Here is a 141,539-nt window from a genome sequence, read left to right on the forward strand (position 1 = left end):
GCTAACCCAGAAATAGTGCTTCAGGTTAAGAACTTTGCTTCAGGATGAGAACAGAAATCGTGCGGCAGCAGCAGGAGGCCCCATTAGCTAAAGTGGTGCTTCAGGTTAAGAACAGTTTCAGGTTAAGTACGGACCTCCGGAACGAATTAAATACTTAACCCGAGCTACCACTGTAGTGCATTCCTACTGCAAAGAGGCCTGCCTGGATGCAGTCAATGTCCTTAGTGAATTTATCATACTCGCTTCAGTGTGTGACTCTCCCCAGTCTGCTTTGCCTGCTGTTCCCCTAGCATCTGAGAGGCCAGTGGTGCAGGTGGACTAAGAATGGAAGAAATAACAATTATTATTATTATTTATATTGTTATTAATACCCTGCCCATCTGGCTGGGTTGCCTCAGCCACTCAGGACTGCTTCCAACACATGTAAAAAACATGATAAAACATCAAACATTAGAAACTTCCCTAAACAGGGCTGACTTTAGATGTCTTTCTAAAAGTTGTGTAGTTCTTTATCTCCTTGACATCTGATGGGAGGGTGTTCCCACAGGGTGGGTGCCACTACCAAGAAGGCCCTCCACCTGGTTCCCTGTAATTTCACTTCTTGCAGTGAGAGAAGTGCCAAAAGGCCCTCAGAGATGGACCTCAGTGTCCGGGCTGAGCGTTGCTGGTGGAGACACAACACAACTTTCACTGGGGTCAGGTGAGTCTACTTCATTGGTGCTCATAGCATATGATTTGCCCAAGGCCTGGGAGGATGGGGGAAATGGAGCCATCCGAAGTGCAAAATTACCGTATTTTTTGCTCTATAAGACTCACTTTTTCCCTCCTAAAAAGTAAGGGGAAATGTGTGTGCGTCTTATGGAGCGAATGCAGGCTGCGCAGCTATCCCAGAAGCCAGAACAGCAAGAGGGATTGCTGCTTTCACTGCGCAGCGATCCCTCTTGCTTTTCTGGCTTCTGAGATTCAGAATATTTTTTTTCTTGTTTTCCTCCTCCCAAAACTAGGTGCATCTTGTGGTCTGGTGCGTCTTATAGAGCGAAAAATACGGTACTTCAAAAAATAAATGCATCGTTCCATTCCCTCTGTCTACCTGTTCCACCCACTCCCCAACAGTCATTCCAATGCCACTTCCATACTTATTATTCATTTGAAATATCTGTGGATATTTCCTGCCCTTTGGGTTTTCCCCACTATGCCTTGGGGCTCTCCCAGATATCATATACCTTTCTCTTTTTGTGTGGATATAGTCCAGCTTTGGTGACATAAGGACCGACATTCATCTCTGAACTAGAGGGAATGATGATGCCACTCTCACCTTGAGTTTCTGACAATCTCCCATCCAGCCTTGACTGCAGTAGAGGCTGATCCATTAGAGCACCTTGGTTCACCTTCAGCCAGTCCCTTCCCGCCTGCCTTCTTGCTTAGAGAGTGGCCCTAGCTGTTATCTTCCTTCTCCTCCTCTTCCGTCTCAGTGTTGCCCTTGTTAAACTCAGCATCGAGGATGGAGACAAAACTACAATGAGATGGCTCCACCCAACATTGGCTCTGACTCGAGTTATGGTTTGGGCTCCTTGTCTTCCACCCTGTCTCCATGAACACCAGCCATCATCAGTTAGGCTGTCTCATCGTCCTCCTCACACGTCATTCACTGTCCCTTTTCTTCGCTGCTGGTATTTTTGTTTTAAGACTGCTTCCCCTAGGCTGGCTCCCAGTGATTCCCAAACAATGCTCTCCCACTGTAAGCTGAAAGCAGAACAGCAACTGGGTTTCTAGTTTCTACACCATTGGAAGTATTGAGCTTCTTTCATATCCCGTTATGTTCCTTGAGCGTGGCAGAGGCAGGAAAGAGAAATGCTCAGTTCATCTGAGCAGCCATCTGATGACAAGCACACATGCACTATAATCTTTGTGATTAGTGTCATTGTATCACCCCGTTTATTAATTTTTTTCCTATAATCAATTTCTTAGTCAGTTCTAAAATGCTTTTCCACCGTGTGCGTGCGTGTGTTAAAAAGCAAACTGAACGAAACGCTAATTTTAAAAGATTATTTTTTAAACAAAACCTCACCAGTGTTTTTAACCACGTTGCTAAAATGCTGCTGACTGGAAAGGAGTTTTAAAAATCATAAGTTAGCATTTATAGTTTTATAGCATTTAGGTTGCATTTCACTAATACTCAACTAATTATCTACCCATCCATCCATCCATCCATCCATCCAGAAAAGTGTTTAAATTAAAAGATAGATTAAAAACAACGACAGGGTGATAAAATAGCACCTGAAAAAATTATAGCAAAAATGTGCTGCATTGTGATATGTTCGTTCACCTAATCACTGTCTACCTTCAGGAGGAGGAGATTGTACGACTCTTCCATTCTTCTGAAAAGAATGGCAGACTTTATGTGGACTGAGAAACTATAGAAGAACCACCAGAAAAAGAGAGGATGACAATGACTGGATGATGGCAAAACGTACAGTAATTCCACACTTCGGGGGGGAATTCAACATAGCGCTGAGTGGGGCATTTGTGTGCGTGGAACAAGGTCTGCTCTTGCAATGAGACTTCCCCCCTGCATGTTCCTCATGCACCCCTTAAACCTGCTCTGAGGGTTCCCCTAGATTTAAGGGGCACACAGGACCTATGGGAAAGGAGGAGAGGGGAAGTCTTGTTGTATGAGCAGACCTCATTCCACACACGCAACAACTTAGTTAAATCCTGTCCTTTGCTTCCAGATGCCAATGAGTCATTGAGATATCACAAATGAGTTGTTGGCAGCAGGCTGGTTGGTTTTTTTTAACTTACTGGATTTCCCCTCAGAAAGGGTAAATTTGGATTAAATGGGAATAAAACACAGGCTGGCATTTTAATACCAAGGTCATTATGTGGACGCTGCAATGAATTTCCATGTGTGAGGGGCACAGGGCACTCATCCTGTCTGGAACCAATGTTGATCTGAGGAGGTTTGGAGTACTGAGAAGCTTCTTAGGCTGTGTACACACTTTGAAAGATATGTTTCCTTCAAAGAATCCTGGGGACTGACGTTTGTTAAGGGTTGCTGGGGATCATAACTCTGTGAGGAGTTGTCAACTACAATGCCCAGAATTTTTTAAGGGGGTGAATGCACTTTGAAAGTATGGCATGCGTACACCACCACCTGAGGAAGAGGGAAAGATTAGAGAGAAGAAGAGGGCCGAGATACTGAAGAGACCTCAGAGAAGGTGTGGCTGCCATTTCCTAAATGCTACCAACTGACACCTTGCCAACAAAGGTCCGTATAGTTAAAGCTATGGTTTTCCCAGTAGTGATGTATGGAAGTGAAAGCTGGACCATAAAGGATGATTGCCAAAGAATTGATGCTTTTGAATTATGGTGCTGGAGGAGACGCTTGGGAGTCCCATGGACTGCAAGAAGATCAAACCTATCCATTCTGAAGGAAATCAGCTCTGAGTGCTCACTGGAAGGACAGATCCTGAAGCTGAGGCTCCAATACTTTGGCCACTCATGAGAAGAGAAGACTCCCTGGAAAAGGCCCTGATGTTGGGAAAGATTGAGGGCACAAGGAGAAGGGGGCGACAGAGGACAAGATGGTTGGACAGTGTTCTCGAAGCTACCAGCATGAGTTTGACAGAACTGCAGGAGGCAGTGGAAGACAGGAGTGCCTGGCGTGCTCTGGTCCATGGGGTCACGAAGAGTCGGACACGACTAAACGACTAAACAACAATTGTTGAATTTGGAGCGGTCAGCTTCAGAAACAACAACAACCACCTACTGACACTGGTCAAACTCAGAGCAGAGGGAGGTGGGTCAACATTTTCTTTCCCAATTCCATCCCATTGTCAAGACAGAATTAACTATATCAGTTCCAAGGCCGTCATAGTTTCTGGCCCTGTTTCAGGAAGTGTCCGTGGATGAAGAAAGCGCTTGTTACAAGGAAACTTAGGATCCTGCAGAGAGAGAGAGAGGCTCACATTATCCTAACTGCCATCGCCTGCCATCCGTTTTCGTTTGCTATCTCCGTGCATCTTTTAATGTGCGCAATCTGTTGCCCAGAGGCTTTTTCAAAATGGGTGTTGTCCCATGTCATGTAGCGTACGTTACCAGGGAGGCAAGTTTCAATGCAGCCATTTGTATGTGCGTATGTGCGGTTTCACTGCAGCACTTGTGAAAGTAACGCTGCGAGCTGACGGGGACTATGATGTCACAAATATTGCATCGATTCCTTCCCACACCTGTGGTTATGTCAGAGTGTTTTGAGGACAGGAAATTGAATGTTCTGATGGAAGACAAAAGCTGCCTTCAGCTTCCCAGATGGGACATCTCAGAATGCGAAGCCACTTCAGTTCAGAAGAGGTTCACACACAGGAACAGTGATGACAAGGACATTCACTTATGTCACTGGTGCCAGCACGAGTCTGTGGCTGATCCAAAGTGCTAAATATCACATGGATTAAAAATCAAACAAAATAGATTGAAAGCAGATGCCTAATAGGTAAGGTCAGCACCTGGCAATTAAAATACAGTGGTACCTCCGGTTACATACGCTTCAGGTTACATACACTTCAGGTTACAGACTCCGCTAACCCAGAAATAGTGCTTCAGGTTAAGAACTTTGCTTCAGGATGAGAACAGAAATCGTGCTCCAGGGGCGTGGCGGCAACAGGAGGCCCCATTAGCTAAAGTGGTGCTTCAGGTTAAGAACAGTTTCAGGTTAAGTACAGACCTCCGGAACGAATTAAGTACTTAACCCGAAGTACCCCTGTACTTGGGTTCTGGCAGTAGCTCTGCAGAAAATCTGCAGTATTTGGTTCGAAACAATTCCCAAATTCTATATCAAGGCCCCCTAGTGTGCTGCAAGAGTATTACTAGTGTGCTGTGCAAAACTTTAATGGAATAAGTAAAGGTTGTTGTCTGAACATGGAGGGTGACCTGCTGTCTCTCTTTATGAGATACTTCTCTAACCTCCCTCCCTCCCTCTCTTCCAATAATTCTGTGTTATAGGCAAATAATGCTGTGTGTAGGTTTGATTGCATTAGGTCAAAGAGCCCTTGGCTCAAGTCTAGCAAACAAAACCTTTGACTGCCACCTCAGGATCTTAAAAAGAGCTCTGTTGGATTTTACTAGTCTCAGATCCAGTTTCCTGAAGCAGTCAACCAGTTGTCTGCAGGAAGTCCATAGGTAGTATGTGATAGAAATAGATCTCACCTATAATATACCGTCCTGCCTCCTGCATTCTGAGGAATATTACCTCTGGATATAGAGAATCTGTTTATGGCTAATATATGGGGTTCATTGTTCCCATATGGCTCTTATCCTCCACAGATTAATTTAAACTCCTAGTGAATCCTGTGAGCCAATGGCTTTCATCACCTTTCCTCTGTCCTGTATCTACTGCTAATAAATAGCACTGAGCTCTAGTACGATGGATGGAGGGAAAACATCTATTTAGGTTGCAATCCTATGCACAGGTACAGCAGAGAAAATCCGACCGAATGTCCCTCGCCCTAAATGTAGTTTTTTACCCTAATCCTCTCATGCCTCTTTGTCAGAGGCCAGTTCTGCCAGCCACGGCAAAGCTCAGTGGAGTGAGATGATTATTATTTTATTTCAACAAAGTAATAATCATAAATGAGGGACGCGGGTGGCGCTGTGGGTTAAACCACGGAGCCTAGGACTTGCCAATCAGAAGGTCAGCGGTTCAAATCTCCACGACGAGGTGAACTTCCGTTGTTCGGTCCCTGCTCCTGCCAACCTAGCAGTTCGAAAGCACATCAAAGTGCAAGTAGATAAATAGGTACCACTCCGGCGGGAAGGTAAATGGCGTTTCTGTGTGCTGCTCTGGTTCGCCAGAAGCGGCTTAGTCACGCTGGCCACATGACCCGGAAGCTGTAAGCCGGCTCCCTCGGCCAATAAAGCGAGATGAGCGCCACAACCCCAGAGTCGGCCACGAGTGGACCAAATGGTCAGGGGTCCCTTTACCTTTTAATAATCATAAATAAATAAGAATTAAAATGTGCACCCCACCACCGAGACCGTTCCATTGTAACTGTCCAACCTCCCAAAATTTCAACACCTCTTGTGATGGTTTGACCCCTTTCCGTTTTAACAACAGTGTTTGGTGTTAGTAGAGTTTGTTTGTACAATCCAGTCCTAAGGTCAGGAGTTATCTCAGTTCGCATAGTCAGACGATCTGGGGGTCAAGAAAGCCGAGGGTCCAAGGTCATGAGAAGCAAGAAGCAGCAAGGCCTGGTCAGGAACAACGAATGTTAATGTTTCCAGCAACTGACTGAAGCTGGAAGCACTGCTGAAGAAAGCTGGAACCAGCTGGTTCTTATCAGAAGCATGAAGGCTGATCAGCAGTAGGTGGGTTCGCCTTCTGCTCCTTCAGGCTGCTGCTCAGCAGGTGAAGCCAACTCCTGGCCCTTTCCACTATTGCTAATCTCTCTATCTATCCCCCTCTCCTCCAATGTATATTGTGAAGCATTTAGACATGGGCCATTTCACTTTACAGCACTGTTCTCTTAGATGCTGTTGAGCTACAGCTTCCATCACTCCTGACCCTTGTCTAAGTTGGCTTGGAATGATGGGAGTTGTGATCAAACATGTAGGGATCCAAGGTTGAAGAACACTGCTGTACAGTGCCAAGCACACTGTCAATGCTATATATTATGGATTAATAAACTGATCTGGGTTAGGTGCAAGCAGAGATGTGGAAGCCAAGGCTATCGCTATTATTATTATTATTATTTATTACCCCGCCCATCTGGCTGGGTTTCCCCAGCCACTCTGGGTGGCTTCCAACAAAATATTAAAAATATAAATAACAGGGGTGGCAAACTTCCAAGAGAGTGTGATCTACTCACAGAGTTAAAAACTGGCAGTGATCTACCCCCTTTTGGGGGGGGGGTTCAGGTCAAAGTTGTTGAGCTTCTTTAGGGAAGAGGAAAGCGATGTTGAACTTTTTTTTAGGAAGGAAAGCCCTGTTTTTGGTGGTTCAGGTCGTTTTAGGGGTGCAGGGCAAATATGTTGAGCTTTTTTTAGGGGAGCCAAAGTTTTTTAGCTTCTTTGGGGGGAGCCACTGATCTACCGGTGATCTACCACAGACATTGAGTGATCTACCGGTAGATCACGATCTACCTGTTGGACATGCCTGCAATAAAACATCAAACATTTTAAATTTCCTGCTACAGGGCTGCCTTCAGATGTCTTCTAAAAGTCAGATAGTTGTTTATTTCCTTGACATCTGATGGGAGGGCATTCCACAGGGTGGGCGCCACTACCAAGGAGGCCCTCCGCCTGGTTCCCTGTAACCTCACTTCTCGCAGTGAGGGAACTGCCAGAAGATCCTCAGAGCTGGACCTCAGTGTCTGGGCTGAGTATTGAGGTTGGAGATGCTCCTTCAGAAAGCCCTCGGCCTAGCTCCTTGTAACTTCGCTTGAGGTCCTCATTTGAATTTTGAATTCTTAATTTGACAACTATAATGTTCTTCCCTTGGACTGCCATTGAAGACAGTTCAGAAACTTCAGCTGATTTAGCACATGGCAAAAATGGGTGCTCCATTGTCTTATACAGTGGTACCTCGGGTTACATACGCTTCAGGTTACAGACTCCGCTAACCCAGAAATAGTACCTCGGGTTAAGAAATTTGCTTCAGGATGAGAACAGAAATCGTGCGGCAGCGGCAGGCCCCATTAGCTAAAGTGGTGCTTCAGGTTAAGAACAGTTTCAGGTTAAGAACAGACCTCCGGAACGAATTAAGTACGTAACCAGAGGTACCACTGTATTGCTCTTCTTCCCACTCATTTTTAGTTAATTTCTGGGCTTAATTCAACATGATAGTGCTAAACTTTAAACCCTTTAGGTTTGAACACTAAAAATTGAAAGGAAAAGAGAAGCTATCCAGAGCTCTGGGATGAAAACAGTACTTCTGTCAACAGTGGCAAACAAACCACTCAGCCAATAACAGAGGGAGCTTCCACATTGTCACTATTTTCATGTAGAATTCAATTCACATATCGGAAAATTCAGGTGATAACTGCTCTTGCACAACAGCCCCTCTCTCTGGACTTTTTGCAATAAGGAAAGTGAAGGTGAATGCACTGGAAAGTGTAGAAAAATATCAGCATCATCTAAGCTTCCTGAAAACAAAGCAGAATGCGTGCTCAATAAATAGCAAAACTCGTCTAACCTTCCTGCAAACAAATCAGGAAAAATGCTCAACGAAAAGGTCATCTGGATGCAACCAGAGTGAACATTTGAACAGTAACTATAACGGGCAACTCTGTTACTGTGTTTATTGCTCTGCTTGTAGGCTGCTGTTTTTTTAAAAATTGGTGAAAGGCAGGAAGTAGGACTTGGGTATTAGGATTATAGAAAGTACACCAAAAAAATCCACCCCAGACTGTTGAAGATCTTGTGGTGAGCTTGGGACTTATCTGCACGTGTGGTGGCCATGCCATAGGGACAATTTTCTTTTCTGAAACCACCCTTTTCACAGATCAGCCTTTGAATACGCCACCAGCCTTAGCCCTATTGAACTTATTTAAGATGCTAACCAAGATGTTGTCTCCAAAGACTTGTCGCTTCATCTTTTACTGCCAGTGCATCTAGAGATAACGCACTGGGGGAGCAGGAGCGTCATTCCTTCGACTCACGATATGGTCAGGTTTGGACTGTTGCTTCAGCCGAGGAATAAACCTGTCAACTTCACAAAGCACCCACAAAAACAGACAAAATTTTCCATCGCTTGCTATTCCTTTATTCAATCGGGATAGAGACAGCAACTACTGACCATGCCTGGCCACATGTGAAAATACATGCTTGACATTGATCTGCACCTGGATGATTCTATGATGCCATGTGCTCACATCACCAGCAATGTTATTACATTTGCAATTGCCTGTCATTTTTTTGACTGGTTTGAAAATAGGTAAAGGGACCCCTGACCATTAGGTCCGGTCGTGACCGACTCTGGGGTTGCGGCGCTCATCTCGCTTTATTGGCCGAGGGAGCCGGCGTACAGCTTCCGGGTCATGTGGCCAGCATGACTAAGCCGCTTCTGGCAAACCAGAGCAGCACACGGAAACGCCGTTTACCTTCCCGCCGGAGCGGTACCTATTTATCTACTTGCACTTTGAAGTGTTTTTGAACTGCTAGGTTGGCAGGAGCAGGGACCAAGCAACAGGAGCTCACTCCATTGCAGGGATTCGAACCGCCGACCTTCTGATCGGCAAGTCCTAGGCTCCGTGGTTTAACCCACAGCGCCACCCGCGTCCCTATGGTTTGAAAACAACAGGGGCTTTATTTTTTTGTTTTATTTTTTTAAAGGAGGGTTTTGTATGTGTGGTGGAGAAAGGGGCACTGAGGGACTGGTGGGAGCTGGGGAAATAGATGACCAGCTTCTTGGTTTGCTCTTCCCGATAATTTTCTGACATAGGTATTAGATGATGTATGATTTGGATTTTCTGTGTGCAGGTAGGGAGAAAAAAGGGAGTTTTGTGCTTTGCCCACCCTGCTTGGAGATGCCTACGCTCTGAACCCATTAGGCAAATGAACCAATTTCTGAGGTGACCCACAATCCACACTGGAGTGCCCAGACCACGGTATCACTTCTGCTTTTCTTCCAGTGGACTTAGCAGTGTCACTGTCACCATGAATGGGATCTGCTGGACTTAGCTCTGCTTCCTGACATCACTGCAGTTGTAGTACAATCCCCACCTGTCAGGCCCAGAAGGGAAATCCCCACTATTTGCCTGAGTCAACCTGTGGCAGAGAATATAAATAGAGGGATCCTGGTTCCTCAAACAATCAGTCTCAAGGCAAGTCCTCGTGAATCATCCCAGGCTCTATCTGAATTCCTCAGAGATGCAGAGCAACTCAAGGAACCTCAGGGCAAGCTGTCTTCTGGGCTTCTTGCTGCTACTGGTTACTGCTTCCAGGGGGATGAGGCTGCCCAGGGAAGACAAGCCTTCCTGGAAGGATTGCAAAGATGCCTCGCAGGAGATACTCAGCGAGTTGTGGAAGCTGAGGCTAGAGGAGAAGGTGGTGGTGGTGAGTAAAAATAGAATTCCCCGCTTTCGCTCAGCAAAGCCGTCTGAGGTTCCAAAGAGGAGCGTGGATCGCGACAGAGCTCCAACAGCGAAGACCTTTGCATCGCGACACTTTTAAAGGCCGGTTTATTATGGCCTATGCTTTTTCTGAACCACTTTGTCAGATGCACATGAAATGGTATCCTGAATTGGCAAACTTTGGGGACGCATGCCAGTGGAGGGCTGGAATGTAAAGGAGCGAGTTTGGTAGGGAAATGAATTAAAGGATAGCAAAGAACAAACGCTGACAATTAGCCTGAGAGCAGAACCGTTCTGTTCCCCAGACTGGCTTAGGGTTTAGAAAAGTTCATTTGTGGGGCGTTTCATGATTGAGCATCCTTCACAGAAAAGTGACCTAGAGGTGAAAGGTTGCGGTTTAGAGATGGAGATGAATCGCCAAATCTATCCATTTCAGAATTTCTCTGTGTCTTCCCTTTTTATTATCATGAAGTACAGTTCTAAGGGACGCGGGTGGCGCTGTGGGTTAAACCACAGAGCCTAGGACTTGCCGATCAGAAGCTCCCCTTGCTCAGTCCCTGCTCCTGCCAACCTAGCAGTTCGAAAGCACGTCAAACTGCAAGTAGATAAATAGGTACCGCTCCGGCGGGAAGGTAAACGGCATTTCCATGCGCTGCTCTGGTTCGCCAGAAGCAGCTTATTCATGCTGGCCACATGACCCGGAGGCTGTACGCCGGCTCCCTCGGCCAATAAAGCGAGATGAGCGCCGCAACCCCAGAGTCAGTCACGACTGGACCTAATGGCCAGGGGTCCCTTTACCTTTACAATTCTCTACATTTCCACCTCAGTTTGCGATTTGTTTTTTTCAAAGTCCTCATGAAAATCCACCAGCATTTTAGTGCAAACAGCACTTTGTATCCAATTTCGCACTGATATATATGGAAAGAAGTTACAGGGAACCAGGCAAAGGGCCTTCTTGGTAGTGGCTCCTACCCTGTGGAGCGCCCTCCCATCAGATGTCAAGGAGATACGTAAATACAAATTTCAGAAGACATCTGAAGGCAGCCTTGTTTAGGGAAGTTTTTAATGTTTGATGTTTTATTATGCTTTTATATTTGCTGGAAGCTGCCCAGAGTGGCTGGGGCAACCCAGTAAGATAGGCAGGGTACAAATAATTAAATTATTATTATTATTACTACTACTATTATTATTATTACCTATAAACAAATTTCCCGTAATATGAAGCATTTCTGATATGTTATTTTCACCATTTTATGCATTTATACTCACACTTTACTTCAGTATATGCATTTTTATGCCCATGTTGGCATTGCAGAATTCGGAGAAGTTCAAAGGATGGTTGTCTTTTGGTTTTCATATTGTTTTAGAAAGTGCAGATTAGGGAGATTCACCTGTAAATGAGAACTAGATTGACTTTCTTCTCCCATCCCTAGTGGTGGAGCCACTCTTTTGCATTTATATTTAGTTATATTTATTTAATCTCCCCATTTCAGAGAAAACCCTCATAAAGTGGCTTATACATAAAACTGTTCTATCCATTTCAATAAAACATAGTCATTTTATATAGCTGCTGAAAACCTGTCATAATCTGGCAGGGCACTCCTAAAAACTAGTTTTAGTTATTATTATTCTATTCATAAAAAAAATTATATTGTTAAAAGTATATCAGTGGTTTGTAGCAATAAAAATTAAATATGTACAACAAAATCCATATAAAAAAAGAAAAAGAAAAAACAGACATCCATTAACCACTGTGGAACCAAGGTACGACTGTAGTTGGTCAAGGGAGCTGTGGACTCAAAAAGGTTGAAAACCACAGTCGTAAACCGTTAAAACACAGGCAGTTGGCTCAGCTAAAAACAGCCCCAAATAAAGGGATAGCCAAAGAGATTGTGCCCAGTGTTAGGCTGACTTTGTCCCCCTTGAGAAGGAGTTCGAAAAATTCCAAAATTGTTCTGCAAAACTGCATACAAGCATGTGTATATTGGGAGGAATCAATGCTAAAACGCTGGTGTAGTTTCCTGATGATGATGATGATGATGATGTGTGTGGAATTCTGGGGAACTGAATCTGACTGGGAAAAAGAAAAACTGAAATAGATGGATTCAACCATCTCTACCACTGGTATACCAGTTCACATCACCCTAATCATTGGGCATGTTGCCTGGGGCTACTGGAAGTTGTGAGTCCAATAATATGTGAAGAACCACCAACACCCCTACTTTAACGAGAGGCAAGAGGTAGTGATGATCTTCAGACCACATACATAAGTTCACAGTCCTCTACTCCATGTTACTTACAGTGCAATCCTATTCATGTTTACTTCAGTCAAAAGTAAGTCCCACTATTTTCAGTTGCTGTTATTCCTGGGTAAATGCACATAGGATTGTAGCCTTAATCCAGAGTCACTACCACCCCCTGGCTCTGCACTGGCAGTCACTGGTGTAGACAAGTAGTGCCAGATTTAGGGTGTTATGCCACAAGTTGAGGGGGCACAAAAATGGAGAAAGATCCGTAATTGAGAAGATCCATTTGTGGGCGCCAAATTTTGGCCTCGCAGAGGGTGCCATATTACGAAAGATTAGCAAAGTCTGCCCCCGGCACAAGCGGAGGAAGAGAAGGAGAAGGACAACAAAATGGTTACTGAGCAATGTTCTCCTATAAAGTCATTCTAGAATTTTCTGGTATTAAATTGTCCTTTAAAAATATCGAACACTTTCAGTTACCTATGTCAAGGAAGGCCCACTCCCCTCAGTTTGTCCCCAGGTAGGGATCAGTTTAAACCAGTGTTTCCTAAGCTTGGAGGCGCCAGCTGTTTTGGGACTACAATTCCCATCATCCCTGACGACTGGTCCTGCTAGCTAGGGATGATGGGTCTTGTAGTCCAAAAAAACCACCACAACAACAGCTGGTGATGCAAGTTTGGGAAACAGTGGTTTAAACCAGTGTTTCCCAACCTTGGGCCTCTAGCTGTTTTTGGACTACAACTCCCATCATCCCTAGCTAGCAAGACCAGTGGTCAGGGATGATGGGAATTGTAGTTCAAAAACAGCTGGAGGCCCAAGGTTGGGAAACACTGGTTTAAACAATAGACGAGGCCATAAATACCCTCTCTTTATTTACTACTGCAGCAGCAGGGCAGCACCTCCGGAGCCAATCTGAAGGGAACTGCCCTGAGCAAAGGGTTTTGACAGCTTTTATACCTTTCAATAATTGGTGAAATAAAACGAAGCAGGGCGCATGCGCACACCAGTTTTCTTTGCATTTGTTAAATATAGCATCCCTGTCTTGTTGAGTTTCTCCACCCTTGCCACATGTCAGTCTCAAGACATTCAACTGTGTAGGATGTGACACAAGGTACTTGACTGTGTCGCATGACAAGCTAGCATCTTTACCCAGTGACATTTAGCAGGGGGTTAAGAATTGCACAAACAACTGCACGGAACATTTTCCACGGCTCTCTTCACAGCGACGAACAAACAGTGAAGTCTGACCCAGCACATTTTGAAAACGGCAACTCCTCCTCGCATGTGGTTTTAAAAGTTTCGCATTCTCTCTCCTTCCTCTTCGTTTTGAAACCTTGTGAGGTGAAGCAATTGCTGTTTGTTTGTTTTCCCCCATTTAATATTCTAATATTGCAGCATAATTGGTCCTCAATTTCACATGATTGTGAGCGGAAACTCCATACTTTTACCATTCTCTAAACAGGCTTCCTCAGACTCAGCCCTCCAGATGTTTTGAGACTACAACTCCCACCATTCCTAACCACTGGTCCTACTAGCTAGGGACTGTGGGAGTTGTAGGCCAAGAAATATCTGGAGGGCTGAGTTTGAGGAAGCTTGCAAGTCTAACAATTAGAATTCCACCACTCAGATGCAACCTAATGCTTCAGATGGTTTTAACCTTACTGGACCTTAACCTTAGTGTGGACTGCTGAACCATAATGATCTAGAGCTTGGGCTTATATCTTTGGATGGTTTCTAATCTGCTCACTCTAAGCCAGTACAACTCCCATAGTCCTTGACTGAAGGCCAAGTATGAGGAATCCAACAATATCAAAAGGGCAGCAGCCTAGCTACCCCTGCTCTCGAGTAACTAGATGCAAAGGAGAACCAGGTGACTCTAGAAGGCAGAAGGGCTGCCATCAGCGTTAGAGAGTGTGGTGCAGAGGTTAGAGTCGGATTAGGACCTGGGAGACCAGGGTTCAAACGCCCACTCGGCTATGTGTAGATGTGTAGCTAAGATCCGTTGGACTGTTTCCAATATCAGGGGCAAACAGGGAATGATCTGACAAACACGCACACATAAATAAAGTGACAGGTTGACAGATACCGTTCTCAAACCCCAGGAAATGCTTGCTGCAAACCTTTTCCAGTGTGTAAGCTGCATTCCTTTCTGAGCAACCTTCATGTCAATGGTGGATGGGATCAGAGACAAAGGTGGGCCAAGCACCTGAATATATTACCTGAGGCTAGTAGGCTAGTTTCTACACACACACAAACACCTCATTACCCTCCCTCCAGGCAACCAAGTAGCATTACCAGCAAGAGCAGACAACATACCCTCCAACATTTCTCCAATGAAAATAGGGACGTCCTATTCCTTAATAATAATAATAATTTTATTATTTGTACGCCGCCTATCTGACTGGGTTGCCCCAGCCATTCTGGGTGGCTTTCAACTTATATAAAAACATAAAACATTTTTAAAAATTTCCCTATACAGTGGTACCTCGGGTTACATACGCTTCAGGTTACATACGCTTCAGGTTACAGACTCCGCTAACCCAGAAATAGTGTTTTAGGTTAAGAACTTTGCTTCAGGATAAGAAGAGAAATCGTGCTCCAGCGGTGCAGCGGCAGCAGGAGGCCCGATTAGCTAAAGTGGTGCTTCAGGTTAAGAACAGTTTCAGGTTAAGAACGGACCTCGGGAACGAATTAAGTACTTAACCCGAGGTACCACTGTGCCTTCAGATATCTTCTAAAGGCTTTGTATAGTTACTTATCTCATTGGCTCAGGCGTCGCATAACTCCATACCCTTCAACATTTCTCCGATGAAAATAGGGATGTCCTAAGGCAAAGCAGAACATTCCAGGATCAAATCAAAATCTGGGATGGCTTCTGTAACACTGGGATTATACCTGGAAAATAAGGACACTTGGAGGGTCTGAGACAGCGTGGTGAACAGGCCATTCCCCTGACCTCTGGTCCTGTGGTGGCTGTTTACTGGGAGGCAGAAGGGGAACAGAAAGGTTGGCGCGGTGCAGACACTGGCAGGAGTACAGGAACAGATCCCCCTGATGCATTTGCACTGTGGCACCAACCTCTCTGCCATCTCACCCCTACCTCTCTCTACCTCCCAGTATGCAGCAGCAACACAACTGAACAGAGGCCAGGTGAGTGCTGCTGCCCCAGAACACTGCCTGCTATTTATTATCTGAACTCAAAGGCGCATATCATCCAGGTAAAAGTACTCAAGGTGCAAAGCACATAGCCGTCAACTTTCAGATTTGAAAATAAGGGATCAGCAGCCTCGAAAATAAGGGATCAGCAGCCTCACCTGTCCGGGGGACAGTCTATGGGATATCTAAGAATCTGGGATAGCGGGAAGCAGTGGGAAACGGCGCTGGAAAAGGGAATTTCCCGCAAAAATGAATGAAACAGCAGAGGTGAGAAAGAGAGATTGGAAGGTGGAAGGCAAGGCAGGAGGAATGCCAGAAGCGGGGCTTCAGGCCTGCTCAAGAGACATCTTTACACCGAGTTTCTCTTTATCACCCCCCCCCAGGAGGCAAATACGAGTGTTTCACTTCCCCAGAGGATTGAATGCAGTGACAAATGTGATCCAGATTCGTTGGACAATAATAAAATGGTAAGTGTTTTTGCGAGCACACGCACTGAACCTTGTCCGTGGAGCCTACCCCCCAAAGAGAGAGACAAGAGACCAAAGTATGGCTTCAAATTGGCCACAACTTTATTTAACTTCAGAATGTGGGAAGCTTGGCATACGCCTTGGGTTGTAACCCGCTCAGCCCGTCTGGGACTGAGGATGTGCAGGGCAATGTGGTACAGTGGGAGGGGACTGTAAAGGACAAACTTACACAGCGTGCCCTCCTACCTTACCTCCGCTGGGAGTTTGACCTACATGCTGCCGCTCTAGGGACAGGGACTCCCGCAATCAACCCTTTAATGGGCCCTGCAAACACCGCCGCGTGGGGGTGTATGTAATGCCTCCCCCCCAACTTGAAGATAGACTAAAGGATACCATAGGTAAAGGTAAAGGGACCCTTGGCCATTAGGTCCAGTTGTGGCCGACTCTGGGGTTGCGGCGCTCATCTCACTTTACTGGCCGAGGGAGCCGGTGTACAGCTTCCGGGTCATGTGGCCAGCATGACTAAGCCGCTTCTGGTGAACCAGAGCAGCACACGGAAACGCCGTTTACCTTCCCGCCGGAGTGGTACCTATTTAGCTACTTGCACTTTGATGTGCTTTTGAACTGCCAGGTTGGCAGGAGCAGGGACCGAGCAACGGGAGCTCACCCCGTCGCGGGGATTCGAACTGCTGACCTTCTCATCGGCAAGTTCTAAGCTCTGTGGTTTAACCCACAGCACCACCCATGTTCCTAAAGGATACCTCGCCAAGGCCTAAAAACCGCCACCCGAGGCCCTAAGGGGCCTTGCCGCCAAGAAACCCACAGCTGAAGAACAAACACCTGTCCGCCCAATCTTTGAGGCCTTGCAACCAAAGCTCATTTCCTAGGGGCGTCAAATGCACTCCATTAGCCCTAAACAGCCCGCCCTTCTCCACTCTGATGGTGAGATGTGGAATAGAGAGAATGCCAATTGGCCGCATGGTGTTGCGCATGGCCCTGTTGATTTTCTGAAGGAAGAGGGCCTGTTAACCCCTCTCCAGCGCAGGCGGGGAAGGAGATTGGACTAGCAGATGGTCATTGCGGGTACATGGCCTGCAAGCTTTTGACGTCTGCCCTGGCGGCCAGGGTCAGGGCAACGCCTTTCCCCCACACCATGTCATTCTCTCCAAGCTGCAGAACCACAACCTTTGGTGGTCCGTACGCAGCTGCCACCCTCAGCAGCATGGGCATCAAGGCGGGACAACACATGCCCCACCGGCCCATCCAATAGACATGTACCTTGGGGTGGATGTCAAGACTGTGGCCCCAGTCACGACGAGGCATAGGCTGCCGCCCCGTGAACAATGCTATGCCCCACCTCCCATATCTTCAAGCTGGGGAGACCTGCAAGAAAACTAAATTGCAGCCAGTAGTGATGTATGGAAGTGAGAGCTGGACCATAAAGAAGGCTGATCACCGAAGAATTGATGCTTTTGAATTATGGTGCTGGAGGAGACTCTTGAGAGTCCCATGGACTTCAAGAAAATCAAACCTCTCCATTCTTAAGCAAATCAGCCCTAAGTGCTCACAAAGGACAGATCGTGAAGCTGAGGTTCCAATACTTTGGCCACCTCATGAGAAGAGAAGACTCCCTGGAAAAGACCCTGATGTTGGGAAAGATGGAAGGCACAAGGAGAAGGGGACGACAGAGGACGAGATGGTTGGACAGTGTTCTCGAAGCTACCAGCATGAGTTTGACCAAACTGCGGGAGGCAGTGGAAGACAGGAGTGCCTGGCGTGCTCTGGTCCATGGGGTCACGAAGAGTTGGACACGACTAAACAACAACAACAAAATGCACACACTGGAATGCCAGATAGATGAGCGAAGAGAGCTAGCCCAATTGATCAGGGGTTATTGCCTGGCCTGCTCTGGTCCAGGGGGTCACGAAGAGTCGGACATGACTAAATGACTAAACAACAACAACAACAACAAGGATGGCGTGCTGGGACAAATGTAACCCTTGTACACCTCAGAATGCCAGCAACCCAGCTCCTTGATGCGGGCAGAGTCTGGTCTGCCACTAAAGTGGCAGCCCCAATATGAAAAGAGTGCCCAAAGTATTTCAGGGGGTCACCGCCACAGGCCACTGTAACTTTATGCAAGACTGCTTGACAAAAGGGCCCTCGTGCTTGGGACGTACCCTGAGGATCCGGCCCATGTCCGGACACAGGCACAGGCCCTCCTGTTCTGCCGGGGCCAGTGTTAAGGTGCCCCCTTTCCTCAATTGGTCAGTTTTTGAAGACCGGATCCTGACCTTCAGAGTAGCCCCAGAGAACTTAATGTCAGTCTGCGAGGCCTGAGTGAGGGGAAGATGAGCCACACATTCCCCATTGCACAGGGCACCGAAGGAGGCTAGGAGGAAAATTTTTAAGCATAAGTGATTGATGTATAAAAGTTAAAAGTTGATATATAAATTGAACTAAATATAATAACAAATTAAGGTTAAAATTTTAGGGATAAGAACTTGTTGGATAAATATTTTGGACATGGAATACAAGAAGGGGAGGTGAGGGGAAGTTGTGGAAAGAAGTTATTGAAAATCTGGAATGTAATGAATGAATCTTTTTCTTTTTTTTCTTTTTTCTTTTTGTATTATTGGAAACTTTAATAAATATTATTTTTAAAAAACAACGAAGGAGGCTAGGGAGACTGCTGCACAGAACAGACACGTTCCATAATTTGACCAGCAGACCCCCAGTAATTTCCCCCAAATTAATCTAAAAGACAACATGGTCAGTAAAAAATAATAATAAAGCCTGTCTGTATCTGTTTCCAAAGGGGCATTAGTCTGTTGCAGCAAAAACAACGAAAGCCACTTCTAGACAGCCTGTTTACTGAGCCTTAAGTCCTTATTTCTTTGCACAAGGTTTGCATGGAATTTAATAAATGTCTGTCATTTACTGACAACGCATTCCAACTTGCCTCCCAGGAAGTTAATGCCTCACCTTTCATTTTCCTGTCAAGTTCCTAACCACAAAAAGAGTCAATATTTTTTTTTGGGGGGGTGAGTGTGTTTGTTGCGCAACAGCACCAAATCCACTTTAACTGCACAACCTGAATTTGCTAGTTTCTGCTTGAAAAACAGCAGGAGTCTTGTGGCACCTTAAAGACTAAGGCTGTGTACACGCTATTCCTTTAAAGCACATTTGAACCACATTCTTTCCCTCAAAGATTTCTGGGCGCTGTAGTTTGCTAAGAATTTCCGGGAATTGTAATTCTGTTGAGGGGTAATCGACAATGCCCAGAATTTTTTGGGCAGCGGAACAGGGGAGCAGAATGTTTTATTAAAGGTATTGTAACAGATTTGTTACAATTTCGTGGTGACAGCAGCCACGAAATTAAAAGACGCCTGCTTCTTGGGAGAAGGGCAATGACAGGCCTAGATAGCATCTTGAGAAGTAGAGACGTCACCTTGCCAACAAAGGTCCGTATAGTTAAAGCCATGGTTTTCCCAGTAGTGATGTATGGAAGTGAGAGCTGGACCATAAAGAAGGCTGATCGCCGAAGAATTGATGCTTTTGAATTATGGTGCTGGAGAAGACTCTTGAGAGTCCCATGGACTGCAAGAAGATCAAACGCATCCATTCTTAAGGAAATCAGCCCTGAGTGCTCACTGGAAGGACAGATCCTGAAGCTGAGGCTCCAATACTTTGGCCACCTCATGAGAAGAGAAGACTCCCTGGAGAAGACACTGATGCTGGGAAAGATGGAGGGCACAAGGAGAAGGGGGCGACAGAGGACGAGATGGTTGGATAGTGTTTTCAAGGTTACCAGCATGAGTTTGACCAAACTGCGGGAGGTAGTGGAGGACAGAGGTGCCTGGCATGCTCTGGTCCATGGGGTCACGAAGAGTTGGACACGACTAAACGACTAAACAACAACAACAGATTTGTAAAAGGATTCTTGGTCGCTTCCTCTAGTGTGCATTTTACATTTGGCTTCAGGTTAAGGGCAGAGGCAACCATGCTAAATTGGCAATAGTCAGCAGCTCAGGACATTTTTTACCTCCCCGCCCCACCACCCTCAGTTTCGATTAGGATAATGCTATCAAAACTGCATTCTGGGTGAAGTTGGGTTCCCTGGCTGGAAGCATAGCATTAGTTTGTCAACTGGGAAATAGATTTCGCTGGAAGACAACGGACGTTCCAACACAATATGCATTGGGTGTTTCCCTGGAGTCACGGTCATTCCCCCTGGTAAGATGGAGAAGACCCAAGAGGCTTGACACAGTGCCCTCTTCCAAACCAAGAACGTGCACTGGAACTCGTCCCACAAAGCTTAGCAACAACCAGGAAGTTCCACAGCAGACACTCAGAGTTTCCTTGGCAAGCACTTAGATGTGGAAATGGTTCCCTGAAGGCAGAAAGAAAGTTCTTATACCACACACTATATAATTATCCAGACTCTTTCTTACAAACCTAAGGGATGAGCAAAGAGTTGAGAGTGTTTTCAGTTCTGACACCGGAAGGCCTGGTCAAAGGGTTCCTAAACCATGGCCAGCGGACTATAAGCTTCCTTCAGGTGGTCCACAGCAGATCCACATTGCTTTTTAATTGCTGCTTTTGTTGTCATTATTATTTATTAAATTTATATTATTTCTTCCATTGCTTTTATTTCCTGCCTTGTATTTTTCTTGCCAGTTATTGTTTTATCGGTTTTCCAAATTTATAATAAATCCATAACAGATTAAGCAAATTTTATACCACTTAAAAAAAGAAAGAAAAAGATTTTCCACCCCCTTCTAGGATAATTAATTACCCCCTTATTGCTGATTTTATGTCATAGTTATCTTTAATTTTCTTTTTCTTTTTCTTTTATCCGTATCCATCAGCTATCCCTTTGGTAATTCCTGCTCGTATATTAGTTAACATTTCCAGTGTCGTCAAGTAACGATATTCTGGCATTGCATTTTATAGCATTGCTACATTAATTCTGCGAAAAGCAAATGAAATTATATACAGTGCAAGAAAGAAAAGCAGCAAAATAAAAAGAACACAATTACTAACTGTACAGCATCTAGCACCATGCATTAGAATGTTAGAATTCCTGTTCCATGATTGTAGTCATGGGATTTTTGTCTTTCACATGATGGTATATGTTTTGACTCCACAGAGTGGGAAGTGACGGAGACAGGATGTTTTGTTACTGTGTTCCGTGAAGTGGGACTATTGTCCTTTGTTCTTTTTGCTGTCTGATGCTAGAGAGAGAGGGAGCCATGTTGCAGTGCTCCGTGTGTGTTTATATGTAAATAAAGTAGATTAGCCAAAATGCTGAGTTGCTGAGGTCTGTTAGGCAACTGCGAAGACTCTGTGAATCCCTAAGTGTGCCGATGTCTGTTGGCATCGGTCGCTGTGATGTTCGGGCTGAAGAAAGCTTTTGAAGCTCCCGAACGAACAACCAGGAGGGAGAGAACACGCCAGTTGGGCATGTGTCTCTACCAGGGTCCTACTCGAGTGTAGGATGAGCTCCTGACATAGAATTGCTACAAGAGGCAGAAAAATCATTAAGTGGTCCACCAAGACTCTTGGTCTAGTCCATGGATAGGCAAACTAAGGCCCGGGGGCCGGATCCGGCCCAATCGCCTTCTAAATCCAGCCTGCAGATGGTCTGGGAATCAGCGTATTTTTACATGAGTAGAATGTGACCTTTTATTTAAAATGCATCTCTGGGTTATCTGTGGGGCATAGGAATTCGTTCATTTATTCCCCCCCCCCAAAAAAAAAATAGTCCGGCCCCCCACAAGATCTGAGGGACAGTGGACCAGCTCCCTGCTGAAAAAGTTTGCTGACCCCTGGTCTAGTCAATGGCGCAGGGTCACTGCCCCCCCCCAGGTGTTGGAAAGTCAGGCAGTGAGAAAAACAAGGGAAAAAGAAGGGACAAATGGCTTTGACAAAAGCTGGGGCTCATAACTTAAGGGCCCCCTCCAGACTGGTGATTTTTTGAAGATGTAATCATCAACATGCCATTGACGCAGTACAGTATTGGCTGTGGATTAATATTGGGCCATCCACCCATCTTTCTTCTTTATTAGATATCCCGTGATGCTTCCCCCTTGTTTCTGTCTGGAGGGGGGGGGGACTCTTCCTCCATAGGAAAGCATTTGGGGTATAAAATGTTAGAGGATTTCAGGACATGGACCTTTGGGAAGCAAAGCAGTACAGCCACCCTGAAACTTTTGCAAGGCATCATCAATACTGAAAGCGAGGTTCCATATAACCGCTCCAATAGCATCATGAGCCCTAATCACCATGAATGCATTAATTTTTTTTTAAAAAAATGACTCCTGCAGGAGCCTTTAGCCTGGTCTCATAACATCAAATTAGGGAGCAGAATTTCAAGATCAAAGGCTGTGACTCTCAGCATTTTTGTGACTCTTATATGTGACTCTCAGCAGTTTTGCATCCAACGCTGCAAGATTTATTTTTATTTTATTTTATTTTATTTATACCCCGCCCATCTGGCTGAGTTTCCCCAGCCACTCTGGGCGGCTCCCAATCAAGTATTAAAAACAATACTGCGTTAAATATTAAAAACTTCCCTGAACAGGGCTGCCTTCAGATGTCTTTTAAAGATAGGATAGCTACTTATTTCCTTCACATCTGAAGGGAGGGTGTTCCACAGGGTGGGCGCCACTACCGAGAAGGCCCTCTGTCTGGTTCCCTGTAACCTTACTTTTCGCAAGATCTGATGCTTTCTGCAGCCTGAGCCTGTCCTGTAATCTAACAAAATAAATTAAGTTTCTACTCTCCTTCCTAGGGCTGCCTGGGAAAAATCCACCAAGGACTTCACCATTATCATGAACTTCTGGTGCACGTTTTCCCCCCGACGTCAAACGCTGAGCTCAAAAACACCCTGTATAAACTATTGCAACTCGTTTCAAAGGTGGGTACACGTTTTATAGGGGTTGAATGGGTTTGGCCACAGGGAGGTCTCAGGGTCACGCATGAAGGTCGGAGGCAAATTGAAAAGAGTCAATGAAGCAAAACAGTGCAAAGGCACGCGGACATGAGATGGATTTTTTTAAAAAGCAACCATGCTAACGTCACTGCTGTACTGCACAATCCTAGAAGACCAGTGAGCTAAACAGTTGTTGGAAGGAATAAGGAAATTTTGTTGAAGAAATAAGGAAATTTTGCCCGTGGTATGACTATTTTCCATCTACCCACCTCAAGTCTTTGGCACCCTAGCTGCATAATTTAGCAATTCTAAAATATAGACACACTTTTACTCTCGCAATATTGAATATACTGCCTTCGGCTGTACTTGAGGAACAAGTCCAAAAAATTCCACACGAAAAACGACTATGTCCCTGTGGAGATGTCCTTCTGACTTGCACTTTTTATAAAAACTTGAGGAGTGAGGTTATCACCCCTCTTTTATTGTCCATTCCGGGTCACCCAGCCACTGCCATAGTGTCCTTTCTCTTGGCAGAATAAAATGAGCAGGTGACAGCAAAGGTTGCAAGGTTTTTAGCCGGGGCAATTAGAGTAAGATCCACTATTTGACTATTGATCCGAACCCCCGCAAAACGTATTTTATATAATTGACTTTTTAATCTTTATTTTTTTGCATATCATATTGTGTGTTTTATTGCTATGGCTGGTGGCTGATGCAAATAAAGATTCAAAGATACGGCGTGTTGTGCAGCTGAACTGAAACTCGCTATGCAAATGCTCTCTGGGTTATGTACTTCCTTCACATACATGCCAAGATGTACTGCATCACCTACAAATTATAAAGTGTGCAATATCCCCCTGGATCCACTTGCCTGGGGACCTACCCACCCAACAAATCACATCCTTGCTGAATTGTCAGCGGTCAAAAAGTGATCAGGCAAAACAGCAGTCCAGTATTGGAGCCTCAGCTTCAGGATCTGTCCTTCCAGTGAGCACTCAGGGCTGATTTCCTTCAGAATGGAGAGGTTTGATCTTCTTGCAGTCCATGGGACTCTCAAGAGTCTCCTACAGCACCAGAATTCAAAAGCATCAATTCTTCGGCGATCAGCCTTCTTTATGGTCCGGCTCTCACTTCCATACATGTATGGAAGTGAGAGAACAGGATTGGGGCCCAGCAATACATCGTCCCAAACGGGTTTGTTTTTGTTTTTTTTTTGCTTTTGAGTGCTTTATTGATTGAAAACTTTATAACAGAAGTAGATATTAGATATTATAGGCAAAATGAAAATTAGTAATTATTAACTCTTTAACTAATGCTTGCTTTGTACATCCACTTGTGATTCAATTTGTCAAGCGCTCCGATCTTCCCCTTGCATTCCCGATTTAAATTCCTTAAACACACGCTTAAACTTATATAACTTTTATTATTTGACTTACTATAAATTTGGTTTTGTACCATTATCCTATTTACTCAATCCATCTGAAATCTGTATCGTGATATCGGTTTCACCATTTTTGACCTGACAATAGAAGACAAATCATGATGTACGCGAGCTATGCAAAGATCACGATGCAAGATAAACCCATGAAGCCAGCCAGTGCCTCTACCTAGTCCCATATTTATTTAAGATATCGTGATATATTGGTATATTGTGATGTTTTGCGGGCGATATATCGCGTTGATGAAAACCAGATTATCACCCAGCCCTAAACAGGATGCTGGCCTATGTTGTCCCTTGATTCAACAGCAGGGCTCTTTCCTGCGTTCTTAACCCCGATACTTTTGTCTCCTACAGGTTGGAGGAAATATGGAAAGCAGCAGCCCAGACCTCCCACCCATTTTGGCAGAATGGCAGAAGGAAGCCTTGCAGGACCCCATCCTGCTCCGCCTGCAGTCCTTCGCCGTCGTGGTGGCAAGAGTCATTTCCCATTGCGCAGCGTTAGCCAGGAATGCAAACTAAGATCGGAGGAGGGAAGCGTCCTAGTCGTACGCTTTTCATTGTATTTAATCAACATACTTAATTTATTGATAGCACACGTGCTGTCGTGCTTTTATTTAACATTTTTATTTAATGTATTTATGTATTTATTTAAACGCCGGCCCCGATCCCCTGCTAGTAACAAACCCAGCGATAAGATGAAGGGGCCAAGATTTGTTTAGGGAAGTTTTTAATGATAGATGTTTTAATGTATTTTTATTCTTTTGTTGGAAGCTGCCCAGATGGGCGGGTAGAAATATGTTGTTGTTGTTATTGTTGTTGTTATTTTTATTATTAATTTATTATTATTATTATTATTATTATTATTATTATTATTATTATTATTATTACTGTTATTATTTTAATGTGGGGAGGATCCATGTGCCAACTTTTAAAATGTTTTTTTTTAAAGGGGAGGGGGTTTGTTGAATAACTTCCACATTTTCACGTGTTTATTTATTTGTTTGTTTGCATGCCGTTTTATTCATTCCATTTTGAGGGATGATTTGTTTGGGGGGGTGTATGAATGTTGCACGTATTTTGTATGACTTACTCCATTAAAAGCTATTTTTAAAAATTATTCCTCCGTGTGCAAACGGCTTGGCATTCCATTTGCAGAGAAGAGGGAAGAGAAGGTTACAGGGAGAGAGATAAAAGTGAACCATCAAGCCTAGCCAGGCTGCCCCTGGAGTAACATCCCTGTTTCTTTCTGTTCTTCTATTTCTCCTGGGGTATGTTCCCGCCCCTCTTACTGGCGGTGCCTCTGGCCCTCCCTGAATTTCATTGTGGGCCAATAGTACGCCCCAACAACCAGAGAACAACTGTAGCTGTGTAGCAAGATTTCTTCCTTTTATTCCCACCCCACCCCCTTTCATTTTTAAATAGCAAAATACCACTATTTCATTGTTGTTGTTTTTAAAGGAGCAGGGATTACACGATGAGACAAAACCAGTACAGTGGTACCTTGGGTTACATACGCTTCAGGTTACAGACTCCGCTAACCCAGAAATAGTGCTTCAGGTTAAGAACTTTGCTTCAGGATGAGAACAGAAATCATGCTCTGGCGATGCGGCAGCAGCGGGAGGCCTCATTAACTAAAGTGGTGCTTCAGGTTAAGAACAGTTTCAGGTTAAGAACGGACCTCCGGAACGAATTAAGTACATAACCTGAGGTACCACTGTAATTAAAGCCACCTTTCCCTACCCGGTCAGAAGTGGGGGAAATGTGAGGAGCAATTAAGGACACCTCCAGACTGTTTTGGGAGAGGCTCAAGGGAATTATGGGGAATGTAGGCTTGCGCAAGTAAAAAAGGATTAAAAAGCCTCATGTATGAGCACAATAAATCCATTTAAAAAAACCCTAAAAAACCAACCACCAAGGGGTATTCTGCAGTTAGGAAAGTGGTGAGGAAATGCACTGAAAACGTGTGGGGTGAACAAATGATTAATGGGAAGCCATGTACACAACCTACCATTAGGGTTGGGTAATACAGTCATATCTTGGATCCCGAACGCCCTGGAACTCGGTCGTTTTGGCTCCCGAACGCCGCAAACCCAGAAGTGATTGTTGCAGTTTGCAAACGTTCTTTTGGAACCCAAAAGTCTGACCGGGTTCCGCAGCTTCTGATTGGCTGCAGGAGCTTCCTGCAGCCAATCAAGAGCAGCAATTTGGTTTTCGAATGTTTTGGAAGTCAAACAGACTTCTGGAACGGATTCCATTCGACTTCCAAGGTTGATATATTGCCCAAGACCGGTGTGAAGTCCATATCATGATAACAGTTCCACAGTTTTTGACCCGGCAACGTATCACAAATCATGATGTGTGTGTGTGTGTGTGTGTGTGTGTGTGTGTGTGTGTTTATGTGTGCGCGATGCAAAAATCACAATGTGGCGAAAACCGTGGAGCCAGCAAAAGTGAATTTTATTACAAAAACAAACACACACAAAACCCCTAACCCTGCCATAGATCAGGTCTGGAAAAAGGTGTGGGAGGATAAGGAAGAAACCTATGGGCCGCTGCAACAATTTGGAAATGACATTAGCAGAACAGTCTGTGAAAAAAATACAAATTGGAAAAGACGACTGAACAGAAGGACCAAAATTCCAGAGAAAAAGAGCAACCTCTGTCCATGTTTGCAGGTACCACTATGCAGTTTGATTTGAACCCTCTACATCTCCAAATAATGGGAAGTTCTGGAGAAGCTGGACTGGACAGGACATCATAAGGCATCATAAGGACAGGACCATAGCTGTCAGCTTACAGATTTGAAAATAAGGGACCAGCAGCCTTGAAAATAAGGGACCAGCAGCCAAAATAAGGGATTTTATTCAACCAGTTAAAAGGAACCAGATAATTTGGGAGAGCAGCGCCGGTTTTTAGCCCTTCATTTCCAGAGGCTGCTGCTCAAGGCACCAGCCGATGAAACACTGCAATTAAATAACTACAAGCAGCAACCACATTTTGCGCAAAACGAAGTCCAAGCTACGAAGATGCTGCTGCAGTTCTGTATCTTTTCTCTTGTGCTCCATCTGCAGCTCTCAGTTCCATCAGGCGGGGCTGGAGGAGGGGGGGGGGAATAGCGCCCGAAGTAAACCCGCAGATCAGACCATCTATGCTAGTCTACCACTACAAATCTATGGGAGAAGCGCTTGCGGTCCTTCCCTTGTAGCCCTTGGAACACCTGCCCGCGCATCCGCCTCTTCCTCTTCCTTCTCTCTCTGAACTGCTTTCTCTATGGTTGCCCTCGCTCTCCTCTCAAGGCTCCTCATCAATTCATAGACCATGCCAGGCTGCCCATCTCATTTGGGTCCTTTGGCAGCCTAGCGGGAGCGGCGGTGTAGGGCAGAGGGGAGGCCCCAGGCAGAGACGCACAGTTCGGCGGCCGCGAGGAGGATGGTGGCGGAAGGGCCCGAGGCTCCCACCGGTCCCAGCGGGGAGGGGCTCCCGGGGGCCGAGGCTGGTGAGAGGAGGCCGGAGGGGGGCGGGGCGGGCAGCCAAGCAACACACTTGGAGCCTCCCTCCTCCCTGGCCTGCAGGGAGGGAGGGAGAAGAGCTGCTTCCTTTGAAACCAGGGAAATTTAAGGGACACCCATCAATAAGGGACAGCAGTGGGACACAGCGCTGGGATAAAGCACTGTCCCTCCAAATAAGGGACGCTTGACAGCTATGGACAGGACATACTTATTTACAAATATACAGGTTGAGCTGGCAGCCGCACACGGGAAGGGCAAGCATGGTAGCCACAAATACCTAAAACCCAAACTAGCAGAACTCTCATTGCCTACGCACCCATTTTCAGGCATTCCCAGTCTCCAGCCTCTCTCTCGATCAGAACACTCAAGAACAACTTCAAAGGTGGTTCAGCATCCGCTTTGAATTGATTAATAAGAAAGCCATGCTCCATGGCGGGGGCACAAGGAAGACAGTAGGCAGTCAGAAGGGAGCAGAGCCACAGTTTTAGGCCTCCATCTTGCCAGAAATCATCACGCCATCGCCATCAACCCTCATCCGGTGGACCTGCTTTTATTTCCAAGAAGATGCCAGCTTGACGTATCAAAGTGGGGAGCAGTGACGGTACATGGCAGCCTATTGAAAATCGCTTTCATCGACATTCAGCTCTGGGATCTCACCAGCCGTCATGTTCAGCTCTGGGATCTCATGAGGCATCACATTCAGTTCCGGGATCTCATCAGGTGCCTCAAACAGACGAATGGGCGGCGGTAGCAACTGCTGATCATCACCCGGCAGTGGGAGGAAAGGATCTGGTGTGGAGGAAACAGGAGAGAAGGAATCATCTGGGAACTGAAGGAGGAAATACTGTAGAGATCTGGTGTGCTGCGACCCAGAATAGAAACCCAAAGCATTGCAAATGTAGCCCCAGGAGACTACCCTCTGTTGCAAGGACTTCACCCCTCAAGAGGGCCACAGATTCACCACTCACCTTGCCTGTCGGACAGAAGGCATTGCAGGCCGCGCGCCAAGCCCGCCAAATCACTGTTCAAGTGCTCATTGTCTGCAAGGGCCAAACCATTCAGCCAGGGAGCTTGAACGCCCTGCTCCAATCCCGCCAGATCGTGGTTCAAGGGCTCATCATCTACAAGGGCCAAACCATTCAGCCTGGGAACTTCAACGCAGTGCTCCAATCCCGCCAGATCGTGGTTCAAGGGCTCATCATCTGCAAGGGCCAAACCATTCGGCCTGGGAACCTGGGCCTCTTCTGGCTGCCTGGATAAATATGAACATATATATACGCATGCCGTATTTTTCTGTGTATAAGACGACACTATTTTTTTTAAAACCCAAAATTAAGAAATTAAGTTGTTTAGCTTTTTTGGGGGTGGGGGTGGGGAGGTCACTTCTCCCAATTGCTCACCCGCCTGCCCACCACTCCTGATAGCTTGCCACAGCCACTGCCGATCACACACCTTGTTGCAGCTGCCAATCGCCTGCCCAATTGCCACAGCCAATCGCCAGCAGGCCTTGCTGCAGCCATCAATCACCCGCCCAATCGCGACTGCCAATCTCCTGCTTGCTGCTGCAATTAATCGCACGTCCCTCCTCTGAATTCACTTTCCATGTATAAAACGACACCCAATTTTTGCCTTTTTTTTTTTAGTCAAAAGTATCGTCTTATACACAGAAAAGTATGGGTGTGTGTGCATGTATAGTTTTACAATTTAAAATACTCATTTAAACATCCTTCAAATATCAATGACTTCCCTTCTTCTCTTTCCACGGTTCATTTTGCATATCATAAATCCTTGCATATTTTACAAAAACTAAACCATTCAGTATTCCATTATTGCATCCATCAAAACTTATTTACACTGTTCAATTTATTTTACTGCTGCCAACATTTTCAGGTGTACACAATTTCCTGCCATATATTCAATAAACGTTTTCCAATCTTCTCTAAACGTATATTCTCCTTGTTCCTTTATTCTATATGTTAAGTCTGCAAGCTGCGCATATTCTGTCAGCTTAAGCTGCCACTCTTCTTTGGTTGGGACCTCGCTCGTTTTCCATTTTGGGGCTAACAAAACATGGGCTGCAGTAGTGGCATACACCTTTTCTGACACCTGGGAATTTCAGTCTGAATTATCTGGGTTTTTTGGGAAAGTACTTTTAAACATCTTTTTCAGTTCATAATGGATTATTTCCCAATACTCTTTTACCCTTTTACATGGCCATCACATATGAAAGAACGTTCCCTCAACCTCTTTGCATCTCCAGCACTTATCTGATTCAGTCTTATACATCTTAGCAAGCCTAGGTAAAGGGAACCCTGAACATTAGGTCCAGTTGTGACCGACTCTGGGGTTGCGGCGCTCATCTCACTTTATTGGCCGAGGGAGCCGGCGTACAGCTTCCGGGTCATGTGGCCAGCATGACTAAGCCGCTTCTGGCGAACCAGAGCAGAGCATGGAAACTCCGTTTACCTTCCCGCCGGAGCGGTACCTATTTATCTACTTGCAGTTTGACATGCTTTCGAACTGCTAGGTTGGCAGGAGCAGGGACCGAGCAACGGGAGCTCACCCCGTCACAGGGATTCGAACAGCTGACCTTCTGATCGGCACGTCCTAGGCTACTCAGAGTTAAATACCATCTGCAAATCGTTTTCAAGTACAGTGGTACCTTGGGTTACATACGCTTCAGGTTACACACTCCGGTAACCCAGAAATGGTACCTTGGGTTAAGAAATTTGCTTCAGGACGAGAACAGAAATTGTGCTCCAGCAGCGCAGCGGCAGCGGGAGGCCCCAATTAGCTAAAGTGGTGCTTCAGGTTAAGAACAGTTTCAGGTTAAGTACGGACCTCCGGAACGAATTAAGTACTTAATCTGAGGTACCACTGTAGTTCTCCTTCAAAGAATAACATGCTGTAAACTTCAAATCGTTTTAAGTTTTCCCCAGAGGTTAAAATCTATTCCCGCCCCCCGCCCCCCAATCTAATAACAGATTATACATTTTAGGCAAAATTCTGTCCTGAATTTTCCAACGTGCAGCTTCACTGCATGTCCACAAGGGGAAGAGAGTGCGCTACGACTTTCAGATGCAGGACTGGATGGGATGTTGAGGCAGTGCCTTTTCTAACATGGCAACCAGTTGGCAGAACTCTCTCCCTAAAAAGCTTTGGTTGGCTGCCTCTCCTTTAGGCATCAAGCAAGCTGCAAAGAGGCTTTTATCCCATTGAGCATAGGTTAAAGTTTTGTCTTTGCCTAAGGTTTGGGGGTCTTTGCCTATGGCCCACCAGATGTCCCAATTTGGCCCATCAGGGTGTTTCCCCAAAGCCACACCCGCCTGCCTTACACCTGACATTCTATGTGACATCACCGATAAGCTGATTGGTGGTTTGAGCTGTTCCTCTGAAGATCAGCTACACTAAGGAGTTCCCTTGGTGCTTGGATTCACCTTACTCCATAGAAACATCAGGTCAAAGTGGCCCACTGTAGATGGGGGGAGCCCAAGATGTTCCTCCCCACAACCCCAGCCCAGGGGGTTAAGTATGCAAGGCAGCCCCAAATTGCTGATGTCCCCAATAGGCTCAGAAATTGAAAGAGGTGTGATCAGATCTGGCATGGCAAGTACCGTATTTTTCGCTCCATAAGGCGCACCTGACCTTAAGATGCACCTAGTTTTCAGAGGAGGAAAACAGGGAAAAAATATTCTGAATCAAATGTTGTACTGAACTATTTAATAAGCTACTGGTATATCAGAGTGAGACTGAGAGGGACAGGAGCTGTATGTTTGTTTAGTGTGCGCGCTCAAGGAGCCAGCAGATCAGCTGAGACACAGGGGGATTTGCGTAATTTTTCCCTCTCCCTCATCCCCTGCCCTCCAGTCCCCAGCAGCCTGCCTATTTTGCCTCCTGATTTTCACTGCGCTCGTGGCTCAGAGCTCGAGGTTGGTGGTATTTCGCTGCTGGTTGCTTAAATTTTATCCTTCCGGATCCAACCCCTCCTGTGCCCTGCCGTCCCTCTGCAGCCTCATTGCTCCATTTAGGGAACACACAAACCTTTGCTAGCTGAGGCTGCTGCAGCTGTTGCTGGCTAGGCACCGCTTTTAAAAGCACCTGCTGGCTTTGAATCGCCTGCCTCCTCCCGGCTCGCTGTAAAGCAAGCAAAGGGAGAGCCGCGCAAAGCGGGACAGAAGCCCTGTAAGCGGCTCCCGCTTTGCTTGACTGACGGGAGCCATGGCTCCGGTCGTGTGCATTCACTCCATAAGACGCACAGGCATTTTCCCTTTCTTTTTAGAAGGAAAAAAGTGTGTCTTATGGAGAGAAAAATACGGTAAGCTCTCGAAGAGGCTGACATGGGATGAGATGGCACAACTCACTGAGACGAGACTCTGATTAGGCGCCGGTTCAAGTAGCGTCTCTCTTCTGTCAGGTCCGCTGGGAAGGAGAGAAAACAGGGTGTGTAAGGGAGCTAGAAGCAGGATTGGACCCCTCACCAACCAAAGGAAGGAAGACAGCACTGAGCCCAGCACCCATGAGGTCTGCCTCAGTGGATTCTGCATTCAGAGAGTGCCTGAAGTTTCTACAAATGTTACTCGAATTCTATGCTTGAGAAGAGATCTGGAAATCTGTCTTGTTGATATGCAAATGTCAATTCCTTTTTTATATATAAAAAAGGAATAATTTACTTTGAAGTTTGTGAGCTGCAGAGTTAGTAACTATGATTTATTTATTTATTTTTAAAAAGCAAATATCATCTGTGTAGAGGAAAGGGGAAATCTGGATTATCTAGAGGGGGAATTAGGTTGACCAACAATGATGCTGTGTTACGATAAGAGTGAAGGCAGACACAATGTTTTTAGAGCTGTGGAAACATTCTGGAAGTGTTTTCAGGGTGACACTTTTACTATAGAACCTATGGAGGTCTATGAAGCCCCAGCACCAGATTAATGTCCAAATGTACTGTATTTTTCGCTCTATAAGGCGCGCTAGACCACAAGACGCACCTAGTTTTTGGAGGAGGAAAAGAAGAAAAAAAAAATTCTCAATCTCAGAAGCCAGAACAGCAAGAGGGACCGCTGCACAGTGAAAGCAGTGATCCTTCTTGCTGTTCTGGCTTCTGGGATAGTTGCACAGCCTGCATTCGCTCCATAAGACGCACACACATTTCCCCTTACTTTTTAGGAGGGAAAAAGTGAGTCTTATGGAGCAAAAAATACGGTATTTTAATTCTCAAGAGACAAGCTCAGGGGCAGGTGTGAAGCAGAAACCAGCAGCGCTGATTGGCCTTTCCCTGATGATGTGACCAATGAACCTTGCTCCCTTCACCCCAACCCATGGAGAAGTCTTGCACTTTCAAAAATATTTCTTAACAGCCAATACAATGGCAAATAAGTAGGTAAGCCTTCATGTAAAACATTCCTTTATTAATTTCCCCAAAATAAAAGCAGACAGCCTACTTATGGGGGCAAGTGTCAGGGGCTCAGGAGCAGAGGCACAGGGGAGAGAGGAAATGGAGAGCGAGGGGGAGGAATCTGAGGGCAGCGGAGGGCAGAATGACAGTGACCCGAGAGATTCCATGAGCCTCTCCAGTGAATCAGAAGATTCCCAGAAGGGGGCGCCGATGGCCAGGGCAAGGGGGGTCCCAGGGGGGACACACCAGAAGCAGGGGGCCAGCGGAGACTCCCAAAGCAGTAGCTGGAAATCAGGGCCAGCTTCCCCACCAGAGCGCAGTGGGGGGGAAGAGCCCCATAGGTCAGAGTCAGCGTCTCCTCCGGCAAGCAGGGAGGAGGAGTCAGGCCCAGTTAGCACCCCTGAAGAGGGAAGCAGCGACAGGAGCAGTATAACAGTCAGAAGGAAGGTGGCCGGCTGGGCGCGCGTGCCAAGTTCAAATGTACAGGCGCGCGGGACAGCAGAAAGCCCGGATTGGGAACCAGGTCCTAAAGCCCGCCGGAGGGAGGGGGAAGACTCGGGGGACTCAGCGTCAGAAGAGTCTAGAAAGGGCAAAACCCCGGCAGACAGGCGGACCCAGAGGAGGAAAGAACAAAGGAAGAGGTGGAGCAAGGCTAGAGTCTTAAAGTGGTGTCTGGGGGGAGGAGACTCAGACGGAGCTTCGGCGGTCTAGGGTTTAAGACGTAGAGCTGCGCGCCGTGGCTGTAAATGAGAAACTGAACTTCAATAAAGACTATTTTATATAACAACGGACTGGCGTTGGTCCTCTGTGAGCTGGGACCTGAGGCAGCTCTGACAGCAAGACTAACAGCTGAGTTAACCTTCAACTTGCTGGTGTGCATGTCCAAATTTGGGACTAAGCCAGGCCCCCACCACAGCTGAAAAATTTGCTGCACGTTCCGGTTCTGTATAATTATTATCTGTCTTCACCCTTAAGACAGTAAACTCCGCAGAGCAGAGGCCCTGGCTTTTTCTTCTTTTTGTTGTAAATTATGTTACTCTGTGAAGTTGTAGAACATAGATGGCAGCATATAAAGTTTACCATAGTTATCGCCGGTGCTTTTTTTTCTAGAAAAAGAGGTGCCGGAACTCACAATGAACACCTCCCTTATTCTCTTATAATGGCAATGGCGCTCACCTGAGATGTGCCGGAACTGACATCTAGTGCAGTGTTTCCCAACCTTTTTTGGGCAAAGGCACACTTGTTTGATGAAAAAAAACTTGAGGCACACCACCATTACAGCCCCGTGACGTCAGCGCGCAGCGTCACGCCGGGAGGGAAGGGCGCCGGGGCGCTGCTGCTGCTGCTGCCGCCGCCGCTCCCGGCAGGCATGGGCCCAGCTGAGGCGGCGGCGGCTGTTGTAGTGGTGGCGGCGATAGCGGGCGGAGGAGGGGGCGGCGGCGGGGCCGAGGTGGCCGGCGGCGGTGGGGGAGGCGGCGGGTGGAGCAGGAGGGCGGCCGAGGCCGGTGAGGGAGTAGGGTTGCCCGGGGCTTGAGGAGCCGTCGCCGGGAGTTGCTGCTGCTGTTGTTGCTGCTGCTGCCCGGACATGCCGGCCTCCTCCTCGTCCGCTGTCTCGCACTCCTCCCTTTTGCGCGCGCTGCCCCGCCGCCGCCCCATTGGCCGGGTCCTGTCAGCTGATCCTGTGTTATTTCCTGTGTGTGTGTGTGAGGGGAGAATGGAGAGAGAAACCTCGGCACCACCACCGCGGAGCCGCCCCCGGCTCGACGCGGATCCTCGCCGCCGCCGCCCCGCCTCTCGCCGCCCGACTCGCCCGCCTCCCTCCCACGGCACACCAGGCAACGTCTCGCGGCACACTAGTGTGCCGCGGAACACCGGTTGGGAAACACTGATCTAGTGAGTTTTGGCTGGAAAAAGCCTCATCATCATCATCATCATCATCATGGCAGCCATAAAAGCTGCAGATGTTGCTTCAAAACCTCACCTCACCAGCAATCAAGTTCTCTGCAGCTCAGGACCCCAATACGTTGAGGACTGCCACTTCCCACATGAACCTACCCAGGCCCTGAGATCATCTTCTGAGGCCCTACTTCATTGCTGCGCAGTGCTCCCTCTTACTGTTCTGGCTTCTGGGATTCAGAATATTTTTTTTCTTGTTTTCCTCCTCCAAAAACTAGGTGCATGTTATGGTCTGGTGTGTCTTATAGAGCGAAAAATACGGTATTTTGTGGTTTTCTATCTTATCCCTGAGACCCCTGGGAATAGGGCGGTATATAAATTCAGTAAATCATAATCATCACCTGAGGAGGCTGAATTCTGCACAGCGAGATTACAGAAATACTGAATACATATAAGCCGGGCCCATAAACGTGAAAATGCAAGACATCCGAATGCCCTGGAATTCAGGGCATAGAAGAGTGTCATGAAAGAGGGAGCCCCATGACAATCTGGCAGGCAGGAATACCTTGCCGGCGTTCGCTATAGTAAGGAGAAAAAGCTGTATCCCGGGGCGTGTCAGGATAGAGGTACTTCAGTGGATTCTCAGATTTTTGCTCCATAGCCAGGAAGTGATAGTCATGGATGATGTCTGGCAGCGCCAGGGACTTGAGCTCAACGCAGGTGTAGGGCTCCACTGACTGGAATCTGGGGGAACCTGCAGAGGTTAGAAACACCTAGTCAAAGCGTCAGGTGGAGTTCTTTCTGATCTTGTCTGGAGATCAACCCATCCAGATGATAGATAGATAATTTATTACGGTCAAAGACCAGCTCGCATAACACAGTAAAAACAGCATTCATAAAGTTAAAACAGACAATCAGGGCAGATTGCAGCAATAGCTCATGAGTTAAAATTGAGATATATACACACACCCATACAACTGAGATTTGGGCTACCATAAAAATTGACCCTAAGGTGCCCCAAAGGGCGACTTCAGCATTTCCCTAGTAAGCTATTTTATTCTAGAGAATGATCTGTTCCAGGTGATGGACTATATGGAACTGGCGGAAATGACCGGCAGAATCCGAGACCAGGGAGAAGAGTCGGTGGAAGAAGATTGGAAGAAATTTAAAGACTATTTACAGAAATATTGCAAAATTAATGAATGTTAGAATGATGTCGGAATGAAGTTAAGTGGTTTTTAGCAGCAATGTTATAAAGGAATATGTAAAAATGGATTGTTAACAGGTGATAATCTAAAGTTATAATATATTAAGATAAAGGATTAAGATAAAAACGAAGAGGGAAAGGATTTGCTGAATTAACTATTTGAACTGGAATACAAAAAAGGGAGGTGTGAGGAGGTCAGGGAAACAAGCAAATGAAAGACAAGATATGGAAAGATTGATTTGTTTTTAACTGTTTTTATTTTTTCTGTACTTTGTATTTTTTTTTTCTTTTTCTTATTTTTGTAACATTTTGAAACTTTAATAAATATCTTTAAAAAATAAATAAATAGAGAATGATCTTTTCCTACAAATCCGGGCTACCTGCCAGGTCGTCAGGTGCAGTTAGCTTTGTTCATGCAAGCTTTTTCAAAACTGCATTTTAAATACGTAAATTCTTCTTAGGCTACCTCTGTTGCAAGAATTCCCACCGTCTTATCTTCTAGTGTTCATTGACGATTATAAAGATTCTGTACTGGGTTTTTGGTTTTGGTTTTAAATCATTGTTTTGTAACAAGCAACCAGGGGAATTTTTACTGAATGGCAGCTATATAAAAGTTAAATAAAACAGACAAGCAGGATTAGAATGAAAATTGTCTGCCTCCATCTCACCAGCATAGGGTCCAATTTAGGTTTGATGAGGCCCTAATCTACTGAAGGTAATGGGGCCCCTTTATATGTCCAGCTGTCCTTTGTCAACAACAAATTGTCGCTGTTTTTTTGTGTTGAATATTTGCTATATGGTAATTTATGGACCTAATAGGTATCTAAAGCCATTTGCACATAACAAAACATGTATTTTATCAAATTAATTGTTGAACTGAAATACAATTAAGAATAAGTATATTAATACATGCAGGTTTTTTCCTTTAGTTTTTTTTGGGGGGCCCCAAGAGGGTGGGGCCCTAAGCTATAGCTTGTTTAAAGGTAAAGGGACCCCTGACTGTTAGGTCCAGTCGCGGACGACTCTGAGGTTGCAGCGCTCATCTCACTTTATTGGCTGAGGGAGCCGGTGTACAGCTTCTGGGTCATGTGTCCAGCATGACTAAGCCGCTTCTGGCGAACCAGAACAGCACACGGAAACGCCGTTTAGCTTCCCACCAGAGTGGTACCTATTTATCTACTCGCACTTTGATGTGCTTTCGAACTGCTAGGTTGGCAGGAGCAGGGACCAAGCAACAGGAGCTCACCCCGTTGCGGGGATTCGAACCGCCGACCTTCTGATCGGCAAGCCCTAGGCTCTGTGGTTTAAGCCACAGCGCCACCCGCTTGTTTAGCTTATACGTAAATCTGGCACTGCACCAAACATATGAGGAGAGTTCAGAAGGACTGACAAAAATGGGAGGGTGTATCAATATCTCATTTTGGAAAATCCTGGGGCTGGTTCATGCATTCTGTTTATTTATTTGGACCACCTCGTAAGTACTTAAATAATAATAATAATTTGTGTTTAAAGGATTTTTACTTTCAAATCTGCAGGAAAGCAAAAGGAGATGGACTTATTTCTGTCCCCGTGTAGAACAGGGACTGAACTGAAATGGGTTTGTCCATCCCTAGTTCTCATACACAGGGATGCGGGTGGCGCTGTGGGTAAAAGCCTCAGCGCCTAGGGCTTGCCAATCGAAAGGTCGGCGGTTCGAATCCCCGCGGTGGGGTGCGCTCCCATTGTTCGGTCCCAGCGCCTGCCAACCTAGCAGTTCGAAAGCACCCCCGGGTGCAAGTAGATAAATAGGGACCGCTTACTAGCGGGAAGGTAAACGGCACTTCCGTGTGTGGCTCTGGCTTGCCAGATGCAGCTTGTCACGCTGGCCACGTGACCCGGAAGTGTCTCCAGACAGCGCTGGCCCCCGGCCTCTTGAGTGAGATGGGCGCACAACCCTAGAGTCTGGCAAGACTGGCCCGTATGGGCAGGGGTACCTTTACCTTTACCTAGTTCTCATACACACGTTTCAAGGTTAGAGATGGAAAGGCCTGGGGGGGAAAACTCCCTGAAAATGGGGGGCTGGTGGCAAATATTCCCACTTCCACACCTGTTTTGGTAGGGACACAGGAAAAGGCGCTATAGCTGATTTTCCTTACCCCAGTGCAACCCAGTTAAAATGGTAAAAAACGAAAATAAAAGGCTTCTTTCAATTTTTGTCAGGTCCTTCAGAGACAGCCCAGACTTGCTTGATTTAATTAGCATTTCCCAGCTCTGCATCAATAATCAATACTTCAGATTTGTAATCCTAGCTTGCACTGCATGTTGATTTTAACCTTGCTTACCTTCTTGTCCGAATGCTTGATTAAGTTATACTAATTAAAGGAAATGGATTTGCTGCAAGCCTAAAAACTCATCTTTGAACCATAAATTTTCTGTGTGCTGACACAAAGGGGCACTAACGCTCCAGGTTAACATGGCAGAGGGGAGTAAGGTAAAAACTCTCTAACCGCTACACAGAAATCGTACTTAGATTTCCCCTGCTGAGCAAGGCAGAATTGTCACAGGGACAACTGTTCCCCACATTCCACCCCCATTTTCACAGATTTTTTTAAAGGGACTCACATCTCTAATCAGAGCGTAAGTTAAAAAAATACAATGAAGCATTGGAAATTTTTTTTTAAAAAAAACCCCCAAGAAGAATTAAAAAAACAGCAGAAAAACACACACACTGTGATGATTAAGAAGAAGAAGAGTTTGGATTTGATATCCCACCTTTCACTCCCCTTAAGGAGTCTCAAAGCGGCTCACATTCTCCTTTCCCTTCCTCCCCCACAACAAACACTCTGTGAGGTGAGTGGGGCTGAGACTTCAGAGAAGTGCGACTAGCCCAAGGTCACCCAGCAGCTGCATGTGGAGGAGCGGGGAATCAAACCCGGTTCACCAGATTACGAGTCTACCACTCTTAACCACTACACCACACTGGCATCACAAGGCAAGGCAAGGGAGAGAATTCCAGGAATTAACCTGTGTCGTCGAAGTCCACCCAGGTAAAGGTGATGCCCCCACTGGCGGTGCTCTCACTGAAGCGCAGCAGGAAGGTGCCTGCCCTCTTCTTCTTCAGCAAACTCCTCTCCCGCTTGCGGCTCACAAAGCCCATGATGAGACTAGGATGCGATGCGGGTGGGAAGAGGAGAAATATCGAGGTCAAAGAGCTGCCACCTTTGCGCTGCCTTGACTCCCTCCCAACAACTGTAGCCGGGCTCCCAAGGCTTGCGGATAGCAGCCGTGCCTGGGGGGGAAATATTTTTTTTTTCTTTATCCCCCCCCCCAAAAAAAAACTAGGTGTGCCCTATGGGCCGAAAAATACGGTACTCCGTTACTTCCGGGTCGCTGTGGAACACAACCTGAAAATACTTATCCTGAAGCGTATTCATCTCGAGGTATGACTGTACTTGCTGTCTGGAATAAAATCTGTAACCTTCTCAACCACTTGCATTTGTATTGCTTCTGAATCTAATTTGAAAAGATTAGATGGGCAAGACAATGTCTTCCAACTCTACAACTATCATTCTATGAAGGGGGGTTTGGAGTACAGTAGTACCTCGGGTTACATACGCTTCAGGTTACAGACTCAGCTAACCCAGAAATAATATCTCAGGTTAAGAACTTTGCTTCAGGATGAGAACAGAAATTGCGGTGCGGCGGCAGCGGGAGGCCCCATTAGCTAAAGTGGTGCTTCAGGTTAACAACAGTTTCAGGTTAAGAACGGACCTCCAAAACGAATTGAGTACGTAACCCAAGGTGCCACTGTATTTGCAAAGAACTCAGGTGGCTTTTGCAAGGAGTGGCGGAAACGGGCAAAACACCCCCTAGCAAACAGTGCCCTCCAGGAGCCATTGCTGTTAAAGGCTTTGCGTGACTCGAGTTCTGCTATTTGAGAGGGAAGAAGCCAAATTTCCCCCTCTTCTTCCCCACCCCTGTTCCTTACTCGTTGTTCCAGAGTTGCAGGAGGTGCTCCTTAATCAGGAGCAAGATCCCATCAATCCAGGTCCAGAAGGAGAAAGCGTACGAAGTAGGCTGTGGGGAAAAGGAGAGAGGAAATAAGAAGAGGGAAAGCGCTTCGATGAGCAACAGAAGGAGGCAGGGGCGGCGCTTACCCTGGCAAACTGTGCCCAGGCGACTGTGCTCTGCGATGTCGCATTTGGTCCTTCGGTGGAAAGAAAAGGCAAGAAGTGAGCTGCATAATTGTTTTGACAGAAATATGGGGGGGGGGGGTGAGGCCTGTTTGTTGACCCTTCTTTGGCACCCCCCCCCCAACACCCTTACTTCCACTTTATGGACTTGAGGGAACAGAAGATAACACTCTGTTCATTCTATCTTGAACAGCTACCACCAACTCTGCCTCTACATTCACGGTCACTGATGGAAAGTGGTACTTTGGTTCTCAAACGCCTTGGTTCCCAAACGCTGAAAACCCAGAAGTAAGCGTTCCGGTTTTCCAACATTTTTCAGAAGCCAAATGTCCAGTGTGGTTGTAGTCTGTTGTTTCCGGGGCGCCTGCACCCATCAGTAGCTGCACCTTGGTATTCGAATATTTTGGAAGTCAAACGGACTTCTGCAAAGGATTAAGTTTGGTGCTTTTGTTTTTGCCATCTATTTTGTGTTTTGGGGGCTTTTTTGGTTCATTTGTTTTTGTGACCATGTGGAACCCAGTTCAGCTACTGAATGATTGATTGTGTGACTGCAGAAATGGATAAAAGCCCCCTCTCTCCCCATCCAAACAATGACTATCATCAGTGCAGGTAAGAATATTTTTTTAAAATCATCTACAATACTGTCTTATTTATTTTATAGCACAATACACGGATTACTGCTTTCATTTTATGGATCAATGGTCTCGTTAGATAGTAAAATACATGTTAAATCGCTGTTTTAGGGGTTGTTTTTAAAAGTCTGGAATGGATTAATCCGTTTTGCTTTACTTTCTATGGGAAAGCGTGCCTTTGTTTTGGAATGCTTTGGTTTTGGAACGGATTAAGTTTGAGAACCAAGGTACCACTGTATTTTTCCTCATTTAAAATGGGTTTCGCGCTAAAGGACTTTGCTGAAGACGTGAGGAGGAAAATGCACCTGCGTTGGGACTTATGGGGCCCAGGAGTTCACCACGTCCCAAAACATCGTGGCCACTTTTTAACAGAGAGAGAGGCCCTTCTCTTTCTCCCACCTAAGGTGAGGCATGGGGGGGGGGCATCATTTTTATTACAGCCAGCTGTTGCCTGTTAAGGAATCTTTTACCCATGATCACTGCTGTTGTCCCTTTTAAAAGGATTTTTAAGATGATCCATGTTTATTGTATTTTTTATTATTGTTGCCTTTATATTTACTGTTGTATTTTCATTTTTATTGTTGCATTCTTTCTATTTAAATACATATTTTTATTGCAATGCGGTTTAAGATGTATGTGGGGCATGGGCCAAGGGTAGAAAGGTGGTTAACTGAGAATCCTAAATATTTTTTTTAAAAGGGTAGAATGTGGCTAGGGCTGGGAAATAGCTGGTTTTCAACTTTGTGATTTTTCACCCGCTAAACATTGCAATACACTGCTGTATCACAATGTCTGAAATAAAGATGGAGGTAAGTAGAGGCATTGGGTGGATTCACGGTTTTTTCGGCATTGTGATTTTTGCCGGTGCCTGCTCTTGTGATTCGCTGCCCCATGCATGAGTCAGGGGAGAGGTGAGCTGGAAGAGTTAACAGGAGCTACAGAAATCGAGAGAAGCAACCATCTGGAGGCAGTTGGAAGATGGATGGCGGCTAATGGATTGAGGTTGAATCCTGACAAGGCAGAAGTACTGTTCCTGGGGGACAGGGGGCAGGCAGGTGTGGGGGACTTCCTGATCCTGAATGGGGTAAGTGTGCCCCTGAAGGACCAGGTGCACAGCCTGGGAGTCATTTTGGACTCGCAGCTGACCATGGAGGCACAGGTCAATTCTGTATCCAGGGCAGCTGTCTACCAGCTCCACCTGGTACACAGAGTGGTGCATGCTCCAGTTATCTCCTGCTTGGACTACTGCAATGCGCTCTACATGGGGCTACCTTTGAAGGTGATCCGGAAACTGCAATTAATCCAGAATGCGGCAGCTAGACTGGTGACTGGGAGTGGCCGCCGAGACCATATAACACCGGTCCTGAAAGATCTTCATTGGCTCCCAGTACGTTTCTGAGCGCAATTCAAAGTGTTGGTGCTGACCTTTAAAGCCCTAAATGGCCTCGGTCCAGTATACCTGAAGGAGCGTCTCCACCCCCATCGTTCTGCCAGGACACAGAGGTCCAGCTCCGAGGGCCTTCTGGCAGTTCCCTCACTGCGAGAAGTGAGGTTACAGGGAACCAGGCAGAGGGCCTTCTCGGTAGTGGCGCCTGCCCTGTGGAATGCCCTCCCAGCAGATGTCAAGGCAATAAACAACTATTTTACTTTTAAAAGTCATCTGAAGGCGGCCCTGTTTAGGGAAGTTTTTAATGTCTGGTGCTGTATTGTTTTTAATATTCAGTTGGAAGCCGCCCAGAGTGGCTGGGGAAACCCAGCCAGATGGGTGGGGTATAAATAATAAATTATTATTATTATTATTATTATTATTATTATTATTATTATTAATTAGCTGGCTTCATGGTTTTTCGCACACAGTGATTCTTGCATAGTACAGAAACACACATACACACATCATGATTCGTGATACATTTCCAGGTCAAAAATTATGAACCCAATATCATTCCACCTGCCTTGCTGCCCCCCCCCCCCCAGCCCTGGGAGCCCTCATAAGGAATCTGTGCCTGGAGGAAGAACTGTGAGGGGAGAGACTTCATCAGGTAAGGCCTTCTTCCACCTCCGTTGCCCCACCCTCAAGTCTCTGCTTCTCAATTTGTATTGTATTATTTTATGCACTGTGGTTTGCCGTTGTTTTATCGATTGTAGTTTAGAAATTATTTATTGTAATTGTTAAGAGTGGATTTCTGCTTAATTTTTAAATGCTGATATTTAATATTACTCTATACTATTCTAATGATTGTTGAATGTTACTTTACTTGATTGCTTATTTTAAAGGTAGGTTGCTTACAGTGGTGCCCCGCAAGACGAATGCCTCGCAAGATGAAAAACTCGCTAGATGAAAGGGTTTTCCGTTTTTTGAGTCGTTCCGCAAGACGAATTTCCCTATGGGCTTGCTTCGCAAGACGAAACGTCTTGCGAGTTCTTGCGAGTTTGTTTCCTTTTTCTTAAAGCCGCTAAGCCGTTAAAAGCCGCTAAGCCGCTAATAGCCGTGCTTCGCAAGACAAAAAAACCGCAAGACGAAGAGACTTGTGGAACGGGTTAATTTCGTCTTGCGAGGCACCACTGTATTTTAAAGTTATGTTTTATTATCACCTTTTTGTATTGCATTAGATTGTTATAAGGTGTACATTTTTTGTTTCTTCAGCTTGCAAACCGCCTTGGGTATTGTAAGATAGAAAGACGGTATACCAATTAAAAGTGATGATGATTATGACAATCATGATACCGGTTTTGGACAATATATCAATATATGGCCCAGTCCTAAACGGTGGGGTTCTGAAAATCCAAAATAAACTGAACCACTGCACTACACTGGCCCCGCATTACCAGACTCCCCCATTACCACAGAGTTTTTCTCTCAGCATCTTGAGTTGATCTGCGTTTAGGCCTCGGTCAGTAGCAGCCAAGAATTGCCAGCTCAGGACTGGGGACAGCTGGTCCCAGGTGGCAGCAGGTGGATTGCAGAAAAATAGCTGGTTCTGAAAGACAGGAGGGGAGAGGGAAAACACACACGGTGAGCCAGGCGAGACCAATTTAGGGAACAGGAGGGACACAGGGCATGAGGCTGGAGGGAAATCCGGGACCATCAAAAGCTTTGGATACAAAGCTGGCCGGGACAATGTCACAAGAGTTACAAAAACCCAACATGGAACCCTGAAGGTGTTGCTACCTTCCAAGTCCCCTTCATCCCAGGCCTGTCGTTCGCCATGGGGCTGAGGCTGCTGGGATCTGGAGTCCAACAACATCTGGGAGAGCGCCATGTTGTCTACAGTGGTACCTCGGGTTAAGTACTTAATTCGTTCCGGAGGTCCGTTCTTAACCTGAAACTGTTCTTAACCTGAAGAACTTTAGCTAATGGGGCCTCCCGCTGCCGCCAGAGCACGATTTCTGTTCTCATCCTGAAGCAAAGTTCTTAACCCGAGGTGATATTTCTGGGTTAGCAGAGTCCGTAACCTGAAGCGTATGTAACCTGAAGCGTCAGTAACCCGAGGTACCACTGTACTTTTGTAAACCAAGGAAATCTTTAATAAAAATACAGTGGTACCTCAGGTTAAGTACTTAATTCGTTCCGGAGGTCCGTTCTTAACCTGAAACTGTTCTTAACCTGAAGCACCGCTTTAGCTAATGGGGCCTCCTGCTGCTGCCGCATCGCCAGAGCATGATTTCTGTTCTCTTCCTGAAGCAAAGTTCTTAGCCCAAGGTACTATTTCTGGGTTAGCGGAGTCCGTAACCTGAAGCGTATGTAACCTGAAGCGTATGTAACCCGAGGTACCACTGTACACAGAAGCGACTTTCATGTAGGAAGAGCAGGTTGCCTGTGGGGAGAAAAGTCACGGGTCGACACATGTGCAAGACTGCTGCAGGCACATGCCCTGTGCAGTGTTGTGTGCTGTGGAGAACACACAAGGAATGGAGTCCGGAAATAAAAGGCGACCAGCGCCAAAGTTAGTGATTGTTTCTCCAGGGGCGTTTCCGGGTATCCTCTGAAGCATGGTCGAGGTGTGTGTGGGGGGGGTATTTATCTGCCATCTTCCAAACTGGGAGGTTGCTGCAGGCTAAACATGGGCAAGGTATCCACATCTAAGTGACAGCAGTTTATATACTGGAATTCTGAATCAAATTATTATTTGCTGCTAAATTAATAATAATAATAATAATAATAATAATAATAATAATAATAATAATAATAATTTATTTATACCCCGCCCATCTGGCTGGGTTTCCCCAGCCACTCTGGGCGGCTTCCAACAAAACACTAAAATACAATAACCGATTAAACATTAAAAGCTTCCCTAACCAGGGCTGCCTTCAGATGTCTTCTAACAGTTTGATAGTTATTTTTCTCTTTGACATCTGGTGGGAGGGCGTTCCACAGGGCGGGCGCCACAACTGAGAAGGCCCTCCGCCTGGTTCCCTGTAACTTGGCTTCTCGTAATGAGGGAACCGCCAGAAGGCCCTCGGCGCTGGACCTCAGTGTATATTTATTCTTATTCTTATTCTTTATATACCACCCTATACCTGCAGGGACGCGGGTGGCGCTGTGGGTAAAACCTCAGCGCCTAGGACTTGCCGAACGCAAGGTCGGCGGTTCGAATCCCCGCGGCGGAGTGCGCTCCCGTCGTTCGGTCCCAGCGCCTGCCAACCTAGCAGTTCGAAAGCACCTCCGGGTGCAAGTAGATAAATAGGGACCGCTTACCAGCGGCAAGGTAAACGGCGTTCCGTGTGCTGCGCTGGCTCGCCAGATGCAGCTTGTCACGCTGGCCACGTGACCCGGAAGTGTCTGCGGACAGCGCTGGCTCCCGGCCTCTAGAGTGAGATGAGCGCACAACCCTAGAGTCTGGCAAGACTGGCCCGTAGGGGCAGGGGTACCTTTACCTTTACACCTGCAGGTGTCAGAGTGGTTCACAGAATAAAACCAGAATATAAAACCACAAAGTACATAATCAAAATATTGGGTTGTTGTTAACCCAATAACACACACCCACCCCACAAACATTTTAAAAGGGCACAGGATGTCAATCAAATCAACCAAAGGTAAAGAGGAACATTTTTGCCTGGTGCCTAAAGGTGTATAATGAAGGCAACAGCCGGACCTTCCTGGGGAGAGCATTCCACAAACGGGGAGCCACTGCAGAAAAGGCCCTGTTGTCGTGTTGCCACCCTCCAGACTTCTCTTGGAGGAGGCACATGAAGAAGGGCCTCAGGTGATATAGTTTTAATGTGTACTATTATATTCGAATGGATTGTTGAGTATTACTTTGCTTGACATAAGTTGTTTATTTCAAAGTTATGTTATTAGTATGATTTTTTTGTATTGGATCAGATTGTTATAAGGTTATGATCTTTGTTGTGTATTTTGTTGTTTCTTCAACTTGCGAACCACCTTATGTATAGTAATTTTTAAATGCGGTATACAAATTAAAAGTGAAATGAAACGAAATGCTTTCTGGCTAGGGGGTCAACCCTATCCCACAGAGAGGGCTTCCAAAAAAGAGAGAAATGTAGTATGTTTCTTACCGTTGGGTTTGGACTGAACATGAGGTACCATAAGATAGAGGCCCAAGCACTGGACATCTGGTTGGTATTAGAGATGACCACCACTGGCAAAGTGGATGTCTAAGAGGAGAAAGATCACAAATCTTAAAAGAGCAGCAATAAATGCAGATCCCATACCTTGAGCTAAATTAAAAGGGCCATGGTCCCCATATGACAAATTCTGCTCTATCCTTGAACAGTATTCACAAACTGGGGCAAAAACACAAGGAAGGCAGTTGACAGATGGGCCTATTGGATCTTCCGTCTTCCCAATCTCCTCTCAGCACCATCTCGTTCTTCTGCAGTGACAAAAATATTCTCAACGAAGATAAGTTTGATCAAACGAAGATTCGGTGATGTTACGCACAAGAGATAGACAGGGTGCCGGCGTTTGTCACCTGTTTCGCCCATGAAGAGTCTTGGGCTTCTTCAGTAAATTCACTCTCACGGTTTTGATATCTTTATAAACATTCACTGGTGGTACAAACCAAAACTTATTAGTGTTTAAATAAAATAAATGCTTAAGTCAAGAAAGAACTTAGCATATGAAGTGCAAGTATTGATTTTCGTATTTATATTCTCAGAAATTACATAATGAATGTTTAAATGTTAATCAGGTTTTGGTTTATATCACCAGTGAATGTATGTAAACACACCAAAATCTTGAGGGAGAATTTCCCGAAGAAAGAAATTAAATATTGTAGCTTAAGCCAAGAAGGAATGTAACATATGGACTGTAAGTAGAGACTTTTGCACTTGTCTGTTCAGATATTATTTAGACATTTTATTTAATCTTCATTGATATCTAACCCTTGAGTGTAACATCGCCGACACTTCGTTTGATCAAACTTACTTTTGTTGAAATCTACAGGAGCCTGGCTAAAGGAACTTTAAAGACTGAATCTTCCTTTTGGACACAATTTGAATGAGTTTTCTGTTTGTGTCTTCTGTAGTACCTTGTTCTCTCAATTTCTGTATTATTAATAAGATTTAGAACGTAGAATGGTTTGTTTGGTAGTGTTTTGTGTGCTGCTTATGCGCTGCTTACTTCATACTGGTCTACTATGAGAATTGGCAGCGTAGGTTCATTTCTTCAGTAGGCTCACTTCAAGCAACCTGGCCAGTAAGAGGACTGCATTCAACCACAACCAACTCCTAACTTCATCAGTGAGGTCCTCATACCTGCAGCTGACAGGTAAAATCTTGGTAGCAATAGTCCAGGATGAAAGTGATGGTGTGGAGCTCCTCTGTGACAGGCAACAATCCCTGTGGGAGGGAGAATGAGAATTAGCAAAGGCAAGAGGCACACACCTGGTTGAGTCTGTTATTTTATACAGACAGATTTTTCTGGAACCTTAAAGATTTATTGGGTTGTGAACTTCTGTAGACTAGATTCCATCCACCAGATCCAGGAAGTGTTAGAACAACGGACTATACACACTACCAAGAACCATATTTTTCGCTCTGTTAGACGCACAGGACGGTAAGACGCACCTAGTTTTTAGGGGAGGAAAACAAGAAATAAGAAAGCAACGCAAAGCCTCCTGAGCTAAGAGGGAGCGCTCCTCCATCTTCGCTCAGGAGGCTTTGCGGGGCTGTCCCTGAAGCCAGGAGAGCAAGCGGGATCGGTGTGCACCGATCCCTCTTGCCGTACTGGCTTTCCTCCCGCAAGAGCCGCACGCTCTTTAAAGGGAGCGCGGCTCTTGGGGGCTTTTCTGGGAGGTGGGGGAAGGGACAGAGCCGCCCGCGCTGTCCCTTCCCCCACCTTCTGCAAAAGCCAGGGATAGCCGCACGAAGCCTCCGCAGGGCAGCAGGATGAAGGCTCCCCGCTGCCCTGCGGAGGCTTCACACGGCTAAGCCAGAAGCTAGAACAGCTAGAGGGAGCGCTGCGCAGCGATCCCGCTGGCTGTCCTGGCTTCTTCTTTAGCCGCGCGCAGCCTCTCCTGGGCAAGGGGAGCCTTTATCCCCTGCCTGGGAGAGGCTGCGCGGCTACCGGCGGGGGGCGAAAGTCTTTGCTCCCCCCCCCCCCGCCTGCCTTCAAAAGCCGTCCAGGACAGCGGAGAAACACGCTGCGTTTCTCCGCTCTCCCGGGAAGGCAGGCAGGGGGGAGCAAAGACTTTCGCCCCCCGCCTGCCTTCAGAAGAGGTCCTGGACCTCTTCTGAAGGCCAGCGGGGGGCAAAAGTCTTCGCTCCCCCCCGCCTGCCTTCAAAAGCCGTCCGGGATAGCGGAGCTCCCTTTAAAGAGCACTTGGAGTGTATGTGCGGCTCTTGGGGGCTTTTCCCCGAGGAGGGAGAAGGGCAGCTCCTCTCCCTCCTCAGGGAACAGCGCCCAAGAGCCGCACACATGCTCCACACAGCTCTTTAAAGGGAGCGCTGAGCAGAGCCTCCCGCCTGCATTCGCTCCATAAGACGCACACACTTTTTAGGAGGGGGAAAGTGCACCTTACAGAGCGAAAAATACAGTACTTAGGTGTGTCTGGGCCAAAAAGGCCATGAAACACAGTACAATAAGTCAGTTTATTGTGATGAGGGTGCCCCAAGCCTCCAAGCAAACTAACTCTACTTTATGCATTGTTGTATTCCCCCCCCCCCCAATACATTTGGCTTTCAGTTTATTATCAAGTTGTTCTGTATTTTACGGATTCAAAAGTCCCTTCGAGACATCTTCCTGTGGAAAGTGATGGATGAATATAATAAAAGAAATAATGACAGAGCACACTTAACTTGAAAAACACTTTTCTGTCTGTACTACGTCTGACTAAGAGCCTTGGATTTCCAGCAGCCAATGGAAAACCCAGGTTGAGAGATGGCAATATCGTACCTAAGTCTGCGGAGAAATGAGGCCTTCTCTTTAAAATGCCTGTTATCAGATAGAAACCCTCTGATTACACACTAGCATGATTCTGTGCATCAGCTATTAAAAGGTAAAGATACCCCTGACCGTTAGGTCCAGTCGCAGACGACTCTGGGGTTGCACGCTCATCTTGCTCTATAGGCCGAGGGAGCCGGCATTTGTCCGCAGACAGCTTCTGGGTCATGTGGCCAGCATGACTAAGCCGCTTCTGGCGAAACCAGAGCAGTGCACAGAAACGCCTTTTACCTTCCCACCGGAGCGGTACTTATTTATCTACTTGCACTTTGACGTGCTTTCGAACTGCTAGGTTGGCAGGAGCTGGGACTGAACAATGGGAGCTCACCCTGTTATGGGGATTAGAACTGCTGACCTTCCGATCAGCAAGCCCTAGGCTCAGTGGTTTAGACCACAGCGCCACCCAAGTCCCACGCATCAGCTATTACGCACAGGGAAATCATGATAAATCAAGGGCAGCAAGCCTTATAGAGGCGGCATCATCATCATCATTATTATTATTTCCCTTATGAATCTTGCGTTTTAGACACACGACAATCCAGTGTTCAACTGGATTGTTTCAGTAGCAGCTAAAATTCTAGTTGGTTAGCGACACTTGTCTCTCTGTTTTTATTCCGGCTTGTTCTTATAACTATTGTATCTTGCTTTTATAATTGGTTTTTTAGCCATTTTAAAACTGCTGGTCTATGGCCGTAATAAACTGATCGGATCGGACTGGTGTGCTTACAAAGCCACCCCACTAAGCCTGCTCGTCCTGTAAGCAGCAGCAATAGCACTGCTGGGAGGCCAGAAAGGAGCTACATCACGGCTGCATTGAGCCAGCCACTCTTGGGAAAGGCAAACCCACCTCACTGAGGCCTTTGCTGCCCTTGCCTTTGCCCAAACCGCTTTTCTGCTCCTTCAGCATCTGCAAAGAGAAGAAGAACCACATGTTTACAGGGCTGGAAGCAACCAGATGCCATCATGCTGGGCAGCACCCCCGGCAGAAGTCAAAGCTGTTCTCATGCCTCTGAGACAGGGGTCAGCAACCTTTTTCAGCCATGGGCTGGTCCACCGTCCTTCAGATCATGTGGTGGGCCGGACTATTTTTTTTGGGGGGGGGGGGAATGAACGAATTCCTATGCCCCACAAATAACCTAGAGATGCATTTTAAATAAAAGGACACATTCTAAAAAGGTAAAGGGACCCCTGACCATTAGGTGTAGTCGGGACCGACTCTGGGATTGTGGTGCTCATCTCGCTTTATTGCATGCACACGAAAGCTCATACCAAGAACTAACTTAGTTGGTCTTTAAGGTGCTACTGGAAGGAATTTTTTTTGTCTTGTTCAGAATTGTGTGGCAACCACAGGAGTAGGACAAAATTGGGGTAGGTGGGTGGGGTTTGAGGCAGAGGGTAACTGTGAGTCATCCCAGAGCTCAAGACTTGAATTGTCAAGTCTTTCCTTCACCACAGCTGCACAAACACAAATTCCCATCCCAGAGCTGCAAACAAACAGGAGTTTTGCATCTCCCCCATCACCAGGCCCTTACAATGTACTTGAAGTCACAGATGAGCCCCTCCACCTGGGGCCGGTCCATCACCATGGTTTTGGTGGTTGACGACAAGATGTTGAACCTCCGAAACCTACAAATGAGAGAGGGAGAGATTTTTAAAAGGACACACACACACACACGTAATCTGTGAAAGCTTGTCGTTATCAGATGGCCAGTAACAAGTTTATAGTCAGGTGGAGTTTTATTGTTATGCTATTCTGCTCAAGAAGGGACACGGGTGGCGCTGTGGGTTAAACCATAGAGCCTAGGACTTGCCGATCAGAAGGTCAGCGGTTCGAATCCCCGTGACGGGGTGAGCTCCCGTTGCTCGGTCCCTGCTCCTGCCAACCTAGCAGTTCGAAAGCATGTCAAAGTGCAAGTAGATAAATAGGTACCGCTCCAGCGGGAAGGTAAACAGCGTTTCCGTGCGCTGCTCTGGTTTGCCAGAAGTGGCTTAGTCATGCTGGCCACATGACCCGGAAGCTGTATGCCGGCTCCCTCGGCCAATAAAGCGAGATGAGCGCCGCAACCCCCAGAGTCGGCCACGACTGGACCTAATGGTCAGGGGTCCCTTTACCTTTATTCTGCTCAAACAGCAGAACAGGAAGCCTAGCTGCCATGTTTCCTTCTGCTTGTGTGACCAGTTCTGGGGTTCAGGTTTCATGAGCAATGACTTGGATTGAGCCTTTTCTACATCCCAGAGGACACCTCCCTGCTGCCAATTCCCCTACCATGCAAGCAAGCGAATTTCACATCGCCATCTCCAAACTGGTGTGTGTGTTTTGTAGAGGTATTCTGCAACATGCAATCGGATGCAACAATAATACGTTTGTGGTCAATTTGTACTGGACTGTCCAATCACCATTCCAGTTTATTAGTTGTCCCATGATGCCCCCCCAAACATTAATTGCATTATTGCCGTTTGGAGGGGCACCCGCACTTCAGTGCAAAAAAAGCAAGATAAACAACAACCTGGAACATGTTTCTTTAGTACGAAGAGTTATGGGATTTCAACAGGAAGTTACGGGAGATGCACTGATTGGAATCAAAGCAATACAGTGGATGCTCGGGTTGCGAATGTGATCCGTGCGGGAGGCGTGTTCACAACCCGCAGCGCCTGCAACCCGCAGCGCCGGATCTGCGCACGTGCGGGTTGTGATTCGGCACTTCTGCGCATGCGCAAAGCATGATTTTGTTTCTGCGCATGCGCAAGCGCCAAAACCTGGAAGTAACCGGTTCCGGTATTTCCGGGTTTCGGCGCGTCCGTAACCCGAAAACGCGCAACCTGAAGCATCTGTAACTCGAGATATGACTGTATGTCTACCCTGAAACTTTTGGAGGACTGAAAGCGGGGTTTGCATATGCACACTACAAAAACATCAAGAGCACAAATAAGAAAGATGGCAAGAGAAGAAGAAGTTTGGATTTGATATCCCGCTTTATCACTACCCGAAGGAGTCTCAAAGCGGCTAACATTCTCCTTTCCCTTCCTCCCCCACAACAAACACTCTGTGAGGTGAGTGGGGCTGAGAGACTTCAGAGAAGTGTGACTAGCCCAAGGTCACCCAGCAGCTGCATGTGGAAGAGCGGGGAAGCGAACCCGGTTCACCAGATTACAAGTCTACCACTCTTAACCACTACACCACACTGGCTCAAGCGGCTCAAGTTGCTGGGTAAGCAAAAGCGTGCCCCTTCCTCTGCCATGTAGGTGCCAAATCAAAACTTGTGCCCCACCACCAGCCTCCCAATGGGCAAGGCTCACTATTTTCCATTGCCTTTCCACAGCTGATGCTTACCTTTCCAAATTAGCAGCGTTCCTGCAAGAGATGAAGAAAAAGAGTTTTTAGTGGAAGATGACCCAGCCCAATGCCCTCCCCACAGTCGCACCGCTGCAATCTTCAGCCCTGCCCTTGCGACTATAAAACAAAGAAACAAACAAAAACCTTGGCACTTCACCAAGAGGAACCCACCGGTCGATCTCAATCTTCACCTCCATTGGGTGGTTTCGATCCAGCAGCTTCACCAGGAGCCTGAATTAAGTGGCAACAACAGTTTGTTATAACCCACGAGATCAAAAGTGGCAGCGGAGTTTCGCTCCGTAAGGGCAAGTGTGAGCCTGGCTCTGTTTCCTCCTTAAATCTCCATTTTTCAGCAGGACAGAGGATGGGAGCAAATGTAGAATTAGTGGGATCTGGCGCCACCTGCTGTTGGCAACCTTGCCCCAACCCCACTACCAGGCCTCACTGACAGCAGCAGGCCTCTGTCCTTCCTGGACCCAATCTTCCCTGCTCCCTCATTTTAAAATCCAATGGCTTTTATTGCAATGTTCTTTGCTGAATACGTCTCTTGGATGTATCTAAGCAGAAGCCTCCTGATCCAATCACCTCTTCCATCAGGGATGGCGGAAACTGTGACCATCCAAGTTGTTGCTGGCCTCCCAAGTCCAATTCATCCCTGCGCTGGGCAGGGGCTGGCTTTGGTCTTTCAAATTTCAGTAACGCCGTGCGCAAGGCCAAAATCCGGCGCCCCATTTCTCCCTCCCGTTCTGCTCAATTCACTAGGTTGTAGTTGCGACGCACCGCAGTGCCCCCTAAGCTCAGTGCCCAGTGGGGTGGAAATGGCTGCACTGCCTTAATAATAATAATAATAATAATAATAACAATTTTTTATTTATACCCCGCCCTTCCCGGTTCAAAAACCGGGCTCAGGGTGGCTAACAACAAATTTAAAACACTTAATTATAAAAGCAGCATAAAATACAGTATAAAAACATGAATAACAATACAAATAAAAAATCAATTAGATAATCCCCAGGGCTAGCTGGCTGAATTGGTCCTACTTGGGCCAGCGAGGAGGCCAGGGGAGAATTAGCTGGGGGGTCTCAGAGCGGGTAATCTTCATAAAAGAGGAGGGGGAGGGAAGAGAAGGGAAATAAAAGATCAGGCTGAATTCAAATTAAAGGCCAGGCGGAATAGCTCTGTCTTACAGGCCCAATGGAAGGAGGTTAAATCCTGAAGGGCCCTAGTCTCATGGGACAGAACATTCCACCAGGTCGGAGCCATCACTGAAAAGGCCCTGGCCCTGGCGGAGGATAGAACTGCCTCTGCCCCCTGGCCATGCTGACTGGGGCCAATGGCAGCCTGACAACAACTGGAGAGCCCCCAGCTGTTCCCAACCTCTGCCTAGTGGTTTTTAATTCATTCCAAAATGGCCGCCACCTGGAAGCCACTGCTGGATTAAGGACCTCTCTCCTCACCTGGCACGGACAGAGAACTTGTTGCTGGTTCTCAGCACCAGAGGCCGGCGGTTGGGCAATGGCATGGAAGGCTGAATCTCCACCACAAATGCACTGGGGAGAAAGCAGAAAGATCTTCAGCACCCACAATCTCTCCCTTCTCACTCCTTCTCTCCCTTTATTTGACGGGTGCCCTCCCTTCCTCTTGGCACCTTTTCAAAAGACAGGCAATTTGCTCTTTCAGCCGCTTCTCCTGCTGGGGCAACTGGACCCGCAGGGGATCTCCTTCATAGGACACCTTCTGGCGCAGCTCCTCCAGGGTGCGAAGCAGCAGCAACAAATGGAAGAGGGTCTCAGCACTCCCGGTGAACCTACGGTGAAGGAAAACAGATGGTAGAAGCACAGGCTGGAGGTGCAGGCGATCTTACTGCAGACCTTCCCATTGAGACTTACCACTTCTCCAGTTCTGTCAAGCTGGTGTCACAATTGTCCCCAATACACGCCCGCCGCTGGCAATCTTGCCACACTGCTAGCTCTGCCAGCAGAAAGTCCCTCAGGGTATCGGAGCGGCCTAGCAGTTCGTTGATCCGATCCAAGAGTTCCTGGTAGAAAGACTGTGAATAAGTAAGAGTGTACCCACACACACAGGCCTAAGTGGGGTGGCAGAGGGGGCAAGGCATCACTGGAGGGTCCTACGGTCCCTGGTACAGTGAAGACATTGAGAAAGATACATACATCACAAGTGTACAGTGGTACCTTGGTTCTCAAACTTAAACCATCCTGGGAGTCCATTTGACTCCCAAAACTGTTAGGTGGTGGCTTCCGATTGGCTGCAGGAATTTCCTGCACTCAAGCGGAACATTTTCGGCTTCCGAAAAGCGTTCGTAAACCGGAACACTTACTTCCGGGTTTGTGGTGTTTGGGAGACGATTTGTTCGACAACTAAGCCGTTCGGGAACCAAGGTACCACTGTATTTTGGGAAATGATACATGACGAGATAAAAAAAGATGTTTAAAATTAGCATGGGAAAAAACAACCACCCTGAACTATTTCTGTTAGGGATTATAGGGGCAGAAATACAGTGGTACCTCGGGTTAAGTACTTAATTCGTTCCGGAGGTCCGTTCTTAACCTGAAACTGTTCTTAACCTGAAGACCACTTTAGCTAATGGGACCTCCTGCTGCCATTGCACCGCCGGAGCCCGATTTCTGTTCTCATCCTGAAGCAAAGTTCTTAACCCGAGGTACTATTTCTGGGTTAGCGGAGTCTGTAACCTGAAGCGTATGTAACCTGAAGCGTATGTAACCCGAGGTACCACTATACCCGCAAAAATTGTTATTTATGTATGTAACAACTGCAGTTAGGATTCTTTATGCGCAGAAATGGAAGGCAGAAGTTCCCACCAAAGAAGAATGGGTAACGAAGACTATGCAGAACGGGCAAAATTAAGAGGATCTCATGATGAGTGTTTCATGGAAGAATGGATGCCTTACTCAGACAGTTTAAAGAAATACAGTGGTGCCTCGCAAGACGAAATTAATTCGTTCCACAAGTTTTTTCGTCTTGCGAGTTTTTCGTCTTGCGATGCACGGTTTCCCATAGGAATGCATTGAAAATCAATTAATGCGTTCCTAGGGAAACCGACTTCAGACCAGGTCCGGGGACAGTCTGTCCCCCGACCTCTTCTGAAGGCTGGGGGGGGGGGGGACAAGGGCTTTTCTTCCGACCCCCAGCATTTTAAAAAACCCTGGGACAGCGGAGGGCTTCTCCGCTGTCCGGGGCGATCTTAAAATGCTGGCGGGCGGCATTTTAAAATCGCCCCGGGACAGCGGAGGACTTCTCCGCTGTCCGGGGCGATTTAAAAGCCCCTGGGAAGGCAGGCAGGGGGTACAAAGACTTTTGTCCCCCGCCTGCCTTCAGAAGAGGTCCTGGACCTCTTCTGAAGGCTGGCGGGGGGCGAAAGTCTTTGTCCCCCCTGCCTGCCTTCAAAAGCTGTCAGGCCAAGGCTTCGCGGACCTCTCCGCAAGCAGCGGCAGCGCTGCCGCTGCTTGCGGAGAGTTGCCGGCATGCCGAAGCCTGCGCGCGCTGAGATCAGCACGCCCAGGCTTCGCGGACCTCTCCTGCCTTCAAAAGCCGTCCAGGATAGCGGGAAGCGCTTCCCTGCTATCCCAGACTGCTTTTAAAATGCTGGCGATGGGGAGCAAAGCCTTTCGGCCCCCGCCAGCCTTCCTGGACCTCTTCTGAAGGCCGGAGGGGGGGAAAGGCTTTGCTCCCCACCGCTAGCATTTAAAAGAGGTCCCTGGAGATTTCCCTATGGGCTTTCGTCTTGCGAAGCAAGCCCATAGGGAAATTCGTTTTGCGAAGCGCCTCCAAAACGGAAAACCCTTTCGTCTAGCAGGTTTTCCGTCTTGCGAGGCGTTCGTCTTGCGGGGTACCACTGTACTATAGTACGATGAGCTCGAGAACAGGATTTGAGCTACGAGCCACAGAAGCGATTAGATTATAATATTGTGGCTACGATTGATAGATAGGAGATAGGGAGCAGCAGAAGGGGAGAAACAAGAACTCCATGGAAAATGGGATGGGAAGTAAAAATAAAAAATAAGAGAAAAGACGAAATTGTGATTTTATTGCATGCGTTAAAAATGTTGAAACTTAATAAAATATCATTGGAAAAGAGAGAGAGAAAGGTAGTGTTCAGACTCACTTTGCGGCAACGGTTCACATTATTCACCATGTCCTGCAACGCCCGTGTTCTTTGGGCTGCAGCCTCAGGAGTGGGCGTACTTCCTGCAAGAGAAAAACTGCATTTAATACCGCGGGTGAGGTCGGCGGTAGCTACTTCCAAGCCAATAAGGACCCACCGGAAGCTGCCAACTATTGCCTCGGGGAAGTTCAGTTCCTGGTGTCTCGCCAGCCAGCAAGGGTAGGCAGGAAACACAAGGCACATTACGGATGTGCTTCCTTTGTGGGTTCTTTATAATAATTTTATAATAATAATAATTTATTATTTACACCCCGCCCATCTGGCTGAGTTTCCCCAGCCATTCTGGGCGGCTCCCAATCAAGTGTTAAAAACTACAGCATTAAATATTAAAAACTCCCCTAAACAGGGCTGCCTTCAGATGTCTTTTAAAGATAAGATAGCTGCTTATTTCCTTCACATCTGAAGGGAGGGCGTTCCACAGGGCGGGTGCCACTACCGAGAAGGCCCTCTGTCTGTTCCCTGTAACCTCACTTCTTGCAATGAGGGAACCGCCAGAAGGCCGTCGGCGCTGGATCTCAGTGTCCGGGCTGAGCGATGGGGGTGGAGACGCTCCTTCAGGTATACAGGACCGAGGCCGTTTAGGGCTTTAAAGGTCAGCACCAACACTTTGAATTGTGCTCGGAAACGTACTGGGAGCCAATGCAGCTCTCTCAGGACTGGTGTTATGTGGTTCTGGTGGCCACTCCCAGTCACCAATCTAGCTGCCGCATTTTGGATTAATTGCAGTTTTCGGGTCACCTTCAAAGGTAGCCCCACATAGAGCACACTGCAGTAATCCAAGTGAGAGATAACTAGAGCATGCACCACTCTGGCGAGACAGTCTGCAGGCAGGTAGGGTCTCAGCCTGCATACCAGGTGGAGCTGGTAGACAGCTGCCCTGGACACAGAATTGACCTGCGCCTCCATGGACAGCTGTGAGTCCAAAATGACTCCCAGGCTGCGCACCTGGTCCTTCAGGGGCACAGTTACCCCATTCAGGACCAGGGAGTTTGGCTTTCAGTCACTGTTTTGGTCTGACAGTAACTCTCTCTTTCCTTGCTTTGCAAAAACTCCTGTCAATAAATAAGTCTTCAAAGTGCCTCAATTGAATTTTGTTGCTTATTTGTTGCCACAATAGATTGGCATGGCTAGCCCACTAGAGTTTGTAAAGGGGAGATCTGAAAGACGGAGGCATCTACAGAATCTAAGCTGGGAGATCAGAGACACCACAATGGTTCGGCACACAGAGACCCACACACCCACACCAGCCAGCTGTTTTTAGGCACATGGCATGGAAATCAGAAGACAGGAAGGCAAAGACTGTGGACTTTGCAAGAGAAACCAGGGCAAGCTGTCTGTTTTTAAAAGAGAACATCCCCAGCAATTAAGGACAGTTGACGAGAACAGTTCTCCTCCAATCTTAGCCATGCCTCTGAATACCAGTTGAAGGAAATCACAGGTGGATGGAGGACTGTGTACTGCTTGCAGACTTCCCAAAGGTATCTGATTGGCCACTGGGAGAATAGGATGCTGGACTAGGTGAACTCTTCTTGCATTCCTCACCCAACATCTGGTGCGTCTTGTAACGGAAGTCAAAGGCATCCTGCAGATCTTCAAGGTGGCCTACGGAACATTTCAGACCCTATGGAGCAGAACCAGGTGGCAGTCTCAGTCAAAGTAAGCAACTCCAGTAACCAGGGGTGCCCTGCCTGCATGAAAACCCACCCTGAAGAGCAAGAGCTAAACAGCAGCCCACCCACTCCTACACGGAGAGCCTGTCTGTGTTCTAAGCGGCCTCGGCCCAGTATACCTGAAGGAGCATCTCCACCCCCATCGTTCAGTCCAGTCACTGAGGTCCAGCTCCGAGGGCCTTCTGGCAGTTCCGTCACTGCGAGAAGTGAAGCTACGAGGAACCAGGCAGAGGGCCTTCTGGGTGGTGGCACCCACCCTGTGGAACGCCCTCCAATTAGATGTCAAGGAAATAAACAACTATCTGACTTCTAGAAGACATCTGAAGGCAGCCCTGTTTAGGGAAGTTTTTCATATTTGATGCTTTATTGTGTTTTTAACATTCTGTTGGGAGCCGCCCAGAGTGGCTGGGGAAACCCAGCCAGATGGGCAGGGTATAAATAATACTATTATTATTATTATTATAAAATTATTATTATTAGTAGTAGTAGTAGTACAACCAACTCTTGCCAGACTAGCAGCTGCCTGTTCCCAAAACAGGAGTGAAGGGATGCAACTACCCCCTTTTTTAAAAAACAGGAGGTTGTGAGAGAAAAACTGAAGTGTGTGGGACAGGGAGCGCATTGTGATCTGTGTGGCAACAGCAAGGAGGAAGATGTTATGGCAAGACCTCTAAAAGGCCCCCTTCAAATACTGCCCCAGTAAAGTCCCATGATTTCTGCCGGGGCAGCATTTGAGGGCCTCACATAAGACCCGCCATCAGGTCGCTGCCTCCACAACCGGGTAAATTGAGGGGAAAGTCTCAGACCGCTCCTGAAGGCATCAACAGACACAAACAGGGTCTGAACTTTGCACTGGACTGAGGAGCCAACGGAAACGACACGTTTTCTCTTGGGGGGAGGCTGACAATCCATTTTTCCAAGCTTCTTCCGAGTCAAGTTGTAGGGGTGGGACCCCCATTATTTACTTTTGAGGGTCCCCCTCCCAATTTCCCTTAAGCAGGGGAATGGCCTAGACCAGGAGATATTTACCACAGGGGCTAAACCATTTCAACACTCAGCCGATTTGTATAGGGCTACAGGAAGTATTTGCTGTTCAGGAAAAAAGCATTTCTCTCTGTAAGCTCCGTTCAAGCTTCATGTTTACCAAACCGCACGTTGGCTCTGCCCCAAGTTGGCGAGGCTCTTTTGACATCAACAGGAAATAGAGCCTTTCGTGTCATCGGACCAGGCCTGCAGAAAGCTTTTCCAGCAGAGATTCAGCAAGCGCCTTCTGTTTCAACTTTTAAACGCCGGCTGAAAACCTTTCGATTCTGGCAGGTTTACGCAGGCGATTCAGAACCCATCTTTCCATGACCGTTAGCTGATGAGCTACAGTTTTAATTTTTGCGTGTGTGCTTTTATTATATGCAGATAGTGTTGTAAACGGTTTTGATATTCTTAATGACATAGTGGGATGAACATGATATAGTGGGATGAAGAGCCCAGTCACCCACCACTTACATTTGCATCCCTCTATTAAAGAAATTACAATATGCAAATATTATGCAAATATGCCTATGCCGAGAGCCATCTGAACACCCAGCAACATGCCTGGGGGGAAAGGAAGCCTAAGGTAAAGGGACCCCTGATCATTAGGTCCAGTCGTGACCGACTCTGGGGTTGCGGCGCTCATCTCGCTTTACTGGCCGAGGAAGCCGGCGTACAGCTTCCGAGTCATGTGGCCAGCATGACTAAGCCGCTTCTGGCGAACCAGAGCAGCACACGGAAACGCCGTTTACCTTCCCGCCGGAGTGATACCTATTTATCTACTAGCACTTTGACGTGCTTTCGAACTGCTAGGTTGGCAGGAGCAGGAACCGAGCGACGGAAGCTCACCCTGTTACAATAATAATAATAATAATAATAATAATAATAATAATAATAATAATAATATAAAAAACTAAATTAAACCCTGCAACAGGTCATGGGAGGGGAGGGGGTCTGTACAAATACACTGCATTTATATCAGCTATAGCTCCTGGCATCTACTGCATGAACAGGGTCAGGAAGAGGATCACAGCATATTGCACACAAAATGGGTGGCGTACAGGATCCGTTGAATTAACACATCCGAGAATTGGAAATCCCTGCAAATAACACTGCAACGAAAGGGAAGCAACCCAGCAGGTATTACACACGCACTCTCACCTGAATCGCCCTTCGCATATCCATGAGCCGGCTCTCAATGTTGTGATGTGGGTTGAGGACCACAGAGGCACTGGGGGGTGGTTCCACCCGTGCCTGCAGAGGGAGGGAGAGGAAAGAAAACAGACAGACTTGGAAACTATGCACTGGTGCTGAGGATCATCACTGCAGAAGGCACACACAGAGAGTATGTGCCTAGGATTGCCCATCTTCTCCAGTTCCACGCACACAGAGAGCAAGCCTGTTGTAGAGCCCCAAAGCTGTCAGCCATTTTCAAGTTTCTAGCCCTCACTGTTGTGAAAATTCATTTGAAAAACAAATTCAAAAGGGACTAACCGCCTGCACCTTACGTGAATACTTCCCTGCTCTTCTTTCTGTCAACCACACATCACTGCTCTTATTACTCGCTTATCTGGACCATTCTTCTATTCGCTACCATAACACCAGTGTGTGAGTGAGAGAGAGAGTGAGCGCAGATTTGGCAAATTTTCCAATGCCAAGCTCAGTTCTAAGATGCAAACTGAAAACATGGATGCAAAAAAAGCAAGTAAAGGCATCTCACAGTACAGTGGTACCTCAGGTTAAGTACTTAATTTGCTCCGGAGGTCTGTTCTTAACCTGAAACTGTTCTTAATCTGAAGCACCACTTTAGCTAATGGAGCCTCCTGCTGCTGCCGCGCCGCCAGAGCACAATTTCTGTTCTCATCCTGAAGCAAAGTTCTTAACCCGAGGTACTATTTCTGGGTTAGCGGAGTCTGTAACCTGAAGCATCTGTAACCTGAAGTGTATGTAACCTGAGGTACCACTGTATACATTTGGCCTTTCACGTATGGGGGTATTAACAGAGGTGACCACTGTACAATTTAGTAACTAGGATGGCTCACTTTCAGTGTAAATCAGGGGTCGGCAACATGTGGCCCATGGGCCGCATGAGGCTCACAAAGAGCGTTTTACCAGCCCATGAGCCACCTCCGAACCGAGCCGTGCCGGAAATTGCGTCTGCGCACGCACAGATACCGGAAATCGCATCTGTGCATGTGTGATTTTCAGCGTCTGGGCATGTGCAGAAGCGATTTCCGGCACCGCAGACATGCTCAGATGCGATTCCCGGCATTGCACTGCGCCAGACCGAGCCACGGACGATCTCTGTGGGAGTGATTCGGCCCATGGCCGGCAAACCTTGCCAACTCGTGGCATAAATACAGTGGTACCTCGGGTTATATATGCTTCAGGTTACATACGCTTCAGGTTACACACTCCACTAACCCAGAAATTTTGCTTCAGGATGAGAACAGAAATCGGGCTCCGGCTGCGCGGCAGCAGCAGGAGGCCCCACTAGCTAAAGTGGTGCTTCAGGTTAAGAACAGTTTCAGGTTAAGAACGGACCTCCGGAACAAATTAAGTACTTAACCTGAGGTACCACTGTACACTGAAAGTGAACCATCCTTTTGAATCATGGTGCTGGAGGAGACTCTTGAGAGTCCCATGGACTGCAAGAAGATCAAACCGATCCATTCTTAAGGAAATCAGCCCTGAGTGCTCACTGGAAGGACAGATCGTGAAGCTGAGGCTCCAATACTTTGGCCACCTCATGAGAAGAGAAGACTCCCTGGAAAAGACCCTGATGTTGGGAAAGATGGAGGGCACAAGGAGAAGGGGACGACAGAGGACAAGATGGTTGGACAGTGTTCTCGAAGCTACCAGCATGAGTTTGACCAAACTGTGGGAGGCAGTGGAAGACAGGAGTGCCTGGCGTGCTCTGGTCCATGGGGTCACGAAGAGTCGGACACGACTAAACGACTAAACAACAACAACAAATTTTAGTGTTCTGTTGGAAGATGCCCAGAGTGGCTGGGGACACCCAGCCAGATGGGCGGGGTATAAATAATAAATGATTATTATTTTATTATAAGCGAGTTTCTCTTACCCGCGACCCGGCCAAGGCTTCTGCGAGGATCCCTTGCTCTTCTCTCAGCAAGCCATCGATGAAGTTGGCCAGTTGCTCTGGATGATCTTGATACTTGGCCTGGAAGGAAAGGCCACAGCAAAATGACCCAAAAGGACATGCAAGCATGCTGCAACAATCAGTACTGACAGGAGAAGGAGGCACTTCCCAAATTCATTCAATCAATCAATCAATCAATCAATCAGTCAATCAATCATTTAATCCCTGCTAGAGAAGAATGGGAATTAAAGTTAAGCGAGTACTTGGAACTCGCAAAAACGACCAAATCATTAAGGAATAAAGCAATCGATGTAGTCCAAAAGGAGTGGGAATGCTTTAACACTTGTCTAATGAGACAAGCTTCAACAAGCAAAATATGTGTTTCCTTATACCAAGATGAGGACAGGAATTGAAATATGGGGGGCGGGCATATCAAATAGATAGAATGAATTGTGGAGAGGTACAGTGGTGCCTCGCAAGACGAAATTAATTTGTTCCGCAAGTCTCTTCGTCTTGCGAGTATTTCGTCTTGCGATGCACATGTCCTGGACCTCTTCTGAAGGCGGGCGGGGGGCGAAAGTCTTTGCTTCCCCCCCCCCCTTCAAAAGCTGTCCTGGACAGGCTTCACGGACCTCTCCGCAAGCAGCGGGAGCGCTCCCGCTGCTTGCGGAGAGTTGCCAGCATGCCGTAGCCTGCGCACGCTGAGATCAGCGCGCCCAGGCTTCGCGGCCCCGCTGCCCGGCATCAGAGCTTCGTTCCGATGCCGGGCGGCGGGAGGAGGCGTTCCCGCCCCGCCGCCCGGCATCGGAGCTTGGTTCCGATGCCGGGCGGCGGGAGGAGGTCCGAGGACAGTGGGGAAGACGCGCTGTGCTTCCCCGCTGTCCCGGAGATTTCCCTATGGGCTTTCGTCTTGCGAAGGAAGCCCATAGGGAAATTCATTTTGCGAAGCGCCTCCAAAACGGAAAACCCTTTCATCTAGCAGGTTTTCCGTCTTGCGAGGCGTTCGTCTTGCGGGGCACCACTGTAGATGGAAGTTGAAAATAAATAGGATAACAGAAGAGATCTGTTCCAAAAGGGAAAGTATTTTGTTTGAGAACTGATGTTTTGGATAGTATTGTATAGTTAACTTCATTTCATTTTTGTTCATGATTTGCTTTTCTTTTCTTTTTCCTCTTGTTTTTGTTTATTGCTTTTTTGTTTTCGGTAGATTTGTTTGGTATGTAGAGTCTTGTTTGTATTTGCACAAAACTCAATAAAAAATTGAAGGGGGAGGGAATAAATAATAATTTATTTATTTTCTTTCTATACCGCCCTATACCCAAAGGTCACATCACAACCTGACATCTGTCCTTGTGGAATTCTATGCTTCTTGCATTTCATATTTTCAATCTCTCTTTACTCATGCATGTGTGTGTAACATACATAAATATGAATCCCCTACCTCTCCCTCCCAGGGACGCGGATGGCGCTGTGGGTTAACCCACAGAGCCTAGGGCTTGCCGATCAGAAGGTCGGCAGTTCGAATCCCCGTGACAAGGTGAGCTCCCGTTGCTCGGTCCCTGCTCCTGCCAACCTAGCAGTTCAAAAGCACCTCAAAGTGCAAGTAGATAAATAGGTACCGCTCCGGTGGGAAGGTAAACGGCGTTTCTGTGCGCTGCTCTGGTTCGCCAGAAGCGGCTTAGTCATGCTGGCCACATGACCCGGAAGCTGTATGCCGGCTCCCTTGGCCAATAAAGCGAGATGAGAGCCGCAACCCCAGAGTCGGCCACGACTGGACCTAATGGTCAGGGATCCCTTTACCTGTACCTCTCCCTCACTGCCAGCTGAGAATATATTGAAGATATTAAAGATATATCTCAACGTATACGATAAAGTGGGCTTCAGTCCACATAGGTATTTTCCACAATACAACACACACAAATGCACGTATACATTCAGACTCATCCCATTCTTCCAATTATGAAATTGTTTCAACCAATTTTAATTTTGCATTTTTGTGTCTGTGTTTGTGTGTAATAATTTTTATTAAATTCTCTGTTTCACAATTTCAAATAAACATTTTACAAACTTTAGAATATCCAGTGACTTCTCTTCTTCTCTTTCCATGGTTCATTTTACATATCACATACATCCCTGCATATTTTACTCTAACCATTCAAATCACTGTTTACATCCATCCAAAATTATTCACTCTGTTGAATTTATCTTAGTGCTGCCAGCGTTTTCGGCTCTACACAGCTCTTTTCCATATAGTCAATAAATGTTTCCCAATCTTCTTTAAACTTTAATTTTGCATTGAGTGGGTAAGAAATCTAAGACACAACAACAGTACAATCCTAGGCCTTCTCAACAGAGGCCTCTCAGCTGCCAAATGCCCTGCCACAAAACTGAGTTCTGCCAGGATTTTGTTGTTGTTGTTCTCACAGACCTTTTAAACTCTGTGATTTTAATCTCAGGTATTATGCTGTATTTAAATGTGGCAGTTGGACTGCACATTTTTAGGCACTGCGTTTACTTCTCAAGATTTTTAGACTTCACTGATTTCTTTTCAGAGCTGTCTGCCCACCGAAACAAGGAATATCAGAGAGAGATTGTGTATATTTGAAAACATGGGCATCATTAAGATAAATTCAACAGCGTAAATACGTTTTGATGGATGTAACAATGGAATACTTGAATGGTTTAGTTTTTGTAAAACATGCAGGGATTTATGTTATGCAAGATGAACCATGGAAAGAGAAGAAGGGAAGTCATTGATATTCTAAGGCTGTTTAAATGAATATTCTAAAATGTAAAACAGAAAATTTAATACAAATTATGGGGGGGGGGGCGGAGATTCTCCCTCTATAACCCACCCCCCAAAATCTACTCTTGAGATTCCATCAACATATGGAAAACACTGGATGCCAAAGCCATTGTTTCTAGCACCAGTGCTACTACAGTCGTACGTCGGAAGTCGAACGGAATCCGTTCCGCAAATCGGTTCAACTTCCAAAACGTTCGGAAACCAAAGCACAGCTTCTGATTGGCTGCAGGAAGCTCCTGCAGCCAATCGGAAGCCCCGCCAGATGTTCGGGTTCCAAAACAATGTTTGCAAACCGGAACACTCACTTCCGGGTTTGCGGCGTTTGAAAGCCAAAACGTTCGAGAACTAAGCTGTTTGAAAACCAAGGTACGACTGTATATAGAATTTCATTTACATGGATTTTGGGGTCCTAAACTGGTTTTTATAGTTTTGTATGCCTTTGCCTTCTCCACGGCCTCTCTTCCCAGGGAAATATTAGTTCTGCTTTGGCTGTTTCCCTACGGCTCAGCCCTCCAATGTGCATAAAAATTTAACACCCCGGGCCCATACCTGTAGATTGAGTTTGGAGCGGCGCAGGTTGTGCTTGAGGACCATGTTAGAATTGTTTTCTTCCCCCAAAACGAGACGTCCGAGTTGATCGTCAAGCAGCCCCAGCATGGTGTGGAAAAGGCTGCAAGCCTGCGAAGGGTCAGATCGTGCCGCTTCATTCCTGAAAGGAACACAAAGGAGAAATGGCAGAGGGAGGGCGAATCCTTGGCTCAAATGAACAAAAACAAGGATATACAGTGGTACCTCTGGATGTGAACAGGATCCATTCCGGAGCCCCTTTCGCATCCTGAAGCGAACTTAACATGCGACGGCGCGTTTCACCGCTTCCACACATGCGCGTGACATCATTTTGAGTGTCTGCGCATGCACGAGCGGCGAAACCCGGAAGCAACGGCCTTCCGTTACTTCCGGGTCGCCGAGGAGCGCAACCTGAAAATGCTCTACCTAAAACGTATTCATCCCGAGGTATGACTGCAGATCATGGTTTCCCAGCTTAGGCCTCCAGCTGTTTTTGGACTACAGTTCCCATCATCCCCGACCACTGGTCCTGCTAAGCTAAGGATGATGGGAGTCGTAGTAATTTTTGATATAACCGTAAAAACTACAGTGGTACCTTGGGTTACATATGCTTCAGGTTACATAAGCTTCAGGTTACAGACTCCGCTAACCCAGAAATATTACCTCGGGTTAAGAACTTTGCTTCAGGATGAGAACAGAAATCGTGCTCCAGCGGCGCGGCAGCAGCAGGAGGCCCCATTAGCTAAAGTGGTGCTTCAGGTTAAGAACAGTTTCAGGTTAAGAACAGACCTCTGGAACGAATTAAGTACGTAACCTGAGGTACCACTGTACTCTTGAAAATTTATTACTCCAAAAATGAAACTTTCATCTGCTTGTAAATATTAAGATTATACCAGCAAGAATGAGTCTTTCTGTAAAAAATAATAATGATTGGAATAAAGTCCTACTGACTAGTGATTTAAATCAAATCCACCTTGGCCACAAGGGTGCTTTACTTGTCCAAACTAGGAGCAGCTGGTGAGGAGGCGCAGAACTGCGCACCTGGGACTCCCAGTGACAGAGTCACTGCTATTTGATGGGGAAAATGGGGGGGGGGGGGAGGCAGCAAATAAGTTCCAGGGTGTGTGGGTGAGGAATGGGAACAACACAACATAAAATTTTGCTTCCCTCATGGAGCTACAATTCCCCGTGTTCCCTGTGAAGAGGTATCGATTATTAAACCACTCTGAGAATTGCAGCTCCGTGAATGGAATTGGGGTGTCTCCTAAGAACGCTCTCTTTAAAAAAAAAAAAATCAGTCTTTATTGGTTTATAAACTACACAGACACACAAAGAAAACAAAAACAAAATAAAACACACAGCACATAACTCACAAATGAAATAAAACAGTACAATACAAAAATATTTCAGCCATCGATTTCCAACCTCCTAAGAACTCCCAGCATCCATGACAAAGCAGAGCTCCCATAATTCTTTGTGGGTTATCAAGTGGTATTTTTCTTTTAAAAAGAGGTGCAGGAACTGACCATGAACACGTCCCTTGTTCTCTTATGATGGCAATGGAGCTCACCTGAGAGGTGCCGGAACTGAGTTACGGCTGGGAGGGAAATGGCCTGGGTATATCATAGTGTGTTAAATGCATCAGAGCCTAGAACTTGCCGATCAGAAGGTTGGCGGTTCGAATCCCCGCAACAGGGTGAGCTCCCGTTGCTCAGTCCCTGCTCCTGCCAACCTAGCAGTTCGAAAGCACGTCAAAGTGCAAGTAGATAAATAGGTACCACTCCGGCGGGAAGGTAAACGGTGTTTCCATGTGCTGCTGTAGTTCGCCAGAAGTGGCTTAGTCATGCTGGCCACATGACCTAGAAGCTGTACGCCGGCTCCCTCAGCCAATAAAGCGAGATGAGCACCGCAACCCCAGAGTCGGTCACGACTGGACCTAATGGTCAGGGGTCCCTTTACCTTTACCCATACATAATGGAGAAGCCATAATGGTGGAGAACCCATAATGGTGGTGGTTGGGGGGAGAGAAACAGCCAGGAAACGGGAGTTTCCTTTCTTGACAGCGACCCAAGTGGCATTACCAGTTCTGTTCCTCGATCCAATAGGCAAGGTACTCTCGTACTTCCATGGGCAGGCAGTCTTCAGAATAAAGGTAGTGCACCTGGTCCAGGTAAGGTCCGTCCAACTTCTGGATCTGTTGCCACTGAGACATGTTTGCTGGCGGGAGAGTCAAGACTGGGCTCCTCACAGCTGGCAATGCCTGAGGAAGCAAGTCAGAACATGAACAGTTTGAAAGGAGTCCTTCATAGCGAACAGAGAAACTGCAAGTCACAGGTCCTATTTTCGAACGGACAACAGATGACGAGAAGAGATGTTTGGGCCAGAAACTTAAGAGGTTTGGACAGAAGCTTGGACGCAGCGAACTGCGCAGATAAGAATAAAAGGGAAAACGCCTAGTAAAAGTGAACTATTGGGCTTTCATATATAGAGATGGAAAGAGAATTATTTTAGAAATGATAATTACTGATTTAGTGTGGATTGGATCATTTGTGGAGTAACCTCACTTGTATATACAGCAGATGCTAAAATATTGCATGTGCAGGTATTGGCAAGTGGATAGCTGATGGTTAAAGATACAGTGGTACCTCGGGTTACATACGCTTCAGGTTACACACGCTTCAGGTTACAGACTCCGCTAACCCAGAAATAGTGCTTCAGGTTAAGAACTTTGATTCAGGATGAGAACAGAAATCGTGCTCCAGCGGCGTGGCAGCAGCAGGAGACCCCATTAGCTAAAGTGGTGCTTCAGGTTAAGAAGAGTTTCAGGTTAAGAACGGACCTCTGGAACGAATTAAGTACTTAACCCGAGGTACCACTGTACATAAGTCTAAAAACAATGCAGGGTGGATAAAAATCAATGATTTTTTTAAATCAGATTTTCAAAATTTAAATCAATTTTTAAAATATAAATCAGATTTTCAAAATTTAAATTGGATTTTCAAAATTAAATGCTTTTGGAGGAAAAAAATCTTTCTAAAGATAGTTTTCTATTTAAGTTACATTATCGTCCAACGGCCATTCATCAGGAAATAAAGATTTGTTTTAAGTTTTTCATGTGTGCTGAAACTCAGTCTAAGGTGTGTGTGTGTTGTTTACAACATTTAAGCACATCAGTTAACAAACATGGATACATATGCGATAATGTTACTGTTTTCGTTAAATAAATTGTTCAAATTGTTAGAAAGGAAATGATTATTTTTCTCCTTCCAATAAAGTACAGCAGAAAAGTTGTCCAAATATAAACAGTTAACTTATTAAACCTCAAATAATTTCATAATTATCTGTCTATGTATTACTAATAGTATAACCAAATCAGTAATTTTTGATCTAACTGTAAAAACTACTCTGAAAATTTATTATTTCAAAAATGAAACCTTCATCTAGTTGTAAATATTACGGAAGCTCCTGCAGCCAATCAGAAGCCACAGAACCGCACCTGACATTCAGGTTACAAAGAATGCTTGCAAACTGGAACACCCACTTCCAGGTTTACGGCGTTTGGGAGCCAAAACGTTCAACTCGCAAGGCATTTGGGATCCAAGGTACGACTGTACAGCTTTTGGTGAATGATGACACACTTCTTTCCCCTGGCTTTTGACACCTGAGATGCATATTTTAAAGACCCACTTTATTTCTGTAATTGTAAGTTGTTCGTTGTGTTTTAATATTAACATTGTGTTTTAATTATTGTAACCTGCCCTAAGGCCTATGGGTGAAGAGTAGGTAATAGATTGTAAGAATCATAATTTGCTTTTAGGGGACATATAAAATTTTTTGAATTTTTATCCTTACAGCAAACTGTAAGTATTTTATTGTTCTTCTTCCATTATGCTAGGACATGGGTAGGCAAACTAAGGCCCAGGGTAGAACGTGTGCTTTTATTTTAAATGCATCTCTGGGTTATTTGTGGGGCATAGGAATTCGTTCATTCCCCCCGCCCAATATAGTCCAGCCCCCCACAAGGTCTGAGGGACAGTGGACCGGCCCCCTGCTGAAAAAGGTTTCTGACCCCTGTGCTAGAAGGAACGTGATGCAAATGTTTTGTATCTTTCAATTTCTTACTATATATATTTATCTTTATACTTGTACAGTTTAACATGCAATCTGTTAAATTATTATAATCTGAGCAATTCACAAATAATGGATGCAATAGTGCACTATGACTATTTCTTTTTAATTCTTGGCTATGCAATTTTCCCTTCACCAATAAAAACAGCGACAATAAAATGCTAACATTAAAAAAAGACTCCAATTTGACCTCTGAATCAGAAATCGTGACTGAGTTATGCTCAGTTACAAAAGTCTGTTACCATGAAATTTAAGCAACTCTGCCAGTTTTCAGAGTCAAAAACTAAAAGGAGATGTGAAACCAAGGAGAGAAAATGCCAAGCAATGGGAGTAGGGAGGAAGACAAGAAAATTCAAACCAAACAAATAATAACAATAAGCAGCAAACAGATACCACAAAACTTTCAGAAACACGAAAGTTAAGTTCTCAACAACAGCCTATTCAAACCCAACAGGGTTTAAAAGCAGTCAAAGGGATTTACTTATGCAGAGATCAGATTATTTATTTGGTTTTTTAAACTGTATACTGCAATTTCATTCTTAAAAAATATCAAAATGGTTTATAGTAGTTAAAATGCAATAGGAAAATTACAAATAAGAAATGCAAAGCCGTAGGACTGTAACAAATTCGACTCTCAATGGCTTTCAAAGCAATTGTTGTCAGCCAGGAATTCAAACCAATTGATACTGTCTGGGTTGAGAATCATTCAGCCAGCTGTTATCTAGTCACATTATGCCTTGCACCCTCTTCTCCCTATGGGGCAAAGGAAGGTGCTTCCAGATGGGTGTCAGTTGCAGGATGAATGCCAAGTTTTCACATCGTCCACACGTCTCTGTTGGCATCATTTTTCCAGTTCCCTGCCCACCCAACCCTGATTTCATCCAGAGCTGGACCCTAAAGAAGGCTGATCGCCGAAGAATTGATGCTTTTGAATTCTAGTGCTGGAGGAGACTCTTGAGGGTCCCATGGACTGCAAGAAGATCAAACCTATCCATTCTGAAGGAAATCAGCCCTGAGTGCTCACTGGAAGGGCAGATCCTGAAGCTGAGACTCCAATACTTTGGCCACCTCATGAGAAGAGAAGACTCCCTGGAAAAGACCCTGACGTTGGGAAAGATGGAGGGCCCAAGGAGAAGGGGAGGACAGAGGATGAGATGGTTGGACAGTGTTCTCGAAGCTACCAGCATGAATTTGACCAAACTGTGGGAGGCAGTGGATCACAGGGGTGCCTGGCGTGCTCTGGTCCAGGGGGTCACGAAGAGTCGGAAACGACTAAACGACTAAACAACAACAAATTATTCTGGAAGAAAAGCCTACCAATTAAGGGGAAAAAATTACCTGCTTGCAACAACAAGCCTGGAAGCACCAAAAACCAGGGTTTTCCACAGAACAAACGGAGCAACCACAGCCCACTTGACCCATAAATCTAAAAATGCTGTTTCTCAAACGGTGGAACAGGACTCCTCAGTTTGCCTCAGTGCCACCGCCTGCCCAGTTTTCCTTCCTCGCTTTTCTTCCCTGGCCACGAGCCATGCCAGCAACTCCTGGCGAGCAAGAAGGAAGGCAGCCAAGAAGGAAGGTCTCCTTCCTCTGAAGTGAAAGTACCAGAGGACATGTTGAAGGAGGAAAGTGAGCAAAAACGTTATTGTTGTTGCACCCCATCCCAATCGCTGAGCGGTGCGAGATTCCAGGGGTTCCGGGCTTCGTGAGAGTGTGCTACCTGCATGATATAGAGTTTAAAGGTAAAGGGACCCCTGACCATTAGGTCCAGTCGTGGCCAACTTTGGGGATGTGGTGCTCATCTCGCTTTATTGGTCAAGGGAGCCGTAAAGTTCAACAAGGGGGCCCTGAGGCAAACCACCCCCTCCAGAAATAGAACTTAGTTGAAGATGCTACCTGCCCTTGACTGGAATCCGAAAACAAAGCAAGTTTTCAAAGAGGACTTTCCCATCCATTTTCCGCCTCGCCAGGACCACCTGCGTGACCCCAGGTAAAACACTCTCCAGAGCCTGGGGTGCAGTTTCCTGAACAATGCGAGATTGGAGTGCAAGGAAACTCCCCTTCCCTGAGCTTCCTGAAGTTACGGTACCTTCTGGTCAAGGCGATTTTGTTTTGTTGTGTTCTGAGACTTCTGCAAAGGGATGCGGAGAGCGTAGGACTTGCCGATCAGAAGGTCGGCGATTCGAATCCCCGCGATGGGGTGAGCTCCTGTTGCTCGGTCCCTGCTCCTGCCAACCTAGCAGTTCGCAAGCACGTCAAAGTGCAAGTCGATAAATAGGTACCGCTCTGGCGGGAAGGTAAACGGCGTTTCCGTGCGCACTCTGGTTTGCCAGAAGCGGCTTAGTCATGCTAGCAACATGACCCAGAAACTGTACGCCGGCTCCCTTGGCCAATAAAGCAAGATGAGTGCCACAACCTCAGAGTCAGCCACGACTGGACCTAATGGTCAGGGGTACCTAAGGCTTCTGCAATGGTTTAGGGTCTCAGAAATGCGGGGTCTCAGGAAAAGCCACAGACATACATACATAAAACATGACACCTTCAAACAAACTTCCCTATACCTTCAGATACCGTGCTTGCAACTTAAAAATCCCGAGCTCAGGGGTTTATGTGTTGAATTCCGGGAGCGAATGGAGCTCATCGCCCCGTGGTTACAGATCCACAAGCGTTTATTATTATTATTTTCCCGGACTTCGCAGCAATATAATGCATTTGGGGCGGGGTGTCGTCGTGGTTGCGATTCCTACTGTGAAGCAATTGGAAGCCAGAAATCCTTGCCGACCTACTGCAAGCAGTGCAGGTATCTGAGAGAGCCGCGATCTTCTGCCAAAGCGGAAACAGATCCCAAGATCTCCAGATCCACCTGGCAGATCAACAGATCCACCTGTCCAGGTGTGCTCTGCGACTCCTTCCCCCCCCCTCTAACACGCAACACATCCGGGCCCTCTGCGCCCCCCCACCCCCAGCCTGGTACCCATACATTTCTCCTACCGGTGCAAACCGCAAGACCCGGCGCTCAGCCGCCTTGGAGAAATGTTATTTCGCAGCTTGCAATTCCAGGGAGCGCCTCCCTACCTGGCGCTGGAGGAAGCGGCGGCTTGGAAGGGAGGTGGGCGGGGCATAGGGCGCTGCCCCGCCCACCGCTCTGCGCGATTGGACGAAGAGCCCCAGCAGCCCTTAGCCACGGAGGGAGGGGCGACCCGAAGGAGGAAGAGGCCGCCGAGAATTTCGATTTCCCAGGAATGACGTCAGCGACGGGGCGGGGACTGAGCCCTGGAAAGCCATGCCGGCCCGCCCACAGCCTTAGTTGGCACGTGGGTTCTTCATTGGTTGGTTTCTTTGCAGTTGTTAAATGAATTTTAAAAAAATTAATTAGTTAATTAATTATATTGGTCCTTCAACTTGCCCAGGGCAACCCAATAATAATAATAATAATAATAATAATAATAATAATAATAAACTTTTACAGTGGTACCTTGGGTTAAGTACTTAATTCGTTCCAGAGGTCCGTTCTTAACCTGAAACTGTTCTTAACCTGAAGCACCACTTTAGCTAATGGGGCCTCCTGCTGCTGCCGCACCACCGGAACACGATTTCTGTTCTCATCCTGAAGCAAAGTTCTTAACCTGAAGCACTATTTCTGGGTTAGCAGAGTCTGTAACCTGAAGCGTATGTAACCCGAGGTACCACTGTAGATGGCTTTCCGCAGGATTAGGGTCTGTCTTACAACCAGACGAACAAGCAAGCAATACACCCCCACAGAGATAATTAAAGCCTAAAAAGGAAAGAGAGATGCATTAATAAACACCCTGCCCACTTCTGAAAGGCCTAGCTTTGTTTAATCGGCCAAAGACCTGGTTCAAGAGGAATGTATTTGCTTAGCCCCTCTCCAGCTAGCTGCCAGTTGGTTAGAGCGTGGTGCCGAAGATGCCAAGGTTGCAGGTTCGTTCCCTGTATGGAACAACTGTATACAGTGGTACCTCGCAAGACGAATGCCTCGCAAGACCAAAAACTCGCAAGACGAAAGGGTTTTTGGTTTTTTGAGTTGCTTCGCAAGACGATTTTCCCTATGGGCTTGCTTCGCAAGACGGAAACGTCTTGCAAGTTTGTTTCCTTTTTCTTAACACCGTTAATACAGTTGCGACTTGACTTCGAGGAGCAACTCATAGCACGCGGTGTGGTAGCCTTTTTTGAGGTTTTTGAAGACTTTGGTGATTTTTGAAGCTTTTCCAAAACTTTTCCGACACCGTGCTTCGCAAGACGAAAAAAATCGCAAGACGACAAAACTCGCGGAACGAATTAATTTCGTCTTGCGAGGCACCACTGTATTCTTGCATTGCAGGGGGCTGGACTAGAATGATCCTTGGGGTCCCTTCCCATTCTGTGTGATGATGGTGCCAGGCATTGGAGCCCACTCCTAGGGACAGAGATGTGCCTTTGCCCCCCCCCCCCCTAGAATATTTGAAGGGGGTTTCCCCCCCCCCCACTCCAGTTGCTGGGAATTGCCATTTAAACGGTGTGTGTCTTGGGATCGATTGTGCAGGGCAGGGTTCATCTGCCCCCCAACTGTTTTACAGTGGTACCTCGGGTTACATACGCTTCAGGTTACATACGCTTCAGGTTACAGACTCCGCTAACCCAGAAATATTGCTTCAGGTTAAGAACTTTGCTTCAGGATGAGAAGAGAAATTGTGCTCCGGTGGTGCAGCAGCAGCAGCAGGAGGAGGCTCCACTAGCTAAAGTGGTGCTTCAGGTTAAGAACAGTTTCAAGTTAAGTACGGACCTCCGGAACAAATTAAGTACTTAACCCGAGGTACCACTGTATTCAAGTTGGTACTCCTGGTTCCAGGCAAGTCTCCCTGGGGAGAGCATTCCACAAACAGTGAGACACCACAGAAAAGGCCTGTTCTCGCTTAAGGCTGTACAGTGGTACCTCGGGTTACAAACACTCCAGGTTACAGACTCTGCTAACCCAGAAATAGTACCTCGGGTTAAGAACTTTACCTCAGGATGAGAACAGAAATCGCGCGGCGGCGGCGGGAGGCCCCGTTAGCTAAAGTGGTACCTCAGGTTAAGAACGGTTTCAGGTTAAGAACGGACCTCCGGAACGAATTAAGTTCGTAACCAGAGGTACCACTCTATCTCATTAAAGTGCTTCAAAACCAGCACTTTGAATTGAAAACTGATTGGCAGCCAGTGCTGTCAGACCAGGACTAGTGTTACGGTCTCATGCCATTTTGCCCAGATGAACAACCTGGCTGCTGAATTCCGCACCAGCTAAAGTTTCCAAACCATCTTCAGTTCAGAAGCACCTCCATGTATATAATGCATGAGCCCACTGAAAAGTACTGGCCTGTGGAGATAAGCTCTTCCCATCTGTGGTGTTTTATCTCTGATGGTCCATTCACAAGTGCAAGCCATCACATGGCGCTGCAGTTATCAACCACTGAACATGCATGCGTGAGTCTGCTTTTGCTCAATGGTTGAAGGTTGAAGAACAAGTGTTGGGTCAGCCGCAACTCAACGCTATCTAGTTTCATGTGGTTGTATGATTTGCAGTGGTCCAAAGTTTGTTGGGGAGTGTAAATTCCCTATTCCTTTCTACATGCAGTGTGCATCTGAAACAAAGGCAAACGTTCCCCCCCCCCAATTGTCTTCTAAACAAGACAGAGCTTGAGGTTGCTCACCGCCAAGACCAGTACAGTGGTACCTCAGGTTACATACGCTCCAGGTTACATACGCTTCAGGTTACAGACTCCGCTAACCCAGAAATAGTGCTTCAGGTTAAGAACTTTGCTTCAGGATGAGAACAGAAATCGTGCTCCGGCAGCGCTGCAGCAGTGGGAGGCCCCATTAGCTAAAGTGGTGCTTCAGGTTAAGAACAGTTTCAGGTTAAGTACGGACCTCTGGAACGAATTAAGTACTTAACCTGAGGTACCACTGTATCTGCTACCCAAAGCAATTGCTTCATATTCTTTCATAGCGACATAGTAGAACATGTGAAGAAACGCCAAATGTAAGGCTCCTCTGAGTATATTAAGAGTAAAAGCTGAATTTGAGCAAAGGGAGTGGTTCCAAAGTTTTCACAGGCAGTTGGGCTTGAGACACTGCTGGAAATGGTTTTAACAGGCTGGTGGTTTCAAATTGGTTCATGTTCTTTCTCCTTTGTCCCAAGTCTGAGAGCATAAAGTGCCAACAAGAGGACTGGAAACGCCCTCTGATTGTTTACACCAGCCGATTGCTCTATCCACCTATCACTGTTGTCCCACGGGGTGGGGTGGGGGGCAGATAAAGATCCAAAAAGGCCCCACCCCACTCCTGCTCTAGAACGTGCCTGGGCTGCATGTGAACTTAATGCTTAAAGCAGGCTTCATCGATGGGCAATGTGCAGAGGGGTGTTTGACATTTGTGATCCGATGCGCCTGTAAAGACCATAAGGTAAAGGTAAAGGGACCCCTGACCATTAGGTCCAGTCGGGGCCGACTCTGGGGTTGTGGCGCTCATCTTGCTTTACTAGCCGAGGGAGCCAGTGTACAGCTTCCGAGTCATGTGGCCAGCATGATTAAGCTGCTTCTGGCAAACCAGAGCAGCACACGGAAACGCCATTTACCTTCCCACTGGAGCGGTACCTATTTATCTACTTGCACTCGGACGTGCTTTCGAACTGCTAGGTTGGCAGGAGCTGGGACCGAGCAACGGGAGCTCACCCCATTGCGGGGATTCGAACCACCGACCTTCTGATCGGCAAGTCCTAGACTCTGTGGTTTAATCCATAGCGCCACCCGCGTCCCTCTCAGGTGGACTACAACTCCCATAATCCCTGGCCTCTGGTCCTCCTAGCTAGGCATGATGGGAGTTGTAGTCCAGCAACATCTAAGGCTGCTTTAAGGGGAAACCCAGAAGCACCAACCCGTTTTTTTTAAAAAGAAGATAAATGTCAGTGGAACCTTCAACAATAATCTTGCACCCTGGAGTGCACCTTGTTCAGGAATCCAGCCACCCTAGTCGGTTCCCGCATTTCATAGTATGCTGCGATCTCTGAGCATACAGTATTCATTAGTGCTGCAAATCTTGGGAGTTCCCCCCAAACCCAAGCTTTCAGATAACTCTATCTGATGTGTGGGTGGTGCCATTTCCGCTCCTCACACGACGGCACTCATAGCCTGAACATCGGAAATAAGAGGGAACAATTATGGCAAGAGTGGTTCATCTATAGGCGACCTTCGACCGTTTATTTCCAATTCTTATATATTTGCATAACTGCACACCCACCCACTGCATTTGCCGAGGGTGACATTTGACCAGAAATGGGAGCGATGACATTGGCCTTCTCCAAACCACAATCGAAATTATCGTGGCGGCGCATCATTCTGATGGCAATTCCCACACGCTTTGAGTGCAGGCGATGCTGGACGGCTGAAGGGTGGAAGAAGCGTGTTGCAGGAAGCAAGCACCGCATTTCCAGATTGCAAATGTTATCAAACGCCTGTTCTAAATGGGTAGAATAAGCACAAAGATTTGCAATTACAGTATTTTTGCAGGGAACGAGGAAAAGGAAACAAGCAAATGTGGGAGGGAGGGAGAAAGCTTGCGAGAAGGGACTGCATTATGAGATGCAAGGCAGACAAGAAGAAATGAAGGAGGAAATCAATACGAAACAAATGTATCTGGTGCTCAAAAAATCTGCTCGGGCATTAATGCCAACCCCTCCTAAGCGTCTCCATAAGACCCACTGCAAGATGCAAAACGTCTATGCCCAAATACTAGATACAGTGATACCTTGGTTCTCAAACGCCTTGGTACTCAAACAACTTGGAACCCAAACACTGCAAACCCAGAAGTAAGGGTTCCAGTTTGCAAACTTTTTTCGGAAGCCGAACATGCTCCGTTTTGAGTGCCACACTTCCATTTTGAGTGTTACACTGAGGTCTGTCTGTTTTTGCTATTTATTTTGCGTTTTTGTTTCTGCGGCTCTTTTTTGTTTTCTTTTTGTGACTGTGTGGAGCCCAGTTCAGCTACTGATTGATTGATTGATTGATTGATTGTGTGACTGCAGTACATTGATTATTGCTTTAATTTTATGGATCAGTGATCTCGTCAGATAGTAAAATCCATGTTAAATTGCTGTTTCAGGGGTTGTGTTTAAAAGTCTGGAACGGATGAATCCATTTTGCATTACTTTCTATGGGAAAGCGCGCCTTGGTTTTGGAACGCTTTGGTTTTGGAACAGACTTCTAGAATGGATTAAGTCTGAGAACCAAGGTACCACAGTATGCCCAAAGCATATTGGAATTAAAAAAAAAAAGGTTTTATATATATAATAAGTGTTCATAAATGTACCAACCAAGCATGTACATAGATATGTGGACCACATGTCTGGAGCAGCACAGGAAGACCGCCCTGAAACCATTTTGACTCCCAAACTGACCAAATGTTTTCTCTGCAAGGAGGGAGGGGGTGAAGGAACCTTCCCAATGTCTCAGGAATTGGGTAAGCACCATCTCAAAGGAATGGCCAGACTACCAGGAAAGGCAATCAGATAAGGCATTACTGGCAGACAGGAAAAACAACAACATTCAAATTTCTGTTGTAGACCCCCTTTTCTGTGATGTAGGTGTGATGTTTGTGGGGGGTGGTATTGGGTTACACCCCTTCTGTGATGTATGTATGATGTATGGAGGGGTGGTCCTGAGCTCCAGGGCAGGGAATTTAAAATGTCTTTATAAGGGCAGGCACACCTTGGTTCTGGGTCCTCCTCCTTTCCTGCCTGTGAGGGGAGCACCCTGTTGCAACACTTCAATAAAGATCAGGCTTACTAGCTGCCTTGCTTCTCAATATTCTCTGTTATTTTCTCCTACCGATGGAGAACCTGCAAAGGACTCTATAAGGGCTCTTGTGACCCCATAAGGGAATAAGGGCAGATTTTGTTTATTACAATATCTAGTACGCAAATGCCACAAATAACAGACTGAGCATACAATTTTATAGCAAGAAACGCTTGATTGAGAAGAGAAAACGCTTTGTTGCAACTAGATGACGATGACGGAGCCTGTGTGATTGGAGGGGACAGGATAAGGCTCTTGCTTCTCTCGGAAGTAGCGTATCAAAGAATGCACACCGCTTCGGACTGCCGGCTTTAGAGCTGCAGAAATCCCCATTCCCCAAACGCTGCCTGCCCCACCTGTCACTGCGAGCAGTGTATCCTGGCTGACATCTACAAGGGTATCTATACCGCGTTCCTCTGCCAGCTCCTTGCAGTCCTTGGCCGCGAAGTAAATGGTGGTTCCGAGGTTGTAGGCGGTGCTGACTCCAGGAATCCAGTTCACGACTGCATGGACTTTTTGCTCCGTCTCACTAGTACAGTTGTCTGGGGTGGAACGTCGCCCTCTTGCAGGCCCGTGGCACTTGCGGAGCCAGGTGTAGGCGCCACGCTGGGGCAAGAGATAGCTACCCTCTCGTGCCACCACATGGAACAAACTGCTGCCATTAGAGGACACTCCGGCACAAGAATCCCGTAGGCGGTAACAGGCTCTGGAAGCCATCCCAAAGCCCCGGTAGACTCTGTATTCTTTGCCGTGCAGGAAGGATCCGTTCACCGGCACCAGATCCTGGCAGTGCCGGACCGGTGTTTGCGCCTGCAGGTTCAAGAAGAATCTCAAGGCAGCGCTGCTCTTCCTCTGACCAGGGGAACGAGTGGTGTTCAGAGTCCCGGCCATCGCAAACAGGAGGTCATCTGTATCTGTCTGTCCCAACTCCTTGTAGAGGTGCAGGATGAGGGTCTCCGCATGCCAGCTACAGCCTGCCCTTTGCAAGGCCAGCGCTATTGCAGCTCGGATGAGGGTCTGGGAGAGCTCAGGCACATCAGCAAAACCGTCCAGGGCTTCAGGCATCAAGTCCTCGCAGGAAACCCCCTTTTGGGGCAAATGGGGGGATTTGGGGGAGATGGAGCTCAGGAAAATGTGGAGAGGAACTGAGGTGGAGTCAGAGGTCAATGGGTGGTCTTCAGAAGCCTTATGCCTGGGATTTGCCATGGGCAGCGAGCGCCCTTCCGATCCATGGCATAGGAGCAGGAAGCCAAAGAAAGTCAAGAAGGCCTTGGGAGGTAGCGAGGGCTGATACATGTTGGACAGATTCATTGGAAGTCCTGTTGAAAGGAGGAAACTGAGAAACATCTGGCTCTCATATTTTCATGAGATGATCTAGGGGCCCTCAGCTCCAAAGTTCTTTGGATCAAGTTCCAGGGGCACAGGAATACCACACCTTTAATTAACATAGCTTTAAATCACATTAAGGTAAAGGTACCCCTGCCCGTACGGGCCAGTCTTGCCAGACTCTAGGGTTGTGCGCTCATCTCACTCTATAGGCCGGGAGCCAGCGCTGTCCGAAGACACTTCCGGGTCACGTGGCCAGCGTGACAAGCTGCATCTGGCAAGCCAGCGCAGCACACGGAAATGCCGTTTATCTTCCCGCTAGTAAGCGGTCCCTATTTATCTACTTGCACCCAGGAGTGCTTTCGAACTGCTAGGTTGGCAGGCGCTGGGACCGAACAATGGGAGCGCACCCCGCCGCGGGGATTCGAACCGCCGACCTTTCGATCGGCAAGCCCTAGGCGCTGAGGCTTTTACCCACAGCGCCACCCACGTAAAACACATTAGCTGTGGCTTATTAAGGCTGCTGGGAGCTGCAGGTCTGCGGCAGGTACGCTACAGTACAGGGAGCCAGTGTGGTGTAGTGGTTAAGAGCGGTGGACTCGTAATCTGGTGAACCGGGTTCACTTCCCTGCTCGTCCACATGCAGCTGCTGGGTGACCTTGGGCTAGTCACACTTCTATGAAGTCTCTCAGCCTCACTCACCTCACAGAGTGTTTGTTGTGGGGGAGGAAGGGAAAGGAGAATGTTAGCCCCTTTGAGACTCCTTAGGGTAGTGATATCAAATCCAAACTACTCTACTCTACTACAGTTCTGTGGGAAAAGTCACATGCTTTAAAAGTCTGATACGGATGGGGACCAAGAGCTGCCCCTGGGCACCAGAAGTGCTTCCTCCCTTCATCAGGAACACATTGTTTGGCTGAAAGAAGGCGGTTTTAAGAACAGGAGGCTGGAACCCTTTCTCCCAGTGGCAGCTCACCCACCCACCCACTTGCTTGTCATTTTTCATTTGCTACTCTTTCCAAGACTGAAAGCAGCAGAATGTTTTCAGAAGGGGAGAAGGCAGGAAAAAACAGCTTGCCTATCATCTGCCTCCTGGGAAAACAGAGCAGAGGAAAATCAGGGAAAGGGAGCTGGTGGCTGCCCAGATGTTGTTGAAACTCCCAACTTCCATCAGCCCCAGCTGCCGTGGCCAGTGGAACTGTAGTCCAGCACCAGTTGCTCCATCCTTGGTGCAAACCTTCAATACCCAGAACCAGAAACAGTGGGGGAGGGAGAGAATGAATAAAGGAGCATTTAGGGGGAAATGCTTTTATGGGCTCATCCGTGTTTTGTGCCTAGATTGCACAGGTCCCAGCAGATTTCTCCTTGCCCTGCCCCTTTCCACAGGGAAAACTGCTCTTTGCCTCTCAATCGGAGCAAACGTCAATCCAGAGAAAACCTGAAATGCCATTTGATCCAATTAAGGCAGGCCTCCAGATGGTTTGGGACTACAACTCCCACCATCCCTGACCACTGGTCCTGTTAGCTAGGGATGATGGGAGTTGTAGTCCCAAAACATCTGGAGGGCCGAGTTTGCCTATGCCTGAATGAAGGGGTAAAGAGCCTTTTTTTTTCCTGGGGGAAAGAGGCAGTGGATGAGCGCTAACATCTAAAGGGAACATGCTCCACAGGTCAGAGTCCCATATGGAGCTGTCTTAGCTGGCTTAAAACAAACAAATGTGAGACAGGCAGCTCCATCACAAACAGAAGGCTAAGCCGAAGGACAGAAGATACTTTCCACTGTGTGTGGTGTTTAAGAAGCAAATCAAGACACTTCAAGCCCATTGGAGGACTCTCTCACAAATGTCAGTTAAAACTGCTCAAGGCTTGACCGCGTCATAATAAAATTGGTTTCCAACCCAGGGTTGTTCCAGACCTTTCCCACTTCAAGTGGGGGGGTTCTTCCACGTTGAGCTTTCCAAGGGTGGGAAAACCTCACATTTAAAAGAGGGAAAGGTTCGGGAGAACACTGGGGCATTAATGGGGAGGGAGGCTGGTTCAAATCCACATTTTCCTCCAATGTGGACAAGCTCTCCATAAGCCACGACTTTCTGCTACACTGCCAAGTTCATTTGCACAAGGAACCTTCACAGGTCTGATCAATATATATATATATATATATATATATATATATATATATATATATATATATAAATAATTTATTTATACCCCGCCCCGCTGGGGAAACCCAGCCACTCTGGGCAGCTTTCAACAAAATATTAAAATACAAAACCTATTAAACATTAAAAGCTTCCCTAAACAGGGCTGCCTTCAGATGTCTTCTAAAAGTCTGGTAGTTGTTTTTCTCTTTGACATCTGATTGGAGGGCGTTCCACAGGGCGGGCGCCACTACCGAGAAGGCCCTGTGCCTGGCTCCCTGTAACTTGGCTTCTCGCATTGAGGGAACCGCCAGAAGGCCCTCGGTGCTGGACCTCAGTGCCCGGGCAGAACGATGGAGGTGGAGACGCTCCTTCAGGTATTCTGGGCCGAGGCTGTTTAGGGCTTTAAAGGTCAGCACCAACACTTTGAATTGTGCTCGGAAACGTACTGGGAGCCAATGTAGGTCTTTCAAGACCATGTTTGATATTGGGCTCCTTTGGGAGAAAGGGTGGAATGGAAATGAAATAAAGGAATGCAATGCAATGTCAGGTGCTGATCCTATCCGCCTAGCACTCTGTCCTGCTACCTTGTCTCCAGAATGAAACCCTGGTTTGCTCCTCTGCAAGTGCCGTAAAACCTTTCCCCCCACGCCAGCCTTTTCCCACCCACTCGCCTGCCACTAGGAAGGAGCAGCTTACCTTTTTTGCAGAGGAGGCACAAGCGTATAGAGAACTTAGGTGGGAATCCAGAGCCTTTTGCCCCAGTGTTATAGATCTCTACCCTGGTTGGTCAGTCTTATCAGCAGACCTCATTGCAACACACGGCTTCACTATCAAGTTCTGGCATCTTTGCGCGGGTCACTGTCAACTAATCCCCCCCCCCCCCCGATGTAGCATTCCCTGCGTTGATTCAGCAGCTTATTTTAGTAGGGATTCCTGAGAACAGAACACAGGGGAAGTCCTTTGCAACCGACACAAGCAAAGAGCTGGAGCTATGTCCTTTTAAAGGTAAAGGTAAAGGGACCCCTGACCATTAGGTCCAGTCGTGACCAACTCTGGGGTTGCGGCGCTCATCTCACTTTATTGGCCGAGGGAGCCGGCGTACAGCTTCCAGGTCATGTGGCCAGCATGACTAAGCCGCTTCTGGCAAATCAGAGCAGTGCATGGAAACGCCATTTACCTTCCTGCCGGAGCGGTACCTATTTATCTACTTGCACTTTGACGTGCTTTCGAACTGCTAGGTTGGCAGGAGCAGGGACCAAACAACGGGAGCTCACCCCGTCGTGGGGATTCGAACCGCCGACCTTCTGATCGGCAAGTCCTAGGCTCTGTGGTTTAACCCACAGCGCCACACGCGTAAGCCACTCCTTGCCATCAAGGGCACTATGGATGACAGATAGATCCAGGCATATCCTCAAGCTTTGCATCTGCTCCTTCAGATGGTGTTCATAAGTGGCCCACCTATAAATCACTTATAAACACCATCTCCAACTCCTCGAAAGATTCCATCAATGGCGTATCCGAATTTTTTTACACATCATTTGGGAAGACAGGCCAGTGTACTGGAAGAAGCAAAGATCAGCAGTAGAAATGATTCTTCAACATCAACTTTGTTGGACTGGTCATGTTGTGCGGATGCCTGATTATCGTCTTCCAAAGGAAGTACTCTGTTCCGAACTTAAAAATGGAAAGTGTAATGCTGGTGATCAACAAAATAAAATTTTATTTTTTATTTTTTTCTGTTTTATTAAATTTGCTTAGTAACATAACATTATTATATATATTCTATAAAACAAAGAATACGGAACAAAATTCATTCATACTACAATGGCTAACTACATAACGTCAACAAAAGAGATTTAAAGACAAGGCAAATCTTTAAAAATGTAGTATAAGCACCGACAACTGGGAAACACTGGCCTGTGAGCGCTCCAATTGGACAACAGCCTTTTCCAAAGGTGTCATGGACTTTGAGGACGAACTTTGGACGTTGAAGCTCAAATTCAGGACGCAAGGGAGAAATGTGCTAAGAGGAAGGCATGCTTGGCAAACCCTCACTATGATCCACTCCTGCCCGGAAACCTATGTCGCCACTGTGGAAGGACGTGTGGATCCAGAATTGGCCTCCAGAGTCATTTACGGACTCACTGCTAAAACCGTGTTCATGGAAGACAATCTTACTCGGATACGAGGGATTGCCAAAGAAAAAGAAGCACCTTCAGAAGAATTGCAACCCCATCCAGAACAGGTAACTTGACTGTTTCCCAGACCACCCACCCAAATAGCATCTTGCTTTCCTAAAATTCAAGCACAATTTATTAGCCTCAACCAGTAAAACCAATGCACTCAGACACTGATCCAGAGCATTCACAGTCAAGTCTCTTTCGATTCAGATGTTTTCGAGAATTATTGTTTAATATTATGATTAAAAACCTTTTAATCTTAATAGTCCAATTTTTAGACCTTGTTCATCTTAATACAAGTGAGTTTCAAAAGTTATACTAACTTAAAAGTATATATACAAAGCTTAAAAGACGAGCATCAAATCTTTTTTAATAATCAAAGTCCTCTTTCTGTCTTGGATTCTACATCGACTAAATTAACCTAAATAGTTCAATAGTTTAGTTTGCCAGTCTTCTTCATCTTCTTTGCCGGAGGCTTCTTCCTTCTCTAGGGATGGCTGGTCTTGGCCTGGCATCCACTCTCAAGCACAGGAGCAAAGTCTTTTATTCAATAAGTCCAATAATTCCTGTACAACTCAATATCATAACTTCAGGTTTTTTTAAAACAACAATCATTTTCCACATTGCTTTCAGATATGTCTTATCCCAGGCCTTTCTAATGATTTCAAAACCAGCACTTTGAATTAGCACTTCTAGCAGACAAAAGCAAGCAAATAAGGATCCTCTGTTTCCGCCACCCCAAAAAACATCTGTGTTCTCTAGGCGATGGAGAGTTCACGAGAGTCGCTTCATCTGGGCTAGGGACAGTTATGGAGCAGCTAGAAGGTGGTGACTGGACCGGAGTAGTTGGAAGGGACAGGAAAAGGGTGCATCTCCTCTCTCAAATACCTCAGCATGGCACGCACCGCCGTCTTCAAGCCTGGCTTTAGCCCTGCATAAATCCCCATGCCAAGAACGCCGCTGGCCCCTCCAGTCGCAAAGAGCAGAAAATCATGGCCTATGTCTATGGCGCAGCTCATAGCACGCTGATGCGCCAGTTCCATGCAGTTCAGCTTTGCAAAGTACACACTGGTGGCCAAGCTGTACAAGGCACCGACCCAAGGAATCCAGTCCAGGATAAGGTAGATTTTCTCCTCGGTCTCATTGTCGCAGTACTCCGTGGTGGAACGGCGGCCTCTTCCAAGCCTGCGGCACTGGTGGAGCCAGGAGGTGGCGCCATGGCGGGGCAGGAAGTAGCTGCCCTTTCTTTCCACCACGTAGAAGCTGCTGCTGTCGCTGGAGGCCACTCCGGCACAGGAATCCCCTAGGCGGTGGCAGGCTTTGGAAGCCGCCGGAAAACCCCGGTAGACTTTGTGTGCCTTGCCGTACAGGAGGGATCCGTTCACCGGCAACAGACCTCGGCAGTGATGGACTGGCGTTTGCGCAAGCTGGTCCAAGTTGAATTGCAAGGCGACGCTGCTCTTCCTCGGACCGGGGGAATGAGTGGTGTTCAGAGTCCCGGCCATCGCAAACAGGAGGTCGTCCGAATCTACCTGTCCTAGCGCCTCGTAGAGGTGCAAGACGAGGGTTTCCGCATGCTGGCTACAGCCAGCCCTTTGCAGGGCCAGCACCAATGCGGCTCGGATGAGGGTCTGGGAGAGCTCAGGCACATCAGCAAAACCGTCCAGGGCTTCAGGCATCAAGTCCTCACAGGAAACCCCTTTTTGGGGCAACTGGGGGGATTGGGGGGAGATGGAGCTCAGGAAGATGCGGAGAGGAACTGAGGTTGAGTCAGAGGTCAGTGAGTGGTCTTCAGAAGCCTTCTCCCTGGGATTCGCCATGGACAGCAAGTGCACTTCTGATTCATGGCATAGGAGCAGGAAGCCGACGAAAGTCAAGAAGGCCTTGGGAGGCAGCGAGGGCAGGTACATGTTGGATAGATTCATTGGAAGCCCTGTTGAAAGGAGGAGACAGAAGAAGATCTAGCTCTTACTTGGGAATCTGTATGGAGGAGTGTGACATTGGGTAGGTAAAAAGGTAAAGGTAAAGTCCAGTCAAAGGCGACTATGGGGTTGTGGCGCTCATCTCACTTTTCAGGCTGAGGGAGCCGGTGTTTGTCCACAGACAGCTTTTATGGGTCACGTGGCCAGCAGGACTAAACCACTTCTGGCGCAACGGAACACCGTGATAAAAACCAGAGCACACGGAAACGCTGTTTACCTTCCCGCCACAGCGGTACCTATTTATCTACTTGCACTGGTATGCTTTCAAACTGTTAGATTGGCAGGAGCTGGCATAGAGCAACAGGAGTTCACTCCGTTACGGGGATTCGAACCGCCAACCTTCTGATCGGGAAGCCCAAGAGGCTCAGTGGTTTAGACTGACTGGGGACTGCCGACTTGTAAGTACATGAACTAGGGTTGATAAGAGACCCCTATTCCCCTCAGAGTTACCGGAGTAACTCTGGGAAGAGGAACGGACTCTTAAACCACTCTGTAAACTATAGTTCTGGAAGGGGAATAGGGGTCTTCCAGCACCCTCAACAAACTACATCTCCCAGGATTCTTCAGGGGAAGCCATCACTGTTTAAAGCAGTTATCATCGTGCTTTTGATGAATGCTGGGACTGTGCCCTCGCAGCAGTGGCAGCAGCCAGAGTTAAGTCTGCATGCGAGGGTGTTAGGAGTTTGTGTTTGCTCAAGTCAGAGTGGCTTCCTAAAAAAACCTCTGCTTGCAGCTGCTTTCTGTGAAGAATGTGCCCTAGGAAAAGCTGCTGCAGTTTGGACTCGGTGCCCCAAAATGAGTGCTTGCTTCACTTCTTTTTGGATGAAGTGAAAGTCAGCCTTCCGCTTAAGAGGGAATTAACCTCAACCAGTGTTCTTTGTCAGGTCTAGACAGAGATCTTGGTGGAACACCTACTCTGCTGATGAGTAATTCCACACAGGGCCTTTCTATGAGCCAAGAGAAAGCCTTTAGTCTCCTGCTTGAATCAAGGGTCACACGCACTCCATACGTTGAAAGCACATGGCTTCTGCCAAAGAATTATGGGAGCTGTAGTTTATTAAAGGTGCTAGAGCCACAACTGAGTGGACTAGGTCCCAGGAGTCTCTGGGGGACGTCATGTGCTTTAAATATATCATTCAGCCCTTCATCGGGAGCACGTTTTGGCTGGAAGGTGGTGGCTTTAAGAACAGGAGGCCGGAACCATTTCTCCTAGTCCATACCCTCCCAACATTTCTCTGATGAAAATAGGGATGACCTATGTAGTAAGTTTTGCAGGACGTGGGTGGCGCTGTGGGTTAAACCACAGAGCCTAGGACTTGCCAATCAGAAGGTCGGCGGTTTGAATCCCCGTGACGGGGTGAGCACACCCCGTTGCTCGGTCCCTGCTCCTGCCAACCTAGCAGTTCGAAAGCACACCAAAGTGAAAGTAGATAAATAGGTACCGCTCCGGCAGGAAGGTAAACGGCGTTTCTGTGCGCTGTTCTGGTTCGCCAGAAGCGGTTTAGTCATATTGGATACATGACCCAGAAGCTGTACGCCGGCTCCCTCGGCCAATAAAGCGAGATGAGCGCCGCAACCCCAGAGTCTGCCACGACTGGACCCAATGGTGAGGGGTCCTTTTACCTTTATCTATGTACAGTGGTACCTCAGGTTACATACACTTCAGGTTACAGACTCCGCTAACCCAAAAATAGTACCTCGGGTTAAGAACTTTGCTTCAGGATGAGAACAGAAATCGTGCTCCGGCGGCACGGCAGCAGCAGGAGGCCCCATTAGCTAAAGTGGTGCTTCAGGTTAAGAACAGTTTCAGGTTAAGAATGGACCTCTTGAATGAATTAAGTACTTAACCCAAGGTACCACTGTAGTAAGTTTACTATTTATACACATATAAAAACATAGTAAAACGTTGAAAAAAAAATCTTCCCTATACAGCGCTGCCTCCAGATGTTTTCTAAAGGTTATATAGTTATCTCCTTGGCTCGGGGGTTGCATAACTCTATACCCTCCAACATTTCTCCCATGAAAATAGGGAGGTCCTAAGGAATAGCGGGACATTCAGAGATCAAATCAGAAACCGGGATGGCTTCTGTAAGTCTGAGACTGTCCCTGGAGAATAGGGACACTTGGAGGGTCTGCCTGTGGCATCCCACCCACTCACCTACTTTTCTACAGTAGCTGCTATTTCCAAGTGTGAAAGCAGCAGAATGTTTTCAGAAGGGGAGGAGGCAGAAAAAACAGCTTGCCTGTCATGTGCCTCCTGAAAAAACAAGAGCAGAGGAAAATCACGGCAAGGGAACTTGTGGCTGTCTAGTTGTTGTTGAACTCTCAACTCCTGTTAGCCCCAGATGCTGTGGCCAATGGCTGGGGATGCTAGGAATTGTAGTCCAGGAACAACCAGAGGCCCTCTGATTCCCCATTCCTTGTGCAAACCCTCAAGATCTAGGTCAAGAGATGGTGGGAGACGAAAAAATGAACAAGCAAGCATTAAAAATAAAATAAAATGTTATATTCTGAAGGCTGGTTTTAACCTTTAAAGCCCTATACAGCCTAGGACCCTCGTACCTACGGGACCGCCTCTCCTGGTATGTCGCACAGAGGAACTTACGGTCTTCACACAAAAACATCTTGGAGGTCCCGGGCCACAGAGAGGTTAGGCTGGCCTCAACTAGAGCCAGGGCTTTTTCGGCTGTGGCTCCGATCTGGTGGAACGCTCTGTCACAAGAGACTAGGGCCCTGCGGGACCTGACATCTTTCCGCAGGGCCTGCAAGACAGAGTTGTTCCACCAGGCTTTTGGTCAGGGCACAGTCTCCCTCCTCTGGCAATCTGCACAGAATTTTGCTTAACAGTTGCCATCAATTTGATTTTAATTAATTTTATAATGGAATGTTTTTAGAATGTGGGATTATTTGATTGTTGTTAGCCGCCCTGAGCCCGGCTTCGGCTGGGGAGGGCGGGATATAAATAAAATTTATTATTATTATTATTATTATTATTATTATTATTATTATTATTATTATTATGTTACATCCTGTACAGGTCAGAGTTCCATACGGCGCTGTCAAAGCTGCTTAAAACAATAGCAATCAGCGTTCTTCACTGGGGGAAAAGGTTATGACAAAGCAGTGTCTTTTCCCTTTGGTGCCGGCACTTAGGAGACACAATCTCATAAAGCAGCTGAGTCAGCCATGAATTGCACGCAGCCAAGTTTGCTTGCACAAGGAACTCCTAGAGATCTGGTCAACGTCACAGCATCCGAGCTGCTTCTAGTGAACAGCCACATTATACATGCCAAGATTTTTATTTTCTCCAGATGTTGATCCTCTATTCTAGAAACATACGGGGCCTCCCTGCTAGCCTAACACACTACCCTGGCCCTCATCTTCAAACTGAAACCTTTAGGTTTGCTCCTCTACAAGTCTCCTAAAATCTATTTTCCCCATAGCATGCTGGCCCCTGCCCATCCACCAGAATGGAGCAGCTTACCTGTTTGGAGAAGAGGCACAAGCGTATAATTACCAAGGTGGCAGAGAATGCAGAGCCGTTTCCCCAGTGCTTATATATCTATATTCTGGGGTCTTATCAGCAGACCCCATTGCAACACCCTGCTCCATTATCAAGTTAATTCATTATCAGCTTCCCCTTTCCCTTTGCAAGGGGCACAGAAGTATTCATCCTCAACTCATTTTGGTTTCTGCTGCAGTTCTCTGGCTTTGTTTCAGCAGCTACTTTGAGCGGGAATTCCTGAAGAAGTCCTTTGCAACCAAAACGATCAAGGGGCTGGAGCTATTCACTTAACGAGCAACGGTTACATCTGGGGATTTCGAGTGTGGAAAGGAAAAGGGCAGACATGACAAGGGTTCTATAAAGTTGCGCATGGTGTGAAGCTGAATGCTGATTCAGGGCACAGAGCAGAAAGCAACTCTTTACGTTGCACATAGTTAAATCAATGGAACTGCCTCCCAGAATATGCAGTGATGGCCACCAGCTAGACTGGTTACAACAGAGGATTAGGGTAAATTTATGGAGAGTACGGCTGTTGCTGGCTGCTGGCCGTGTTTTCTGGCGTGAGAAGCAGACCTGTCCCTGAATACCAGTTGCTGGGAAAATACCTGTTGCACTTATGTCCTGGATCAGACCCAGGACCGATCTGGTCCGGGCACCTTGTTCTCAGGAGTGGCAAACCAGAAAACCCCAGGCAGCTCATAAAACAGGTCATGAGTGCCAACAAGTCTCCCCACTCACAATTCCCAGCAATTGCTCTCTAAAGTTTAGGCTGGGGACCCTGTGTTTCTCCAGATATTGGACTACAATGTCACAGGGCCTGTCCATACTTCTTCCATGCCTAGAAAGCACAGGGTAAAAAGGTTTTCCACTTGGTCCATGTTTTCCCCTGGGAAAACCCAGGCTGAATCGGAGTGAACATCAATTTGCAGAAAAACCGGCTGACATTTTGCTCTGATTCAGCAAGATTTCTTGGGGGACAGCAGTGGGGCTGTGGGTTAAACCAGAGAGCCTAGGGCTTGCCGATCAGAAGGCTGGCGGTTCGAATCCCTGTGACGGGGTGAGCTCCTGTTGCTCGGTCCCTGCTCCTGCCAACCTAGCAGTTCAAAAGCACAAAGTGCAAGTAGATAAATAGGTACCGCTCTGGCAGGAAGGAAAACGGCGTTTCCGTGCACTGCTCTGGTTCGCCAGAAGCGGCTTAGTCATGCTGGCCACATGACCTGGAAGCTGTATGCTGGCTCCCTCGGCCAATAAAGCGAGATGATCGCCGCAACCACAGAGTCTTCTGGGTCAGGGGTCCCTTTACTTTTACCATTCTTGTGTGGGGTTGATGGCAGCTGGAGACGAACCACATCTGGAGTGCACCAGGTTCCCCATCCCAGGGCCTGGGTTACAAATCAGACTTGGTGCAAACATATAGAGCTTAGAGCCCATGTGCAAATGTGGGAATACTCAAATTACAGAAAACACCTGAAATTGCTAAAAGCAGGATTACTGTTGCTTTCCTCCTATTTAAGGAAAGTCAACGCACAGAAACCATTGCAAAGCCCTCATCCTCTTCCCTCCAAGAAGCTCTTGCATTTTCCAGCAGCTATGTAAAACAAGGCATAACCTTTAAAACGTTGGATTTCTTTAGAACTAGTCAGCCAAGGGTTGGTTGGGGGATTTTTATTATGAAAACACAACACAAGCACACAAGTCACGTGCTAACATTCCTGCCCTTCTGCCATGAACGAGAGGCAAACCTTAGACATCTCTGACGTTGCCTCTGCCTGGAACAGCCCAAGCAACAAAGTCAATAGCTGTCGGCAAGGAAAACTGAAGCAGCTGGTGATGAGAACAATAATCTGGGAGCAAAATTCAGCACAGGAGCACATCTTTGCTTTTGAACCCCACCCTCCCCAAAACAATTCAACTCTTGACACCCAACATCAAACGAGTCTTGTGTGATTCCAGTACAAGCACCCATTTTTTTGAAGAAGGAATATCAAGGGGTAGGTGCCAAGGCGCAATGGAGACAGAAGGCCATGCGCATGTATTATAAGGCAATGTGAGACTTGAGCACAGGGATGAGGTCGTGTTTTGGTGACGAATCCAAAAGCCAAGTAGCCTTAAGATTCAAAGAGCCAACATGCCTTGTTTCTGCCTGGCAGGTCAGTCTTGTCAGGGTGGCTTTTGCTGGCTCTCAGCAGACATCATTCAGAACAAACGCCCCATGTCACAGGTGTCATAAACTACAAATGGTTACAGAACAGTTTAAAGTGAAGCTTCTTCCTGTACCAGCTTCAACATCTGTTGTATCCTGTAACAGAGCAGGGCAGAAAGCCCATTCTCCTCTTCCCTCCTCAGGCAGATCTCACATTTCCCTGCATCCATTCTCTAGCAGGCCTCATTCACATGTTCAGTCTGCCTGCATCCCATTCCCAAATACTACGGTTGTGCACCAAGACTGGGAGACCGGGGCTGGGGAAGAAAAAAAAGAGAGAGATTCTTTCCAGGCTGCTCCATCGAGGACCCCTCTGCCCGAGGTGGTTCTTGCAGCTCCAGAGCTGACAGTGGGTTTAACTGGTCTGAACTGGGCCACGGAGGGCCACCTCCTTCAATCTTCTTCCTCCTCTTCAATTCGCCGGCACTTCCTTTTGCCAGCAGGCCGCGGCTCGTCCTCATCACTGGACCCTGCGGTGCCAAAGATAAAATACAGCGTGATCTTAGGAGAGCAAGGGATAAAGTGGTCATGGAAAAAGCCGTGCTGTGACTTAATGGGATTTTTGCAGAAAGTTGCTTCAGAAGCAAAGTGGGAATTATTCAGCATTCTGGGGAAAGAAGCTGAAGGATAAACACACAGAGAGAGAGCATTAAGAAGCTGCTCTCACTGCTATCCATTACCGAATAATGAACATCCTTTCTGCCGCTCCTGCCCCCCAATCGAACCTCAGTAATGTATTCTTGGCTGGGTTTCTGAAGTCCTGATAAGCTGAGGATTCTTGACATGCCTCGTGATTAGGAGACTCAAAGCAGTGACATGCTCAGGCAGCGGGCAGCCTGTTTGGGCAGGGGGTGGCTGGTAATTTCTGCTGCCCTCTCTGTACTGCGAAGGAAGGATGGAATGATCTAATCACAGCACTGTCTTTCTTCTGTAGACCATTGCCCCAACTTCTATCAAGAGCCCTTTGTCTCTCTTATCTCTCAGCGTATCTTGCTGGTTGTTCGAGTAGCCTACTGACGCCTCTGCCCCCCCCCACTCCCCTATTTTTCTCAATTGGGTGAAGGGGGGGGTTGCTACTCTATTGTTGGTCAGTTGATTTTAATTCGTGGAAACCTAAAACAATGACGGTCTTACTAAGGGGGGAGGAAATACAGTCAACATCTGCAGCAGAAATAGGGCACCTCTTCCCTTGCACCTCGATGCTGACCAGGTGAATGCAGACAAGGTCGGCAGCTTCCTTCGTGGGCAGGTACTTTGAGCCCACAGAAGCCTTTGCATGAGAGATGGGGAACCCACAGCCTTTCGGATACTGTTCGTTTTATTTATTAAAATATTTGTATACTGCAATTTCATTAAAAACACAACAACACCAAAGCGGGTTACAGTTAAATTAGAAACACCACAAAAATTAACACAGACCACCAGTTTCACTATTACAGATTTCCCTCCTCCTTAATTGTCTGCATAAGACCGGAAGCAAAGAGAAGCCTTCAGTAAATGTTTGGAAGTCAATATAGACGGTGTCAGCTGAGGTTGTGTCCACATTGCTTTTCCTCCACTCTCTAAAGCACAGGTCATGGTGCCTGGAAAGCTCCGCATCTGAGCACTTTTTTTGGTGTGGTTTTTTTGGCCCGGGAGATTTCCCTGAAAAATCCGCCCTTTTTAAAGCTTGATCAGTGCAAATGGCACTCTGCAGAAAACACGAATTGACGTATGCTGTGACTGAGCGCTAAAGAGTGGGTTTTGCGGGGAGAAAAACCTCTCGGACACAAAGCTTTTAAGCATGGACCTGTTCCTGGAAAGAGCGGGGGGTGGCAGTGGCGGTGGGGAGTACTGTATTTTTCGCACTATAAGACTCACTTTTTCCCTCCTAAAAAGTAAGGGGAAATGTGTGTGCGTCTTATGGAGTGAATGCAGGCTGCGCAGCTATCACAGAAGCCAGAACAGCAAGAGGGATCGCTGCTTTCGCTGCGCAGCGATCCCTCTTGTTGTTCTGGCTTCTGAGATTCAGAATATTTTTTTTTCTTGTTTTCCTCCTCCAAAAACTAGGTGCGTCTTATGGTCTGGTGCGTCTTATAGAGCGAGAAATACAGTAAGTGTGGATGAGCCCTATTGGGAGAACATTCCACAGAAGCGAGTCATTAACTCTGAAGGCTCAGTTTTCATACAGATTCCAAATGAGCCTCCACAATTTGGGGACAACCAGCAACACCCCTACAGATGATCTGTGATCAAGTTGCACCCAGAATCAAATGGATTATTTGTACCGGCAGCGAAAGAGCAGACATGCAGGTTGGGGAAAGGCGTTTGATGGAAGTAACTACACTGCTGCCACGAGACATACCTTGGCTGTTGCCTTCTTCCTGCTCCTCACCGTCAATGACCAAGCGCCTCCGCTTGGGTCCCAGAGGGGGCTGGATGGGCCCCTCCCTGGAAACAAGGGCAAGAAAGAGGGGTGTTGGTGTGTGCCTGCCACATACAAATGCCAGACGTAGACTCAGGGAGAGAAGAATGCAGAATCAGAAGCTACAGCACCCACCCCAGGGCTCTAGGCAGGTTTCCACCAACAAAACTTGTAGCTCAGGTGGCACAAACCTATATAACGGTGCCAGGTTTTTGCTTTCGTATCCAGTTAAAAGCTTCTGAAAAGAACAGGGAGATGTGGACTGAATTGGGGGCAGGGAAGAGAACCAAGTAAGAAAAATCAGACTAGCAGGATTCCAGTTGCTGATGGCTGGTCATCGATTGAATTCAGAAAATATCAAACAATGGAGCAGGGCAGCAAACAGAAAGAGGCGGAAAATGGGAGCGGGCAGGAAGCAACTGACTTCTCTCCTTGTTGTGCTCCTGCTCAGAACATGCCAGCTTTCACTCTGACAGCTGGAAGTGCAAGGCTGCATGTGACTCATTGTTTTCTGCCTCTATGAATCAGATATGCAAAACAAATCCCGGGCTTGAAGCACAGAGCTGCTCAATTCCATTATATAATCCATCCATATAAATGAACCCCACCCAAGAACTAGAATGAATATAGAAGGGGGAAGGGTCGTAGCAGTTTTGCAACCACTGGCATAGGGCTAGGAAACAGCTCCTGCCTGAATCCCCACTGCTGCCAGTCCGTGTAGACAACAGTGAGCTAGATGGATCAATGGTCTTGACTCTGAATAAAGGCAGCTTCCTGTGTTCTGCATGCTACACCTGAGTTTGTTTCTGGATATGAGTCTCCTCCGTGCTTTTAAGCTATTACAATTCACCTTGCCCACTTTGTATGAGGTGCTGTCATCTTCCCACACCCCGGTGCCCCCCCAGTCCTTACTTTTCCGGAGTCAGGCATCTTGGCTCCTCTGTCTCGAGATTGTCCTCCGCTGAAACAGACAAGAAAGAAAGGGCGTCAGCTGGAAAGACAAAGCCAGCTCTGCAAAGGGAGGTGGCAGCCTGGTGGCGAGGCAAACTAGTTACTGAATTGCAGTTGAAAGTTCCCGACAAACTTAATTCGAGTAATAGATCTCTAAGGAAGGTGCTAGAACTTTCCAGAACAGCTGGTCTCCCAAACACCCAACTGCAGCACAGGCTATTATAATTATAATGAATTACTGAACATCTCAGGCATAGCAACGTCTATAGAATTTTGTGCCCATGGCTGTAGTCACCTAATACAGCTCACGGACAAGTTACTGGAGATGTCCCTTTTGTAACCCCTGTAGGTCACTGCCTCCTGGAGAAGAATTTCTCCTGCAAGTTCCAAGGTTTTCAGAAGCCCTCTCCATAGTAACTCAAGAGTGGGGCTTTCAGTGCAACCAGCATTCCTGTAGAGATGCAACAGGTGTTCACTACCTGGATTTTCCAGAAGCAGTTGAAGACATTTTTGTTCTGAGAAGTCTTCCCAACTGAATGAGTAAGGTCTCTTCCATGGATGTCAACTTTGCATTATTATTATTACTATTATTATTATTATTATTATTATTATTATCTTTGCTGCTTTTATTACACTATGTACACCTCCTGGAGAGGGACGTGGGTGGCGCTGTGGGTTAAACCACAGAGCCTAGGACTTGCCGATCAGAAGGTCGGCGGTTCGAATCCCTGCGACGGGGTGAGCTCCCGTTGCTCAGACCCTGCTCCTGCCAACCTAGCAGTTCAAAAGCACGTCAAAGTGCAAGTAGATAAATGGGTACCACTCTGGCGGGAAGGTAAACGGCGTTTCCGTGCGCTGCTCTGGTTCGCCAGAAGCGGCTTAGTCATGCTGGCCACATGACCTGGAAGCTGTACGCCGTTTCCCTTGGCCAATAAAGTGAGATGAGCGCCGCAACCCCAGAGTCGGCCACGACTGGACCTAATGGCCAGGGGTCCCTTTACCTTTATATACTGCCATGGGGGTCAGATTAAATTGACACGGACTTTGGACATGCCTGCTTTATGGCTTGCCAGATGCTCCCTTATCCCAGCCAGGTATAATTATAATAAATAATGAATTTTTATTTATACCCTGCCCTCCCTGGTTCAAAAAACCAGGCTCCGGGCCGCTAACAACTAATTTAAAACATTTAATTGATGCAACAAAAAACACCATATAGTATAAAACATGAATAACAATAAATTCAGAATTCAAAAATCAATTTGGGGGGAAAATCCATCCAATAAACATTAGATGATCACCAGAGCTAGCTGGCTAAATTAGTCCTATTTGGGCCAGTGTGGAGACCAGGGGAGAATTAGCTGTGGGATCCCAGGGTGGGTAATCTTCATAAAAAGGGGAGAGGGGGGGAAGGAAAGATCAGGCTAAGTTCAAATTGAAAGCCAGGCGGAATAGCTCTGTCTTACAGGCCCTGTGGAAGGAAGTTAAATCCTGCAGGGCCCTGATCTCATGGGACAGAGCATTCCACCAGGTCGGAGCCATCACTGAGAAGGCCCTGGCCCTGGTGGAGGATAATCTGACTTCCTTAGGGCCCGGGACCTCTAAACTATGATTATTCATTGATCTTAAGGTCCTCTGTGGGGGCGTACCAGGAGAGTATAAGCCCCTGGAAGGTTACTATGCTAGTTGGGCTATGCCTTGCTCAAGGGGTCAAAGGCTGGTTAGGCCTGAAAAACATATTGCTCTGATTACAGATGCTGTCTCCCATGTCTCCCTGATTCTGCCACGACTGCCAGAATCTTTCCCCACCCAGATAAATGCAACAATATGAGACGGCAGCAACCAATTCCGCAAATTCACATGTTTTTTAAGAAACGAAACTTAAACTTGAAGAGGGGGAGAACCCTGTGTAAGCGTTTGAGAGCATGCCCATCCAGATTAACGTTTTTGGGTTCAATAATGTCAGTATGAACTGGGATGCTAAAATGGGTTACAGATTAACCACCAGTTTGAGGAAGTTATTCTAGGCTGAGTTGTGCAATCAGTGAGGGCTGAGCTTAGGCATTAGTGCTGATGCTTTTAGTGCCTGTTCTTTATTTGTACTTGGGTGTTTTTAAGACACCTAAGCGCAGGAAAGTAGCACGTGAAACCGTTTCCATGTTATATGGACAACTGCCAAGAGGAGGAAGAAAACTAGTGCACAAATACGCCCTCATTTTACAACAGCACACAGAGTGTGCATGTACAACAATAAGAGGCTCTAAATCAATAGAATGTTTATATATATACACACACGCTAGAACTGCTTTCTGTCTCTGCGTGTTCATTGGCTGAGCTTCTGTGATGTCATGGACTGCTCACAAACACATTCTGAAATTCTGAGGCTGCAGGTTCAGCTCTACAGATGACAAACAATGGAGGTTCTGAGAGAAGCGAAAGGTCTATCTGGCAAGGGGAATGGGACCTTCAGAGGGCCTAGGAGCAATTGATCTTCCAATTCATTCATTCTGCGTTTTGTAGTTCCTGATCTCAAAACCCAAGTAGGTTTGTATGAGGGAACATGGCTTCCCAAATAGCCTGGACCTAAGCCATATGTCGAAACAAAACTAAACAAAACAATTCCTTCCAGTAGCACCTTAGAGACCAACTAAGTCAGAGACCAGCTTTCGTGTGCTCATACCAATACAGTAGTACCTCGGGTTATAGACGCTTCAGGTTACAGACTCCGCTAACCCAGGAATAGTACCTTGGGTTAAGAACTTTGCTTCAGGATGAGACCAGAAATCGTGCAGCAGCGGCGCAGCAGGCCCCATTAGCTAAAGTGGTGCTTCAGGTTAAGAACAGTTTCAGGTTAAGAACAGACCTTCATAACGAATTTAGTTCTTAACCTGAGGTACCACTGTAACTAACTTAGTTGGTCTCTAAGGTGCTACTGGAAGGAAGGATTTATTTATTTAAATTTTATTTTGTTTCGACCACGGCAGACCAACATGGCTACCTACCTGTAACTAAGCCATATGGGTCTTCATAGGTTGTACCCAGCACTTTGAATTGTGCGTGACCAGAATAGACTGGTAGCCAGTGGCGCTGCTGGAACAAGGGAGTGACATGCCTTTTCAACAGGCAGGGTTGCTTCAGTGTGTTTCCCTTTCCATACACCTACCGGCTTCTTGCTCTTTGGTCTCCACTTCTTTAGAGGCAATGGAAGCAGCTGCTTGTCGTAGTTGCTCTGGGCTGAGCTTGGCTGGGATGCGCCAGAAAGATTCCTGTAGGAAGTAAAGAAGGTAAGTGCATGCTGCTAGCTCCTGGTTACAAGAAGGCACTGTTTGCTTCTGCTGTTGGCTCCTTCTTGGAAGCTTCTTGCTCCCAGCAGAGCTAAGTAGAGGTCCTATGGCTGGGTCGGGATGGCATGGGGATGAGGAACCAACTCCCTTCTCTTGCGGGGGCCCAATTAGGGCCACTGCCTTCCGTTAAGAGTTTGGGTGTAATTCTTGACGCCTCCCTTTCCATGGAGGCGCAGGTTACAGCAACAGCCAAGGCGACATTTTTCCACCTTCGCCGCATCAAGCAGTTGGTCCCTTACCTTTCCCGCCCCGACCTGGCCACAGTGATCCATGAGACGGTCACCTCCAGGCTTGACTACTGTAATTCGCTCTACGCGGGGCTGCCCTTGAAGCTGTCCCAGAAACTCCAGCGGGTGCAGAATACAGCAGCGAGGCTCCTCACGGGGTCTCTGCCATGGGAGCATATTCACCCAGTGCTTTTCCAGCTGCTCTGGCTCCCGGTGGAGTACAGGGTCAGATTTAAGGTGCTGCTTTTGACCTTTCAAGCCCTTCATGGCCTAGGACCCTCGTACCTACAGGACCGCCTCTCTTGGTATGCCCCACGGAGAGCCTCAAGGTCCATAAATAGCAACACCCTAGTGGTCCCGGGCCCTAAGGAAGTTAGATTAGCTTCAACCAGAGCCAGGGAGACTGGCTCCGGCCTGGTGGAACGCTCTGCCTCATGAGACCAGGGCCCAGCAGGATCTGATTTCTTTCCGCAGGGCCTGTAAGACAGAGTTTTTTCTCCTCCTGTGATGAGGCTGCATTTTAATATTTTAACGTTTCAATATTTTAATTGTTGTATTTTAATCTTGTTTTTAAGTTGTATTCATTCAACTTGTTTTTATTATTGCTTGTTAGCCGCTCTGAGCCCGGCCTTGGCTGGGGAGGGCGAGGTATAAATAAAAATTATTATTATTATTATTATTAGTAGTAGTAGTAGTAGTAGTAGTAGCAGTAGTAGTAGTAGTAGTAGTAGCAGCAGCAGCAGAGCTCAAGGACTGTTGCGCCAGCCTGGATTTAAACCAAAGGGTTGTATGCAATGAAGTTGTTTCAATCGTGCAAGGAGTTCCACTTGTGCAATGGAACTTATCCTCTTCATGTGTGACCTCCCCCCCCCCAAAAAAAAAATCTGTTCTAGGGGTTCATCTACCGGCTCCAAAGCAGACGCAATGTGTGGAGGCGGCACTATGCAGGGAGGAGAGAGGGAGGGGAAATTCTGTTTCGCAAGAAGGCCTTGGGCAAACAGGAGGACATAATCCAAACCTGATCTGGTCATAAATCATTGGGACAAAACACTTCAACATAGTCAAAAAAGGAGAAAGGACAGATACCAAGATAGAAAGGCAAACCTTTACGAAACAAATGCAGGGGGGGGGGGCGGGCGGAACAGCACATTAATAATTAAATTAAATTATCTTATCTTCTATGATTGTATGAAAGGCAAGATTACAAAGAGCCAACTGAATGTTTAACGTTGCAACAGAGCACAAATGCTGGAATATTTCTGCAGACAGAGCGAGAGCCAATAGAGGAATACAAGCTGCTGTTCCACCAAAGCCACAAACTTAACACATAACTGTGGCTGATGAGACTGAAGCACTTCCGTCTTTGTTTAGGAGCATTTGGGAATGCTTTTGCTCATCTTTCCTGAATATATATTTATATTTCCCCCACTTCTTTCAACCTTTTTTCCTCAGTCATCTCCAAAAATGTACATACAAAGCAGGAAAAGCCACAAATGATGAACAGGGCTAAATAGAGGATTTTTTTTTTGGTGTGGGACTGTACCAAACATTGCTGGAGCTCATACTTTTTAACCTCTGTTAACTTAGGATCTTGGATGCGTTCCAAGTTCTGCTGGGTCACTTTAACCTAGGAGCGACACTCGGCTGTCTTATTCTAAGCAGGAAATAGCTAAACTCACAGAAACCCAGCTTCAGTTAAAGCAAAGAAAGGAGGAACATATCTGGCAGCCCTCTTTAGGGAAGTTTTTTATGACTGATGTTTTAATGTATCTTTCGTTGGAAGCCGCCCAGAGTAGCTGGGGAAACACAGCCAGATGGGTGGAGTATAAATAATAAATTGATGATGATGATGAAATAGTCTTTCTAAGTGAATTATTAAAGTTGCCCTTCCAGAACGCAAAAAAACAAACACAGTGATACCTTGGTTTAAGAACAGCTTAGTTTATGAACAACTTGGATTAAGAACACTGCAAACCCGGAAGTAGGTATTTTGGATTGTGAACTTTGCCTTGGAAGCAGAACATGTTCCGCTTCCTGTTGAGTGCATTCCATTTGTAAATTGAGTCCCCCGCTGCTACGGGAAAGCACGCCTTGGTTTAAGAACGCTTTGGTTTAAGAGCGAACTTCTGGAACGGATTAAGTTCATAAACCAAGGTACCACTGTATTACAAAAAAGGCCTGTTCCTTAAAAAATGTTTTACACTCACAAACCCATTCTCCTTCCATATCCTCTATGGGATGCGGGTGGTGCTGTGGTCTAAACCACTGAGCCTCTTGGGCTTGCTGATCAGAAGGTCGGCGGTTCGAATCCCTACGATGAGAGTGAGCTCCCGCTGTCCCAGCTCCTGCCAACCTAGCAGTTCAAAAGAACGCCAAAAAGTGCAAGTAGATAAATAGGTACCACTCTGGCGGGAAGGTAAACGGCGTTTCCGTACACTCTGGTTTCCATCAGTGTGTCCCATTGCACCAGAAGTGGTTTAGTCATGCTGGCCACATGACCCGGAAAGCTGTCTGTGAACAAACACTGGCTCCCTCGGCCTGAAAGCGAGATGAGCGCCGCAACCCCATAGTCGCTTCTGACAAGACTTAACCGTCCATGGGTCCTTTACCTTTATAAAGGTAAAGGTAAAGGGACCCCTGACCATTAGATCCAGTCATGACCGACTTTGGGGTTGCGAATCTCATCTCGCTTTCAGGCCGAGGGAACCGGCATTTGTTCACAGACAGCTTTCCGGGTCATGTGGCCAGCATGACTAAGCCGCTTCTGGCGAACCAGAGCAGCGCACGGAAACACCGTTTACCTTCCCGCCGCAGCGGTACCTATTTATCTACTTGCACTTTGACATGCTTTCGAACTGCTAGGTTGGCAGGAGCAGGGACCGAGCAATGGGAGCTCACCCTGTCACGGGGATTCGAACCGCTGACCTTCTGATCGGCAAGCCCTAGGCTCTGTGGTTTAACCCACAGTGCCACCAGCATCCCCCTTTACCCTTATATCCTCTAGCAAAACAATTACCTGTTCACTGGCTGGGGCTCGAATCCCTAATTTACGCAGAAGCTTCTGGAAGCGCTTGTGTTCCATGGCATCCTCATTCTCTTCAGACAGTGGCACCAAAGGTACTGGCTGGGCACATCCTGGTGAAACAGAAATCTATCAAGCTAAATTCTAGAACCATATGGGAAAGAGCAGTATAGTATTCATGTCTACAACATCCTGGTGGATATTTGGCTCTTTAGCCTTTGTCTTCCTTATTAGACAACACAGATTGATTCAAGTTTATATGCTGCTTTCCCACAATGAGGTGTGCCCAAAGCAGCTTGAACTGAAGGGAGAACTTCATCAGTAGGGCACGAGACAAAGTTAATTTCAGGGTCGTGGGTTCAAACCCCACATTGGGCAAAAGATTCTTGCACGGTGGGGGGTTGGACTAGATGACCCTTGCGGTCCCCTTCCAAATCTACGGAAACATTAAAACGCAGAGCGTAGGAGAAAACAAATATGCAAAATACAGAGGAGCGTTAGCAAAATAAAATGGCAAATCAACAGCTTCACAAACGCAGAATAAATTCAGTACTACAAAATAAATAAATAACCTAGGTTAAGTACAGAAATACAAAGTAAGATGAAAGTTAACTAACTATAAAAGTTTATTGGACTGGTCTTGCTGCTCCTCAAGGAGCCTGGCTTAAATACAGTTTGGAGGGAAGGTGATATATAGCTAGCTGGCTCCCACATCGTTCCTCCAGAGGAGGCTGAGAGAAGCAGAAGGGAAATATTAAATCTCTTCCTCAGCCTCCCCCCGCAAGAAACAGGAATCTGCAACATTCTCCCTGTATTTACCATCCTCTTCTCGGTCAGAAGCTGTCCGGTTCAGGCAGTTCTGGAGCCATAGCAGAGGGCCGGACAGACCTACAAAGACAAAAGTGGGTGGAAAGATGAAGGGACTCCTTCTCTCGACAACTTTAGGAAAGGACCAGTGTTATTGGGTAGACCAGGCCTTCTCTGGTACGTGTGAAAAGGGCGAGGTGGTAAAAGACTGGATAGGTCAGTGGAATCAGTGTTTTAAAATGCTCCCTGCCCCCTGCAATGCTCAAATTCCTCTATTATTGTGTTTAAATCAGCACAGCAGGCTGGGCTGGAGATTCGTCCTGTTATTGGCATGGGATGTCCTGGCGAATTGAACAAAAATTGTACTTCCCACCTGAAGCGGCACAAAGTCCATTCTGCCATCCTAGGCCCAAATACTGTGTGGGTAAACAGAGAAGCATGGGGGAAAGGTACAACAGTGGTACCCTGGGTTACATACGCTTCAGGTTACATACGCTTCAGGTTACAGGCTCCGCTAACCCAGAAATAGTGTTCCAGGTTAAGAACTTTGCTTCAGGATGAGAACAGAAATTGTGCTCCGGTGGCAGCAGGAGGCCCCCATTAGCTAAAGTGGTGCTTCAGGTTAAGAACAGTTTCAGGTTAAGAACGGACCTCCAAAACGAATTGAGTACGTAACCCAAGGTGCCACTGTACTCTGAAAATTTATTACTCCAAAGTGAAACTTTCATCTGGTTGTAAATATTACGCCTCCAACTGTTTTTCGACTACAGTTCCCATCATCCCTGACCACTGGTCCTGCTAAGCTAGGGATGATGGGAGTCGTAGTAATTTTTGATATAACCGTAAAAACTACAGTGGTACCTCGGGTTACTTGCACTTCAGGTTACAGACGCTTCAGGTTACAGACTCCGCTAACCCAGAAATATTACCTTGGGTTAAGAACTTTGCTTCAGGATGAGAACAGAAATTGTGCTCGGGCGGCGCGGCGGCAGCGGGAGGCCCTATTATCTAAAGTGGTGCTTCAGGTTAAGAATAGTTTTAGGTTAAGAATAAACCTCCAGAACGAATTAAGCACTTAACCCGAGGTACCACTGTACTTCATTACTCATTGTGTTTATATCCCACCTTTTCCTCCAAAAAGGTGGCATACATGGTTCTCCACCTCCTCACTCAACCCCCAAAACAACACTACGAGGTAGGTTTTAGGCTAAGAGGCACTGGCTGGGCCAAGGCCACCCAGTGAGCGATGGCCAAGTGGGGGTTTGAAACCTGCCCTCCCGGGTCCTAATCCGGCACTCTTCACCACTACACCAAATTAGCGTTCTTGCTCTCTCCACACTCCAAAGCTGATCCCCAAAACTAGGTAACATTCAGAAAGGTATTTCGGGCAATCCTAAAATTCCCTGGAAGCCTCTTGCAGCTTTCCAACGTGGTCACAGGGGAGCAATGGGCATCTCCAAAGGTTCACGCAAAGTCATGCAGTTTGATGGCAAATGCCTAAGAGGTCAGGCCAGGAACTTCCAGTTGTCAAGGGAGGGAGGAGTATGTTTCCGAGCACAATTCAAAGTGTTGGTGCCTACTTTTAAAGCCCTAAATGGCCTCGGCCCAGTATACCTGAAGGAGCGTCTCCACCCCCATCGTTCAGCCCAGACACTGAGGTCCAGCTCTGAGGGCCTTCCGGCAGTTCCCTCACTGTGAGAAGTGAGGTTTCAGGGTACGAGGCAGAGGGCCTTCTTGGTGGTGACGCCCTCCCATCAGATGTCAAGGAAATAAACAACTATCTGACTTTTAGAAGACTTCTGAAGGCAGCCTTGTTTAAGGAAGTTTTTTATGTTTGTTTATCGTGTTTTTAATATTCTGTTGGGAGCCGCTCAGAGTGGCTGGGAAAACCCAGCCAGATGGGCAGGGTATAATAAATAATAATTATTATTATTGCCTGCCCCCCAAACCACCATGCCACTGTGAGCTGCGCCGCAGCATGCCACAATTCCTTCTCTTGCCACCAGGCTCTCACCTTCCTGCCTCAGGCATCGCACAAGCTCCTGGCAGTTCCTATCTGAGGCAGTTCCACCCTTCTTGTTAGGCTGCCCACCCAACGGCCTGTTCCCCACATCATGGCCACCATCCTTCCAGGCTGACTCCCCCTCTTCCTCGCTATCCAAGTCATCTTCCTCTTCCTCCTCCTCTTCATCATCTTCCTCAGCCTCGTCCAGGTCAGGTATTGCAAAGTCCTTGGGGAACATGTCTTTGTTCTGAAAGGAAAAAGAAGATAGTTCGCTACGGGGGTCATAGTTAACAAGAGGCATTTTCCTCCTCCAACTACCAACACAAACGCTACGCAGAAATAAAATCAAACCATTCCCCACAGGTAAACCCAAAGTTAACAATCCCAGCAAGGCCTGTCTTGAAGTCGCTGGAGGAGAAAAGGGAGCCAACCAGCCCAAGACGGCTGGTTAAATGGCTCAGGACCGCAATACCTCAAGGACTGCCTCTTTCCATGTGAACCTACCCAGACCCTGAGATCATCTTCTAAGGGCCTCCTTCGTGTGCCTCCTCCTTAAGAGGTCCAGAGGGTGGCAACATGAGAACGGGGCCTTCTCTGCAGTGGCTCCCCGTCTGTGGAATGCTCTCCCCAGGGAAGTTCCCCTGGCGCCTTCATTATACACCTTTAGGTGCCAGGCAAAAACGTTCCTTTTTAACCAGGCCTTTGGTTGATTTACATCCTATGCCCTTTTAGAATTTTTTTTTGGGGGGGGGGGCTACTGGGTTGTTGTTTTTATTTTTATTATGTATTTTGCAGTTTTACATCTCAATTTTATTCTGTGAACTGCCCTGAGACCCCCAGTACAGTAGCACCTCGACTTACCACTGTCCCTACTCGCAAACAATTCTATTCGCGGCTGCGGCAAACCTGGAAGTAAATACCAGGTTTGCCACGATTCGCGCATGCGCAGAACGGCACCACCACCGAATGCTCACGCACAGAATGGTGCTTCTACCAGTGACCCTGATCGACTCATGAACGGACCTCCGGAACGGATTCCGTACGTGAGTAGAGGTTCCACTGTATAGGGCAGTATATAAATAATAATAACAACAATAATAATTTATTATTTGTACCCCGCCCATCTGGCTGGGTTTCCCCAGCCACTCTGGGCAGTTTCCACAAAGACCAAAAATACACTAAGATGTCACACATTAAAAACTTCCCTGAAGAGGGCTGCCTTAAGATGTCTTCTGAATGTCAGGTAGTTGTTTTTCTCTTTGACATCTGGTGGGAGGGCGTTCCACAGGGCGGGTGCCACTACCGAGAAGGCCCTCTGCCTGGTTCCCTGTAGCTTTGCTTCTCGCAATGAGGGAACCGCCAGAAGGCCCTCGGCGCTGGACCTCAGCGTCTGGGCAGAACGATGGGGGTGGAGACGCTCCTTCAGGTATATTGGGCCGAGGCCATTTAGGGCTTTAAATTCAATAAATTCAATAAAATAATAATAATAATAACCTGTCCAATGATGCCGAGGTACCCACGCACATTCACACAAGTATTTTATCACTCGCCCGCATGCAGGAGAAAAGAACAAACAAAACAGAAAGTGGGTGCCATACCGCAGCAAGCGAGCCAGGCTTGCGCCTACGTTTCTTGTAGAGCTCCTTTCGGTCAGACACCAGCCCCATACTGAGCAGCTTTTCGATAACGCGGGCCTTGGAACGCTTAGCAGTGATATGCCTCATCACATTGGCCAGGATATCTGCAGAGAGGGAGAAACCAAGGAAGGACTCACTCTGCACTCGCTCCCAAGAAGGAATGTTTTTCCCTCACTTCTCTGTGCCCCCACGGAACACAGCTATGAGGATGCCGAGCGCATCGTTCTTCTCAGAGACCATTCTGGCGTCACCTCTGTTAAAATCCCCATACGTGAAAGGCCAAATGTATACAGTGGTACCTCAGGTTACATACGCTTCAGGTTACATACGCTTCAGGTTACAGACTCCGCTAACCCAGAAATAGTGCTTCAGGTTAAGCACTTTGCTTCAGGATGAGAACAGAAATCGTGCTCCGGCGGCGCAGCAGCAGCAGGAGGCCCCAATAGCTAAAGTGGTGCTTCAGGTTAAGAACAGTTTCAGGTTCAGTACAGACCTCCGGAACGAATTAAGTACTTAACCCGAGGTACCACTGTATATAAAAAGGTAAAGGACAAGGACCCCTGACAGTTAAGTCTAGTCGCAGATAACTCTGGGGTTGCGGCGCTCATCTCGCTTTACAGTCCGAGGGAGCTGGTGTTTGTCCGCAGACAGTTTTTCCGGGTCATGTGGCCAGTATGACTAAGCTGCTTCTGGCACAACAGAACACCGAAACCAGAGCAGCGCACGGAAACGCCGTTTACCTTCCCGTCGGAGTGGTACCTATTTATCTACTTGCACTTTTTGGTGTGCTTTCGAACTGCTAGGTTGGCAGGAGCTGGGACTGAGCAACGGGAGCTCACTCCGTTGCAGGGATTCGAACCGCTAACCTTCTGATCGGCAAGCCCAAGAGGCTCAGAGGTTTAGACCACAGCGCCAACCGCGTCCCTTAAACGTACATATATTACTGCTTAAGTCAGAGCTTCCCAAACTTGTCACATTGATGACACACTTTTTACATATGCATCATTTTGCGACACAGTAATTCCATTTTACTAGCAAACCAGAGGTTAAACTAACCCCTAGCTACCATATTTTTCGCTCTATAAGACACACCAGACCACAAGACGCACCTAGTTTTTGGAGGAGCAAAAAAAGAAAAAAAAATTCTGAATCTCAGAAGCCAGAACAGCAAGAGGGATCGCTGCGCAGTGAAAGCAACAATCCCTCTTGCTGTTCTGGCTTCTGTGATAGCTGCGCAGCCTGCATTCGCTCCATAAGACGCACACACATTTCCCCTTACTTTTTAGGAGGGAAAAAGTGAGTCTTATAGAGCAAAAAATATGGCAACAGACACTATCATGTGACACGCTGCAGGCTGATACACTAATGTGTCATGACACACCGTTTGGAAAGCTCTGGTTTAAGCGTTGCACATAATATTATCCTGGAGCTGGGGAGGGATGGGGGAAAGCAGAGGTGGGTGAAGGGGGTTGATAACCCTGGTTATTGGAGGTTTGCTGGAAAAATACCCCCGGCACTGGAGCAAACTCGGCACCTAAGAAGTCTGTGCGTGTGGCTTTAAGGAGGAAGGAATTCCCATCATCAGTGGCTTTGCTGGCTGGGGCTGACGGGAGTTGCAGTCCGACAAAATATGGGAGGGCCACGGGGTCCCCCACCCTTGGCTTAGAAGGTATTAAGCTCCGCCCCCTCTACAAGAGCAGGCATCCCTTTTGTGGTTGCAAACTCAGGACCCTCCAACCACGCAGACCCTCACCATCTGTGTCCCGGAACTCCTCAAAGAGGCGTTGAAGTTCCAGCTCCTGATCCTCCGTCCACAATGCAATGCGTGTCCCCTTCCTGTTGAAGAAAGCGTACAATAGCAACTATGGCGCTCCCTGCCACGCATCAACATTTCCCAGCAAGGAAATGGGGGTGAAACTATAAGGTGCAGCAAGGCGAATAAGAAAGAAAAAGGACAAGGTTCTCCAGTAAGAAGCCAGCATGGACTGAATTACACGAGGGAGAAGGGCAGGGCTATGCATATTCTGTAAAATTGCATTGCACAAGATTTTATTTATATACAGTATTTTTCCGTGTATAAGACTAGGTTTCCCCCCACAAAAAAATAATGTCCAAAATTAGGGGGCGTTTTATACACAGATAGTGCCGAGGGTGGATTTTCTTAAATCTGAGTCCCCCAAAATAGGGGGTGTCTTATACATGGGGGTGTCTTATAGACGGAAAAATATGGTACAGTGGTACCTCTGGTTACAGACGCTTCAGGTTACAGATGCTTCAGGTGACAGACTCTGCTAACCCAGAAATAGTACCTCGGGTTAAGAACTTTGCTTCAGGATGAGAACAGAAATTGTGCTGCGGCAGCAGCGGGAGGCCCCATCAGCTAAAGTGGTGCCTCAGGTTAAGAACAGTTTCAGGTTAAGAACGGACCTCCGGAATGAATCAAGTTCTTAAGCCGAGGTACCACTGTATATATAAATGTAGACAGAGCTGCAGGTCATGAAGTTCAATATACAATATAAAACGTTCCCGAAAGTTTTGGCTCCTGAAAGTCGCAAATCTAGAAGTGAGTGTTCCAGTTTGTGAACTATTTTTGGAAGCCGAACGTCAGAAGCTGCGCTTCAAACAGATTTCTGGAATGGATTTCATTCGACTTCCAAGGTACGACAGTACTGAAAAAGTAGTATTGGAAGTGATATTAAAATTACGCGTATCAAAATTGTTTTAGTAATTTTTACATTCGTTTGCTTTATTCAAAATTAGCTATCAATTACTTTTAACTCTGTAAATTCTCTGGATATGCAGATGTTTTCATTAGAGATTATATTCTTGGAAAACGAATGTTGTTTTATAATCCGGTGAATTTTCAGAACCACGTGGTTTTTTTTATGTCAATTTGCTTTATGTCTATTGAATATTATTGAATAATAAAAAAAGACCTTACGAGCTTTTTACCTTTACCTTTATGACTAACTGAACCAAAGCAAAAACATGCAGATTCAGCACATAAACAAATGTGTTTCTTTGATGCTTTACACACGTCACAAAATACAGTACATTTTCACCATAAAATTTGCATTATTGGGGAGAACAATTCTGATATGCAGGTACAAATATTTAGGATGGGAACAACTCCATGGGATGCCTCTGATTTGTTTCGCTTAAAACGTGAGTGAAGGACATTCAGATTGCGTGCCCTAAAAGAGATTATCTAAATGTTCAAGCCTATGATTATCTTGCAAAATAAAACCTGGCACTTAAAAGGGCGCAGCAGCTTTTCTAGAGGCTTCCACAGGCAGCCTCTGCATGCCGCCTAACAACTCAAAGGAAAATCAATATTTGCTCTTTTAAAAAAATCATGATTTTTGTGTACAAGGGCTTGAAATTCTGCACCTACAACCAGAATCCACTAGGAATTCTGGAAAGTGTGTGTGTGTGAGAGAGAGAGTCAAGTTTAAGGTGCTGGTTTGGACCTTTAAAGGCCTATGCGGCCTAGGACCCACGTACCTACAGGACTGCCTCTCCTGGTATGCCCCGTGGAGGACCTTAAGGTCCACAAATGACAACACTTTGGAGGTCCCAAGTTGCAAGGTGGTTAGATTGGTCTCAACTAGGGCCACGGCCTTTTCAGTACTGGGCCCGACTTGGTGGAACGCTCTGTCACAAGAGACTAGGGCCCTGCGGGACCTGACATCTTTCCGCAGGGCCTGCAAGACAGAGCTGTTCCGCCTGGCCTTTGGTTTGGACTCAGTCTGACCCTTATGTTTCCCTCCCCTTATGGTTTTGATCTGTGGGCTACTTTTAAAATGAGGATGCAATTTAAACTGCATTTTAACCTGTATTTTAAATTGGTTTTTTTCTTCCTATTATGCTTTTACTGTAATTTTACTGGTGTTAGCCACCCTGGCTGGGGAGGGCGGGGTATAAATAAAAATTATTATTATTATTATTATTGAAGAGGCAAGCCACACTCTTTCCCTACAACTGTTATCGAGTGCCATAGCCCGGAGGCAGCCAATCAGAGAGGAAGGACACAGCCCTCTGAACAAAGACCTACCTCTCCCGAGGAAAATCCCGCAGGCTCTTTGCAAGCCCCAAGCGCACCAATCGCTTGGCCACCTGCTTGCGGGTCCAGTTGCGAGTGGTGAGGTGTGCAAGGATGTTGTTAAGGATATCTTCACCTGGTGTTGGAGAAGGGAAAAGGGGAGAGGCTTAGTGGCTGTGTGAGGAGGAAGACCAGGCTCTCCACCCTCATGCAAGAAAAATAAAGAAGCAAAAGGCTTTCCCCAATCAAGAAGCGGCCTACATATTTTCCTCACCTACCTGCTCATACCTGTAGCTTCCCTGCCTGTCTGGCTCGAGGGCAATTCTTACTTGCCATGGGCCGCTATTCTTCATTAGCCTTTTCAGATTTAGGACCTGCCACTCATCCCAAACTGCAACATGGGGCCAGCTCAAAGTGCCTTCCCCACCCCCAAATTTGGGTCCAGAAGTCCTTTTTGTGGTAGAATTTAGCATTCAACCCTATCTACGTGGGGCCACCTTTGAAGGTGACCCGGAAACTACAACTAATCCAGAACGCGGCAGCTAGACTGGTGACTGGGAGCGGCCGCCGAGACCACATAACACCGGTCTTGAAAGACCTACATTGGCTTGCAGTACGTTTCCGAGCACAATTCAAAGTGTTGGTGCTGACCTTTAAAGCCCTAAACGGCCTCAGTCCAGTATACCTGAAGGAGCGTCTCCATCCCCATTGTTCTGCCCAGACACTGAGGTCCAGTGCTGAGGGCCTTCTGGCAGTTCCCTCACTGTGAGAAGCCAAGTTACAGGGAACCAGGCAGAGGACCTTCTCGGTAGTGGCGCCTGCCCTGTGGAACGCCCTCCCACCAGATGTCAAAGAGAACAACAACTACCAGACTTTTAGAAGACATCTGAAGGCAGCCCTGTTTAGGGAAGCTTTTAATGTTTGATGTATTACAGTATTTTAGTATTTTTTTGGAAGCCGCCCAGAGTGGTTGGGGAAGCCCAGCCAGATGGGCGGGGTATAAATAATAAATTATTATTATTATTATTATTACTATTATCCAAGCGGATAAAATACAGGTATCCTATATTGAGAGTCTCAATCTTGCTCTACAGTCATACCTCTTGGTACATTCGGTTCAGGTTACATCTTTTCAGGTTGCGTCCCGCGGCAACCCGGAAGTACTGGAAAGGGTTACTTCCGGGTTTCGCCGCTCGCGGAGATGTGCAAAAATGACATCACACGCATGCGCAGAGGCGGCGAATTGCGACCCGCGCATGCGCAGACGCGGGTTGCGTTTCTTTCAGGTTGCGAACGGGGTTCCTGTTCGCAACCAGAGGTACCACTGTACTTAGATTGCAATGCTGTCCCCCCCCCCCCACATCCATGTCATTTGGTACCTTCCACTTCCTTGTACTTGTAGAAAAGCTCCCTCAGCTCCTCCTCGTCTTCCTCAGTCCACTGAACAGCCTTGAGGGAGTTAGAGCTGTTTGGAGAACGGGAGAAAATAAATAATTAAATGGGAAGGTTGACGTGTGCTTTTATGCTCCCCGTCCCCCAATAAAAAGAGATTTAACTTTAATTCTTCTGACTTGATATTTGATGTGGAATAATTTAAAAAGTGAACTTGGATTGTTCAGTTTCACATGTGAATACCCACACGCACCTGGAGGTCTGCTCACCAAAAGCACGTGAGGAAAAGTGTGCAGAAGATGCTGGAAACTCTCCATGATGTGGCAACCCTGCGTGGAAGTCCTTGAATACTGTGCTACCTCCCTCTGCCCCTCAATTTAAAGGCAAAAAGGCCCCTCACTTGCTAAATGTCTTCAAAATGTGCTGCCGCTACTAATTTGGGAAGGATTTTTATAGTTTTATATTGCATCATACTGTAATTTTGACCTATGAGGTTTTTTTTCCTGTTCCATTGTCTGCTTTATACACATAGATATTTGTTAAATAATCACCATCCCCACAAAACAAAAAAGAAATATATTGAGAGCGCGGCCACTCCTTTCTGGAAATGCCCCTTCAGAAACTTAAAAGTTACTGGAAAAAATATTCCAGGAGCTCACGTTTCATCTTCCTCTGCCAAAGCATAGCCTTCAGTCATCTCCCGAATCACGGCCGTGTTTTTCCAGAACAGCAGCTCCACATAGGCCTTCTTGTTGCTGGCTGCAAGTGCAAAAAACTTGCCCACAATGTATTTGGCAAAGGTCACCAGCTCCTAGGGTTGGAGAGAAGTATTTATTTATTTTAAATCTCAGGGCTCAGCAGTCACTGCTGCTCAGCACTATGGGAATATTTCATGATATAATAATAATAATAATAATAATAATAATAATAATAATAATAATAAAAATAAATAAAAATTATTTATATCCCGCTCTCCCCAGCTGAAGCCGGGCTCAGAGCGGTTAAAATGATACAACATTCTAAAATCATTTCATTATAAAATCAATTCAAATCAGATTAATGGCAACCATTAGGCTAGAGTTCTATGAGGATTACAGAAGGAGGGGGTCAGACTGTGCCTTGGCCAAAGGCCTGGTGGAACGGCTCTGTCTTGCAGGCCCTGTGGAAAGATGTCAAGTCCTGCAGGGCCCTAGTCTCTTGTGATAGGGCGTTCCACCAGATCGGGGCCACGGCTGAAAAAGCCCTGGCTCTGGTTGAGGCCAGCCTAACCTCCCTGTGGCCTGGGATCTCCAAGATGTTTTTATTTGAAGACCGTAAGGTCCTCCGTGGGACATACCAGGAGAGGCGGTCCCAGAGGTATTTTAGGTTTCCTTAATAATAGTGCATACATAGGAGGAGGTAGGATACATGTCAGATTCAAGCAGGCAGAAAAGAACAATCTGCAGATTTGGGAATTGTCTTTTCTTTTTTCTACTTCTTAGCTTGCTTTATAAAACTTAAGCAACTTTTTTTTTTGCAACTGACTCATGCCAGATTCCTTCCTCGGCAAACTACCAAGGAAACAAACATTAATCCAAAAGGGCATTCCTGATGATTCTCAAAAGATCATGTAAAAAGGCCCCTCCCTTTTTGACATGCAGATAAAAGGGCTAGGTACTGCTAAAAAACAAAAGGGAGGCATCGAATTCACGTAGTGCCTTAAAACATTCAAAACAATGTTCTCATTATTTCTTACAACAGCCTTGCAACAAGGCATTCTCTTGTGGGTAGAGAGGATGGAGACTGCTACAGTCATCTGGATGGTAGAGGCACAGTTTGAATTTGCAATTTCTCTGTTCACAGATCAATCCACACACGTTTACCTGGGAACAAAGTCCCCCTGTGTTCAGTGGGGCTTGCTCCTTAGTAGGTGAATTTAGGATCGCAGCCTTCATGTTTCTGATGACGCCCAGGGCAACCCAGCTACCGTGAACCTCACCTTGTAAGCTGCAGCAGCAGGGTCACTGAGCAGCCGGTTGAAGAGGCAGAAGACAGAAAGCTGGAAGAGTAATGCCTCCATCTTGAGGTCACAGGCGATGCGGTGCAACATTTTCACCACGCAGTGGTTAGTGTGGGCGCTGTTCTGCTGGTAGTTCTTGAAGAGCAGGACATAGGCCTTCACCACACTGGCACTGGCAAACCTGCACGCCAGGGTGTAGATATCAAACACGTTCAGCGTAAAGTAGGGTTACCAGACGTCCCCAGTTCCTGGGGACAGTCCCCGGATTTGCAAATCTGTCGCAGGACAAATTCTGTCCCCGGAATGTCCCTGGATTTGCAAATCTGTCCCCGGGAAACATGGCCGCGGCAGCCTCAGCAGCCCGGAGCCAGCCTGGTAGCACAGTTGGCTCTGGCTGACTCCAGGCTGCTGACTGCCGCTGCCAAAGAGGAACCAGGGATGTCTGGCAGTACAGATCTCCTGCCCCCTTCCCCCTTTGTTTTGACAGATTGGGGGAGGCTTGGGAGCTGCGGGCAGGCAGCCATTGCCCAGTTTTTTTAAAAAAAACCCTCTGTGCATTTATGTTTCACAGGGTGCGAAAGAAGGGCTTTGCACCTTTATACAATATGCATGTGTGCTTGGGCCCAGGGTCTTTTGCCTCACCACCCCTCACTACTGACTCCCTGTTGCTACTCAGCTTCAAAAAAAAAAAAAAAAAAAAGGGGGGGGGGTCCCCAGATGCATTGAAAAACATCTGGTAACCATAGCGTAAAGACCAGGGCGAGATATTTATAGTCAGGGCTGCTTGCATACTGCACCTCCACAGAAGCGCAAAACGTGGTAATGGGCACAGAATTCGGCTTCCTAAAGTTCAGTCTCTCTTTCTTTTCGTTAAGTCAAGTTTCTAGCCCTTATGATGGATTGGGGGCGGGGGAAGGGTGTTAAAAAATGACATGGAAAAAAATGCCAGAGGAAACAGCCTCAAGACATTTGAAACACCCTGGGCACACAGAAGGATGGGGGGGGGGGAGCTCTTACAAAAAAACAACACCCTGTTTACCGCTTCATGTAATCCAGGAAATTGAATTCCCTTTCTGACACGTTTACAGACGCCAACTCTTCCTCAGCGACTTCCTCTTCTTCAGCTGCCTCCTCAGGTTCATCGGTCTCGGGTGCTGTTTGTCCTGCGTGCATTTGAAGGGGTGTATCAAGGAGGTAAGAGTGGCAATGGTGAGGTGGTCCCAGGATTTTGGCCATTCAATAACCATGGCCCAATGGGAAAATTTATGGAAGATCAATTGGAAATTCACAAATTGTTACACGATTAGAGAGAACTTTCAAAAAATGCAACATCGATGGTATCTAACACCATGGAAACTTTCAAAAATGTATAAAAATGTGTCAAGTAATTGTTGGAGATGCGGGGACTCAGGAACATTCTACCATATGTGGTGGATATGTAGGAAAATACAGGTATTCTGGGAGAGTATCCATGCAGAACTGCAAAAAATGCTAAAGATCTCACTCAATAAAAAACCAGAGGCCTACCTCCTGGGAATAACAGATTTGGATATTCCACAAAAGAGGAAGGGTATCTTTTTATATGCGACGGCGACAGCAAGAGTTTTGATCGCAGCAAAATGGAAGAGTAATGAAATCCCCTCTATACAAGATTGGATCCAAAAGCTGACAGAATATGCCGAATTAGATGGTTTATCAGAAAAAATAAATAATAAATCAAAACAGGAATTTGTTTCAAAATGGGAGATTTTCAAAGAATATCTGAAAAATAAATATAGTAGTTTAAATTCTGTTGCAGCACTCAAAGAACTTCAGTAATAGTTGCAAGGTAGATATAAGAAATTAGATTTATTAAGAATAAGTTTAATTATGATAAAAGTGTGTATTGGCAGTAAGTAATATGAATTTGAAATATGGAATAGACGGGAGGTTGGGTCTTTAGTGTTAAGACCAATAGATGTTTTATTGTTTGTTAAGAAAATTATGTGTCTATGGTTATTCTTGTGTGTAATTTGGCATTTGTGGTTTTTTCTTTTTTCTTGTTGTATCAATAAAAGACTTTATTAAAAAAAATATGAAGGGGTGTGTCAAATGTAAGGACATTTGAGGATCCACCGTAAGGGAAGGCTTAGGCCCTTGGGAAGATCCTTAGCAGTCCTCCCTCCCGCCCTGTTGCTGTTCCTTTCTACTTGACTCATGGAGAACGGACACTCACGAGGCAGGGTGGCAAAGAAGATTTGTCTCAGCAGCTCTGTCTCTTCATCTGGGCCAAGGGAGGACGATCCAAAAACATCTCCTTCTGGCCACACTTCCCTTACAGAACAGAAGGAAAGCAGGAGTTATTAGCTGTGTGCAACAGCTAGGATAGAGTAGGGTTGATACTTCCTGCACTCCAACATCAGGAACTGGGTCAAAACCAAGTCCACATGCCCACACACCTCTTCAGCAACTACAGAATGGTGAACAAGGGTGATAATCCAGCAAACATCACTACTTGTGTGCCTTGCGTCTATGTCTGTGCAGAGAGATGCATCCAACTGGCCTTCATGAATATGTTCATAAATGTTTCCTTCCAAATAACATTCCTAAGGATATTTTAGATAAATGTCTAAAGAACAAAACGGGCCCATATTGCCCATGTCACACACACCACCAACCCATAATCATCATCTCCTCCTCCTCCTCTTAGTCCTTCGTGTCAATGTTTAGATTGCAAGCTGCTTGGGAGAGAGACCTGCCTTCGTGTTATTTCAGTAAAGGGCCACGCACACTGCCAAGTTTACATTTGCCCTGCATTTCTGGAGGAAGACCCTACTGGTGCACATGTTCATTTGTTAAACAGGGTTGCTAAAAGACCACACAATGAAGCTGGAAACCTAGATGCTTCCAACACTTCCTTTACTTTTCAGGTTTCTTACAACACAGAGATGGCCAACTCTGCGTGTCAAGATAACCATATTCAACTACCTTAAGGACTGTCACGTGGAAGAGGGAGCAAGCTTGTTTTCTCCTGCTCTGGAGGGTAGGACTCGAACCAATGGCTTCAAGTTACAAGAAAGGAAATTCCAACTAAACATACGGGAAAAACTTTCTGGCAATAAGAGCTGTTCATAAACAAACCCCTGTGTTGCAAAATACGAGTCAGCAATATCAAAAGCAACACGATGGCCATAAACAATAACAATGTGAAAATCTTTATGGGACAATTCAAAACAAACAAACTGAAGTCCCTGAAAGTCCTTAAATGAATCAAGGTGCCAGACTTTAAGCGGCGGAGAGCAAGCTGTGAAGCTTTGTATAATCAGCAAATGGCCAATTCTGATGTCCAATTCTGAACTCTGCTGAACAGTGTTTCCGGATAACAACTACTGTTTCGCTGAATTCTTCATCAGCCAATTAGTTCAACACTCATGAGTAGAAAGATATGTAATTTCTTCATTAACCAATCTTTTTTCCAAATACAGTGGTAGCTCGGGTTACATATGCTTCAGGTTACATACGCTTCAGGTTACAGACTCCACTAACCCAGAAATACTATCTCGGGTTAAGAACTTTGCTTCAGGATGAGAACAGAAATCGTGCGGCAGCAGCGGGAGGCCCCATTAGCTAAAGTGGTGCTTCAGGTTAAGAACAGTTTCAGGTTAAGAACGGACCTCCGGAACGAATTAAGTACTTAACCCAAGGTACCGCTGTAGATATAATGAAAAATACTCTGGAACAGTGCTCATGCAATTATGTAGTCACTGTTCACTGCATAATCACATGAGCACTGTTCCGGAGTATTTTTCATTATATCTATCTATATCTTTCTACTTACGAGTGTTGAACTAATTGGCTGATTATACAAAGCTTCACAGCTTGCTCTGGGCCGGGTAAAGTCTGGCACCGATATCCATTTAAGGACTTTCAGAGACTTCAGTTTGTTAGTTTTGATGTTTTGAATTATTCCAAGAGCTGTTCGGCAGTGGAACAGACTCCCATGAGAGGTGATGGACTCTCTTTCCATGGCCATCTGTCATGGATGCTTTAGCCGAGATTCCTGTATTTGGAAGGGGTTGGACTAGATGGCCCCTGGGCCCCTTTCAAACCTATGATTGTAGCTCCACTGATTCATCAATAGTCCTTCACAGACTATTAAGGACACAGATACATTCCTTGAAGCCACTTCCTTACCTTGCTGAACGCAGGAGGGACAGAGCTTCAGGTGCCTGGCCAGCCAGTAGACTGTCCTGGATCCGTACCATGGCCTCAGCTCGCTGCTCCTCCAGTGGAATTTCCGATGCAGCATCAAAAGGGACAACGTCCTCCGGGAGAGGCTCAGGACCCTGACGGCAAGAAAGAGATGCAGAAAAACAACCTTTGTAAAAAAAAACCAGAAGCTTTTTTGGGGGGAATTATAGGGACAGAACTACCTAAATCAGGAGCCAGCAAACTTTTTCAGCAGGGGGCCGGTCTACCGTCCCTCAGAACATGTGGTGGGCCGGACTATTTTTTTAAAAAAATTCCTATGCTCCACAAATAACCCAGAGATGCATTTTAAATAAAAGGACACTTTCTACTCATGTAAAAACACGCTGATTCCTGGACCATCTGCGGGCCGGATTGAGAAGGCGATTGGGCCGCATCTGGCCCCCAGGCCTTAGTTTGCCTACCCCTGACCTAAATTGTACAGAAATTTATTTATGTACATAACTACAGCGGCAAGAACGTTATTTGCCCCAAAATGGAAAGAAGAAGTCTTGACAAAAGAAGAATGGATACAAAAACTTATGGAATATGCAAAAATGGTGAAGCTAACCAGAAGGATAAGAAATCAAGATAACAAACTTTTTGTAAAAGAATGGAAATGGTTCATTCAATATTTACAGACAAACTGCAAACAGATAAAAACAATGGCAGTATTACTGTAATAACCTGCAGTTTCGTAAGATTATATTAAAAGAGCAAAATAAATGCATTTGGATATGCAGAATATATTAAAGAATAAATTCAAGGAACTGCAGAAAGAGGAGGAAGGAAGTCAAGCTTTGAAATGTTAAAATGGTTGTAAAATTAATGAAATGTATACACCAGAAAAGTTTAGCTTTATAAATAAACTTTTTTAAAAAAAGAAAAAGAAAGATGCCAGATGTATTCCCAACAAGGGCAAGATTAATAAAGTAAGTAAATTTCAAAGAGGAAGGATTGAATGCAGATCCACACTAAGGTTTTTCTGCCACCCACACTGCAGAGTTCTGTTCGACCAGGGTGGAATTCTTTTGCCCGTCAAAATATAGGAACGTTTTTAATTTTAACGCGTTTCCAGATTGCAAGCCTGCCTGCATTTCCAAACATGTGCTTTTTATCATATCTTCTGAAAGGAGGCTGTGGCGCCATCTCAAAATAGGGCTAGAGGACTTACAAAACCAGCTCAACATTTGGAAAGTTAGCAACCCTACCCCCTACTGGCTTCCAGAAGGAACTGCATGAATGATGGCTGAGAAAATTCAGTGCACTATTGCACTACTATCATCAGTTTTCACGCCTCTCGAGAAGATTTTAGCAAGATGCAAAAGCGAAACTGAAAAACAAGTGTTACCAAACCACTGTTGGCAGCTGAACATTCACAGACCAATAGCCAGACTTCACACAACTAGAAAATATGATCACTACACTAGGCAGTACTATCAGAGCCAGAGTGGTGTAAGGTGACCTTGGGCCAGTCACCCCCTCTCTCCTACCTCATAGGGTTGTTGGTAGAATAAAAAGGGGGGGGGGGGACCATCCATGCCACCTTGAGCTTCTTGCAGTAAAAGTTGGATAGAAATGTAGTATGTAATAAATAGGATTTTCCAACTGGACCACAGACAATTTACTTCCTTTTGCAAAATATTAGGGACATGGGTGGTTCTTGCCGATCAGAAGGTCGGCGGTTCGAATCCCCGTGACGGGGTGAGCTCCCATTGCTCAGTCCCTGTTCCTGCTAACCTAGCAGTTTGAAAGCACCTCAAAGTGCAAGTAGATAAATAGGTACAGTGGTGTCCCGCAAGACAAATGCCTCGCAAGACGAAAAACTCGCTAGATGAAAGGGTTTTCCGTTTTTTGAGTCGTTCCGCAAGATGAATTTCCCTATGGGCTTGCTTCGCAAGACGAAACGTCTTGCAAGTTCTTGCGAGTTTGTTTCCTTTTTCTTAAAGCCGCTAAGCCATTAATAGCCGCTAAGCTGCTAAGCCGTTAATAGCCGCTAAGCCGCTAATAGCCGTGCTTCACAAGACGAAAAAACTGCAAGACGAAAAGACTCGCGGAATGGATTAATTTCGTCTTGCGAGGCACCACTGTACCGCTCCAGCGGGAAGGTAAACGGCATTTCCGTGCACTGCTCTGGTTCGCCAGAAGCGGCTTAGTCATGCTGGCCACATGACCCGGAAGCTGTATGCCGGCTCCCTCAGCCAATAAAGCGAGATGAGCACCGAAACCCCAGAGTCGGCCACGACTGGACCTAATGGTCAGGGGTCCCTTTACCTTACTATAAAATTGCTCAAGAGGTGGGTGAGGGGTTTTACCCCTTTTGCCTTATTTACATTTTCCCATGCACTTGGAAGACTTAAAAAACAACAACCCCAGAATATTTGAGTCTGATTTTTTCCCCCTGTACCCGTATCTGTATGCAAAGCTCTGCATGACTTTTGAGGAGTGGTTGCAACTCAATGGTAGAGCTTTGTGTGTAGAAACGCCCCAGATTCAAGCCCTGGCGTCTTCAGATGGGGACTGCAAAGGTCCCTTTCTGAAACCCTAGACGGTCACTGCACAAGAGAGACTGCTAGGTGGGCCAATGGTCTAAGTTGATAGCAAAAGGCAGCTCCCTTTTGTGTGTTCCTATGACTTCAGACTCCTGCCAACCTAGCAGTTCGAAAGCACGTCAAAGTGCAAGTAGATAAATAGGTACCACTCCGGCGGGAAGGTAAACGGCGTTTCTGTGTGCTGCTCTGGTTCGCCAGAAGCGGCTTAGTCATGCTGGCCACATGGCCTGGAAGCTGTACGCCGGCTCCCCTGGCCAATAAAGCGAGATGAGCGCCACAACCCCAGAGTCGGCCACGACTGGACCTAATGGTCAGGGGTCCCTTTACCTTTATGACTTCAGAACCTTGTGCATTTTAGAACTGGATCAAACAAGAGAGCTGCAAAAGCGCCGCTCTCTGTTTCCAGACAGCTAGAAAACAAAATACAGGAGCCCCCAAGCTGCTGTGTCAAGACTGGTTATTTCCCATTATCCTACCTTGATGCATTTATCAATTTGCTCAGCCAGCCTCGTCCACATCTTCTCCAGCTCCTCAGGCGCTCGGGGCTGCACAGCCGACCTAGCAGGCTTCTTCTTCCTCTTGATTTTCTTGCTCTGCAACAAATAAACCAACAGCTTCCTGGTTTCTGAGCCAGCTTTTGAGGAAAAGGGGCTGTTGACAGAAGTATAGCATTCCTAGAACTCTTCCTCTGCCAGCACGACCCAGGGAAAGTGATTAAATCAATCCTCTCGCCTTACTAGAAAAATTAACCAATAAACTGAAACTGACACAGGGACAAATAGAAGACGCCTTCACCCCAGTATGGCTCCCCTTCATCACATACACAGCCCAACAAGACAACGACAAAAATCCACCAACAGCATACAAATCAATATGGCTAACCTGATCCAAAACACACACACACCCCACTCACACATGAAAACAAAGACCACCACAGCCAACCACAACAGCCACTCTAGGCCAACCCCAACCTCTCTCACCACCAAAGGAAGACAAGTGAACAGCCGAGAACCTGCACAAGCAACGCTGACACAAAACCCCACATATATTAAGTAAAATAGAAACATCGCCACCCGACCCCACCCCCACTCATCTTTCCCCACCCCCATTCTTCCTAATGTCTCAACAAATGAAACTGATGTGTGGGGGGGGGGGGAGTGTTACGTGGGGAAAAAATACGAGAGACATTGCACATACCTTTGTAAATCAAGAAAATCTTTAGTACATTTTTTAAAAAGCAATCCTCTCAGGCCCAGAAAGTGTGCGCAGCGCTTCACAGACGCCAACGATCAGCTTGGGAAGCGCTGCGGAAGAGGTTTCGCAGGTACTGCCAATCAGCTGTTCGTTGATGTCTGGAAAGCCCCACCCTTACCTATCCCCACACCTGACACCCTATATGATGTATAGGGAAGGGCAGGTCTGTGCATAGCTGTCAACTTACAGATTTGAAAATAAGGGACCAGCAGCCTCGAAAATAAGGGATCAGTAGGCAGAATAAGGGATTTTCCACGCACAGGTATGTTCAACTTCTGAGCCCCTCCAAGCCAAAGGCAGAAAGCCCAGCCAGCAGCCAAACGAAGCCTCAAGCGGTGGTTCCCACAGCACAGCAACCCGGCAAAGGGGATGCAGCAAGGAAAACCACCGTCACCTCTCCGCTGGGAAGCGCTGAGCAAAGGCGAGTCCCCAGACAACATGGCTGATTTGATCGGCACAAGGCATGCAAGCTCCACCTCCCAGTCGTTCTTGGACTCCTTATTGGGTGAGCAACGCAGCCAAGCAACACAGTTGGCGCCTCCCTCCTCCCTGGCCGGCAAGGAGGGAGGGAGAGGAGCTGCTTCCTTTAAAACCTGGGAAATTTAAGGGACATCATCAATTGGGGACAGCAGCGGGACACAGCGCTGGAATAAGGGACTTTCCCGCCAAATAAGGGACGGTTGACAGCTATGGGTCTGTGTGGCTTGGCTGAAATGGAGAGGCCTAGTGCGGCCTACTTGGGACCCGCCAGCTTCCCCGCATGGAAAGGACTTTGTCCCCAGACACCAATATACCTGGACCACTAGGCTGCTCCTGCCTTTGCAAAATCTCTCCAGCATCTTCACGAAAAGGTGAGTGGTCTCCACCAGATCTTTCAGGAATGACCTGGGCTGCTTTGTGGCATCAAACTTACGGAAGAGGGTGAGGAACAGCTCGCGGTACTCCATCAAGTAGAAAATGTTGTCTGGGAGAAAGAGGTGGTCATGTTGTTAGTGTTATCCGTGCACACAAGCCAGCGTTTCCTGCTCTACAAGAAATTAAAAAATAGCGGAAGGAATAGGATCCTAAGCACTTCATGCTAAATCCACTTGGGGGCCGGGCAACCTGTGTACAGCTCACGACCAGGTTCCTTGAGGTTGCCTTATAGACCCAGTAGGGTCTGTTGAATTGTCTCTTTAAATTTGAAGGTTCATTATTGTTCCACAAGATGTGTATGTCTTTAAGGGCCAGAGCAAATAATGTGACCTAGTTTTACAGCTGTGAATCAGTATAGCAGGTGCTGTTAAGTTGTGTTAATTAAGCTGTGTCAGCAATTGGGTAATTGTATATAAAGCAATTGGGTATAGTATATAAAGAGCAACACCTAGCTCTCTCAGCACCCTGGTGGCTGGGTCATGCTTATTGATATGTTTAGTGTAAAAGGGGTTTTTGTTATTAAAACCTAGCTAAAGTTATTTTGTGTTCCTTGTAATGTGTGGTCTCCCCAGCATGCTTTCTGCAGCGCAACTTATCTGCAAATAGCCAACAGGGTCACTGTGTCCTGCAGGAGTTTTCCCTCCCAAGTCCAAAAAATATCAAAAGCCCTCTCCACAGTAACTCGGAGCTGGGATTCAGAGCAGATGCCCCCGTTCTGTGGAACAATATCCCAGACCAGTGCCTACTATCGGTACTTCCGTGAAACGGAATACATTTTTGTTTTGACAAGCTTATCCAGCTGTATGGAAAAGTCTCTGTTTTAGGCGCTTGTTTTCTATTGTCTTTCCAACAAGATCTTCAGTGGCTTAGCTGTTTCTTAGAGATAATATTTCTAAAAAGACGTGTATAAATGGCAATTCATAAATTGAAAACAAGAGCAAGCGGACAACCATTTCTTTCTTCTCCATTGTCACCTATGTGCTCTTGAGGCTACCTAAGACAGAACATCCACCCAACACGTAAAGCTCTCAAGTCATTGCCTCTCAGTAAGAACTGGGTCTTAAGCACAGACAGAACATTGTTCTAAGACAGTGGTTTTCAACCAGTGTGCTGTGGCACCCTGGAGTGCCTTGAATGATGGTCAGGGGTGCCACGGGCAACACAGGCCTCTGTCCCTCTTCCCTTCCCTCCCTCCTCTGATGCCCTCTCGCATCTCTGCCTGCCAAAGGCTTGCACAGCTGTTTGTTGCAGCAGCCCTGACTATAAGCTCCACAGATGAATGGTGTCTCTGGGGCTGGCCAGGGGGTGCTTCCCAGGCCCCTGTGAGGCAGTGTGAGGAGGCACCTCCCTTTGGGGCAGGGAGGACAGCTCGGAGACCAGGGGCGGCAGCCCAAAGGACTCCCAAGGAGAGGGGAGAAGAGAGGAGGCCGAGGGAGCACTCCCCAAGGGGAAGGTGTTTCGAAAAGGGGTGAGGGGCTGCCGGCTCTGCAGGCAAGGGGTGACACAACTGGGCTCCTGAGCCCCACAGGGGTGCCTCAGAAAGAATGCAGTTGGTCAAGGGAGCCGTGGACTCCAAAAGGCTGAAAACCTCTGACCTAAGAGGCTGTGTTTTCTACAACTAAAAATCCTCACTCTTTATGATGTGACTGCTGTTGCGCAAAGCTTCTTCTTGCGAATGGTCCATTTCGTGCACCGTCGTTAGCAGTTCCTGGTAGGCTTTGAGAGCCAGATGCATCCTGGAGAGACAAGTGACAAGTGACAAAAGGACTCAGTCGCACAGCCAAAATAAGAGGGGGAAATCCAGCAGGGCATTCCACAGGGTGACTAACCCCCCCCCTTACCTCCTAGACCAAGAAGTAGCCTCCTTCTTATCCATAAGTAACATCTCATAGTATTTGGTCAGGCTCTGCTCAATGAAGTAGAAAGTCCGAACGCCAACCGTTTCAGAAACCAGCTGAGGTTGGAAAGATGAAGCCCGGTTGAAGGCCATGAAAAAAGCCATGGCCCATAAGTAGTACGTCTCATCGTGCTGCTGAGCCTTCTCCCTGATCAGGTGATCCTGCAGGACGGGGGAGAAGAGAGAAGAGGAACGTCAAGAGGAGGCAGCTGATAATAGAATCATAGAGTTGGAATAGACCACAAGGGCCATCGAGTCCAACCCCCTGCCAAGCAGGAAACACCATCAGAGCACTCCTGACATATGGTTGTCAAGCCTCTGCTTAAAGACCTCCAAAGAAGGAGACTCCACCACACTCCTTGGCAGCAAATTCCACTGTCAAACAGCTCTCACTGTCAGGAAGTTCTTCCTAATGTTTAGGTGGAATCTTCTTTCTTGTAGTTTGGATCCATTGCTCCGTGTCCGCTTCTCTGGAGCAGCAGAAAACAACCTTTCTCCCTCCTCTATATGACATCCTTTTATATATTTGAACATGGCTATCATATCACCCCTTAACCTCCTCTTCTCCAGGCTAAACATGCCCAGCTCCCTTAGCTGTTCCTCATAAGGCATCGTTTCCAGGCCTTTGACCATTTTGGTTGCCCTCCTCTGGACACGTTCCAGTTTGTCAGTGTCCTTCTTGAACTGTGGTGCCCAGAACTGGACACAGTACTCCAGGTGAGGTCTGACCAGAGCAGAATACATTGGCAGAATACAGAGCAGAATACAGCGATCCTGTTACTGCTCCTTTTTGTTTGGGTTCCTATTACAGTAGTACCTCGGGTTACAGATGCTTCAAGTTACAGACACTTCAGGTTACAGACTCTGCTAACCCAGAAATATTATCTCGGGTTAAGAACTTTGCTTCAGGATGAGAACAGAAATCGTGCTCCGGCGGCGTGGCGGCAGCGGGAGGCCCCATTAGCTAAAGTGGTGCTTCAGGTTAAGAACAGTTTCAGGTTAAGAACGACCTCGGGAATGAATTAAGTTCTTAACCCGAGGTACCACTGAAGGGAAAATTTGCTTCTGCACATGAGTACAAACATCTAAGCTGAAGCATTCTTTTCTCACCCATCCCAGAAAGTTCAGTTCTGACCTGTTCTTAATGCATGGTGGACCACATCTATGGAATACAATAGTTATGCCCTGTTAGGTTTTGCTATATCAATCATTAGTTAAGGAGGTTTTCATGCCTGTCCAATTCCGTGTTCCCTGTGTTCCCTTTTCCAGCCTTTCTTCTATTGGTGATTAATGCCTATATGCAACCCTTGTATTGTATTTGTGTTAACCAATCAGCAACAAGCGCACCTGTGGCAATGCATGTAATATTCAATAAAAGAGAGTCCTCGAGATTTGCTCGAGAGGTGCCTCCCACATGACGCTCGCTACTCGCCTGTCGTTATTCCAACCCAACATACCACTATATTTTTCTTTACAGCATGAAAAATATAGTGGTACCTCGGGTTAAGAACTTAATTCATTCCGGAGGTCCGTTATTAACCTGAAGACAGGAGTGCCTGGCATGCTCTGGTCCATGGGGTCACGAAGAGTCGGACACGACTAAACAACTAAACAACAACCACTATATCTGCATAGTGGACAGCAAGAAATTTCAGATGCAGAGAACAGTGCTGGTAACTGCTATATAAAAGATGAACACTTGCACCTTTCTACTTATTTTGCACAATAAGAAAGGACTGGAGGGAGGTCTTTATGAGACCTATTCCTCTCCATGTGTTTCCAGGGCATTTGTCACCAACCAGCACCGGTTTTTCATTACAATATTTATACTGGGTTGTATCCAGCAAAGTCATTGACCGGCAATCCAGTCTGGGAGTTCCTCCAACTCTCCGATGCAGATTTTTTTTCGAGGTGTTGGGGAGTCTGTTGCACAAGTGGAAACTGTTTTGTTTGTGCAACGACGTCACTGGATTAAACTCTTACTGCCCAATGACAAAAGTTAAAATTAAATCCTTAAAATACAAAGTTCTGATCTAGAACAGAAAGAAGGATGACGTCTTGCCAGATTCTGCAGAGTTGGCACTTTTATGTTAAGGAACAGATATCCCCAGGGAACGGTTATGATTCACTGGCCCAAAGATTTTGGGTATATATAATATACAGCTGAGTGATTGGGTGAAATTATGGAAGGAAGGTTTAAAATTTACTGCATGCAATGCCCTAAAAGAAAATGTGATGAAAATGATGTATAGATGGTATATTACACCTGTTAAGTTAGCGAAAATGTATAAAGTTAGTAATAAATGTTGGAAATGTAAAGAAAAAGAGGGAACATTTTATCACATGTGGTGGGAATGTAAAAAGGTGAAATGCTTCTGGGAGATGATATATAAATGAAGAATGGAGGATGAAGTTAATAGACTATGCAGAATTAGATAAACTAACAGGAAGGATTCAAAACCGGCAAGACCAGAAATTCACAGAAGACTGGAGTAAATTTATGGACTATTTGAAAAGTAATTGTGAAGAACAGACGACGTTTGTAGGGTTGCAAGAAGTTTTGTGAGGAGTATAATTAGAAGTATTATAAAAATGGACAAGGGGGAGGATGATTTGTTAAGAGATGTAAAGGCAATATAAAGTTAGGAAATGCATAAGAAGTGGTTAAAACGGTGGATCATCAGAGGTGCTGATGGAAGTCCAAAAAGACTGTATAAGTGATAAGTTTTGTGGTACATTTTATAATTTATATGTTAAAATTAATAAAAAAATAACTAAAAAAAAAAGAAGATATCCCCGGGGAAGGCGATGCTGCAGCTCTGCCCAACACCACCAACATCCCTCCCCTCCCGATTCCCTTTTCCAGCTCCATTTGCCATCCCCAAACTCGCTTGGCAGGATACTGACACCACTCTCACCTTGACCAGACACATCAGGCGATTGTAGCAGTTCTCCAAAAACTCCACGCAGAACTCCTTGAGGAAAAGCCTTACGTTGAGGGCTGAGCGGCGAGAGACGCCCTCGCCATCGCGGGCAAGCTGGCGCCTCTTTGGCACCCGCCGTACCTCCTTGGCCAGATCGTGGCTGTAGTTCTTCACCTGCCCAGGAACAGGAGAGAGCGGAGAAGATACGAAGGTCGGGATGGCTGCAGCGGTGACCCAGAAACTACATTTAATCCAGAATGTGGCAGCTAGACTGGTGACTGGGAGCGGCCGCCGAGACCATATAACACCGGTAAGACCTACATTGGCTCCCAGCACGTTTCCGAGTACAATTCAAAGTGTTGGTGCTGACTTTTAAAGCCCCAAACGGCCTCGGTCCAGTATACCTCAAGGAGCATCTCCACCCCTATCATTCTGCCCGGTCACTGAGGTCCAGCGCCGAGGGCCTTCTGGCGGTTCCCTCGCTGCGAGAAGCCGTGTTACAGGGAACCAGGCAGAGGGCCTTCTTGGTAGTGGCACCTGCCCTGTGGAATGCCCTCACACCAGATGTCAAAGAGAAAAATAACTACCAAACTTTTAGAAGACATCTGAAGGCAGCCCTGTTTAGGGAAGCTTTTAATGTTTAATAGGTGTTATTGTATTTTAGTGTTTTGTTGGAAGCCACCCAGAGTGGCTGGGGGGACCCAGTCAGATGGGCGGGGTATAAATAAAAAAATATTATTATTATTATTTCTCCTGCCCCATTCCTACTCTTGCCCTGCCTTTAAGTCCTACTTGCTCTAGCAAGCATGAGAGGGAGGTGCGCACCATGTGTGGGGAACCCCTGGACTACTGTATGTTGTTGAACTACAACTCCCATAATCACCGGCCATTGGCCATGCTTGCTGGGGCTGCTGGGTAACGTAGTTCAGCGACGGCTGGAGGGCCACAGGTTCTTCACACCTGAGGTATGCAAGGGCACCAGAGGAAGAGTATAGGTGCAGAATCCACAACTACAGCTTCCTCTGCCGTTGAGGGGGCTTGTAAGGGTAGGCAAGTGAGGGGCTTTCTGGGCTACCACTTCGTTGTTGAAGTAAGAGCAGCGAAAACGCAGCTAAGAAGCTCAAACCATGACTGACACCCTTCTTTGGAAATTAAACCAATGCCCAGACTTTAACATTCAAAAGCTTTACTTGCAGAATCTAAAATTTAGGATGAATTAAAACATAATATTTACAGCCACGTGCTTGTTCAAGCATGGGATTACAGTCTCTTTTTCTAACTTCCAAACAACTGTATTTTCCTCTTTCCAGAGCTCAGCACTCAGCCTTCTGTATCTCAGTTAGGCCATGCCTTGCAGCTCCTATGAGAGATTGCCCACTTTTGCCTTCTTCTGCATCTTTGCTCTCTTTCTCCCAAGTGGAGAAGCACCCTGACACTTTAGCAGTGTTCACTGTGGACTCTAAAACATAGCCATCTTGCCTCACATTAAAAAGAGTCTCTCCTTCACTGTATGCCTCCCATGTGACCAACAATAGCCAATCATATGAGAACCCCTACAGAACTCTCTAGAACTCGGTTACCAACCAATCCAATTTAAACACAAAGTAATGCATGCAAGGGACATGGGTGGCGCTGTGGGTTAAACCACAGAGCCTAGCACTTGCCAATCAGAAGGTCACCGGTTCGAATCCCCGTGACGGGGTGAGCTCCCGTTGCTCTCTCCCAGCTCCTGCCAACCTAGCCATTCAAAAGCAGGCCAGTGCAAGTAGATAAATAGGATCCGCTCCGGCGGGAAGGTAAACAGTGTTTCCGTGCGCACTCTGGTTTGCCAGAAGCAGCTTAGTCATGCTGGCCACATGACCCGGAAGCTGTACGTCGGCTCCCTCGGCCAATAAAGCGAGATGAGCGCCGCAACCCCAGAGTCAGTCACGACCGGACTTAATGGTCAGGGGTCCCTTTACCTAATGCATGCAAGCATTTACAATGTCTGCGAATTAAATTACTATAATTAACACACTTCGCAATCCAAAGTAGCAAAGGGAGGCCTTCAACTTTGAGCAGTGCCAGGCAACGACTCTCCCCACCCCACCCACCCACAAACACACACACCTGCACCCACATCAACTTACATTCTGTAGTCCCTTATGCATCACAACGTCTCTGTCTCCAAAAGACTTCAGGCCCTGAATGACGTAGCAGCCACCGAAACGAGAGTGCCTGCGGGGAAAGGGAGAAGCAGATGCATATATCAGGGGAACAAGCATAGTTTGAATCAAGGATCAGAAGTGTTAGAAGCCTAGGTCTTACTGACTAGTGATTGAGATCAATTTGATTTAAATCGAATCCACCCTGCCTCACCTGCTGCTCCGCTGGAGAACCCGGCTCTTCCTCTCAGCCAGTTCCTTCTGTCTCAGGTGTTCCAACTCAGCTGCGTCTGCGCTCTGCTCCTTGGCTGAGCGGGCCTGCCCTGTTGCTGCCAGTTGCTCTGGGTTCTGTTGGGGACACGGACTTCTGTGACTTCCTGCAAGCCAAGCTAGGCTCACCCAATACCAAGCCCATCCCAGGCAGAGAGCAGTCACTGCAGGTAGCCTATAGGACAAGGCAATCTTTCCGCCTGTCTTCTGTGCCTCCCAACTTTGAGAAGGCTTACAAAATGCTAAACATAAGGACAACTGCGTTAGGTTTGACCGGGGAAGGTTAACCTGTGGCCATTTAGATGTTGATGGACTGAAACACCCAACATGCCCGGCCGCTGGGCCCTGCTGGCTTGGTCAGCAAGGCAGCCTGCTAGAGAACAGCGAGATCTAAATGTCAACTAACTCACCCATCACTTCACCTAACAGTGACCAAGTGAAAAGACTCACAAAATGACCATGCTCAAGACATGTCCGTTTTTGCCCTTCGCATGCGTTATCTGAAGGCACATTGTCTCTAAACCTGGAAGTCCTGTTCCTATGTATCACAGATATACTCGGTCCAATATATCTGAAGGAGCGTCTCCACCTCCATCGTTCTACCCGGACACTGAGGTTTAGCGCTGAGGGCCTTCTGGCGGTTCCCTCACTGCGAGAAGCCAAGTTACAGGGAACCAGGCAAAGGGCCTTCTCGGTAGTGGCGCCCGCCCTGTGGAACGCCTTCCCACCAGATGTCAAAGAGAACAACAACTACGAAACATCTGAAGGCAGCCCTGGTTAGGGAAGTTTTAATGTTTGATGCATTACTGTATTTTAATATTTTGTTGGAAGCCGCCCAGAGTGGCTGGGGAAGCCCAGCCAGATGGGTGGGGTATAAATAAATAAATAAATAAAATTATTATTCACTAGTTTTGTTAGCAACCGCTGTTTCCCAACCCACCAAAAACTGTCCCAATTACACCCCACCCCACAAGTCTCTCACAAGTACAGGTGAAAACTATTGCCATCTCCTCTTTCATCTGGTATTCAAACTCTCCCTTTTCCTTCTTCCCTTTCTACTGTATATAAGTTTTGAATGCCACTAAGTTCCTGGGGTTTCATTCCCACTTCAGGAGCGTTTCTTCAGCCGGAAACTCAGTTCCAGCACCTCTCGGGCGAGCGCCATTGCCATTACAGTTGTACTGTGTATCTTGAATGCCTTGGCTCCCGAACAAATCGGCTCCCGAAAGATCAAAACCCGGAAGTGAGTGTTCTGGTTTTCAAACATTCTTTTGGAAGCCGAACGGCCGACGGAGCTTCCCATTGGCTGCAGGAGGTTCCTGCAGCCAATCTGAAGCCACGCCTTGGTTTCTGAACGTTTTGGAAGTCAAACAGACTTCTGGAACGGATTCTGTTTGACTTCCAAGGTACGACTGTATAAGAGAACAAGGGAGGTGTTCATGGAGAGCTCCGACACCTCTTTTTCTAGAAAAATAGCACTGCCAACTTCTAACACAGAAACTGTATCCAATGGACAGCTCAACCAGCAATTCAACAGGCCTGGGTTCAGCCACCTGAAGATTATCGTCCGCCTTGCCCAACCCTCTTCCTCCTCCCCTTACTTACCTGGTCACGGAACATAAGGGAGATGATCTCAAGCACATGTAGGCTCCACTGCTGCTCGCTCTGGGAGCTGGCCAAGAATTTGAGCAGATCATCCATGCCACTGATGTGGATGGCCCATAACACCCGGTCATGAGTGTTGGCATCGTCGTCAATGTTCTATGGGAAAGACCACAGGAGCCTGAGTACAAGGGCACTGGGGTCCTCATGACCTAAGGTGCTTCCTCTTCTGAGTAGGGATACCAAAGGGTGAGGGGAAGGAAGGAAGGAAGGAAGGAAGGAAGGAAGGAAGGAAGGAAGGAAGGAAGGACACTGTGGTTGTTGAGGACAGGGACACTATCCGTTGCTGGCTTTCAAACTGCATTCCAAGGAACAATACGTTTGTGTTAAATATATATACAGTGGTGTCGTGGTTCTCGAACATAATCTGTTCCAGGAGTCCAATCGACTACCGAAACCGTAGCTCAGCAGTGCTAACCTAGTCTGCAATGTCAGACCAGGAGCAAAATCCCTCAAAATTTTTACTAGGGTTACTCCTATATAATCTAAATGGAGACAATGTGCAATGCACATTTTAAGCAGAACTACTGACACACCTCACTCCTGCAGAGGTTGTGTGTGGAAATCTCACGTACTAGCATGACATATCGAGCAAATCTCTTGCAATATACCAGAGACAAGCAAAACCTATGACTGTTCCCGTTCCCCTCCACCCCTTATCCAGCAGATTTAACTATAGTGTAGTGAATGTGTGTAAAATGTGAATGTGTAAACCAGCAAGCCTCTGCCTGAAGTCAAGCCTAAGTCAACCCATTATTATATACCGTATTTTTTCATGTATAACACGCCCCCGTGTATAAGACAGAGAGGATTGCCCAGAGTTGTTGAGCTTTTGGGAGGGGCAGGTGGCCCTTGCTGAAGCCACCAATAACATGCCCAATAGCCGCTGACAATCTCCGGCTCACCACAGCAACAAAAACCACGTCCCACCTATGTGTACTGTCCATGTACAGTGGTACCTCGGGTTAAGTACTTAATTCGTTCCAGAGGTCCGTTCTTAACCTGAAACTGTTCTTAACCTGAAGCACCATTTTAGCTAATGGGGCCTCCTGCTGCCGCTGCATGATTTCTATTCTGAAGCAAAGTTCTTAACCTGAGGTAATATTTCTGGGTTAGCGAAGTCTGTAACCTGAAGCGTATGTAACCTGAAGCGTATGTAACCCGAGGTACCACTGTATAAGGTAAAGGAAAAGGTACCCCTGCCCGTACGGGCCAGTATTGACAGACTCTGGGGTTGTGCGCCCATCTCACTTAAGAGGCCGGGGGCCAGCGCTGTCCGGAGACACTTCCGGGTCACGTGGCCAGCGTGACAAAGCTGCATCTGGCGAGCCAGCACAGCACACGGAAACGCCGTTTACCTTCCCACCAGTAAGCGGTCCCTATTAATCTACTTGCACCCGGGGGTGCTTTCGAACTGCTAGGTTGGCAGGCACTGGGACCAAGCAACGGGAGCGCACCCCGCCGCGGGGATTCGAACCGCCGACCTTTTGATCGGCAAGCCCTAGGCGCTGAGGCTTTTACCCACAGCGCCACCTGCGTCCCTCCACTGTATAAGACAACCCCCCAATTTTTAAACACGGTTTTAAAATATGAAAACCTCGTCTTGTACGCGGAAAAGTACAGTAATTCACCCTAAAATGGGGTATTAAAAAAAACCAAAGCAGTGACTGCTGTGAAAGCAGAGATACAGGTAGGTGAACCTCTGCAAAGGATCAGGTGCTTCTTTCGCACCTTCAGGCAAAGCCCTAGACCGGTAGCAGCCTGACCACAATCAGGTGCCCAGACATGCGAGTACCTTCTCCTCATCGGGATCAGCTGGGACGTGCAGCACATTGCGCACCAGCAACAGGATCCGCTCGATTAAGAGGTTATCCTCCTCCTGGCGCTGTTCCCAGTCCTGGGGGCAGGAAGGAAGGAAGGAAGGGGCAGGTCATCATATATAAACCCCCCACAACACAAGTGGGTCACAGGGCAGAGCTTTTTTTGCCTCTACCCAAAACCCAACCTTGCCCTCCCACCCCCTTTTTTTGGTCCCCTTCCACATCCATTCCCTAAATCCCTTCTGGCTCCCTGCACTTGAGGAGCGGGTCCCCCACAATGTGCTGCTTCTAGTACTGGGGACCAAAACGGTACTACTCACCAGCTGCAGCAGGTCATATAGCTTTTCACTCAGTACCCCAAAGATCTTCTCGTTGGCAAACGCCTACAAGGTGGGGAAGGAAGCGTGTTAGTCTCCCCTGTGATAGGAATTTTAAGGCCTTAGATATATAGTAATGTTCATAAGCGTACCAACCAAGCACATACATAGATCAGCACAGGAAGACCAACCTGGAACCATTTTGATTCCCAAGCTGTCCCCAACTGACCAAATGTTTTCTCTGCAAGGTCAAAGTAGAAAAGCCTCCCCATTGTCTTTTCCTTCACAAATCCTGTCTTAAGGGTATGTCTGTGTTTGAATAGGGCGTGAGCCTGTGACATGGCCCAGGAACTAAGTATTTATCATTACAAAAGACTGGCCAGGCTCCCCAGGCAATCCAATGGAGTAACCTGCCAGACAGGAGATAAACAACAAGAGAAAAACAATACAGTGGTGCCTCGCAAGACGAAATTAATTCGTTCCGCAAGTCTCTTCGTCTTGCGAGTTTTTCGTCTTGCGATGCACGGTTTCCCATATGAATGCACTGAAAATCAATTAATGCGTTCCTATGGAAACCGCCTTCAGACCAGGTCTGGGGACAGTCTGTCCCCCGACCTCTTCTGAAGGCTGGGGGGGGGGACAAGGGCTTTTCTTCCCACCCCCAGCATTTTAAAAAAACCCGGGACAGCGGAGGACTTCTCCGCTGTCCGGGGCGATTTAAAAGCCCCTGGGAAGGCAGGCAGGGGGGACAAAGACTTTTGCCCCCCCCGCCCGCCTTCAGAAGAGGTCCTGGACCTCTTCTGAAGGCGGGCGGGGGGGCGAAAGTCTTTGCTCCCCCCCCCGCCTGCCTCCGCTCTCCCGGGAAGGCAGGCAGGGGGGACAAAGACTTTTGCCCCCCCCCCCGCCTGCCTTCAGAAGAGGTCCAGGACCTCTTCTGAAGGCGGGTGGGGGGCGAAAGTCTTTGCTCCCCCCCCCCCGCCTTCAAAAGCTGTCCTGGACAGGCTTCGCGGACCTCTCCGCACGCCGCCCGAAGTTCCGAAGCCGGGCGGCGGCGGGAGGAGGTGTTCCCTCCCCGCCGCCCGGCTTCGGAGCATCGTTCCGAAGCCAGGCGGCGGCGGGGGGAGGTGTTCCCTCCCTGCCGCCCGGCTTCGGAGCATGGTTCCGAAGCCGGGCGGCGGTGGGGGGAGGTGTTCCCGCCCCGCCGCCCGGCTTCGGAGGAGCCTTCCGAAGCCCGGCGGCGGCGGGAGGAGGTGTCCCCGCCCCGCCGCCAGGCTTCGGAGGAGGTCCGAGGACAGTGGGGAAGACGCGCTGCGCTTCCCCGCTGTCCCGGAGATTTCCCTATGGGCTGTCGTCTTGCGAAGCAAGCCCATAGGGAAATTCGTTTTGCGAAGCGCCTCCAAAACGGAAAACCCTTTCGTCTAGCGGGTTTTCCGTCTTGCGAGGCGTTCGTCTTGCGGGGCACCACTGTATTCAAATTTCTGTTTTAGAGCCCTTTTCTGTGATGTAGGTGCGATGTATCTGAGGGGTGGTCTTAGGTTACACCCCTTCTGTGATGTATGTATGATGTTTCTGGGGGGTGGTCTTGATCTACAGGGTGGCAATTTCAAAAGTCTTTATAAGGCCTTGCATGCCATTTTTCTGGGTCCCTCCTCTCTCCTGTGGGTGAGGGGAGCACCCTGTTGCAACAGATCAATAAAGATCAAGCTTACTAGCTGCTTTGCTTCTCAATATTCTCTGGTTGGCCTCTGTTATCTTCTCCTACCAATAGGGAACCTATGTAAGGACACTATATGGGCTCTTGGATACCCCATAAGGGAAAAGGCCAATTTTTGTTTACAACACCCCTAGAGCAGTGGTTGTCAGAGGGCGACAAGCATGGCAGGAAGGTTCAAGGGCAATCAAAGAAACATTTAAATGTTTCGGTGCAGTACAGTGTAGCACAGCATATTTTTCGCTCCATAAGACGCACCTGACCGTAAGACGCACCTAGTTTTTAGAGGAGGAAAACAAGAAAAAAATATTCTGAATGAAACAGTGGGTGTATGATTTTTGGGGTTCATGCTGTGGCCACAGACATGTGATCTGATGGTGAATTTGGGGTGACCCAATGTAAAAATCCTGAGGATCCATGTGGATCCGTGCTTTGTAACCACATTTTTGCGCCACAGCGGTCCCACACAACAGTGGGTGTGTGATTTTTTTGGTGCAGGCTGTAGCCATGGACACACTATGTGATCTGATGGTGAATTTTGGGTTGACCCAAAGTAAAAATCCTGAGGATCCTTGAGCTTTTACCTCCCCCCCTCCCAGGCAACCTCCGCTAGCACCCCTTATTTCTCTTCAGATCACACCGATCAGCTGTTTCCTTTCAACACTCCCTTCCCTCTTGTTTGCCTTCGTGTCTTTTCCTTAGCTGGAGCAGTTTTTTGCTCCTCCTTTTCTTTTAATTTCTCTCCTTATTGCTTTAGTCTTCCTGTTTCCCTCCTCTGCAAGTTTGCTGTCTTTACCGCTCCCCTCCCAGGCAGCCTGATGTTCTGCTAGCATCCCTTATCTCTCTCCCCAATCGGCAAAAGATCAGCGGCTTTGTTTCAACACCCACTTCCCTCTTTAAAAAAAAAAAAAAGCATGACCTGCTTTTTGCCCCTGGGCAATTTGGCTCCAGGGACCACACATTCTTTTTTTAAAAAAGTAATTTTTACCAGGGACCACACATTCGCTCCATAAGACGCACAGACATTTCCCCTTACTTTTTAGGAAGAAAAAGGTGCGTCTTATGGAGCGAAAAATGCGGTATTTCTGTTGTCGTTGCAGAATATGGATAGATAAGAGGAAGAGCATCCAGTGATACTGGGGGCAATCCCAGTTGTAATCCCGAATCACACAGTGCTAGCAAAGACTTGTTCATATTTGGGGAATTATTCACGTTCTTATGTTGCTGCATTGTTTGATGCTTTCTGGGTGTCCCATGATCATATTACAGTGGTACCTTGGTTTAAGAACAGCTTAGTTTATGAACAACTTGGATTAAGAACGCTGCAAACCCGGAAGTAGGTGTTTTGGTTTGTGAACTTTGCCTTGGAAGCAGAACATGTTCCGCTTCCTGTTGAGTGTGTTCCATTTGTAAATTGAGTCCCCCGCTGCTACAGGAAAGCACACCTTGGTTTAATAACGCTTTGGTTTAAGAATGGACTTCCGGAATGGATTAAGCTCGTAAACCAAGGTATAAAGCAGTTGCATTCTATGCTATAAATCAAGCACTGGTAGCAGTTGTTTCTCTTTTGTTTTCCAATGTATTTCTTATTAATAAAAATGTGGTGCTGCTCAAGAAACACAAGGCAGTCCCACATGGATCCCAGGAAGGACTGGAAGATGAGCGACACCAGTACGAACCACTCACTTCTTTGTAAGCCTGCAGATAAGAGACGATTTGCAGGAAATGGTGTCGGAAGCTGGCTTCCTGGGGGAGTTTGCCAAAGCAGAGGACAGCTGGCTGGGTTAGATTTACCATTAACCTAGGAGAAAAAGAAAACAAAATAAGAGGCTCCAACAATTATTGTGAAATAGCTTCATGGAGTCCTAAGAGAGCGACAGCCTTGATGGGGCTAGTGGTTCTCTGCTTAAGGCTGCCAGTGATAAAACTAGAGATTCCACTGGCTGGCCTGCTCTGTTCAAGGAGAGCGAATGTGAGAAATGAGGAGGAAGAACTGAAATTTATTTTACCTGAGGCTTTCTGGAGCCAGGTTTAAAACCAGCAGATGATACAGTCTTTGGGGCTCAGTTTAAGTCTTAAAATTATCGAGTGCATTACAAAGAAGCACCTTTTCTCACAGCAGAGAAAAACAGGTCCATCTCTTCTGATCGTTAAGCAAAGCCAAGTTCAGGATCCCACTTTCAGAGGGCAACCAAGGGTCTGGAAACCAAGCCTTATGAGGAACAGCTAAGGAAGCCGGGTATGTTTAGTCTGGAGAAGAGGTGATCGAGAGGTGATACGATCGCCATCTTCCTAATATCTAAAGGGCTGTCACATGAAAGATGGAGCAAGCTTATTTTCTCCTGCTCTGGAGGGTAGGACTCAAACCAATGAATTCACGTTACAAGTACAATCATACCTCGGGTTACAGACGCTTCAGGTTGCGTTTTTTCGGGTTATGGACCGCTGAAACCCAGAAGTACCAGAATGGGTTACTTCCAGGTTTCGGAAGTCGCGCATGTGCAGAAGCACTAAATTGCACTTTGCGCATGGGCAGAAGTGCCAAATCGCAACCTGTGCGTGCGCAAACACGCCAGTGCAGGTTGCGAACGTGCATCCCAGATGGATCACATTCGCAACCCGAGCGTCCACTGTAAGGGGATTCTGAATAAACACCAGGAATAACTTTCTGACGGTAAGCTCTGTTTGACGGTGCAACGGACTCCCTCGGGAGATGGTGGACTCTCCGCCTTGGAGGTTTTTAAGGTAGGAAGGTCTAGGTGAGATTCCTGCATCGCAGAGGGTTGGACTAGATGACCATTGGGTTTCAACTCTACAATTCTATGATTCTAGGTATATGGCCACAAGGGAAAGGGCTCTCTCAGGAGGAACACTCATCTTAAGAAACTCTAGGTGGCATTCAACCAAGTCTTACTCGGAGCAGACCCTATGAAATGAATCAATACGACCAAGTTCGTTTTAATTCCGAATAAAACTTGGTTGAATGCCACTCTTCCCTTTATCGCGTCCCTAGGGGGCTGCATTCAGCTTTGCGGGCCACAAATTATACAGATCTGAGAGTGGTGGTTTGCCATCGGGCCGTAGCTCCACGACAGATGAAGCAGATCAAAATTATAAAGAAAGCTGGGAACATTATGGAAGTTCCTGTCACAATTTTTGCAGGCCTTCATTTTTTCAGAGTATTTTTGTTTCTCCTTATAAAGGGTCACTCCTTAGATATACAGTGGTACCTCTGGATGCAAACAGGATCCGTTCCAGAGCCCCGTTCGCATCCTGAAGCAAACACAACCTGCGTCTGCGGGTTGCGATTTGCCGCTTCCGCGCGTGACATCATTTTGACCATCTGCACATGCACGAGCGGCAAAACCTGGAAGTAACGCACTCCGTTACGTCCGGGTTGCCGCAGCACGTAACCCGAAAATACTCAACCCGAAGCTAGTTTAACCCAAGGTATGACTGTATCCCAATTTCATTTATGCATTGTATGCCATTACACCGTAATCTCCGACTTCTTCACCATCAAGGCTTTGGACTGAAATGAGTTATTAGTCCTGTCTCTCATCAAAGCGCTGTCAGGGAACATTGTACATACATGAATAATATTAATTCATTCATCAAACCTTTTATTGGCATCACATACAAACAGCCATAGCAAATCAATACAGAATTACTGCCTTCCCAGCGACACAAAACATTTGTCAAATGAAAGAGGCAAAGAAGTCTAACATTACATCTCTGGGTCTCCAGGGAGATCAGACGTCTGCAATGTGTTTCGACGACAAAAAACCAGCTAAAGATATTTAGCCACTAACTTGGTGAGCTCCTGATCATTATGATATTAATGTACGGGTTTTAGTAAACCTGCAGGAGCCAAGCAAGTCATCCCTCACCCACGCGGGTTACCTGATAACAGCATCAAAGAGCTGTTTGTCTTGAGGGTATTGGACGATGATAGGGATCAGGTCATTCTGCAGAATCTGCGCCGCCCCCAGCTGTTGCCGAATATCCCTCGTCTCATCTTCGTGGCGCAGGTAGCGGATCAAGTCTTTCACACTCTCTGAACACGGAGAGATGGGCAGGGAGAGAAGGGTTATGTGGGAGCAACATTGGAAAGGATGTGAAACAAAAAAGCACATAGAATTCCTGTCCCATCACTTAAAAATTAAGCAAGGTTATACAGTAAGTTATATTATTGCTGCAAAAAGAGGAAGCCCTTTTTAAAAATGGAGAAAACAGAAACCCCTAATTATCTTGACAATACAGTGGTACCTCAGGTTAAGTACTTAATGCGTTCCGGAGGTTCGTACTTAACCTGAAACTGTTCTTAACCTGAAGCACCACTTTAGCTAATGGGGCCTCCTGCTGCCGCCGCGCCGCCAGAGCACGATTTCTGTTCTCATCCTGAAGCAAAGTTCTTAACCCGAGGTAATATTTCTGGGTTAGTGGAGTCTGTAACCTGAAGCGTATGTAACATGAGGTACTAAAACACACACACACACACACACATATATATCATTGTTATTTATTGTTTAATAGCCACAATTATAACATCACAATTATAACAAATAAAGGCTTGACATATCTCGCTTTGTGAGTCACGAGTCTATCTCATATATCAATTTCACCTTTTAAGTTGAATTACTGAAATAAATGAACTTTTCCACGATATTCTAATTTTCCGAGCTTCACCTGTATATGTTGCAAGCTGCACAGAGTGGCTGGGGAAACCCAGCCAGATGGGCAGGATACAAATTACAACATTATTATTTATTATGCAATGCAGGAATCTTTTGCCCGAGGTGGCTTGAACCCAGAACCTTGAGATTAAGAGTCTTGTGCTCTTATGACGAATCAGTTTTTCTAAGTGTATAAAAATCACACGCTTCCCTAAAATGCATCCCCCATCCACATCCCCATATCAACTGGCTCCATTAATGAGTCTGTTTGTGACTGGCATACCACCGCGCCCCCCTTTAAACCTCCAATATGCACCTGCTACCCCCTGGGGTCTCTCACCTAAGCAATCCGGCTCTTTGTGGTAGGTGTCCCCTTCCAAGAAGCCCAGGGCGCTGCACGTCGCCAAGAGTTCGCAATTCATCATGTACAAGTCCATAAATCTCAGCCTAAGTGAAAGAAGGGAGCCTGTGGAGAACAGAAGCAACGTTAAGCCATGGAGGTGCATGGTCATTCACAAAACAAGGGCAGCAGCTCAGTAAAACAAAACGGCTTTTGCTGCCTGTAGAAATCCAGGCACCCTGCTTGCCAGGGGTTACTGTGTCGGACTAGAACCTCATGAAGCTTTGGCACAAAACTGGAAGCAAGAAGAATTACCGACGAAAGAAGAACAGAGAATGAAATTGATGGGATTATGCAGAATTAGATAAACTAACAGGAAGGATTCAAAACCTGCGGGACCAGAGATTCTCAGAAGACTGGAGGAAATTTACGGACTACTGCGTTTGAAAAGTAATTGTGATGGACAGATTACGC

The 141,539-nt window shown here is 46.9% G+C and overlaps 5 protein-coding genes across 7 annotated transcripts in view; 1 reads left to right on the forward strand and 4 right to left on the reverse strand.

Annotated features, from left to right (window-relative positions):
* The first annotated feature begins 9,939 nt into the window (after positions 1–9,939).
* On the forward strand, positions 9,940–24,894 carry IL23A (interleukin 23 subunit alpha). The gene is made up of 4 exons (XM_077920087.1): positions 9,940–10,044; positions 15,853–16,010; positions 16,821–16,875; positions 24,666–24,894. Exons 1-4 carry the CDS (start codon positions 9,940–9,942, stop codon positions 24,828–24,830), a joined length of 483 nt encoding a protein of 160 aa, XP_077776213.1. The 3' UTR covers positions 24,831–24,894.
* Positions 24,895–26,747: 1,853 nt separating this feature from the next.
* STAT2 (signal transducer and activator of transcription 2) lies at positions 26,748–73,460 on the reverse strand. 2 transcript variants are annotated; one of them, XM_028710148.2, is made up of 24 exons: positions 73,356–73,460; positions 68,318–68,496; positions 66,219–66,378; positions 62,846–62,944; positions 60,922–61,014; positions 58,607–58,685; positions 57,005–57,087; positions 54,750–54,898; positions 54,509–54,667; positions 54,318–54,410; positions 53,032–53,091; positions 52,858–52,878; positions 51,059–51,152; positions 50,374–50,433; positions 47,840–47,923; positions 46,640–46,738; positions 43,965–44,100; positions 40,455–40,504; positions 40,286–40,374; positions 39,322–39,461; positions 35,677–35,865; positions 32,182–32,239; positions 28,789–29,072; positions 26,748–28,609 (listed from the first exon to the last, which is right to left on the reverse strand). In XM_028710148.2, exons 2-24 carry the CDS (start codon positions 68,446–68,448, stop codon positions 28,434–28,436), a joined length of 2,586 nt encoding a protein of 861 aa, XP_028565981.2. In that variant the 5' UTR covers positions 68,449–68,496; positions 73,356–73,460; the 3' UTR covers positions 26,748–28,433. The 2 variants fall into 2 exon arrangements, with proteins under 2 accessions (XP_028565981.2, XP_077780031.1); XM_077923905.1 differs by lacking the exon at positions 73,356–73,460 and adding an exon at positions 72,454–72,594.
* Positions 73,461–77,569: 4,109 nt separating this feature from the next.
* APOF (apolipoprotein F) lies at positions 77,570–83,495 on the reverse strand. Its single transcript, XM_077923906.1, has 2 exons — positions 83,353–83,495; positions 77,570–80,508 (listed from the first exon to the last, which is right to left on the reverse strand). The coding sequence occupies exon 2, from the start codon at positions 80,498–80,500 to the stop codon at positions 79,394–79,396; it is 1,107 nt and encodes a 368-aa protein (XP_077780032.1). The 5' UTR covers positions 80,501–80,508; positions 83,353–83,495; the 3' UTR covers positions 77,570–79,393.
* An 884-nt stretch (positions 83,496–84,379) lies between these two features.
* LOC114586548 (apolipoprotein F-like) lies at positions 84,380–87,038 on the reverse strand. Its single transcript, XM_028710160.2, has one exon. It carries the CDS (start codon positions 86,759–86,761, stop codon positions 85,655–85,657), a length of 1,107 nt encoding a protein of 368 aa, XP_028565993.2. The 5' UTR covers positions 86,762–87,038; the 3' UTR covers positions 84,380–85,654.
* A 4,935-nt stretch (positions 87,039–91,973) lies between these two features.
* TIMELESS (timeless circadian regulator) overlaps positions 91,974–141,539 on the reverse strand; it is a 61,630-nt gene continuing 12,064 nt past the window's right edge. For both annotated transcript variants that reach the window (XM_077923907.1, XM_077923908.1), the window contains exons 2-30: positions 141,066–141,191; positions 139,953–140,106; positions 137,736–137,850; positions 134,342–134,404; positions 133,997–134,098; positions 132,145–132,300; positions 130,484–130,617; positions 130,255–130,342; positions 128,120–128,299; positions 125,146–125,363; positions 124,937–125,040; positions 123,184–123,353; positions 121,612–121,728; positions 118,530–118,681; positions 116,572–116,669; positions 115,396–115,519; positions 114,336–114,537; positions 113,017–113,168; positions 112,345–112,430; positions 110,978–111,101; positions 108,677–108,759; positions 106,885–107,027; positions 105,296–105,533; positions 103,294–103,362; positions 102,469–102,587; positions 99,045–99,147; positions 95,843–95,891; positions 94,871–94,956; positions 91,974–92,996 (exon numbers count right to left, since the gene is read on the reverse strand). In XM_077923907.1, coding sequence (XP_077780033.1) covers positions 92,920–92,996; positions 94,871–94,956; positions 95,843–95,891; positions 99,045–99,147; positions 102,469–102,587; positions 103,294–103,362; positions 105,296–105,533; positions 106,885–107,027; positions 108,677–108,759; positions 110,978–111,101; positions 112,345–112,430; positions 113,017–113,168; positions 114,336–114,537; positions 115,396–115,519; positions 116,572–116,669; positions 118,530–118,681; positions 121,612–121,728; positions 123,184–123,353; positions 124,937–125,040; positions 125,146–125,363; positions 128,120–128,299; positions 130,255–130,342; positions 130,484–130,617; positions 132,145–132,300; positions 133,997–134,098; positions 134,342–134,404; positions 137,736–137,850; positions 139,953–140,106; positions 141,066–141,162 — 3,603 coding nt within the window. In that variant the 5' untranslated portion in view covers positions 141,163–141,191 and the 3' untranslated portion in view covers positions 91,974–92,919. The remainder of the gene's footprint in view (positions 92,997–94,870; positions 94,957–95,842; positions 95,892–99,044; positions 99,148–102,468; positions 102,588–103,293; positions 103,363–105,295; positions 105,534–106,884; positions 107,028–108,676; positions 108,760–110,977; positions 111,102–112,344; positions 112,431–113,016; positions 113,169–114,335; positions 114,538–115,395; positions 115,520–116,571; positions 116,670–118,529; positions 118,682–121,611; positions 121,729–123,183; positions 123,354–124,936; positions 125,041–125,145; positions 125,364–128,119; positions 128,300–130,254; positions 130,343–130,483; positions 130,618–132,144; positions 132,301–133,996; positions 134,099–134,341; positions 134,405–137,735; positions 137,851–139,952; positions 140,107–141,065; positions 141,192–141,539) is intronic.

Source organism: Podarcis muralis, chromosome 2, assembly GCF_964188315.1.
Source record: "Podarcis muralis chromosome 2, rPodMur119.hap1.1, whole genome shotgun sequence".
In the NCBI taxonomy this organism is placed as follows: Eukaryota; Metazoa; Chordata; class Lepidosauria; order Squamata; family Lacertidae; genus Podarcis; species Podarcis muralis.

What these genes read in the sequence shown, in the direction of transcription:
- IL23A (XM_077920087.1), top strand. Translation starts at nt 9,940, where the DNA reads ATGAGGCTGCCCAGGGAAGACAAGCCTTCCTGGAAGGATTGCAAAGAT. An exon ending in GAGAGAGACAAGAGACCAAA is followed by an intron (nt 16,011 to 16,820) that starts GTATGGCTTCAA and finishes CTCATTTCCTAG; the next exon opens with GGGCGTCAAATGCACTCCAT. An exon ending in CGCCCTTCTCCACTCTGATG is followed by an intron (nt 16,876 to 24,665) that starts GTGAGATGTGGA and finishes TGTCTCCTACAG; the next exon opens with GTTGGAGGAAATATGGAAAG.
- STAT2 (XM_028710148.2), bottom strand. Translation starts at nt 68,448, where the DNA reads ATGTCTCAGTGGCAACAGATCCAGAAGTTGGACGGACCTTACCTGGAC. An exon ending in TCTGTGACTTCAAGTACATT is followed by an intron (nt 50,434 to 51,058) that starts GTAAGGGCCTGG and finishes TTCTCTTTGCAG; the next exon opens with ATGCTGAAGGAGCAGAAAAG. An exon ending in CTGCAACTCTGGAACAACGA is followed by an intron (nt 39,462 to 40,285) that starts GTAAGGAACAGG and finishes ATCGCATCCTAG; the next exon opens with TCTCATCATGGGCTTTGTGA.
- APOF (XM_077923906.1), bottom strand. Translation starts at nt 80,500, where the DNA reads ATGAATCTGTCCAACATGTATCAGCCCTCGCTACCTCCCAAGGCCTTC.
- LOC114586548 (XM_028710160.2), bottom strand. Translation starts at nt 86,761, where the DNA reads ATGAATCTATCCAACATGTACCTGCCCTCGCTGCCTCCCAAGGCCTTC.